Below are 140835 nucleotides of genomic sequence, written 5' to 3' on the forward strand. Positions count from 1 at the left end.
CTACGTACTATTTTTTAGGAGAAAAGAAATGATTTACTGATAATTTTTTTGGTTGCAGTTTTAAAATAATCACAAGGCCCAAGGCTTTGGGTTATATATACAAGACGAAGTGGTTGCAATGAACAGTTACATATAATTAATTAATAACGCAAACTGTCGCGTCGTAAATCATTAACGAGCAGACTTCACAACGGTTTTTTTAGACTTCATAATCTTAATTTTTTGACAATATCTAAACGGTAGAAGTCTACTGTAGAGATTTCTAGTTTGTTTTTTTTCACCAAACGAAAGAAGTCTACTATTGAAGTCAACGAAGTCGTCCAAATAATACAGAAATTGAAGCAAGTTCACAGATTACAGACATAAATACGCCATTCAAACAAACAAATACGATAAAGAAAGGTTCACAGATTTTAGAACTTAATTGAAAGATCTACGAAACCAAAGAGATTAATACAACAATGAGGATTATACCGGCGATTATGACATTCTCGACCACCCCATGTACACGATGAACTGACAGACGTAATTCCTTCATCTGATCTTTCACCTTGTCTAGCTCCTGCTGAACCCATAGCATTTCCTCATTTTCCTGGATGGCTGTAATAGAATCCCTTTGGTCAGCAAGTCCACCTCTCATTGCTTGAACTTCTTGCATAATAGTCTCATCCCACCATTTCATAATATGGTCCTATCCATCCTATACCATAGAAATAAATATACCATAAGAATATTATCTATACTCAAATAATAATTATACCAAACAAATAAACCACCAGACAATCTAACAATCTCATGGTTATTGCATCCAAAGAAAATCCTTCCAGGATTGTCAGCTGTGGTGGAACATTTCATAATGGTTTCCCTTCCGCAGAAACATTTGTCAGGAATTCCAATTGTCAGGCCAAGAAAGTTTACTTCGGGTGGACCTTCACTCCATACTTGCAAAGAACTAGAAGATGGCTGAGTGTAGCTGTGTAACCCCATATCTGTGTGAAAAATGAACAAAAAACGATGAGAACATATATATTTTCGAACAAAATTAGCTAAAGCGTTACAAAAGCAAATCGCCGACGATAAATCAAGAAATACTTATCTGAGATGTCCTTGAGCTTCGAAGACGAGAAATGATGAGAATACAATTTGGATTTCCGAGAACAACAATATCGGAATTTTTGAGATAGAAATTTTGGAGAGAGAGAGATCACATAAAAACTAGGGTTGACTTACAGAAAGAAGTATATATATCATTAAATTATCCGGTTAGGTTAACATCAAGAAATCGGTACGCATTCGGTTAGGTTCAACTATCGGTTTGGTTAAATTATCGGTATTAATATAATATTAATAGTTGATGGCATAACAAAGTCAACCACAAAGTCGACAAAGAAGTTTACTTAAGCAAACCCTAAATCAAATAATTTTAACCTAGTCTGCCTTTTCTCCCTTAATTTGACTCGTTTATAGGTAAATTTATTTTATTTCAATGCAAAAAGTCTATGTGGTTATTATTTGGTCAATAGGTTTATCAAATTATTTTTTTAAAATTTTTTAATTAAAATTTAAACTATAATTAAGGAGTAGACAAATTGTTATGTCTTCTAGTTGACGTTAATTTGTAATCGACCTTAAAGAAATCTATCGCATACTTCTCCGGGTTACATCTGTCATTTTGGCTTGTGTTTTTTGTTTGATCGTAAGGGAGTCAACTGTAATTTCATTACCCTTAGTGATTATGTTTCTCAAATATCGAATACGGGTCTACTATTGCATTCAAGGTCAAATAAAGGTATACAAAATACAATTGTCCCTTAGGTATTTTGAGATATTACATAGCAAATTGACATGCTACATGTCTACACAACATGTATACTCTTGATTTTTACTTCCTTGAAACGTTTCACATATGGTTCCAAACTTAGACACGGAATATATCTCGCAATCGGTAGAGAAGATAGTATGAATTGGGTTATTAGACATGTCATTAATGGATTTGAGTGTAATTGGAAAATATTTTTTTTATTGGTAAGTAAATGTCGTCACTAATGGAGTAATGTAATTTATGTAATTGTGTCAATAAGTTATTAAGGATCCAGTATGGTGTGTTTGGTTGTTTTCAAGATGAACGGAATAGAGCTTTCTTGTCTCTGACTGCCGACGTGATGATGTTTAGCTTATGCTGAGGGTGTTTGATATGTAACGTTTTTCTTGTATGAATATAAAATTTGTTAACCAAAGAAACGTTTGTACAATAAATAATACAACATTGAGAGTTTAAAGTATTGAAAATGAGCTGATTTTAAATCTGGAAGTTACAACAAAAGAATTACGTAGTCTATGCTTCGGATGTGAAACCAATAGCAAAGACCATTAGCATAAGCGTCCGTGCCCGACATGTGAATGGTGCTGAAGAGATTGCGAATGTTGTTTGTCGATAAGTTTGATCATTGATGGATCGATCTCTCTATCTCTATCCATCCCGTTTTCATTGAAAGCACGAAAAGATATTTAATACTTGAGCCATATGGCATATTGATAAGAATGCTTCAAGGGTGGTTTTAAAACCCTCATTTCGTCAACGAAAGATCGACGAATCCAGAATGGTGTGAACATCATGTTGTGCTGGATTGAGTACAAACACATCCTTCGCCAATATAACGAAGCGGCGTATAAGTATAGTTAGAAGCGGTGCTCAAGACAGAATACACTATTTAATTCTTCTTGTTTATTCATTCCCATTTAGTTAACTGAATCTGTTCATCCTGACAATGTCTATCTTTCGATCAATAAATTAAAAAGCACCTTTTCTTAATAAAGAACCAAAAAAAAATTACTTGCGGTAAGAAAACCCCTTTGGGGAGGAAATGTGACGTGGTTCTGTCATTATGAACAATGAACGGTTTAAGTGACCGTTACTATACAAACGTCATGTGATCGAAACTTTTGGTGTTACAATGAACCGGACCGGGTCAGTCTAATGAACCAATTCTATAGAGGCACGTGAATTCTATTCAACTTTTTCGATTGCTGAAATTTATGAATTCAATTCTGTGAAAAGTCCAATATTAGACTTTTGGTAAAATTGAACTCCAATATGTTATTAGAACTTTTGTTTATTTTACGGCTTAACCGTTCTAACGATTGGATAATTCGAACGATACCATGCTTAATCAGAAAAGTGGTCCGGTACATTTTTTTTTTTTTTTTTCTATCCCTTACTTGATAGGTTTACCCGAAGGACAACAACAATTCTGTTTTTCTTCTAAAAAGTTTTGGTTGAAAATTTTACTTTTTCTTTTTTAACTCAGTGAAATGTTTATTTTCATTTAACAAAAGGAAAATGTAATACATAGTTTAGAAAATATACTTTAAATTCATTTTAAGAGCTATTTCCTGATAATTGAAATTAATTTTGGAGCTCTTTCCTGATATTTTAAATTTATATTTTTGTAATTTTGGTGCTTAGCTGTTTAAAAAAAAAGAAGTGCTTATATAATAGTCGCATAAGTTAACCAACGAACATTATGGAAACCCATTTTGGATTTTTTAGTGGATCATTATCCTGCTCAAATATATTCCAACTATTCAACAGTCCTTAAAAAGAGAAATTTTAAAATCTTGTACCTATCCGTTTCATAAAACTAAGCATTGTTGTCGCCGTTTCTTTCTTTGCATTTTTTCTTTCAATTTGAGCTTTTTTGAAACATATGCAAGTTGACGAACAAATATGCATGCAAGTTATGAAACAGACGTGTGTCGTTTCACTCGTAAGATGTGTCTGTTAGTGGACGGACCTCCATTCGCAGGCATATGATGTTCTTTTTTGTTTCTTTCTATAAACCTTATATAATTATAAATGCTTTACTCATTTGAACTTTTCGACGTAGACTAGTGAATCAATGGAAAAGAGAGAGATATTTTCTCAATCAAGTGTGGATATTTTGTAGATTTTTAGATCATTTTTTTACAAGAATAACAAAAGAATAAATATTTTTGATACTCGACGTATTTTATTAGAGTTAAGAATAAGTTGATGGACTCTTACAATATTTATTTTGTAATATTCATATTAGACGTATAATGTTTTTATGGCAAATTTATCAAAAAATGATTTAAAAAATTTACTCAAAGAGCAAACAATATCGTCGATAATCTCTTTAGAAGATTTCATTTCATATTTATATCTCATAAAAACATTTTTTTAAAACTTCTAACATTGAATGTGGCTTGTTAATCTAATTAGAGAAACTATTTAAACATATTGATAACACACAATACATGCAAATATACAAGGTTTCATGAACAGTTTTAGTGCTATGTCGTTGTAATGGGGTTTTCCAAGTGCATCATCTGCCATTATACAATTTCCGACCAAGTCAAAAATGTCTAAATGATAAAACGTTTAAACCAAGAAATGAAACAATCCGACCCGTTTTTTTATAAATAATATAATATATAATTAAGTATCCCATACTACTTAATTAAACTAACTAAACCACAATTCAACAGTAAACCAACAACAACCAATATGGACAGCGGAAACATACCAACAATACAAAACCAACATATCATTAATACCATATCATTCCTAACCATTCTAACCAGCAACCTAACATAACTCTATCCAAGGTTCCAACATCAATATCATAACCAACAACACACAAACGAGACCCTAGATCATCCTCCTCCTCATCGCCTCGATTCCACGATCACACTTTGCCTTTACCTGCACCGCAAACACAAATTGAGATGCATGAGTATTTAATAAACACTCGGTGAGGCAATCCTCCCATCTACTGGACTATACGCACAAGCAACTGAGCTACCAATGTCAAACACAATCAACAAACAAGACATACAAACCAGGAACCAATTATCGTCTTCACTGGAACCAGCCAAGTGTCGACCGACAATACCCCATAGTGTCGATCGATGCTGATCTTTGGTGTCGACCAACATCCACCTGGTGTCGATCGACACTGACTCTGCAACCATGATCTACTCGAAGCCGAGAGTCGAATCTCGCTTCCTATCTCCTCCAATCCTCCCAATACTCAACCCAAAGCCATATGAATCCGTGGGAACCCTATAGCAACCATAACAAGCAAGAAAAACATCACACACAACAACAAAAAAGCAAGACAAAGGAAATCTCAGGCTTAGATCAGCCATGGTCATGCACTCACCTCTTTACAGGAAGATTCTGACCAACAACAACGAATCCAACCCTCCTAGCAAGCTTCTAACACCCTTATAGCCTTAAATCTCCCAAGAACAGCCAAGGATCTCACAAATCTCTCTCAAAAATGTTTTCTCCTTCTTCTCTCTGTTTTTCTATAAAAAACGGCTAAAAGAACGAAATAAGTCGAGTTCCCCTTTTAAACTCGAGTTTAGGGCTTCCCCTAAACCAACCACGCAAACCGGACGATTAAAATCGAACCGATCAAACCGTTCGCAAATGGTGTCGACCGACACCCTAACAAAAATTCCAAAAATTGGTTTGCGGGTGTTACAATTCTCCTCCACCAACAAGGATTCGTCCTCGAATCCCGTAACACCGTCCATCCACCAAGGACCCTCGTGCAATCTTCACCACAGCCCGCACATCTTCCGACCGGACTGAACACCGCCAACCAAGGCTTCTCGTGCAACTGCAGCAACAGTCCGCACATCCACGTGACCCAGCGGTCTATATAACCCTGATCCCACTGGTCAGCACCAAACAAACCCCACCGGTCAACCCAACCATACTCTCTTAATCATCACAACTCTGCCCCCCAGCCAGCATAAACATGACCCTTCCGGTTAACACACAGAAACCCCGAGGATGAACCCCCATCAACCCCGAGATCCATATTCGATCACAACAGGAAATCCGAGATTGAACCTCCATCAATCTCCTAAAACCGCATCCGATCACAGCAGAAAATCTGAGATTGAACCCCATCAATCTCCTAAATCTGCATCTGATCACAACAGGAAATATGAGATTGAACCCCCATCAATCTCCTTAATCTGCATCCGGTCACACTGCTTATCTCCACGTCCTTGAAACTTTTGCCACCAACTCACCTGCTCTTAGGTCGCAACCTTCAACCATACCGATCTCACTCTCAGACCCCCCGTCTTCGAGTCATACCGTCTCACCCTCAGGTCGTCACTCTCGGGATCTTGGTACCAGGATAACCCCCATCTCCTCAGGAGAACTCCCATCTCCTCTGCCACCCTCAGGACCGCAGTCCCTCGAGCTATTGGTATCTAGGGAACCCCTCGTCCCCTCAGGAGAACTCCCATCTCCTCATAAGTTGTTCAGGACCCCCCGTCCCTATAGCAAAAGGTCATAACGTCTATAATCATTTCTCTAATCAGTACAACCCCCGTGATCCGCGTAGAACATCTCCATGTCCTACCAACACCATATACTCTCCCTTAATATCACCCCTGCCTTGGCCACCCCCATGCCTCACTCCAAAACATCTCAAACACTTTGGTGCTCACACACACCCTTTCCAAAAATAGACAAGTTCCAACATTTCATAAACTTTCTATTTTTAGAAACTTTCTATTTTCCTTTTTGCAACGTCACTTTCCATAAATAGCAAAGCTCTAACTCCTTTAATACTTTCTATTTTAGAAACTTTTATTTATGGAAAATTTCCATTTATAGAACTCCCGAGCGAATTCCTTTCCATGAGATCCACAAATCACAAATCCAAAGAACTCCATTTATTAAAACCTCAAATGCAATAATCGTTTACAACTCCAAACGAAAATACATAAACGAAAGAAAGAGAACTAAAAGCTAAAACTAAATGCCGGGTTGGGCACCCGGTCCTCCCTTCGGCTGCGCCACAACCTCGATCATCTACTTTCACTTAGGACAGAAAGGCCTGAGATGCCCCTCCTCCCCACAATGATAACACAATCGACGACACTCCTGCAGGTCACCTTTCTTGGGACAGTTGACCCTTTCTTGGGACAGTCTGCCAACCTGTGATCCCTGCTTCCACATCTGAAACACCCTCGCCCGCCTTGTTGCATACCTGACATGTCTTCTAGCTTCCTCTTCTGTCCCTGCGCTGGCTTGCTGCCTTTGACAGGAACGATCGTTTCTGGCGTCTCCTCTGCCCGAACTGTCGGGCTAAGCACCTCTACCTTTGACCTCAAGTCATCCTCTATATTAGCTCTGGTCTCCACTAGCTCTGCCCTCGTGGCGTAACTCCTCCCTCTGTAGTGGACCCTCAAGTCCTCATGAAGCTCCCTCATGAACCTCCTGATCTGAGCAACCTCAGACTCCATCGCCCGACCACCATACATCAGAAGCCGACTAAACCCCAAGTCCAGTTCCTGTACCGACCGAGTCCCCTGAGATAAATGTAGGAACTGCACCTCCAACCAGTCTAATGCCTACCTAGGAAAATACTTGCGGTTGAACTCCTCCACGAAGTCAGCCCAAGACATCTCCCTCTGCACTCTCCTAGCAGCCACTGATCTCTACCATAACTGAGCATCACCAATCAGGTTGTGGACCCCTATGTCCACCCAAAACTCCTCAGGACATCTAAGAAACTGGAAGTTACGTTCCACTCCCATCCTCCACGCATCTGCAACAGTATGATCAGTACCACCCGAAAACCACTCAGTATCGATGTAGTTCATCTCCCTCAGCATACTGACATAACGAGAATGAACTCCTACATCCGCAGCCACTAGCTGCTGCACCCACGCCGCCATTGGCGGTACTACCTGTGCTTGTGCCGGTACCACTCCCGGTATCCGCGCCAACAGTTGTGTCAACAAGCCCGCAAAATCAACACCTCCCTCGGGGCTCCACCTGCTGGGAATCCCGCACCCGGAACCCTAGCATCACCAGCCACCCCGACACTGACACCGCCCACACCGACACCCTCAGCACCTACGGTCCCATCGACACTTCCACCGGCCACACTTATGGGCCCCTCCTCGAAGCCCTGCGACTCACCAACACCCTCAGCTGTCACACTCTGATCCACGGTATCACTAGCCGTTGGGCCTCTGCCCCTACCACGACCACGTCCACGTCCACGACAACGTCCGCGTCCACGACCACGTTCGAGTCCACGACCAGCAACAGCACCACCTCTAACCATCTGCACTACCCAGAACAGAAGGCTAAGTACACAACTCAAAACCGCACACAAAACACACATCTTACCGTGGAATCTCCTTGAAGGCTCAAATAGGATGATACTAGGACTCCATACCAGAAACAAATTGACTAACTACTCATAATCAATTCCATCATATAACATCATGCATCAAACAACATAGAAATCAATTAAACAAATTAAATCCCTAAACCTCTCTAAACCATCAACTTAACCATCCTAGAACCGTAAGGGCTCTGATACCAAACTGAAACAACCCAACCCGTTTTTTTTTAATAATATAATATATAATTAAGCATCCCATACTACTTAATTAAACCAACCAAACCACAATTCAACAGTAAACCAACAACAACCAATATGCACAGCGGAAACATACCAACAATACAAAACCAACATATCATTAATACCATATCATTCCTAACCATTCTAACCAGAAATCTAGCATAACTCTATCCAAGGTTCCAACATCTCATAACCAACAACACACAAACGAGACCCTAGATCATCCTCCTCCTCATCGCCTTGATTCCACGATCACACTTTGCCTTTACCTGCACCGCAAACACAAATTGAGATGCATGAGTATTTAATAAACACTCAATGAGGCAATCCTCCCATCTACTGGGCTATACACACAAGCAACTGAGATATCAATGTCAAACACAATCAACAAACAAGACATACAAACCAGGAACGAAGTATCGTCTTCACTGGAAGGGAGGTGTCGACCGACACTACCCCACAGTGTCGATCGATGCTGATCCCTCGTGTCAACCGACACCTACCCGGTGTCGATCGACACTTACTCTACAACCGCGATCCGCTCGAAGCCGAGAGTCGAATCTCGCTTCCTATCTCCTTCAATCCGCCCAATACTCAAACCTATATCCATATGAATCTGTGGGAACCCTATAGCAACCATAACAAGCAAGAAAAACACCACAAACAACAACAAACAACCAAGACAAAGGAAATCTCAGGCTTAGATCAGCCATGGTCATGCAATCACCTCTTTGCAAGAAGATTCTGACCAACAACAACGAATCCAACCCTCCTAGCAAACTTCTAACACCCTCCTAGCCTCATATCTCCCAAGAACAGCCAAGCATCTCACAAATCTCTCTCAAAAACGTTTTCTCCTTCTTCTCTCTGTTTCTCTGTCAAAAACGGCTAAAAGAACGAAATAAGTCGAGTGCCCCTTTTAAACTTGAGTTTAGGGCTTCCCCTAAACGAACCACGCAAACCAGACGATTAAAATCGATATGATCGAACCGTCCGCAAACGATGTCGACCGACACCCTAACAAAAATTCCAAAAATTGGTTTGCGGGTGTTACAATATCCCGTCACTAAGTCAATTTACATATTTTTCTAAAACCACATATGTTATTTGCAAATGTTAATTTTGTGATGCAACCTCAGCTTCTTCTTCTAAAAAAAAATATATTGTACTTTAAATATGTTGTTTTGCCAATATTTTGGGTTAAAATCATTTGATAAAATTGATGAAGTCTCGAGCTTGTTTTATATATATATATATATATATATTAAAATTGTAGCTCCAGTTGATATTATATCTTATGAGATATACTACACAAATCACATGTCACTTTTTGTAACGGCTTACATATCATTTTTTCTATATTTTTTGACCATTAATTACTTTTTATAGATGGATTTTTTTTTTCAAAGTTTTTTTTCATAGTTTTCTAAAAAAAAGTGTGATCCTTATAATATCTTTATTTTATACTAAAACTTTTAAGTTGAGTTATGTTATTAATTTTTTACTTTTTATAAGTGAAATTTAATAATAAATCTTTGTAGTATATGTTTCTTAGAAACTAATGTTTCACTTCAGTTTTATTTTTCTGTTTAGATTTTTATAAATACAATTACATAAATTGTTTTTAACTCCACCATGCATTAAAATCTTACTTCCATTCTAAAACTTATTAACACATTCTAAATTTTAGAATGTGATCATTTTTGGTTATAATTTGAATAATAACATTATTACTAAAACGAATTTATATTATTATTTTTACTAATTTAAATTTTTTATTTATTTTACTTATTTCATTTGTATATAGTTATTAATTTTATTATTTGCTAAAAACAATTATATTATTTTCATACTATTTTAAAATATGATTAATTTTATTTAATTCGTTTTTTATTTATTTTGACTATTATTAATTGTAAATAATAGATAATCAATTAATGAATATTTAAAATAATATTTTTTATGCATAAACAAAAAAAATATTGATTAGGTGGATGATGATATGAAGGAAAGAAAAAAGAAAAAAGTTAATTTTATATAATATAGATTTGATTTTATTGTAATTAACTACTTTTAGTAAGAGTATTTCATAATTGTACTTCCGAATTATTATTAGGAGATATATTTTCTCACTTTTTTAATAGTTATCTATATGTATATTTAACTACTTAAGCATGGTGAAAAAGAACCAAAAAAAAGGGTTCTGATTGTCATGGAATATAATAATAAACCTAGTATTTTGAAAATTATAACAAAAATATATAATAGACTACAAGAGTTTTATTAGCCTGATTAGGCCAAGTCTTCAATGTTCTCACCGACCCTTTGCTGGACTCGACATGTTTGGGTTAACGAAGTGTACAGACCACTTGACTAGTAGACGAAAAAGAAAGCAAACAAATATAAATAGCCACATAATCACAAACAATGCGGTCTACCAAGATGTCTAGATTACGGTTTCTATTTTGAAGTACTTTTCTTGTTCCATGAAAAAACGTATCCGAAGTGGCTATCTCTAGACCGTCATTAATTACATTTTTTTTTTCATTTTGTTTCATTATAAATAACAAAAGAAAAAGACACGACAAAATATGTGAGTATATATATACATAAGCATGTGTTAGGTATATAAATCACTTTTTGCCCACCTCAACGGGTGTGTTAGTCTGCGAAAGGCTTTAGAGAAGTCAAAATATCATGAAATCGGACATCACTCCACCAATACTTACCGAAAATGGCGACTGCAGCGAGAATAAGAGAGTAAGAGTTGCTGATCCGGGATGTACCGTTGGCGGCGAGGACAGACCTGTGAAATTACCAAAAATCGAAGACGACGGTACGTATCTTAATTACTAGTTATGATAGTCCTTATATAGTTTTGCTTCTTTTCGAAATTAACAAGAGTGTTTGAATCTAATCTAGCACAAAACTGTTTTTTGTTCTTTTTTTTTTATCATTATCTTGACATAAGAACTAAAATGTAATCTTGTAATATTAAAGAATATTTTTATTGAACGTAAGACTTATTATTTTTCTTGGTTAATAACTTATAACATAAGAACAAATTCTAAAAGTAGCAATCTAATATTATCAAACCCGAAATAATCAGATTAAAGCAAAAACATTTTGGGTGAAGAATGTTATATTGTACGTTTTTTGACAAATAAATGATCTTCAACATATTTAGGGGATGTTGGGACATCAGGAGGAGGAACACAAGTTTTAGTCGATGCACTTATGGCTGACGTGGCAATCAACGATAAAGACGGCAGAACAAACGCCGTCCACGGAGTAGTCTCAGTCATGGGACGGCAGAGAGCTATGACAACCGCTGTTTCCACCGTTGTTGACGAGATTCCGTCTTATGACATCTTCGGAATTTTTGACGGTCTTAGGCTCGCTAAATTCTTCGAGGACAGGCTGCGTCGGCTTGTGAAGGAGGAGGTCAAAGCATGCTACGGCTGTGGGGCGGCGGCGGACTGGAATAAAGTTATGAGATCGTGTTTTTCGGAAACGGTGGGGACAGTGGGGACAACCGCGGCAGAAGCGTTGGTTACGATTGTCGGAAAAGAGGAGGTGATTGTTCTGTGCCGTGGCGGTGCAAGGGTGGTTCTTTACTCTCAAGGCGGTGTAGCTTTGCCTCTATGCCATATTCATCATCACAAGGTAGTGTTTTCTTGCATTTAAATTCATTAAATTAAATCATTTATTTTGCATTAGTTTGTGCATGATTTTCTGTGTTATTTAGTTTTTTTTTTTTTTTTTTTTTTGTGGTATAACAAAATACGATGCTAAGTTTAATTACATAAATAATGTTTTCTTTTCCCATTTTTGTAATTTTAATAATAAAACAAATCACTAAGAGAAATTATATCCATATTGTGTAATTTAAAAACTATTGTATACTTTCTACCGTAGAAAATTATAATCTATCGTCAGTCACAAAAATGTATTTTTTTTGTTTTTTTTTAGTATATCTAACCGAATATACTTTTTTGTCATCTTTTTCAGAATGGTATGGAGCAAATCTTGAAGATACATAAACGAAAAAAGATAGACGATTTCATAGTACTTGCATGTGAAGGCCTATGGGACGTTGTCTCCGACAGTGACACATATCAGCTTGTCAAACGTTGTCTTTACGGCAAATTACCAGACGGGTTAGATCCTTACTATATTAGTTTTATTTCTTTTCAAACAAATTTTGATTTCTTGTTTTTCTTTCCTAATATATAGTTAGCAATTTATGTGATTTTCAAGATAAATTTCTCTCCATTATTGTTTAATTGGAGAGTAAGATAATTACTATAAGAATAGTAGAATCTGATACTTGTTTTGTTTTGTCTGATATATATGGCAGATGTACAAGTGAATCAAGGACGACGAAGGCTGCAGTGATACTGGCAGAGCTTGCAATTGCTAGGGGAAGCAAAGAAAACATAAATGTCATCGTTATTGATCTCAAAAGCTCCTCAGTTTCCTAGTTTTTTTTTCTTAATTTTAGTTTTTTTCTTACTTGCGATTCTTAATTATTATTATTACTTTGTTTTTTCTGAGTTAAATTTTTTCCGTTTTACATCTTTCTTTTTTAGATGATATCTTTTTTATTATTGTTTTTTTGTTCGATTAGTTCTTTTTTTTTTTTCTGTTAATGTAATTTGTTTGGGAGTTTGTTTCTCACACCTCAACTTTGTCATCATCCTCGGTGACAAGTTATTATTTAAATATTATATATATATATATATATATTAAAGGTAATTTTTTGAATTAAAATTATTGCATACTGATATAATATTATTATATATTAGTTTGTTGCCCGCGCGTTATACTTAATTTTAGTTAGAGTTGTTTTCTATATTTTTATTTTGTGTTTGTTATTTATTAGTATTTATTATTTTATATGTTGGTTGTATTTATACTATTAATTGGAAAATACATTTATAGCTAAAAAAAACATAATATATATATATATATATATTGCCAAATAGATCCACTTACTTATATAATAATAATAAAATATTAAATTTCTCTAAAACAATAGTAACAATTAGTAAAGAAATAAATGATTAATTTTTTTATAATAATTTATAGATTTCGTATATATATTTTGATATTGATATAAAGTATAAATAATTAATTTTGAATATATTAAGTTTTTCAAATATTTTTCTAAATTAAATATTAAATTAATGATTTTTTCTTTAAATTTAATTAGAATATATCGTTACTATAAAAAAAACTAAAGCCAACAAGATTACAAAATAAAATTTAAAATATTATAATAAATACGAAATTATTTCTATTAATAATTCCTTGAATTTATATAGTTATTAAAATTTTATAAACTAATAAGAGATTTCCGCAATTAATAACATACCAAAAATGTAACTTATTATTTAAAAATATTTCCATAACAAATGAATCTAATTAATTTCGAATAGTATTTATGAAAATAACTTAACTTAAATTTAAATAGATGATTTATTTTAAGAAATCTTGAAATAAAACCAGTAATTATTTACCAAATTTCTAAAATTTAGGGATTATTTCTAAAACTAACCTTGTATATTTACTCTCATTGGTTTAATAGGAAAATCTAGACAATTAATTCAATATCCAATTCTAATTATCCATATAGATTCAAACATATTGTATATGCATTAACTGAAAACTAAATAAGTTTTTAAAAGATTTTATATAGATTTTTTAGTTACGTAAAGGTAAAAATGTTTACTCTTTCGAGCTTATAAATAGAGTAATCGAACTAACATTCACATATCATATACACCACTCTAGCACTATTTTTGTTTGTATCTCTTTGTTTCTGCAGAAAAAAAAAAGAAAAAAAAAGTGTTTCTCTATTAAGTTTGCATAATATACCTTGCTAACATCTACTATATTCTTTTTTTAGTTCACCAATACCATGTTTTATGTCCAGTTTATGATTTATGATTCTTATGATTTGTTAAATTTATAATTTTCTGTTGTGTATATAAACATATACAAATTAAGATTTTTTTTCGAAAGCATATATTTTTCTACCAAGAAATTGTATATAAGGGAGAACTGTGGTATGAACGGGTGTTCATGCAATTGACATAGCATCTGCAAAACAAGAAAATTACATTTGATTGCTTAAAAGAAGTCTACATTTTATATGAACCTAGTAAGTCACAAAATACTATATTATGTTCTGAATATTTTATATGATATGGATGCCCATTATCGACCCATTAATAGATCTGGTGTATAACCTAAAATCTTAAAATTGTATCAATATATATATGTTATATCTTATGGGATGATTAATAATACAAGAGAACAATTCCTGAAACCTCTTGTTATAACACGTTATCAACACGAGTCTCTAACCCTAACCGTTTAAATAAATTTAAAAAAAACCTAGCCATCAACGTTGTGTTTTCTCACCGGAAAATACTACCGAAAACCCCTATGTTCTCCGTAGATGGTGTCTCCGATCTCAACGTCTTCGGTTTGATCGAGATAAGTATTCATAATTTTGTATTCATCGTATGCTATGTCATAACGTGGAATGAATAATTATGTACTTAATCATGATCACCCTTTACCTTCCACTGGTTTAATTTGTAAAGGTTTAATTATGTACAGATCCATTAATTACGACATTACAAGATCTATTTAATTTGTATTATGTAATTATGTATGGTTTGGTTCATATTCTCACGAACTGAAAACATTATTATTTTATTGTATGGTCAATTTAATCGTGTGTTCTGAATATGAGTAATGATTTGCTCCATATGTTGATTTATTACGAGATTGACTTAGGATCAATTTCAATTTCTATACTCTGATCGATTAGATTATGCTTATTCATTCATTAGGATTCGTTGGGATCATACATCCATAGGCATAGTTTATTATGCTACTCGTTCATTTATGAAATCTTAAATATATTTATACAAAAAAAATTGTGATTTGACTACATATTTCTTACTGTTTTGAAGTAAAGGATCTAACATAGAGGATTATTAAGCAAATAATCGTTAGAGGAAAACGGCTCTACTGATCGAGTATATGATCGATAAACTTCCGCTAAAATCTATAGCCAAGGTGTCTCAGAATTCCAATCATTCTTCCTATTGAGATAAGTATTTTTCATGTTTAAAATATCTCTCACGCTTATAGTTATAGTTAGCCTCTGCTTGGAGGGGTTGGGCAAAGTTGCTTGGACCAAAAATTTTACGCTTATAGCTAAGACAAAAATTTTTATTTTACTGTTTAAAAAAAAAAGAAATAAATAAAACCACTTTTTTATGAAAATTATATTAATAGAGGCCTATAAATTATTTTTTTTGGTGTGAAATATATCCCAAATATAATATATAAATGTGATATATATAGATATATATATATACACATATTTTTAAATACATTTAATAAAAGGTCCCTAATATATATATATATAAAGATATGATGCTTAATACTTATTTAACATTCATTTATATGATGGTTATAATTTTTGTGAATTACTTTATTTGTTTAATCACAAAATTAAATTAGATATAATATCATAATGAAATATTTTAAATCATATCTCCAACCTTATTTGGTGAATAAATTGAAAATTTAGTAGCAAATTATTAAATAATGATTATTGATCATGTTTTCTTGGCATCACTTCTATGAAGAGGTTTAAGACCAAGAATATGACCATAAAAATTCAATAGTTCTTTAAAATAATCTAAAGAAAGTAAATGACTAAAAGCCTATAAGAGAATATATACAAACAACTTAATTCCACTTATAACCAAGATTATAATAGAAGATAATATCATTGTTGGAAATATATTAGAGAAAATATATTCTACTTGTCACAAAATATTGTTGTCGTGTAAGACACAATATAATGAAAAATATTTTTTAAAAATATTATAATCTCATTTTTTTGTGACTGTGTAAAATTATGAGATATTGATGTAAATCACATCCTATTGGCTTGGTCTATTCATTAAACTGAATATGAATTTATGCAAAGAAAAAGAAAATGTCAAATCAATGATAAGAAAGTTGCTATAAAAGTGGTTATAAATGTGGGTATGATATATATATAATGTCGCGGTTAAGTCCACTATTATCTCCACTATAAGTGAATAATAAGTACATGAGGTACTTATCTCATCTATATATGATGATGATGAAAGAAGTTAGTGTGAGACAATTTCAACTATTCTACTACAATAGTGTGAGACAATTTCAACTATTCTACTACAATAATAAGTAGTAGAAAAAGTATTGAAAGCTCTTGAAGAGTGTATCTACTATTGTTTATGGAACACAATTTGATATTAATGTGTTATAGTCTCCCAAGTCTCAAAGTTAAAAGGTTTAAGATATAATACATGACTCAGTTTGAGAATGTTATTGATTACAGAGTGGGATTCAAATCGAGATTGATAGACATGAAGTGTCATCATCTCGAAGGGGAGAATTCATGAATCCCACATACATAGGTGATTGAACAAATATAAGATTATGTTCACACCCAAAATGAGTTTAATCACTCATATGCAAAAGCAAATCTTGAGGATTTGAAAAGTAATAATGTTGAGACAATATGCGAAGAAAATACTTTGAAATCATAAGTATTACCCAAGGCAATAAAACGATTTTAGAGATTACATGCATTATCTAGAAGATAAAATGCTTTGTGAAAATCTCACTGTTAGGCATGACAGGTTAAGCCATTTCGGTTCAGTAGTGATGCGATAGAATAATCAAAAATTTCTGAAAAGATTCATTAGAGAACCTAAAGAGTTTTCTTTGTGATTTATTATGTGTGTTGCTTTACAAAGCAAGCCGATTATATGGTTTTCACCGACCCCATGGATTTGGATAATGTCAATTTTCTGGTATGTATACGAAGCGATATTGTGGACTGATCATCCACTATATATGTTTGTTATTAACTTGCAACATGGAGTTTGCGAGAGTATTTAGTTAATTGACAATGGTGGTGAAACCATGCCAAGTAATTGACATAAATGACTCTATATGTCTAAGTAATTCGCATCATGCCAACGAATAATCATAAGTACTCCCTCATTACAATTGGTTTGGGTCATAAACCAGATATCTTCCATCTAAATATGTTATACATGTTGGTTGCTCCACCACAATTATATAAGATGGAATTTGAAAGAATGTTGGAAATATGTTGGATATGAAACTCTTTTAAAGATTGAATATCTCGAGAATTTGAGTCTCGAGATGCAGAGACTGTTTTAGTGAGACAGTTTTTCCAACATGAGAGGGAGAAAATAAACAGCTGGTAAAAAAATTATATTGAGAGAAATTATCTTGATCCTCGTACTTTGAAATGTGCGCTAGAAATTGAAAAAGATAATTTATTTGCAAAGTTTAGCAAATATGCTAGAAGGCATTTTCTGACCTTGAGTGACAAAGTCACATATACCAGTTCTGCTCTAATTAATATCAATGTCCTAGAAGGATAAGATCAACTACTAGTATAAGTCTAAAGATCGCATGAAATGTGATAGACTTATGGTTCCAAATATAAGCATCCTCGGTAAAGAAAAGGAGCATAAATTAATATGGCACTGGGGAAGCAGAGAGTTATATAAAATCTCTAGAGGATATCTAGAGACAAAGACATGAGTAAGAAAGAGATTCAAGTACCTGAGAATCATAATGAAAAGAAATCTCAACAAGTTGAGTCATGTCTCGAAAGAAAAGGAACCAATAAGCAAATCGACGTCGTAATATGTTTGCATGCAGTGTTGCAGTTGATTATGTTATGGATTAAAATAGAGGATCGTAAATCCGCGGTTAATAGAAAAGTTGAAAGTGTACACAAAGAATGATTGGTTAATCATTGAAAGAAGTAACTATAAAATAGTTCAAGTCTCTTAAAGAGATAATATTTGGACTTGTAGTCCTTACACTTGAAAGTGTAAAATGAGTGGGACATAAGAGGATCTTTATGAGAAAGTACATGTAGTAGTACAATGATTCTCATAAGTATTTGATATTTATTATGAGAAATGCACTCTCATATGGTGGAAGCAACTTTTTAGATCCCTTATTAGTTTGAAAATAAGGCAAGAGTTGATTAGTCTATTTATAAGGTTTTCAAACTATAAAAAAAATATCCCTTAAAGTAATTATCTTGCTAATTATATTGCTAGAAGCAATACTTTATAGTTCTCGAGAATATTGTAAAAGCAAGAAAAAAGCCTTGATGCTTTTTGACACCTTTGGAGAGAAAAAGGTGAGAGTTTATCTCTATGAGAAAATCATGTGTGTAGATCATTGTTGTTGATCTTAGGGATCTCATAGTGGGTTGAAAATAAATCGGGAACAAGCTAAGAGAAGAACTTATGGTTGTGTAAATCCGAGATTGAACACTCATTGTGATTGTGTTCAAGAAGTATTTTCAAGAAAGTTTAAGGACGTAGGCTTTTACTGAACCTCGTTAAAAGAAAAATTATATGTGTTTCTTGTCTCTTCATCACTTACAAGTGGTTCTTGTTAAAAGAAAGGTAAAAGAACAAGTGCGAAATATGTTGATCATGAAAAGATTATCTGATCTCCAGTAGTGATTTCATATACCAATACCAAGGAATATATGGAGAAATAATCAGTGATGAAATATTACTCCTGAAAGATGGAGAAATCAGATTGTGTAAGATCAAATATTTCATGAAATTTTTTGAGGTTACAGATTTGACATCTGATGAGAGAGATGTTATCTCAAGATGCTTACATTATCTTACATAGAAAATTGGTCTTGTAGTACCATACTAAGAAGAAGAGTTGAAAGAGAAAGTTTTACAAGGAGAGTATGAATAACTCTTATGTATAAGATGATTGTTTGGAAGATTGTATGATTTGGACTTAAAGTTCATATAGATCTTCTATATGAAAGGGGTTCAAATGACTTGAAGTTCAATGACCCGAGAGAATATATGATGATCATATGAGTTCTGTTTATAACAGTTCAGAAAAGATGATATATATGATCATAATGTATAACCTGAAGATGATGCTTTCAGGGAGAGAAATATGATCGTAAGCGTGGTTGTACTCTTTTTCCCTTATCATGGTTTTTATCCCATTGGTTTTTTGCATGAAAAGTTTTTAACGAGACAACGAAGAACACACGAAATATAAACACCTGAAGAGGAATATTTTGATTCCAATGGTGAAAGACTATCATCTTCAAAGTCTTTGATATACATTGATGAGATCGTGAGAGACGAAGATAATGATCAAGATGAGTCATCTAAGAGACCAACAGCTTGTAGAAGAATGGTGATGTACGGTGATATACATGTCCTACAAATTTGTTCAAGTGAAGATTTGACGAACCATTTACCAAGGTGTTTCCAACCACTACTTTCAAGAAGATACTTCATCATATTGGTTCGGTCATCTCAAATATTTCAAGTGATGTACTCAAGAGGGGGAGTAAAAGCGCGTTGCACTCTTTTTCCCTTAACCATGGTTTTTCCCATTGGGTTTTCCTGGTAAGGTATTTAACGAGGCAGCATCTTATATGCGCATTTTGGGACTATATTTTTATAATGGTCATCAAAGGGGGAGTGTTATGAATATTCTATATTGTATGGATGCCCATTATCGGCCCATTAGTAGATCTGGTGTATAAACTAAAACCCTAAAAATTGTATCACTATATATATGTTATATCTTATGGGATAGATTAATAATACAAGAGAACAATTCCTGAAACCTCTTGTTATAACATATTAGTGTTTGTTTTCTTCAATTTTTCTATAGATTTATTTAATAAACGTCTGTAGAAAAGTCTTTATTAGAGTATGTAGTTTAGCTTTGCATTAACATTAATTAACTTTTGAAACCAGCAAATACAGCAAGGGGTACATATACATAAACTATATAAGTACAATTTGAATCGACCCGACCCAGTTTTTTTAAATAATAAATAAAAAGATAATATAATAATAATAAACTACAACTAGTGGTCCCATACCCACTAGCCACTTAGTCACAATCACAATCAACAGCGGAAATAACCAATAATAATTCAATATCCAACAATAATTCTAAATCATAAACTAATGATTCAAACAACATAAACCAGAGAACCAACAATCCTGAACAACATTCTAGGAATCAACTATAGCGACCTAACAGAAGCCAGACAACCAAGCGAACCAATAGAACATCCTCCTCTTCATTGCCTTGATTCCACAATCACACTTTGCCTTTACCTGCACTACAAACACATATTGCAATACATAGAGTATTTAATAAACACTCAGTAAGGCAATCCTCCCCTCTACTGGGCTATACACACAAGCAATAGAGACATCTCTAACCATCAATAAACAATCAACAATCAACCATAACAAACCAGGACTCAACATCAACCGACACCAGTTGAAGGTTGCGTCGACCGACACAAGATCTGCATCGACCGATGCAAGTTAACCTTGCATCGACCGATGCTCCCATTGCATCGACCGACGCATACTCGACATAGCACGAAAACCCTAGAGTTTACGTGCGTCCTCGCATTTGCATCGACCGACGCACAGAGTGCATCGACCGATGCAATGCCGAGCATCGTTTTTCCCCAAATATTCTCGCTGGATCTTCGTTCCTACAACCATAAAACTCAATCCCAAGCCACAAGAAAGCTTCCCAACGTCCCAAATAACAATCTAACAAGTCTAACAACACATAACAAGCAGATCAGAGAAATCTCCAGCTTAGATAAGCCATGGTCATGCACTTACCTTTGCCACAGAAGAATCTGAACCTCAAACAAGCAATAGAACACTCCTAACAAGCTCCTACAACGTCCTAAGCCTCAGATCTCACCAGGAAACGTCACAAATCCACAGAAATCACCAAGAACACTTTTTCTCTCTTTTGTTTCTCTCAAAAACGGGCAAAGTCGACTAATGAGACAAAAGTCAAAACGCTGAAAACTGAACCTGCATCGACCGATGCACCTTCTGCATCGACCGATGCAATCCCCAAACCGGGATTTCGGTTCGCGGGTGTTACACAATTAATCTTCCATGACTATATTGTAATCAGCTGTATGTATTAAATTATATTATTTTCTTATTTTTCCAAATATATGATGTTAACAGATATATAGATATACTATGAATTATATTTATGTTTGTTTCATACGAGAGTTCGAGAATTTATGTTTTCGTCCGGTCCCCTCCCGTTTTCAATCGGAAATTTGTCCCATATTCGGAATGTCGCATATTGAGAATGCTTTCTGTTATGCAACGAAAATTTGAGAAAGGGTATAGGACATAATGGAACATGACAAAACGAAAAGAGAATTACGGCCATCCCTAAATATTTGTATATGTTTCAAACGGGTTTTCATCGCTGTTAGCGGTTATATATTCAATTTGATAGTTCACAAATTCAATAAAATCTAACCAATCATTTATTTGGTTTAGTTTGTTACCAGTCCAACCGTTATGTTGTTCCAAATATTAAGATACTGGTGAAATCATTATTATTTTAAATTTTCAAACATTAATAAACCAAACAAAATATCAAACTAGAATTTTAATTAGTATAAGTTTGATTATATTTACAAAATTAATTTTGTTTATAAACATAATCCCGCAGGACGTGTGGGTCCGAACCTAGTTAACTATAATTTAAGTGAGTAATTTGGTTTTTAATCTACCTGAGGTTGAGGTTAGTTATGTTTGTATAATATAGGTTAATGTGTGTGTGTAGATGTAAGTGATGCATAATTTTTTTTGTCTTGCTGCTTTGATTGTTTATTGCATTATCCAGTACGTTAGTGTAGTTTGGTGTAAGCTTTACGTTGGTAAGACATTTAAGATTGTTTGTAAAGGGTATAGTGATTTGTTTAACTGCTTTTTCGAAATAATATAGAAAGACACTTCAAATTCATCAAAAATAGTGGTATGTATGAAGCGTGTAGAGAAATGGAAATTAGTGAGTTTAAAATGTGAGTTGCTTCTTGTAACTTCAAAGGTGAAGATAATATATATTGTCCCATCACGTAGAGAATTTTCAAATTTCATGAGATGGATGACATTAATGATGCCTTGCATCATAGTACACTGCAAAACAGGGTAATATTTAAATAGGGAAATAGAGTATTTCAGACTTAATCAAGAGAAGAATGAGATGGAGGGTACCTTCTCGTCAATGATAAGGAAGTTTACGCCCATAAGTTGGTCTTTTTTTTGATGTTGCGGGCAGGCCAGAAGCGGAGCATTCTTCGGACGATGTGTTAGTCAAGACGGTCAGCTTTCAGGTGAGCGTATGAAACGATATTGGAATTCATATTTGTCAAAATAGAATTGTAAGCCAAAGTAAAAGGTAAGCCTCCTGCAATTGCAAGTGATTGCATTATATATGAGTGCGACTTACGACAATTAAAGAAAGGAGTAGTGGGTTAAGCATTAGATGAGAGAGCATTGAACAACACAAATATCCGTTAGAACCTTAGCCGTTACAATTGAAGACATGACATGCTCTGTAAGAGTGTGGAGAACTGGAGTAATTATAATTGAATTGAATGCATTTGACAGGAAAAAACGCCATGTACATAGAGCGCATAAAGAGGAGAGGATGTGAAGAGGTGGAGATGCACGGCGCTGTCGAGAAGAAGAGAAAGTGTTATTACTTATTAGGGCTAATAACAATTATGGATCTATATGTTGATAATATATTGGGTATTTTGGTATGTTGGGCTAAAAGTTGTGCAATGATTAGTAGGCCTAGACGAATCAGAACGTCTTCATTGATTGCATAATCTATTTAATTTGAAGGTAACAATATTACGATGTTCAGGCATATGATGAAGTCAGCTTCTCTCTTGAATTAAAATTATTGCATACTGATACAACATTATTATATATATCACGCAATCTCTGTGATCCATCTTATTGTAGCTGATAAAATGTTCCGTAAATGTACAATGCAAATAACGATTCTCTTTTTGATACAATTTTATTGTTGTTCAAAGTGATATTTAAAAAATACAAAAGATAGGAGAGTCAACAAAATATGTAATAAACTATACAAGATTGGAGAAGAAAAGATACTAGTAATTTTAGTAACAAAAACAAAGTCATTCACAACAGTTTGGGGACAAGCTGAAGCTCCACACAGAACTTTTAAATTCTGAAAAAGGTTAGTGGGGCGAGATGAAGAAGTATCGTAGTCTAAATGTGTTTAGAAACTTCATATTTCTCTATTATTCTGATATTGTAGAATAAGATAAACTATAAAACTAATGAATCTGATCATTTTTGTTTGTTTGTGTATTATATAGAAATGGCAGATTTAAAAGTGAATCAATTACGACAAAGGTTGCAGTTACTTTGCTTGCAAATGCTGAAGGAAGCACAACTAAAGTATAAGTGTCTAAAAGTCATGGAGGTTATATCTATGGAGTCACAGTTGGTTAGTGAGGACTAAGAACTTATAGGATATTTTCAGCGCAAACCACGGAAGAGTGGACACAATGATGGATTTTGTTTTCAAGAAGTCAATTTTCTCAAGGGAGTATTTCAGTAAATGTGTGAAGGTGTAGTTTTATTTAGCATAATGAGGCTTGTCTACTATTGTTTGAAAGTGAACTGAAGGTGTAATGGACTGTTTATGATTAGCTTCCAAAGTAAGTGTTTTGGCCTCATTAAGAATGTGGCATCTTTTAATCATTAAAAATACAAGTTAATTAAACTTAAAATATTGGTAAAAAACAATAAATAAAGTAAAAAATTTTAAAACAATAAATAAAGTAAAAAAAATTTACAATCTTTTTTCAAGTGATGATAAAATATTATAGAAAGATAAACATAGAAAATAAGTATTACAAAAAAATATCACAAAATCTTATGATATTCTATATGAAACTCCTACCGGATGTGTGAGCATAAGACATTACTCATGCTAGCTATCCTTATCTCATGAATATTTGTTGTTTTTTTGGCAGAGTGCATATTGTAGAAGATGGAACTTGTTTTATTAAGAATCGATTACAGTCACATATATACTATTACAAGAGGAGGATGCTAGGTTTAACTATATACAGAAGATTCCATAATTAGAGATACGGGAATCACGATGATTGTGAGAATCACGATGATTGTGTGATTTCTTTTACACGCCCCCTCAAGATAGAGGGGTTTGAGACCACTCCAATCTTGTCTCTCAATTCCAGGAATCATTGTCGAGATAACGGTTTAGTTAGTGTCCGCAAGCTGGTCTTTGGTATTGACATGAGCGAGTCGAAGAATGCCTTGTTGAATGTGTCCTCTGATGAAGTGATAATCGATGGCAATGTGCTTCATGCGGGAGTGAAAGACGGGGTTGGCACAGAGAAATGTAGCTCCGACATTATCATAATAGATGACAGGTTTAACCATTATGGTGATGCCAAGCTCAGTAAGAATGGTGCACAACCAGCGCTCCTCCGCGGTTGTGTTAGCAACAGCTCGGTATTTGTCTTCTGTTGATGATCGTGCGAATCTGTTCTGTTTCTTTGCAGACCACGAGATAGGATGCTTTCCAAGATACACAAGATAACCATTTGTAGATACATAGTCATCACGGTCGCCAACCCAATCGGCATCGGAAAATGCATGTAGTGTGAGAGAATTCTGTGCAGAGAAGTAAAGTAGAAGTGCCGGCGAGATATCGGAAGACTCGCTTGGCTGCTTGCCAATGCGTGTGCGTTGGCCGGTGCATGAACCGTGACAACCGATTCATGGCGTATGCAATGTCGGGTCTGGTAAAGGCGAGATATTGCAAGCTTCCAACTAATCATCTGTACTCTGTTGGGTCAGCTAGTGGTGTACCAGAATGGATGGTTAGCTTTGGTGAAGACGCCATTGGTGACCTTACTGGCTTTGAGTGATTGACGAATGGTAAGAGGTTCGGGTGGAGCACTGGATATGAGAACGATGTTGTGGGTGTATTTGGGATTGGGTTTTGTAATTCGGTTTTTGCGGCGAGTTTGCATCTGATGAGTGTTTTGTGGATTCTGGACTTCAGGTTGATGAGAGGAGGAAGACGAAGTTATAATGGTCGGGGCGAAGGATTTTTGTTTGTTGGGTTTTTTTTTGGTGGGTTTTGGTAGTGGATTTGGGGTTTGTGAGGTTGTGATTTTTGGTTGGACCTGTGTTGGACTGTTGGGCCTGGGGATAGATAGTGAATTCGGTCCAGAAGAGCTTTCAGGTGGATTGATTCGAGGTGCTGATTCTAGATCGGCTGTACCAGAGGGGTCATTAGTCGAAGGTAAGGGATGCATACCTTGAGATTCCTGCGATGGTGACGGGTGAGGAGCGGAGTCCAGGGGTTCCGGCGACAAGGCAGGAGACATGAGTGACAGAAGGAGTGGGAGTATGTCGACAGGGGCAGTGGAAGGAGAGGATGGCGAAGAATTTGAGGAAGGAGTGATTTTAGTGAAAGAGTGAAAAGGAAATACAGTCTCGTCAAACTTCACATGATAAGAGACGTAGATACAACCAGAGGTAGGTTGGAAGGACAAGTAGGCGCTTTGCATCAAGGAATAGCCAAGGAAGACACACGTTGTGGATTTATTCTCAAGTTTGTTGGTGTTGTACGGTCGCAGCCATGGAAAGCAGACACACCTAAAGATCTGTAACTTGTTGTAATTAGGTGGTGTGCCAAATAGCTTATAAAACGGGGACTCCATATGAAGAACCTGTGTTGGTAGACGATTGATGAGGTAGGTGGGGCGGCAAATGCATAGGTCCAGTGAGATTTTAACATGCCAACATGGGTGAGCAGTGATAAGCCGGTTTCTACCACATGATGGTGTTTTCTTTCAGATATACCGTTGTGCTCCGGTGTGTGCGGCGGGGATGTGAAGTGAGAGATCCCAACAACAGCGAGGAATAGTCTGAGAGTAAGATATTCACCACCATTATCAGAATATAGAGTGCCTACCCTGGTGTTGAATCGATTTTCCACAAGCGCCTTGAAAGGTATGAAGGTATCACGAACTTGAGACTTTGTTTTGAGAGGAAATAACCATGTATAGCGTGTGTAAAGATCGATGAAAATCACATAGTATTTGTAGTTATCACACGAGAGATTTGGTGTATTCCATACATCAGAGAAAATGTATTAAAGTGGTCGAGTAGAATTGATGTTTGATTGAAGACAAGGGAGTTTATGACTCTTATTGATAAATCAATCAGTACACAAAGAGTTTGTGGAGATAGACTGTTGAGCAGGAAGAGAAAATTTGGAGACAACAGAATTAAGAATTAAAAAAGAAGGATGGCCAAGGCTATAATGCTAATCAGCCATTGATGTTTTAGGAGAGGATGAAGCAAAAACCAAGGAGACATGGGAGGAAGAGAGCGGCCACTCATAGAGATCACTGTTAGTCTTGTATTACAACAAAGAGACCCCGAGCTGAGATCCTTCACCTGAAACTCAGTAGAGAAAAATTCCACAGAAACTTTATTAGTGTTACAAAGTTTGTAAACAAAGATAAGGTTCTTATGGAGATGTGGTACACAAAGAACATTCAGCAAATTGAATGGACAAGTGGGAGAGGATAGAGGTACTGAACCAATGTGAGTTATCTGTAAACCATAGCCATCACCAATGAGGACAGAGTCACACCCGTATAAGGCTGATGGAGTGAGAGATTATAAAGACCAGACGTCATGTGATGCATGGCACCACTGTCCAACACCCAAGGATCAGCAGGAGACGGAGAGCCAAAAGCGAGGTTGGTAGATGGCTGCAAAGGGCGGTATTGGGTGTGCTTTGGTGGCACATGATAGGCTATTTGGAGTACAGTTGCGAGCATCAATTTGCGTTGTGGCCTTGAGTACCACACAGTTGGCACTTGCCTTGATAATCTTTCAGATGACGTGTGTCTTATTTCTGTCCATGATACTGCGAGCATGACTGATTCTTGTTTCAATGTTGAGATGAGCGGTGATTCTGTTTCACAGAAAACTGGCTAGTATTGGCCAAATTTTCAGATACTGGGATCTCGATTTGCTTAGAGGCGAGGGAGATAAGCTTGGCTTCTCGATTCCTTATCTATTAGTTAAATGCATTGCATACCAATTTGGATTCCATAAATTTCAACCACATAATTTTTTTTATAAATGAGACTCATTCTTCCGTTGATGAATCAATATAAAAAATCTCATCTTACTAGAAAATACATTTCACTGAATCCATCAGAATTTCCTTTTGATATCGAAGCCTACAAAAGGCAATCTAAAATTGAAGAGAGGTATATCATCTACTCGTTTCGAGAGTGTCGAAAGAAAATAGAAGAAGATTATCCAAGTAGAATTAAGAGAAAGTACTTGAAGAGAGATCATGTAGCGGCAAACCAAAGACATTGACGACTACTTTGCCTATCAACCTACATATGATGATACAATTTTTCGTGGTTGATTCCGGATACGAAAACAAGTTTTCCTCTGAATCGTTGGTGACCTGTCAAGCAGTGCCAACTACTTCATCCAACGAGTTGACCCAGCCAATAAAGAAGGTATATCCCCATTAGCAAAATGTACCACAACTATGCGAATGTTAGCATATGGTATGGTTGAGGTATTACAGCATTGGAGTGCTTGCGTAGATTTTGTAAAGGAATCATATAGTTGTATGTCAGCGAGATGCAGGGGTTTTCGGGTATGATTGGAAGTATTGACTGCATGCACTGGGAATGGAAAAACTGACCTACAGCGTGGGAAGGCAATTTACTCGAGGAGGTAAGGGAACCACCACTGTTATTCTTGAAGCAGTTGCATCTCCTGATCTATGGATATGACATGCTTTTTTTGGGTGTCCTGGCAAATTGAACGATATCAATGTTCGATGATGTTGAACAAGGAAATACTCCAAAAGTGAACTTCTTTGTGAACCAACGCCCGTATGATATTGCATACTATCTACACTACAAGAAAACACGGTTTTTCCGACTACAATTGGCGACTAAAACCGTAGTCGTTAAATTTAGCGGCAATTTAGCTACTACTTGGCGACTGTTTAGTGACAATTCCTACATTATCGTTCATTTATCGCTAAATTGGACAAAACAAAGGAAGTTGTGAATTTTGTCCTTAAAGAGTCGCCAAATTAGCGACTAATGAAGAAGTCGCGAGTATAGTCGTAAATTTGGCGACTAAATTGCGACATTTTCGGTGGTCGGAATTTTGACGCAAAGCAGTCGCTAAAAGTTGGTTTAAAACACGTTTTTATCATTCCGGGGTAGGTGTACCTGTTTTTGGTGACTACGTGATATAGTCACTTATTAGTCGCTAAATATGCATATATAAACTGAGCTCACCAATCGTTCGGTGATGAAAGAGGTTTTCAAATTTTTGTGTGTGAGTTAAGTTAAGAAGATTGTACTAATTAATTTTTGTACGTTTTATTAGCTGTGTTGTGTGTTTGTATTTTTTCCATTGAAGTTTGTGTAATTTTATTGTTTTAATAATAATAATTATTATTATTTTTGTTATATTAAAAAATTAGCTAAAAATATAAAATAAAAATAAACAAATTCAAATTTTTAATGTAACTTTTATTAATTTTAATTATAACTATAAATGTGTTGTTATCAAATTAAATGAAAATAAGAATATCAAGTGAAAATAGTGTGGTAAGGTGTTGAATTTTAATAAAAAAAACTATTGGAGAGGTTAAAATTAATTTGAGTGTTGAATGATTAAGTGGAAGAAAGAGAATATGATGTGGAGTGTTAAAAGTTGAGGTGGAGGGTGTTGAATTTGATAACCATTGTACATGGTCTAAGTCACATACTGCAGCGCTTTGGTCTTGCTGCATGGTCGATGTTATGTGCGGAACAGTAGAGGTTAACAGTAGAATTTGTTGGCAAATTGAATTTAGACATTTTATTTATTTGTTTTGTAAAATATATATATATATATATATATATTACATAAATTAATAATTAATGACTAATTTTTGTAAGAAATTTGTAGGAAACTGCTATGATATTTTGGTAGGAAAATGGTAGGAGAAAGTTGTTAAAAGAATGGTAAGAACGGGTTTTTTTACGGATATTTTGATATGAAGATAAAAATTCTCTTCCATTTTTTCCATAATTTTTTATGAAATTTTTATCAATATTGACTTTCCACAAAAAACAATTATGAATTATTTTTTAGGAGAACAGAAGAAAACTCGTGTTTCTACGTTTTTTATGTTTCTAATTACCGGAGTCACCTCTTTCTTGTAATGCGCAGATATGAATTACAACAACATTTGCTAAATGAAATGCACGAGGCCTTGAGTAGTTGTCCAAAAAAATAAAATTGACGCATTCAAAACTATATATCTACTAGCTTATTTGATGTTTGTATCAATTAAATATTATCATAAATAATGTTGAAATAAAGTTGAGATTTAGTGGTGTTAACTTCACGGAAAGACATCAACTTTTTTCAACGGAAAGACGTAGGAAAATTTGGTTACTCCCCAAGCTAAAGGTGAACCATAACAATCGCGTATTATCCAACCTCCGATTGCCTCATGATTTGAGTTGTTAAAACCTGCATCAAAGTTATATTTCACACATTGGATAGGCGGAGCTGTCCATCTAGAAAACTCACGATGTTCATCTCTTCTTTGAGAAAGTATGTCACTTTTATGCATAAAATCAAAACAGTCATTATGTTTGATTTTGACCACAGAACAGTTTTTGAAGGGCTTTCTCTGTAGTTTTTAAAAACACAATTGTTACGGGCCTTCCAAATTCACAAAATTAGCCATAATGGTAACATTGTTTCACTCTCTGAATGCGCAGAGTTGAGGATGGATGTGATGATATTAGAGATGATTTCTTCAGCATCATTCGATATGCGAGTCAAATGCAGATAGGGAGTGTTTGAAAAACGCCAAACTATATGTGCAAAAGGGCATGTAAATAAGGCATGGTTTATCGTTTCCTCTGATTGACGACATCGAGGACAGAGGGGATCTAATGACATACCTCATGATCTTACTCTTGTTATGGTTGGGAGAGCTCGAGATATAGTATGCTAGAGGAAATGTTTTATTTTTGAAATCACTAGTAACCTCTAGATTATATTCTAGAGCTCTATCGATCCATAGGGTTTATCTGGAGGCATGTCACTAGAGAGAGGATTGTGTGTTAACAACCAGTAACGTGACTTGACATAGTCGCTGAGGTACAATATTTCCAGGTAAGAGAATCTGACTGGGCTTGCTGTGCAAGGTAAATATGTTGAATTAGTTCGATATCGTCTGTTGTGATGTATGTGATAAGCTTTGTAGTTCCCATGATCTGCTATCTCCTGTCCCTGCCATGAGTGTGTCCAACGTGCAAAGAAATTGTTGGTTTATAGAGAGGATTGGCCGTGGAGAGTCAGTGACATTATCTATCCCTATTCTAATTGATTTTCCATCACCTACATAGTATCATGAACCCTTCTTTATTAACGAAATGCTCACTAATAGAGAAGTCCAACCATAAGATTGGTTTTTTGGGGGTTTTGCATCGAGGATAGATTCATCATGATAATAGCGAGGCTTCATTATTAGGGCAAACAAAGAATTTGGATATTGGACTAACCGCCAAACTTGTTTTGCTAATAGCGCATCATTGAACTTTTCCAAATCAAGGAAGCCAAGCCCTCCTTCTTTCTTTGAATGTGGTAATTTTTTCCAGACTATCCAAGTAATTCCTCTTTGTTGAGCACCCTTCCCCCACCAGTAATTCATAAGTATTGATTCAATGTCCAAAATAACTTCTTTTTGCAACTTCAAAAAAAACATTGCATTGACTGGCATTTCCAAAACCACTGATTTGAGCATTATTTCTTTTCCAGCTGGTGAGAGGCGTTTTGTGCTCCAACTTGATGTTCTTTGTTTCACATTGGTGATGATGTACTCAAACATCTCATGTTTTTTCCTGCCAAATTGTTATAGTAATCCCAGATATTTGCCACCTCCACCTTGATTTGGTATTTCAAGAATCACTTTCAACCTAGTTTGTGTTGATCCATATACACGGAACCAAAAGTTATCATAGATTTTGATGTATTGATCTTTTGTGCCAAATAATATTCATACACATCAAAAACATCTTTTAGCGCTTGACAGTTTTTTCTATAAGCTTGGCAGAAGAACAAACAGTCATGAGCAAACTGTAGGTGTGTGATACGCGGTGCATTATCTCCAACATTAATTCCTTTTATATCACCATATGCAGACCTTGATCTGATAACATGGCTCAATATGTCCGAACAGAGGATGAATAGATAAGGGATCACCTTGGTGTATTCCTCTTTCTGGTTTGACATGTCCAAAGGGTGAACCATTTATCAGGATGGAATAGCTCTCAGATTCGACAGTTGCGATAATCCAACCAATCCATTTATCACAGAATCCAAATAATTCCAAGGTAGAATTTAAAAAGTTCCACTCTACCCTATCATAAGCTTTGCTTACATCAGTTTTAACCACCATATAGGAATTTGATACTCTCTTACGTACTTTTAGTGAATGCATTACTTCATGAGCTATCATGAAATTGGCTTGAATGAGTCGACCAGGAATGAAAGCTGCTTGCGCATTAGATACTATTCCATCTAAGTGTTTATTCAGTCTTCGAACTAAACACTTGGAGATAATCTTGTATACCAACAATAATGTCTTCTTCAGATCCTTATGGTTATTTTCGTTCATGGATGGATAAACCTAGATACAGTGAAGAGACGGGCAAACTTACAGAAGAGTTCAAGGAAGGTCTTACACAATTCCTGTTATTCGCGTCAAACCAGAGCATAACACGAGAAACAGGTACTATGTCTTGTCCTTGTCCAAAATGTCGGAATTATAAAAATCTGGAGGTATCATTAGTAAAGAAGCATTTGTTTAGGGATAGATTTATGTCGGGTTATAAGATATGTTTTTCGCATGGAGAAAGTGAATCAATGGTAGATTATGGTAGTACTAGTCAACATTATATTCCGGATAGTGTAGAAGAACCATCGATAGAAGTAGACGTAGGTACATTTCATATGGTGAACGATGCGTTTAGGGAAAATGCGCCCTCATTAATTCAGGACGGAAAAAGATTAGAAAAACCAAATTTAGAAGCCCAGAGATTCTTTGATATGTTAGATGCCTCAACTATGTCATTGTATAATGGTTGTAAGAAGGGTCATTCACCATTATCAGCTGCAACTATGTTGATGGGCATCAAGACGGATTGGAATTTATCAGAGGGTTGTGTGGATGCGATTACTGATTTTGTGAAAGAATTTAGCCAAAGAATAATCTTTCACCAGCTTCGTACTATGAGGTGCAGAAACTCGTAGCTGGACTTGGTTTGCCATATCAGGTGATAGATGTGTGCAGTGATAATTGTATGATTTATTGGAGAGAAGTCGAAGGCCGCACTTCATGTTGTTTTTGTCGCAAAACCTCGGTATCAGGACACAAGTAGAAGAGTTCCCATACCATATAAAAGAATGTGGTATTTACCGTTGGCAGGGAGGTTGAAAAGATTGTACCAGTCAGAGCGTGCAGCAGGATCAATGAGATTGCATGCAGAATATACATCAGACGGTGTAATTGCGCACCCATCGGATGCAGAAGCATGGAAACATTTTCAGTCAATCTATCCTAGCTTTGCGTATGAGCCAAGGAACGTTTATCTTGGTTTGTCTACAGATGGTTTTAATCCTTTTGGGAAACATGGGAGACAATATTCATTGTAGCCAGTTATCGTGACACCTTATAAATTTCCGCCATCTTTGTATATGAAACGAGAGTTTCTTTTTCTCACCATTCTTGTTCCAGGTCCAGATCATCCGAATAAAGCACTTGATGTTTTTTTACAGCCATTGATATATGTGTTACAAATGTTATGGGAACATGGTGTAGAAGCGTTCAATGTTTCAATGAACCAAAATTTCAACATGCGGAGATGCTTTTGTGGACTATAAGCGATTTTCCAGCTACGGTATGTTATCTAGATGGACAACGCATGGACGGTTAGCTTGTCTGTATTGTCAAGATAACACCGATGCATTTCAGCTGAAACACGGACGTAAAACGAGTTGGTTTGATTTTCACAGACGATGGCTCCCTGAAGACCATCCTTATCATTGGAGCACCACATTATTTAAAAAGAACAGACAAGTCTTTGATAGTCCACCTCCTGAGTATTCTGGCGAAATTTTTTTGAATCAGTTAATAGCTATTGGTGCTGAGAAGAGAGCGGTTTGCGGTGGTAATGAACATGATATCGTTGATGGATATGGCAATCATCACAACTGGCACAAGTTTAGTATCTTCTTCGAATTACCATATTGGAAGGATATTTTGTTGAAGCACAATTTTGATGTCATGTATACAGAAAAGAACGTTTTCGATAATCTCATGAACACCATACTAAATGTTCCAGGAAAGAAAAAAGACAATTTGAATTCTAGATTGGACTTGTCTGATATATGTTCTCAAAGAAAACTGCATGTCATGCCAAAAAGGAAAGCACCAACCCCTCAATTCTGATTAGATGCATCTTCCAAGGAAGCATTTTTAGAGTGGATTATGATGCATGTCAAATTTCCTGATGGGTATGCATCTAATCTTCGTAACTGCGTGAATATGGGAGAAGGGAAGTTTCAAGGAATGAAAAGCCACGATTGTCATGTCATTATGCAGCGCCTCCTTCCATTTGCTTTTCAGCATCTTCTACCACATGATGTACACAAAGCAATTGCAGGTATTTTATCGTACAAATTATTTATCTTTTATGCCTAATTACCAATGTTTATTAATATCTTAACATTTCATGTTATAATCTATGCGGCTATAAGTGTGTTCTTTTGAGATTTATGCACAAGGACGCTTACAGTAGAAGGGATACATATCTTGGAGCAAAATATACCGGTGATCCTATGTAACCTTGAGAAGATTTTTCCACCGTCTTTTTTTGATATTATGGAACATTTTCCAATTCATCTCCCACGAGGGTTAGCACTTGGCGGTCATGTTCAGTATCGATGGATGTATCCTTTTGAGCGCTACATGGGCACTCTTAAGAAGAAAGTTAAAAATTTGGCGAGAGTCAAAGATTCTATTGTAGCACAAAACATCAACGAAGAAACCACACACTTCTCGGAATATTATTTTCCGAAACACGTTTAAACAAAGATGCGAAAACCTGCTCGACATGATGATGGTGGGGAGACACCTTTTTACCATGTACAAGTCCCAAATATATTTTCCCAAATTGGTCGATTAAGTGGAAAAGCAAAGAAACAAAGGCTAACAGAGGAAGAGGTACAACACTTGCACATGTACATAATCACAAATTGTGAAGAGCTTATAGAGTATGAGAGGTTAAAAATTTACAGTTGAAATGCTAATTCATTTTTATTATATATGAAATTGCAAATTTATTTATCCTCATGTTAATTAATTTATAGGATTTACTTGGACCAAGTATGCTTTACATATCGAGACATTAGCGAGGATGAAGTTCAACAACTCAAGTAGGCTGAATTTAGTCGTTGGCTAAAATTCTACGTAAGTTTTTTCTTATTTAAATTTTTTTAGTAAAATCTATTTTTAAACTAAAGTGATTTTTTTTTTTCTAAAAAAACTTTCTATAGGTTACAACAATGTCTTCTAGAGGGCAATCATGTCCTACATGGTTAATGGGCCTTTATATGTTGCGGAAGCTAATCCCATGTATTGTACTCGTGGTTATGCATTCAGGATTCTTAGATCCAAAAAAGACTATGCCAACTTGTGATTATGGTGTGTCGGCACAATCTGGTGAACTTGTATACTATGGTGTCTTTCGCGAAATCTTAGATGTTCGTTATCCGGGGATGATCAATTAACGGTGCATTGTTTTCTCATGTGATTGGTACAATCCAATTGTTGGATCTAGTGTGAAAAATGACGAATTCGGTGTCACAACATTACATTTGAGAAAGAGACTCTAGAAATATGATCCATTCATCCTCGCTTCACAAGTCAATCAAGTATGCTACATTAGATATCCTCGGGCAACTGAAGCAAATGACCCGATTGGTACAATCCAATTGTTGGATCTAGTGTGAAAAATGACGAATTCGGTGTCACAACAATACATTTGAGAAAGAGACTCTAGGAATATGATCCATTCATCCTCGCTTCACAAGTTAATCAAGTATGCTACATTAGATATCCTCGGGCAACTGAAGCAAATGACCCTTGGATCACAATGATGACAGTAAATCCTAGAGGAAGGATTGTTGGGATTTCCGATGATAGTGAACATGAATTTATGCAGCAAAACTCATTGGGTACCATAGGAGTGGTTGACCACTCTCTACATATTGATCTTGTCGCTGATTTCACCATCTTTGTAGATGACGAGGTTTACGATGATTCTGAGGAAGACAGTGGAGAATTTGAGGATGTTTCTAATTCGGACAATTCTGAATATTCATCGGATGACGAAGACGAGGGATAAATTGTATTAATTTTGTATTTTATTCTATTTTCATAATTATATGAATATATTTATAAAAAAACATAGAAATAAATTTTAACTCTTGAAGTTTTCATATTATATTTTCATAACATTAAATTAGCAATTATATATATAATTTGGTATGTATTTGTATATTTATATATTAAATACGTTTATATATATATATCAGTCTCGGTATTACAGACGGATAACCAAGGAAACTAATATGGCCTCGCAAATTCCTCGGACAATTCAGAGGACTGCCCGAGGGAAGACGAATGTGGTCAGATTAAGGAAAAAAACTCGTTTCCTAGGAAAATAGTCGGAAATTTCCGACGAATTACCGTTGCTTAACCGCGTCCTCTGAAATCTCTCGAAAAATTCTTTCGCATCCTCTAAAATTCGTCGGAAACTTCCGACGACTTTCCTAGGGATTTTTATTTATTTAAAGAATTTAGTAGTTTTGATACATCTAATGTGTTGTCTAATATTATAATAAGCCATATTTTGACAATAAATTAGATTATAAAACATTGTACCACAAAAAAATACAACATTTGAAAGATTACATTATCTACACTTAAGTGTTTATAAGATGATATTAGAGATATAGTTGAAACTTAGTGGAAAGTTATTTGATTTATAAAAACTCTGTGATTTTTTATCTATTATGATCGTAATGTAACTGTGATTTCCAAGGGACTTGGACTGTTCCGAGGAATTTCTGACATTTGTGTTTTTTTTGGTTAAATAAATGGTTGACTGCCCAATAAATATACATGCAATAATTATGTGACGGATTTCCGAGGGAAGCCAAAAATTTTCAGACTGAACTCCGAGGGATGGTGAATTTCATTCACGTGGCAAAACCCAAAATTAGTTTGCGAAGCAAAAATTAATACCCACCATTATTTCATTCACGCGGCAAAACCCTAATTGTTTCCTAAGGATTTTCGACAGTTATATCTCTCTGAAAGACTTATATATATATGTGGCCTCATAATTTTTTCCCAGCCACAACTCTACTGTTGAAACCGATCGTTGCCCCTCCGCCGGTGGTCTTCTCCTCCCCGCCTCTTGTTGCCTTGCCGCGGTCTTTCCTTCCCTATACTATTCCCTCCGTCGGTGGCCATCTCTTCCCTCCGTCGGTGGTCTTCTCCTTCCCTCCGCTGGTGGTCTTGTCCTCCCATCCGCCGTCGGTCATCTGCTTCCCTTCCGCCACCGTTCATCTGCTTTCCTCTGCCGGTGGTCACCTCCAACCGGTCACCATCTACAAACATCTGAAATCATGTAAGTTTCATATTTTATTATGATTTTGATTTGTGATTCTTTTTTTGTTTGTTAATATTTTTTTAGAATTAGGTCTGGATTGGATTTGTTATTGAATTAGGGTTTTGATATGGATTTAAATTTTAATTTTAGAAAGAATTTATTTTAGAATTAGGTTTTCAAATTTTTTTATTTATTTGTTGATTACTAATTAGAAATACTTTTTGAAAGAATTTATTTTAGAATTAATTTGAATATTATTTATTTAAATTTTGTAGGTTTTTCTTATAATTTTGATATTAGTTTAAAGATTTTGATTGGATTTAGTTTTAAAGTTGTTATATTTTGGGATTTAGAATAGTTTTGTAAATAAACAAAATATATTTTATTTGATTACTAATTTATTTAAATTGTGTAGGTTTTTCTTATAATTTTGATATTAGTTTAAAGATTTTGATTGGATTTAGTTTTAAAGTTGTTATATTTTGGGATTTAGAATAGTTTTTAAATAAAAAATACATTTTATTTGATTACTAATTTATTTAAACTGTGTAGGTTTTTCTTATAATATTGATATTAGTTTAAAGATTTTGATTGGATTTAGTTTTAAAATTGTTATATTTTAGATTTTAAAATTGCTTTGTAAATAAAAATTCATTTTATATATTTGTTGAAAACTACTTTATTAAATTGTGTAGGTCTTATGGAGATTTTCATGCGACGTCATCTAACTGTTTCCTGATCCGGCGATCACAAAGTGGCTTACCATCTCAAACTCTTTCTAGTGTCCCTGAGACAAGGAACTCAGCTCCTCCACCAGTTATGAGCATTGAAGAGTTTGTTAGTCAACCAGGCCGACAACATATGCTGAGACTCCACCCAAAAGAAGAAAACGGAGCTACATGGTAATTAACTTCATTTTATTTAATTAAGAAAATTGATGAATTGGTCCTTAACTAATTAGTATTAAAAACATGTTTTTCAGGTTTGGTTTAGATAATGGAATAACAAAATATATACTTAATATTTTCAAGACACAATTGGATAAACCATGGCAAACTTACGGGAATGTGGACGAAGAAACCAAAAAGATGTGGTTCAAGACTTTTGCTGTAAGTTAGCTGTTATTTCTTTTGTTTTTGTAAGTTTTAATATTTAATTTCTAGATTTATTTTAATTATTAAATTTTCACTGTTTGTAGCAAAATTATAATTGGGAAAGCGATGATTGTCAGAAAGTACGAAAAGCTTTTGACATTCAAGCCAACACGTCTTACGGCAATCACTTGTATTCGTGGAAGCAAAAGTGGAAGCAAGGCAAAAAATGCATAAGTGTCTAAATCCTGATGTTTGGAAAGGGTTTATCAGCTATTGGAGGATGGATGAGACGCAGGCTGTTTCACACAAAAGTCGATTAATCGTAGGAGCACACGTGGTGGAAAGGGACCAGCTACCCATAATGGAGGTTCTATAACCTTTAAAAAACATGAGAGAAAAATGGTAAGTTTTCTAATATATCACTTTTACTTTTGAAAAATTTATAAGTTGTTTAGATTTAATATGTTATGTTTTTCTCTAAATGTAGACAATAGAGGTCGGAGGAGTTGCACAGGATTGGTTAGATGTTACGGAAGCCACCACAGAAGCAAGAAAACTGGACAAATACAAGATATGGTTATCGCAGAACAAATTGAGAAGATTAAGCTCCGGAAGATGGAACGACTTACACAACTCTCTGAAGATGGCTCATCATCCACAGTTGATATACCTCGTCAGGAAATCCACCAAATGTGTCTTGAGGTATATTTGAATATATTGTTTTGTCTTTGTATTTATTTCCAATCATTTCTTAATTTTTTTTACTTAGGAAATTCCTTTAACCAATGGTCGGAGACCCTGTTTAGGATATCTTGTGTCACGAGATGGGAATGTCTCTTCGGTTTTTCTTCGGGACAATGAACTTGTTCAACAAGTTCAAGATCTTAACCGGATCGTAAAAGAAAAAGACGCGACGGTCGAGAAACTGAAGCAAGAAAACCTCAAGATTAAGGCACAATTTATCCAGATCCAAACAACACTCTCCCAACTTCAAAGTTTCATTTCTTCCCAATTTTCTGGACAATTCCCTCCTCCTAATCCTAACTATTTTTTTTTTCTAAACTATTTTAATTTTATGAAAATTGTTATTTTTTTTTTCTAAACTATTTGTATTAGGATATTTATATATTTATTTTCAGATTTTTGATATATTTTTAATTTATTTATTATTGAAGAATTCCTATTTTATTTTTTATTTTTATTTTAAATTTTGTATTTATATATAAGATCCCTCGGAAAGTCCTCGGAAACTCTATTGTCCTCAGAAAGTTTTCGGAAACAAGATCCCTCGGAAATCCCTCGGAAAACTTATCTCTTGGAAATCCCTTGGAAACGTGAAGCCCTTGGAATTCTCTCAAAAGGCTTTTGTCCTTAGAATTCCGTCGAAAATCTGATCTCTTGGAAAACCGTCAAAAATCTGGACTCTCGGAAATTCACCGAAAAGATTGGTCCTTGGAATTACGTTGGAAGATAAATCCCATTGAAAATCTTTCAGTAATTTGGCGTCCTTGGAAATCCCTTGGAAATCCGACGGATTTCAGACGAGTTCTAATTTCCGACAAGCGGTTTCCGATGACTTTTTATTCTCGGTAAATCGTCAGAAAAGCCTGTTTTCGAGGGTTTACCGACGATTCTCTCCCTCGAAAATTGGCTGTTTTCTTGTAATGAATTTGGAGAAGAATTCTAAACTCTTTGCATTTTATTTCATCAATTTAGTTATGTTTTCTTCGTCTCTTTGTGTTATTGAATTCAATATGTGTGAGTAGTTTTCTAATTATGTTTTAGGGTTCTAAGTAGGGGATCAAATGATTTAATGGCTTAATTTTTGGTTGAGAATTCTATTTTCTTTGTGGTTCTTTAATTCATATGCTCTTAGTGCTATAATAGAACTGATCATCTTGTTCTAGATTCTAGAATTCTCTATACTTTAAAAGTGTTCCATAGAATGTCTGAACTAATATGAATTGAGCAATATTTTCTCTAGCCTGACATTAGGGGATATTGTGAACTTAGTGAACTTGTTTGATAATACAAATTTGATTAGGAGATTAAAAATGAAATTTTAGTAATTGAGTAGTCAACTTTAGTGATTAATACCTTGAAAGAGAGTTAGTCAAATCTTGTGTTCATGTTCTAGAACGGTTGTTAACTATTGAATTCCTTGTTTAATTTCATTTCCCTATAACTCAATGTTTTAATCCCATAAGCTAAACCGTTTTATTTCTTGCATTTTTATTTACAATCATGAAAACAAAACAAAACAAATATTTTTCCGTGTTAGCTATTTACAAGTCTCGCAAATCTTTTGTGTACCATTGGTCCTTGTGTATTCGACTCCGCATATATTGTCTCACGATTAAGTTTATCGGGTAATTGCTAGAGAAATCACATATCCTGCTCCCGAGCCAATGCCACCTTCTTCTGACTCAGAGCATCTGCAACCAGGTTAGTCTTACCAGGATGGTAAGCTATATCCAGATCATAATCAGCCACCAATTCCATCCACCGCCTCTGCCTCAAATTCAGCTCAGGCTGAATAAAAATGTACTTCAAGCTCTTATGTTCTTTAAACACCTATACCTACCTACCATAAAGATAAGGCCTCCAACCCTTAAGGGCAAAAACCACAACAGCCATCTCCAAGTCATGAGTAGGATAATTGTCCTCATGCCTCTACAGCTGCCACAAAGCGTAGAAAATACCTTCTCATTTTGCATCAACACACTCCCCAAGCCAACTCTGGAAGCAGTAGTATAAACCACATAAGGCTCACCCTGCTCTGGCGATGAAAACACTAGTGTAGTGGTCAACATCTCCTTCAGCCTTATAAAACCCTACTCACACTCCTATGACTACACAAAAAGAACTATTTCCCTGTCAGCCTAGTCATCAGCTATTCCTTGCTCGCAAAACCCTCACAACCTCCTTTAATATCCTGCCAAACCAAGGGAACTCCTGATCTTCGTGGCATTTTGCAGTCTAGGCCAATCTATGATGGACTAAATCTTCTCTAGATCCACAAAACTCCCTCTGTATAGAAAATGTGACACAGAAATCCAATCTCCCTCTGCCAAAAACTGCACTTACCCAACTTAGCAAATAGCTACTTGTAACGCTCCGACCGCTACCTCTCAGTGGATCCCATGTCTACTCCCTGTCAAGGGGCCCACCTTCCGTAATGGGTCTTACGTCCTCTCACTAGGCTTGTGAGCCCATCCATATCCAATGGTCATTTTGCTACGTTCAGTAGGCTTTAAAGACTGATTTACCGTCCCTGTGTTTTCTCCTCATTCTCATAGTTCCGACAGTCACTTTCCGGAAGGTCACCCATCCTAAAACTACTCCAGCATAAGCACACTTAACTATGTAGTTCTCTCAGGATCTTTGATCGAAAAGATAAGTGCACTTTGGTGACATAAGTGGCAAAATCAATTCTTTTAAACCTCTCCGCAAACTGGAGTGTCACAATTCACCCCCACAAACAGATCGCAATGTCCTCATTGTGCACCAAGACCGTAACCCAGACGGTGTGAGCCCACTCGACTCCACACTTGTCTAGGTTTGGCTCTGATACCACTTGTAACACCCTGACCACCACCTCTCAGTGGGCCCCATATCCATTCCCAGTTTATGGGCTCACTTTTCTTAATGGGTCTCACGTCCTCTCACTAGGCCCATAAGTTCATCCTTATGCGACAGTAGGTTTGCTACGTCTGAGAGGCTTTAAAGACTTGTTTACCGTTCCTACAAATCATAACATGATATTTCCCTGTATTTTGTCCTCACTCGCCCAGTTCCAACAACCACTTCTCGGAAGGTCACCTATCCTAAAACTACTCCAGCTCAAGCACGCTCAACTCTGGAGTTTTCTCAGGATCCTTGACCGAAAAGATAAGTGCACTTTGGTGACGCAGGTGGACAAATCAATTCATTTAAACCCCTCCGCATGTCCCTTAAACCGGAGTGTCACAATTCATCCCCACTAAATGACCGCAACGTCCTTGTTGCACACCAAGACCGTCACCCCTGACGGTGTGAGTCCACTCGACTCCACACTCGTCTAGGTTTTTGCTCTGATACCACTTATAATGCCCCGACCGCCACCTCTCACTGGGTCCCATGTCCATTCCTAGTCCATAGGCTCACCTTCATTAATGGACCTCAGGTCCTCACACTAGGCATATGAGTCCATCCTTATCCGACAGTCGGTTTGCTATGTCCGGGAAGGTTTAAAGACTTGTTTACCGTCTCTTCAAATCATCACATGATCTTTTTCAGTGTTTTATTCTCACTCGCACAGTTCTGACAATCACCCACATGATAACGGCTTATAAGACTTGACAACCTCGACACCAATTCGACTTCACCTTCAGAAGAGGAACCTTTGGTTCCAACACTTCCAACCATACTATATTGCTTTTTTGGGAATTTGATATTTAACAAATCTGTAATGAAGCTCTCCTGTAATTTGATATAAAATGATATCTCTTAAAAAAAAAATAGAATAGCAAAGAAAAAAAAATCTTTATCAACAAAATAGTCTATTATGTGGAACTTTTGTCAAAAAGAAGATGATGAACGAGTAGAAACTAAGTTTGGCGGTGAGTCGGTGACTGAAAAGGACAAAATTTCGTTGATAAAGAAGACAATAAAGATCAAGTTTTTAATACCTCAACAATGATTAATTAAACATTAATAATGTGTGCGTTAGGTTTATATAAGGAAAATATTTTTATCATAATGAATAAGACTCTAGATCAATTGGTAAAGAAACTATTTAGGCATCTCGCCAAAGTAGATTTTGTAATAGGCTAAAGTATGGGTATCACGTAATAAGGTCTTCAGGGATCACGTAATAAGGTCTTCAGCTATGTTTGTGACATGTTGGATGATCGGGTGAACGGTCGGTTAGCGAAACATCTAACAAAGGGTGGGAAGGAAATTTTTGATTAAGTTTGTTATCTGGCGCTCCCAACCCATTTTTTGTCATTTTTGAAACTTCCTCTTGATCTCACATCCAAGTTAACAAGTACCATCTCTAATTTCTGGTGGAGCTCCAGCGATAGAGACCGACAGTACATTGGTTGGCTTGAGATAAGTTATGTGAGAAAAAAGCCAATAGAGGGTTGGGTTTAGAGCCATGGATAAATTAAATTATGCGTATCTTGCTAAACAGTATTGGCGATTAATTCAATTTCTGAATTCCTTGTTTGCCCGGGTGATGCAGGGTCGATCCTTTAGGAACAAGCATCCCTTGTTGGCTAAAAAGCCGTATTTACCGTCATTTGGTTGGGAGAGTATTTTCTCTACCAAAGACTTAGTAATCCGAGGAGCAAGGTGGATCGTGAGAACTGTTTCTAACATTTAGGTATGACGGAACCTTGGATTCCCGATCAACATCCTAGACCCGCGAATTGTAGGAGTCGACTATTGCATCCAAATTTAATGGTTAATCATTTAATTAATCCGGCCACAAGGGAATGGCATTTACCAATTCTACAGGAAGTAATGGATGTAACATCCGTGAACCGGAATCCCGGCTTAGGGGATGCATTGATCGATGCAAGGTCGGTTATGTGCGGACGAGTTTAAGTTAAACGTTGCGTTTTGGGGTTAGGAAACCCTGGAATCGCTTATAAAAGCAGAAACTCGTGGGTTGGCCGAGGTTTGGCCGTTTCTGCAGAAAAAGAAAGAGAGGAAAAAATTCTTAAGTGTTCTTGAGGTTTTTGGGAGATTTGAGGTTGTTCCTATAGAGTCTATAGCTGGGATTGTTGTAGGAGCGTGGTTTTGCTTGTTTGAGGTTCAGAATCTTCTTGGCAAAGGTAAGTACATGACCATGGCTTATCTAAGCTGGAGATTTCTCTGATCTGCTTGTTTATGTGTTGTCCGGCTTGTTAGAATGTTATTTGGGACTTTGGGAAGCTTTCTTGTGGCTTGGGATCGAGTTTTGTTGTTGTAGGAACGAACATCCGGCGAGAAGCTTCATGGAATAACAATGCTCGGCATGCGCATAGGTCGATGCACTTTGTGCGTCGGTCGATGCAAATGCGAGGACGGCGCGTTTGACCTAGGAGCATCGGTCGATGCCATGTGGAGACGTCGGTCGATGCAACTAGGGTTTTTGTGCAATGTCAAGCATGCGTCGGTCGATGCAGTGTGAGTGTCGGTCGATGAAAGTGTACCTTACATCGGTCGATGCAAGTGTACCTTACATCGGTTGATGCAAGCATATGTCGGTCGATGCAATCTTAGTTGGTGTCGGTCGATGCAAGGGTAGTGTCGGTCGATGCATATTCTTGTTTTGTTATTGTTTGGTTATTGATTGATGGTTGATGGTTAGTGATGTCTCTATTGCTTGTGTGTATAGCCCAGTAGATGGGAGGATTGTCTTACTGAGTGTTTATAAAATACTTATGCATCTCAATTTGTGTTTGTGGTGCTGGCAAAGGCAAAGTGTGATCGTGGAATCAAGACGATGAAGAGGAGGATGTTCTAGTTTCTCGTTGTTTATGTCTAACTACTGTTAGGTTGTTAGAGATGAGTTATTAGAACATTGTTAGGTTGATGGTTCATGTTTTATGACTTTATTGGATGTTGGTTATTATATATTGATATTTGGTTTAATGATATCGTTGGTTATTTCCGTTGTTGGTTGTCTGTGGTTAGGTGGCTAGTGGGTATAGGACCACTAGTTTAGATTATTATTTATTATTTATATTTTAGTATTAGTATTTATTATTATTAAAAAAAACGGGTCACTAGGCTTTGTGCTGTAGATGTTTCAGTTTGGTATCAGAGACCTTATGGTTCTAGGTTTGGGTTCACTAGGCTTTGTGCTGTAGATGTTTTGAGATTTACATGTCTTGATTGATTATGTGAGTTAGTCAATTGTCGCCCTGGGTGTTCGGCGATCTCGGGTTAATCGGTTTGGGTTATTCGGCTTTGGGAAAATTCGGTTTTTGATAATACATGCCGAATTGAGCAGAAATTAAATTTTGTTCGGGTCAATCGTTACACGGTTTATTCGGGTCGGTTATCACGTTTTAAATCAATTCCGAATTCAAACCAACTTTTTTCTTATTCGGTTACCTTGAACAGAATAAACAAAAAAACAAGATAAATGGGCTTAAATCAACAAATAAAAATTTACACAGACCTAAAACATAGGTCAAGACCAAGTAAATGGATCTGAAAACAAGTCCAATAGTGACAAGCCCAAATGGACAAATCCAAGAAATATTAGGGTTTTCGAGAATGATCTGTGGTTGCGGCCAACTATGACGGCGATGTGAGACGGTGAAGATGTACGGTTCCTGGGCGTCCACTTTTTCACCTGACATCATCAACACCAAATGAGAATCGGTTAAATAAACCAGTGAAAGTAAAATCACCAAACAGCAAAAGAAACAACATTTAAGATCTTACAACAACGAGGAAGACAAACATCAACACTAGTACCCTAAAAAAAGTGACAAACCCAGAAGAATAATAGATAATTTTTGATTTCGATGTTGACACTCTGACCCTATAATTCTCCAAATTTAATGAGAAGTTATAAAGATATAGGAAGAACATACATAGTAAAGAATCAAACATAGAATTAAAGAGAAAGAAGAAGAGCTTACCTATATAGGATCGGAGAAGTGTTGAATGGATGGATTTTTTGGATCTGAGGAGTGAGGACTCGCATGAGGCAGCCAAAGAAGACAAACAAAACGTATTAGGGTTAATGGGTTATGTTATTAGCCTTATATATGGCTGCAGAATCTCGATTTAGGTATAACCGATCAGATCCGATTACCGTACCAAACCACACCGAAATCTGATTGCCAAAATCAATTGTGCCGAACGGTTACACCGAATCTATTCGGTTTGCGCCGATAACCGAAAATGTCGGGTTGTTCAGTTCGGTTTGATCGGTTTCTACCGAACGCCCAGGGTGATTCCAGGGTGAGTGTATGTTTTTATGTTATGTTTAATTGCGTGCTTAGCCTTCTGTTCATGGTAGTGCAGATGGTTAGAGAGGATGTTGTTGCTGGTCGTGGTCAAGGACGCGATCGTGGACGTGGATGCGGTCGTGGTCGCGGTATGGGCAGAGTCCCAGCAGTTAGTGATACTGTGGACCAGAGTGTGACAACTGAGGGTGTTGGCGAGTCGCAGGGCCTTCAGGAGGGATCCAGGAGTGTGACCGGTGGGGGCAGTGTTGGTCCTCGAGTGGCCAGTGATGCTAGGGTTCCGGGTGTGGGAGTCCAACGGGTGGAGTCCTTGTAGGAGGTGTTGAATTGGCGGGCTTATTGACACAGCTGTTGGAGCGGATACCGGGAGTGGGTCCGGCTCAGGCACAGGTAGTACTGCCAGTGGCGGTGGGGGTTCATTCTCGTTATGTCAGTATGCTGGGAGAGATCAACTATATTGGTGTCGAGCGGTTTTCGGGAGGTATTGATCCTACTGTTGCTGATGCGTGGAGAAAGAGAGTGGAACGTAACTTCCAGTCTCTCAGATGTCCTGAGGAGTTTTTGGTGGATATAGCAGTCCACAACCTTACAGGCGATGCTCAGTTGTGGTGGAGTTTTGTGGCTGCTAGGAGAGTTCAGAGGGAGATGTCTTGGGCTGACTTCGTCTTGGAGTTCAACCGCAAGTATTTTCCTAGAGAGGCACTAGATCGGTTGGAAGTGCAGTTCCTTCAGCTATTTCAGGTGACTCGGTCAGTGCGGGAGCTTGACTTGGAGGTCAGTCGGCTTCTGATGTATGGGGGTCGGGCTATAGAGTCTAAGGATGCTCATATCAGGAGGTTTATGAGGGTCCTACGTGATGACTTGAGGGTTCACTGTAGAGGATGGGGTTATGCTACTCGTGTAGAGCTGGTTGAGACTGCAGCAAAGATTGAGGAGGACATCTGGGCACAGGCAGTGACGGTTAGTCTGGTGGTGCAGCCTAGGAAGGCTCATCACCATGGGGGTTCCGGCAAGGGCGGCAAGCCTGTCAGGGAACCAAGAGGAAGTGGGAAGCTACGCAGAGACCGAGTTGTGCAGGGTGCTACGGGTGTGGTAGTTTGGAGCACAGGGTAGCTAGCTGTCCCCATAGAAGTGCAGCGCGTGCGGCTCAGGCAGCGGTTCGTGTATGCTATCATTGTAGAGAGCCTGGGCACATCAAGCCCAAGTTCCCCAAGTTGCAGCAGATGGCAGTGGCAGCGGTGCAGCATGTGGTGCAGCCTAGAGTGCAGCAGGTAGCACAGATTGAGCAGGCACCACGAGTTTACACGACTGTCAAGACTTGTGGAACCAGTGCCGAGACGTCACAGTTATAATTTATGGTACTTAAACTTGTGAATTTCAATAGGTTCAGATTTTATATTTTGCTTGTGTTAAAGTGTTAGGTTCTCAACACATGAGGTTTGTGTAGGGACCTTGTTGGTGGGCGGGTTTAAGTCCGACATTATGTTTGATTCTGGAGCTACTCATAGCTTCATTACTACGGAGTGCGCAGAAAGTGCTAATATCAGAGGAGATCCCGGGGAGCGAGCGGGAGTTGTCAGAGTTGCTGGAGGCAAGTTCCTGAGGGTCATTGGACGGGCGAGGGGTGTTGATATTCAGATCGCAGGAGAGTTGTGGCCAGCGGATTTGCTTATCAGTCTAGTGGAGTTGTATGATGTTATTCTCGGGATGGATTGGCTACATCAGCATATGGTTCATCTTGATTGCCATCGGGGTAGAGTGGAGTTTGAGCGTCCTGGAGGGAAGTTGGTTTTTGAGGGAGTTAGACCGACTTCAAGGAGTCTCGTAATCTCGGCCATGCAGGCTGGGAAGATGATCGAGAAGGGCCGTGAGGGTTATTTGGTAACTATATCGATGCTAGACTCAGTAGGGCAGTCTATGGTTAGCGTTATTCAGGTTGTTGAGGATTTTGAGGATGTGTTCCAGTCGTTGCAGGGGTTACCGCCATCTCGGTCTGATCCTTTCATGATTGAACTGGAATCAGGGACGACACCGTTATCCAAGGCTCCTTACAGGATGGCTCCAGCAGAGATGGCAGAGTTGAAGAAGCAGTTGGAGGATCTGTTGAGCAAGGGATTCATCCATCCTAGTGTATCACCGTGGGAGCGCCGATGTTATTTGTTAAGAAGAAGGATGGGAGTTTCCGCTTGTGTATTGATTACAGAGGTTTGAACCAGGTCACTATGAAGAACAAGTACCCTCTTCCCAGGATCGATGAGTTGTTGGATCAGTTGAGAGGTGCTACTTTGTTCTCCAAGATAGATATGGCGTCGGGTTATCATCAGATCTCGATAGATGAGGCAGATGTGAGGAAGACTACATTCAGGACGAGGTATGGACATTATGAGTTTGTGGTGATGTTGTTTGGGTTGACTAACGCACCACCAACATTTATTAGATTGATGAACAGCGTGTTTCAGGAGTTTCTGGACGTGTCTATCATCATTTTCATCGACGATATCCTGGTTTAATCCAAGAGTCCTGAGGAACATGCACTGCATTTGAGGGCCGTTCTGGAGGAGCTGCGGGAGCAGGAGTTGTTTGCTAAGTTGAGCAAGTGTAGTTTCTGACAGCAGGAGATGGGATCGAAACCGTGTAACTGTTGAAACCGTGTAATTTTCTGGCAAGTGTCGTTTTTTCCGGCGACGACAACGTCCTCCGTTTTCCTCTTTTTATAACTGTTGAAACCATGTAATTTTTCAAGGCCCAACTCATTTTTAGAATATCCCAATGTTATTAATATAAAGTTTTTTTTTTAAAAAAAAAAAAGGGTTATAGATTAATTTATAGAGTAGTAAATTAATCTCCAGTATAACGTGGGAGATTACTATATACTATAGATGAATCATCCACTAGTTAAGCAAGAATATAATTGTATATAGACTATACTCTATCTTATTATCTAAACCTTGGTTCTCAAATTTAGTAACTCACTAGATCGTGACACGTGTTAGTTTTAACGATTAGAGACTAAAGTTAAAAACTCACCAGATCGTGACACGTACCAATTTTAACGATTAAATATCAAAGTTATTAACTCATCAGATCGTGACACATGTCAATTTTAACGATCATAAATTATAGTTTTCAAGCTTGGTAAAATAGATAAAACATAAGATAATTATAATCTTATTATATTTAAAAAAAAAACTAAGATAAATATACTATGTGCCATCCATATTTGGTCGTTTAATTATACTATATAACTTAACACATTAAATTTTATGTCTTTGTTTGCACAAAAAAAATAAAAAAAAAAATTAATGTCTCTATGGTTAGCCAATTTCGGACACTGAGTACTGCGACAAGATTTGTGAAGGCAGTCTCTGGAAAAAAACTTGAATTGAAGTCTGAACTAATCTTTTTATTATATTAAAAATCTTATTATATAAAGTTAGGTTTTCCAATTAGTCATTAACATGATCATTACACGTGTCAAGTACACTGATGAGATGTTGACACGTGTCAAAAAATTATTATTTTTCAAAACAGCTAATTAAAAAATAACATTAAATCTAAATTAAATTTACATGTTTATATCTAAAAAAAATTCTAAATTAAAAAAGGAAAATTAACAAAACTAATCTATTTTTCATTGTACATTACTTATATTATACGTGTTTTCTCAATAAGATTTTGACATGTATAAACAAAAAAGTAATTCACTAAGAATGTATATTATTATTAATAAATAAATAGTGAATAACAAATTTAAAAAGAATAATATAAGTTATGTCAATTTTTTTTTTTGAAACATAATAGGACAACTAATTAAGAAAATAACATTAAATCTACATAACATTACATGTTTATATCGAAAGCTTTGATATTTGATTTTTTTTTTCTGATATAATTTTACCGATATATTGTGTGGGTCTTTGATTCGTGCGGGTTTTTCAATGGAAGCTATCAGATGCAATGAAATGAAATCGAAGTATATAATGCCCGCTAATTTAATCGATGATGGAGACACTGATGGAGGTTCCAAAAGTGATTCTACAGTTAGTAACATTATAAGTTTGGGAGATAAGTCGGTGGTTGATGTTTCTGGTCAAAATTTAGAGTTGTCTTTTCTGAATAATGTTGATGATTTTGGTACCGAAACAAGAGCTGTTTGATCGAGTAATTGAGAAGCGGTTTCAAATTTGGAAGTTGGAACGATATACCATTTGAAAATTGGTTTCAAACCGGATTTATGTGGTTTTCTATCGGATTAGGTTTGTAAACCGTTTAAACCATGTATATGGAGACATTTATGAGAACTTTTGATTCGGCTAAAAATAAATTGAGAATTTATGATTCGAGAATATTTGAGACGAGGTCATAGTTTTAAGTTGTTTTGGTACAATTGGATACTTCTAAAGAGTAAATAGGTCGTTGATCCTTACCGTGATTATGACATATGTCATGTTTTGGATTGTATATAAAGTTTCTATTTTGTATATCTGAATTATCTAAGACTTATATATACCATTCTGATTATAATTTTCAAATTTTTATTTTTATTATATTATATTAACTTTCTTTCAATTTCTCAACTTTTATTGGGTTAGTCATAAAATCATTGTAATCGAGTAGATATTTTCACCAGTTGTTCATCCAAAATATATTTGGAGTAAAAAAAACTTCATGGTTAAAGAAATTATGTCACAAAACAATTATAGTAATTATAAGAACTATAATTATGCCAAAATAAAAGTAAAGCAACATAAAATTGCTTTAACAATAAAATATTTTGGATGTAAGAACATATTTTTAATGGTAAAATATAGAGTAAAATTGTACGTGGTTACTTATTAGATGTTGCTTTGATGAATTTGTTGCATGTAAAATATTTTGTGAATAAGTTGTAAAACGTTTTTGAATTTTGACAATAATAAAATTTGTAATGATGAGTATTTGGCAAAAAGTTTTAGTGGGATATAATTTAGCTTTAGATTATCGTAATAATTGTTATAAAAAATATAAATAAATGTATGAAGGTAGATACAAATATTCTCTAACTTAAATTATTTATATATTTACTTTAGGAAATAAAATTTCTTTATATGTTTTCAAAAATTGTTTAAGATTTAGGATTTATTTTCTTCAACAATTTTTAAATCTCCATATCGTGTGAGCCCTTATCTAGTATAATATATAAAATATACTCCCTCTGTCCCACAAAGATTGATGTTTTGAGGTTTTTTTTTGTCCCACAAAGATTGATGTTTTGTAAATTTCAAGAAGTCATCATTAAAAATATTTAAAATCTTGAATTGTTATTGGTTTAAAATTAAATAATATTTCTTTAGTCAAAGAAAAAAAATATTTAAACTCAAATAATCATTATTTTCTTAAAATGTGTAAAAGATTCTAAACATTAATGTTTGTGGGACACACGGAGGGAGTAGTAGGCAATAGCAATAGCACGCGCACGTATTATACAGACTTTTTTGTCAAACCAAATAATAGACATTATTCTTTTCATAGCTTTCAGAGATCTGATCCATGGCGATATCTCACGCCCAACCTGTTCTGCTTCTCCTCACGTCACTTTTTTTCTTACCTGCTTTGCGAGCCCGCACCATCAATTTTGAAAACTGCAAAGGTAAGTGTCGTTTTGTTAGTCTTATATTATGATATAGAACATGTATTCTTTGTACTTGACAAAGTCAATTCGATAAAAAGAATATGTTTTGAATTTCATAGATTGTTGTTTGATTCTATCTCTGTTTTTTTTTTTTTTTGTGTTACCAAATAAATCTTGAACCAGAACTATTAAACAAAACTGAGTATGTTGCTACTAATTAAAACGTTTATATAGAATTAAGATTTAAGAGAAAGATGAAAGTACTCCCATCTAAATTTTGAAGTCTCTATGAAGACTTTTTTTTGTTTTCTTTTCAATGTGGTTTTCAAGAGCTGGGGTGTAGTGTATGAGTCAATAATCAAAAATTATGACTACAAAGTTGCAGCTCCAAGTTCCTCCGAGTACCACCTTGAACAGTATTTGCAAAAACCGTGCTATTATAAGTCTATCAGTATCAATTATTTTTGTAGTGTATATCAAAACAATTTTAAATCTGATCGAAAATTAAAATAGATTTTTTTATATAATTCTGTAAATGAATACAAACACTTTTACCCCCTAGCATTAATAAGGCCCTAACAGGTAAAAGTGTTTTTATTCATTTTACCTGCCATTACTCACTCATAAATCTCTGCGACTAAAGATGTACATATTGACTACAACTACGGCATCACGAACATCACACGTGTGGAGATCTATCCGTACCCTGTTGGGCCTTATGACGAGCCAACCATTACCATATCAGGCTTTACAAGTGACGATAGTACGTTACTTTTTGTTCTTTAATTGTTTTTTTCTTTTGTTTTCCAATAAAGATTCTCTTGTAAGAAAATATATTTGTGTATACAGGCGACATCATCTATAGAGCAACTATAAATGTGTCTGTATAAATATGAAAATGTGACTAGCTCTATAAGAGATTACGATCTCAGTGATGTGATGGATGAGGATCCATGCTCCATTGAACCTGGCGAAAAATTTGAGTTAACTCTTTCCAAAGTTCGTGGTATGCAGTCACTCTCTCATGTAAGTATTTTTACATAAATTACATTAGTTCCGTGACTAAGATTGTGATTGTTTCTTTACCATAGGACATATTTACAATTACCTCCATAAATTAATATTATCGGAACTAATTTTATTTATTAATTTCTCGATATATGTGAATATCAATTTAGGAAAGAAATATATTGGTTTGTTCATTGTATGACGTTAGTTTTAGTTTATTACTTTCTTCGCGGTAAACTGTAATTAAAATTTTAAAATTTTAAGTTATATTTGTTTGTTAATTTTATCTGGTTTGTTTAGTATTTAAGATTGTATAATTGTATTTTGATTGTTAATTTTATGATTTACATAATATTAATTTAATCAATTTAGTTAGGTATGTCTATTACTCTAATACCGATTGTGTTAATAAAATAATAAAATGATATTTTTACCTGTATAGCACCGAGTTAATGATATTTTAACTTTTAAAAAGTTTAAAAACTTTAAAATAAAGAATCTACGTAAACCAAATAAAATCAATAAATTTGAATATTTAATAAATGAAGCTCTCAACCCATTCGTATTTGGAATCATTGTAGTTTCTTTTATAATATGACTTTGAACCATTGCTTTATTTTTCCAAGCAATGTAAGACATTATGTACACATTTTTTATTCATCAGTCGAATAATATATGTCCATTTAAAAATTTAAATCACATCATATACAGAATAAAAATCACAAATTTAATTAAATAAATGTATTATATAATAATTTTAATATAAGATCAAATAAAAGTGAAAAAAGAATTATATATTTATGTTTGAATTGGGTGAAATAATTTATAAAAATTATATAAAATTTAAAAATATTTTTTGTTTAATTAAATATAACTAAAATGATGGTATGTTATCAAATGTATTTTAAAAATGTTAATATAGATATTCAGTGTAGGCCTACATAAACTTTTCGATATTGAAATCGAAATAAAGATATATATCGAGAAATTAATACGGTTAGACCGTTTTGGTTTCTTTTTGTAACCGATCGAAGGGTACCAAACCTATATTATACTAGTTTCAGTTTCACTTTGATAACTGTGTTTTTAAACCGAACAGTCCAAAAACCCTAAAAAAACCACAAAAGTATATATATTTACTTGGTTTGCCTGACGGATTGTTTTTTCTTTAAACTAATTAGAAGGATAAGTCCAAGATTGTCGTATCCGTTGTTGATGAATATGGTGATGACGCTGAAAGGCCACTGCTGAAAATGTGCGTTGAGTTCGATAACCCTGCTCCAACTACAACATCAGTCTCTGCTTAGTTTAAATCCAACTGGCTGATATGGAAATATGTTTTCAGTTTTTTATATGACTCTCCCGTTAATTACTTGCAGTGTTTTTCCTTTTCATGTTGTCCAAGTCCAACAAATGAAAGAAATAATGAATATATACACCCCTCTCGTTGATTAGTTGCATATTTTTTATACTCCGTAACTATGTAAAAAAACAAATAAGGCATTTGCTAGAAGTTAGCTACAACAACAAATCTGTGGCTATATTTTTAACTCGAAGACCTCCCAATGTCGATAAAAAACCATAGCATGATTGAACTTATATGTTCTATTTGTTAACATAAAAACAGAAATTAATAGAGATATAACAATATATATTTTGCTCACCTTTGAAAATTAATTATTGTATAGTTACATAAATATCAAAGAAATGTATGATTATTTTCCAAGAACAAAATCAAAACATAACTACATACATAACACATAATATCAGATTTTAAACATAATTATGAGAAATCAATTCAAATTGAGTTACATTTATACGACAATTATTTTTCTTTCGTCATTTATACTATCAGCTGTTCATCAAAGAAGATTGTGTGTCTAATGAATTCTTGTTCTTAATCTTGGAGGTGAGGCATGTCCAATTGAAAGGAGGACTCGTGTATGGTCCTTTGAGTAATCCATCTGCTATAAATTTGTATGCAGCCTCAGTCATATGAATGCCATCCCAGGCGACATACATTGAAGGGTCATTACAAGAGTCCACTCCAAAACTCCCACAACACGTACTAAAGTTGAAATTGTACGGTTCTCCTACACCGCAACAAGCGGACAAGGGTTTGTTTATGAATCCTGACAATATCATTGTTTTGGAAACTCGTGATTATTACGAAATCGGTAAAATTGGTTGTAAAGATTCAGTGGAGGTATATATCAAGAAGGCTCACCGTATTTGGTTGGTTCTTGGTTAAGGCGCAACAAAGCATTGTAATAGTCAGCATATATGATGTTGACATGAGGGTTGAGCTTCCTGAGTCTCTTGAGTTCTGCTTGAAGCTGTTCGTCGTGATATTCTCCAAACTTGTTCAGCCATTTCAGACATCCAAAAGGATCGTATTCTTCTATGTTTGATGTTTGATATAATGTCAAATATGCTACTGAGCATCCTATAGGGAACTCTCCAGGCACCAGAAATGTTTTTCCCCCCATACTAATCAACTCCTGGATTCAAGACAGTCCAAAAGCAACAAATAGATTATGGTTTCTGGCAAACTAATCAATTTGTTTTACTCGTTATTATGAGTATTGAGTAGTAAAATTACCGTAATTGCAGAAGAAATAGTACTAATCACCAACGGAACGAGCTCTTTGACCTCGTTAATGAGTCTCCGTTCGAAGAATGGACCATTATAATCATTCCCTCCGATCTCTCCCATAAGAATCAAAGCATTTCCAATCATATTTTTACAGTCTAAAAACAAATATGATTGAGTTCAAAGTTCAAACTACTTAAAAAAAAAAAAAAAAAAAACATTATAATTATTCCATTAAAGCTGATCTTTACTACCTGATGGCAAGCCACATAGATTTGGTAAACTCTCCTTGAAGACCTTAACTTGAACCCCTAAACTAATGTTGTGAGAACAATGGTATCCTCTCTCCTCGAGAAAAGAAGCTTCCAATGCCGTTGCTGAGCCTACGGCAAAATTAACTCCTTTCTGAAAGTTTCCATTTTTAGATCCGAAGTAAGGAGTTACATATGGAAGCCCCAAAAATTCAGCTGTAAAAAAAAAATTGTAGCATCTATCACTTAAGGTTACAAATTGCTAACTTGAAGTTCAAGAAAAAAAAAACAGAGAAAGATTTTACATAAAGAATTCAGTGAAGAGTTAAAACACAAACTCAAAGTGTCATTTTACATATAAAGAAAGAGAAGTACCAATGAAGTCAATGATGAGACGGCCGTCAGAGGACCGACCGGTTGGGTGGTGGAAAAAAGTTTCTCCGTACGGTGGAAAACCGTTCAAAGAAAGATTGTTACGATCCGAGAGACCGAGCAAGTTTCCCGTGTCGGCAATCGAATCACCGAAACTGATGATTGACTGGAAATTCTGGCGTTGCGATTCCGTGTTTACCATAGTGATCATAATAAAAAGAGTAGAAAAAGAAAGGCTAACCAGCTTCTTCAACACATGAGAATCTAGCGACGCCATACGAGAGAGGTCCCAAGTGACTTTCTGACTTTCTATCTTTTTTTTTTTTCTAATTCTTTTTATGATTCTAACAGACCGATAAGTTATGAACTAATTTATGGGATGGACCGATGAGTTAATGAGCCTTTCTTGTTGCTTTATAAATAAAGATATTTTCACCAAACTCACCAAATTATGTGGCTATTATGTGGAGGGGCAAAAGCAATTTACTTTCTATGGCCTACGAAACTTTGTACTTATTTTGTATCGTTTCAAACGGGTGCCTGGACTTTTAAGTTTTAAGTTTAACCGTGGAAAATATCTAATTGGAGTCATAAAAGTCCCTTTCATTTTAAGGGATCTCCAACCCACCTCTATATTTGCTTTTTAACTCTATTTTAGAGTAAAATCTATTCTAACCCATCTCTATTTCTACCTCTATAATAGAGATCTCTATTTTTTCCTCTATATATAAAGGATCTCTATTTTTTCCTCTATATATTGAGGAACTCTATTTTTTCCTCTATAATAGAGTTGAACTTTTTTATTTATAAAATATATATTTAAATAGTTTAATAATAATTTAATGAAGTGGAGATTTTGTATTGAACAACACAATACTGAAAGTTTGTCGTAAGATTCAATTCTCATATCAAATAAACAAAAATAACAGTCAAGATTTGGTTTAGTAAAGAAGCATTACTCTTATGTTTCACAACTATAAGCGTTCAATTCGCAATCCATCCGCAAAAGCTAAGATTTGCTTATACAACATAACGATAGGTAACATCACGACCAGCGGTTTCACTCGGACGAATGATCTTCACGACCTGCCCACGTTTTAGTCTAAAGTATCTTGCGATTGGATCAGTCACTTGGATCCTTGGAAGCTAACAAAACCCATAAATAAAATATATATTTAAATAGTTTAATAATAATTTAAATATTTTAATAATATATTAATTTTAATATTAATAGGATAATTGATTATAAAGTTAAATTTGACTAATTTTAATATTTTGGTTTAAAAATTTTAAAGGTTTTTGTATATAAAAATTTAAAGGTTTTTGTATAGAAAAACATTTTTAAAATTTGAGACTATTATTTGCAAAAGAAAATTTATATAAAATCTTATTAAATATAAATAACTTAAATATTTTAGTTTTTATTCATACCATAATATTATGCAATCTATTTCTTTTAATAAATGTGATATTTAAATAATATTTAGGAATGTTAAAAATTTAAATAATATCATAATTTTATGAAAGTTTCATAAAATAAATGGGTTAGTTTGCAACTTTTATATTAAAAAGTATTAATAGTAAAATAAAAAAAAGAATCTCTACGGAATATTCTTTTTTAGAGGAAAAAATAGAGGTATCCATTGGAGCAAAAGTCACCTCTATTATAGAGTTCCTCTATTTTAGAGGTAAAAATAGGGAAAACCATTGGAGATGGTCTAAGGGAGAGTGTACACAAATATGTATAAATATTAAAATTGTAACTATTTTATCCCCAAGTATTGTCTCATGTATTTTATCTTATTATATAAAGTTAAATTTTCAAAATTAGCCATTAATAGGATCATGACATGTGTCAAGTATACTAATGAGATGTTGACACGTGTCAAAAAATTATTATTTTTCAAAACAATTAATTAAGAAAATAACATTAAATTTACATTAAATTTATATGTTTATATATTAAAAAATTCTTAAATCAAACGAAAAATTAATAAAATTAATCGATTTTTCATTGTACGCTAATTATATTATATATTTTTCTTAATTAGATTTTGACATGTATAAACAAAAAATTAATTCATTAAGCATGTATATTATTATTAATCAATAAATAGTGAATAACAAATTAAAAAAAGAATAGCATAAGTTATGTTAAAAGAATTATTATTTTTGAAACGTAATAGGACACCTAATTAAGAAAATAACATTATTTCTACATAAAAATTATGTTTGTGAAGTGACCTTGCAGTGACCATTGGTAAGTCCAATTGTAGAAGGCACCATCACACTAGGGATCGAGTCCCGCTCTTTACGAATGTAGGGATGTGGCTAATGGGTCGGCCTGTTTTGGTCAAAATGATAACAAAAAGAAAATTATATGTTTATATCGAAAGCTTTGATCTTTGATTTTTTTTTCCCGATATAATTTTCCCGATCTATTGTGTGGGTCTTTGTTTCGTGCGGGTTCTTCAATGGAACTTCAATGGAAGCTATCAGATGCAATGGAATGGAATCAAAGTATATAAATCCCGCTAATTTAATCGAGAATGGAGACACTGATGGAGGTTCCAAAAGTGATTATACAGTTAGTAGCATTATAAGTTTGGAAGATTAGTCGGTGATTGAATACCATCGTGATTATAATTTTCAAATTTTTATTTTTATTATGTTATATTAACTTTTTCTCAGTTTCTCAATTTCTATTAGGTTGGTCATAAAATCATTGTAATAGAATAGATAATTTTCACCAGTTGTTTATCCAAAATATCTTTGGAGTAAAAAAAATTGATGATTAAAGAAATTATGTCACAAAACAATTTTAGTAATTATAAGAATTAGAATTCTGCCAAAATGAAAGTAAAGCAACATAAATTTGTTTAATTTGTTTAGAAGAAATTTTATAGGTGGTGATAAAGAGAATACTTTAACAATAAAATAATTTTGGGTGTAAGAACATATTTTTAATGGTAAAACATAGAGTAAAATTGTACATGCTTACTCATTAGATGTTGCTTTTATGAACTTTTTACATGTAAAATATTTTGTGAATAAGTTGTGTAACGTTTTTAAAATTTGACAATAATAATATTCGTAATGATGACTATTTGGCAAAAATGTTGGTGGGATATAATTTAGCTTTAAATTATTGTAATAATTGTTATAATATATGTAAAATATATAAATATAAATAAGTGTATGAAGGTAAATACATATATGATTTTTTCTCTAACTAAAATTATTTATATATTTAATTCAGAAAATAAAATTTCCTTTTATATTTTTAAAAATTTGTTTAAAATTGAAGAATTATTTTATTTATCAATTTTTAAACCCGCACATCATGCGGGCCCTTTTCTAATATATATAATGGCTTATGGTTTTCAAAAGATTGATTTTTCAACCTTTTCATATTCTTCATATTCTTCAATCGTGCAACCAACTTCTTCAATTATCATTAACTTTGTTTATCAACAGTTGGATGTCCTAATGTATGTGCTTGCTTGGCAAACAACTCAGCGTGAACATCACGAGTTCTTTTAACCAGATCTCCCTGGCGATTTCTAGTCAAAGTTCGTATACCCTGCTTCAGTTCCTTTAATTTCTTCATAAACCTGTACATCGCAGAGGTGAAGTGAAATAGGAATTCTGTATCATCCCAGTAAGTCTTCATAAGAGGTAAAACAATCTGTAAGGTAGCTACTAAGTTCACAAACTTGAAATGTTTTCTAATAGTCGGTGTCCCCACGTCTAACTGTAGTCGACTGCGAAAATGATCAGAGCATCCTCCTACCTCATAGACACAGTAGGCAAGCGAGAAACGATGAAGCCAGAATGTTGATGCAGTGAAAGAAGAGGTAGAGGCTTTTGAGCGTTTTAGCATGTCGCTGGGCTTGAAGAGAATTTCTTGAAACAGAGGTCCAAACTCCACTGGCTCTAAGTAGGGGATCAGAATAACCGTGTGTTTCACATTGCGGTTAAGATCCGAGAAACTCATAATTAAATCAGAGAGATACACCGTGTTGACGGCTTAGTAGCTACTATAAAAGGAACCATTAAACATGAGGCGGCTATTTTTTTCTCGGATTTCTTTGGGGAGAGGTTTAAAAGAATTGATTTGGCCACCTATTTCACCAAAGTGCACTTATATTTTTGGTCAAAGGTCCTGAGAGAACTCCACAGTTAAGCGTGTTTATGCTGGATAGTCTCAGGATGGGTGACCTTCTGGGATGTGACTGTCGGAACTGTGCGAGTTAGGAAAAAACACAGGGAAAGATCATGTGGTGATTTCTAGGGACGGTAACAAGTCTTTAAAACCTCTCGGACGTAGCAAACGACCGTTGGATATGAATGAGCTCACAGACCTAGTGAGAGGACCTGAGGCCCATTAAGAAAGTGGGCCCATGGAATGTGAGTGGACATGGGGCCCATTGAGAGATGACAGTCGGGGCGTTACAAGTGGTATCAGAGCCGAACCTAGACACGTCTGGAGTCAAATGGGCTCATACCGTCGAGGGTGACGATCTTGGTGCGCAATGAGGACGTTGTGATTTATTAGTGGGGGTGAATTGTGACATCCAGGTTTCAGAGACTTGCAGAGAGGTTTAAAAGAATTGATTTGGCCACGTATGTCACCAAAATGCACTTATCTTTACGGTCAAAGGTGTAAAAATTAATCACGAATGAGAATGAGGAGAGTAAGTGAGAAATCAAGAAATGAGAGAGAGGAGATTAGATGGAGACGGCGAGATTTAGAATAGGAGAAGGAGGGTTTCTCATTCCTTAACAAATATTGACCTAGTGACAATCTATTTATATGGATACAAAGAGATCAACAAAAGGAAACTTCTTAAACTATACAAAACGACATATAAACATATATGACTAAGGATTGGTATGTTCATCTTAATACTCCCCCTCAAGCTTAACCGTGTCAGAAACAGTTGAGCTTGAAACTATGAACACCCACCTCATTATAAAAACCTTAGTGTATAAAACCCATTTGGGACAAAAACACACTAAGGGAAAAAGAGTATGGGGTCAGTAGTTTAGGGTCTTAGCTTGTGTCCTAGTTAGGTCCATGAGCCCGAGTTTGGAGTGTATATACTCGCAAACCTTTGAACGTGCTGCTTTGGTGAATATGTCTGTCAATTGTTCAGAACTCTCGGTGTGGCATGGTAAGATCACTCCAAGTTGAACTTGCTCCCTGACTTTGTGACAGTCCACCTCTATGTGTTTTGTCCTTTCATGAAATACTGAGTTCGATGCAATGTGAATAGCAGCTTCATTATCACAGTGCATTGTGATCGGTTTTGAAGTGTTGATGCCTAGGTCCTTCAAGAGGGCTTTGAGCCACATTAGTTCGGTTGTGAGCTTCCTCATTGCCCTGTATTCTGATTCAACACTCGAGAGAGAGACCACCTTTTGCTTTTTACTCTTCCAAGTGACAAGGTTTCCTCCCACAAATGTACAATAACCCGTTGTTGAGCGTCTATCTTCACGATCTCCAGCATAATCTGCATCACAGTATCCTATAAGTTTCGTATCACTATTACATCCCATCCAAATGCCTTGTCCAGGAGCCCTTTGAGATACTTGAGTATGCGGCTCACCATCTCCCAGTGATGTACTGTTGGCTTTTGCATATGTTGGCTTACCTGGTTCACAGCAAAGCATATATCAGGTCGAGTTATGGTGAGATAAATAAGCTTACCTACCAACCATCGATACTGTTTTACATCTTCGAATAAAGCTTCATCAGGCTCCCCCCTACAGTTTGACTTGTAGTTTTCTTCGAGTGGTGTCTCAACTGGTCTTGATCCAAGCTTACCTACATCTTTTAAAAGGTCAAGTGTGTACTTTCTTCACGATAAGAAGAGTCCTTCTTCAGAACGACACACTTCTATCCCAAGAAAGCACTTTAGTTCTCCAAGATCTTTAATATCAAATACAGATTTAAGGTACAGTTTGGTATCTTGAATGCCTACCTTGTCATTCCCAGAGATGATAATATCATCAACATATATGAGAATGACTATAATACCTCTTTGGCTTGGATACGTGAACAATGTGTGGTCAGCTTCTGATCTTCTAAATCCTTTATCAATAAGTGTTGAGCTGAGTTTGTGATACCAGGCCCTTGGAGATTGTTTTAAACCGTAGATGGCTTTCTTGAGCTTAAACACCTTTTCAGGTCCAATAGTGTCTTCAAGACGCGGTGGTGGTCTCATGTACACCTCATCCTCTAGTTCTCCTTGTAGGAACGCATTCTTCATATCCATCTGCCACAATTCCCTAGAGAGGTTAACAGCTAGTGAAAGAACTACTCTTACCGTGTGAAGTTTGGCTACTGGTGCGAATGTCTCAAGGTAGTCTTCTCCATAGGTTTGGGTGAATCCTCTAGCTACAAGCTTGGCTTTATATCTTTCTATCCCCCATCACTCTTGTACTTGATAGTGAATATCCACCGAGATGTCACGGCTTTCTTTCCTTTTGGTAAATCAGCTTCATCCCATGTATGATTCTTTATCATTGTGTTAGTTTCATCTCCCACGGCATCCCTCCAAACTTTGTGTTCTTTAGCTTCCTCATAACTTTGTGGAATCCAATGCTGGTCGATTTGAGTAAGAAAGACTTGATGCTCGACAGGGAGGCGTGCAAGAGTGCAGACTGCTTGTATAGGATGAGCCACAGCCTGACTATTGTAGTAGACTCTATTGTTATTCAACTTGAGACACTCACTTCTGCGGAGTGGAATAACATCGGTCTCCACACCTTGATGTTGATCCTCTTCTATTTCGGCTTCTTCTCCTTCTAATGTAGGATCCTCACGTTACCAGTTTTATCCTCGTCTTGGTGTTGTTGAGCATGTTCAGCTGGTGAACTACTCACGTCTTCAGTTGTCGAGTCAGAATGATGCATCTCAATCGGTTCATTGTCAAGTTCAATTGGCGGTTTACTGATGATAGGTGACGGTTGAGGCTGGTTATCTGCAACCCCGAGTCTCTCTAGAAGGATTCAAAGATTATTTGCTCTGTCGGATTGAGAACAAGAGAGATTTTTCAAGTCTTCCCAATTCTTTTCATCATAGAATCCCTTGGATTCTAAGAATTTTACATCCCTTGAAACCAAGACTCTCCTAGCTTCTAGTTCATAGCATTTATACCCCTTTTGTGTAGTCGAATATCCAATAAACATGCTCTTGACACTCTTAGCGTCGAGTTTGTCACGTTGCTCACTTGGTTTTAAGACATAACATACAAAGCCAAATACACGTAAGTGATTAATAGATGGTTTAATCTTGTTAAGCACTACAAATGGAGAGATATCACCCAGTATTTTTGTTGGAGTTCGATTGATCAGATAGCATGCAGTTACAACTGCATCTCCCCAGAACTTCTTTGGTACATTCGAGTGAAACATCATGGACCGGGCAACCTCCATAAGGTGTTTGTTGTTCCTTTTAGCCACACCATTTTGTTGAGGCGTATAGGGGCAGCTTGTTTGGTGTACAATCCCATGTTTGGCCAGATGTTGTTTAAACATATGACTTGTGTACTCCCCACCATTATCTGATCTCAAAATCTTTATCTTGGCATTAAATTGGTTAGTCACATAATTCTGAAAGTTTAGAAAAGCTTCAAGAACTCTATCCTTAGATGGAAGCAAGGTTACCCAAGTGTATTTTGATTTTTCATCAATGAAAGTGACAAATTATTTCTGATTTTCACGAGACAGGCATGGTGATGTCCAAACATCAGAATGAATTAAATCAAAACAATGCTCATACATAGTAGAAGAGTTGGGAAAAACTGTTTTGCAATGTTTACCAAGAATGCAAGCTTCACACTCATTATTTTTAAAAGAAAAATTAGGTAAAACTAGTTGCAATGCACGAAAATATGGATGACCAAGTCTAGCATGCCAAATTGAACCATTAGTCTCATCGATTATTGACTTAAAGCAAGAAGATAAAGCAGTGGTGAGATTTGAATCCTCAAGTACATAAAGATCATCTTTAGTGCTTCCTCTGCCAAGAACTTTACTTGTTTCAATATCCTGAAAATACACATCATTAGGACCAAAAATTGCATAACAATTAAGATCATTAGTCACCTTCTTAACTAATAACAAATTCGATGTGAAACTAGGCATATAAAACGCTTTAGAGGTTCTATCAAACAAGTTTAAATTTCCAATTCCCTTAATCGGTATCTTATCTCCATTTGCTATAATCACATTCCCTAAAGTTGGTTTGATATCACTAATTAGCTTAGAGTCACTAATCATATGGTGAGAATCTCCAGAATCCACAATAAGAGGTTTCATAGCATTGAGAGTAAGATAAGTGTTACCAGAAGACTCTTTTAGAGCCTTGATGCGAGCATCAAGGTCGGATCTCCTCACCAGATCCGAGGAATCTACTAGTGCTACTCCATTACCATCAATGGTTTGAGTCGTCACCTGAGCTTGACCTTCACCATATCTACATGCTTGGTTTGCTTTCGGATTAACACTTCTTGGTCGGAGGTGAGGATGAAGGTTCCAGCATTTATCCTTGAAATGACCCGGTTTCTTACAATGGTCACATATGACACGGTTCTTCCCATCACTTTTGTAGTAACCCTAGTTCACTACAGCAACCTCTCCTTTGTTGGCGGTGATAAGATCTCCTTTAGCTCCAAACAGACCAATCGAGCCATGCTCTTTTTGAATTTGATTACACACATCGTCGAGACTTGGGAGTTTATCTGAACGGAGGATATGTTTGATGAGATCATTGTATGATGAGTTCAACGTCAGGAGAAGGCCAAACACTTTATCTTGCTCACGACGTTTGTTTAGGACTACTGGATCCACCGAGTTAGGTCTTAACATCTCTAACTCTGCCCAAAGTGATCTGAATTTCCCAAAGTGTTTGGTGAACTCGATCTCTTCTTGATTAAGATTGTTGATGGCTCTCTTTACCTCAAATACACGGATGAGGTTTGAGACATTTCCAAACACATTTTTCAAGGTATCCCAAAGATCCTTAGCCGTCTCGCAGTAAGAGTACGACTCAAGGATCAGAGCATCCAAGGAGTTTTGGATGAAAGCTAACACACTTTGATTCTCTTTGAACCATTTTTCACTATCACAAGCCACGATCTCCTTTCCTTCTTGTGTAGTCGTTATCTCCTTTGTAGATTCATTCTTCTCAATGTGCTTCCAAAGTCCACGACCACACAGCGCTGTCTTCGTAGTTCTTGCCCATAGCAAGTAGTTTCCACCCTTAAATATAACCGGAATGATTAACGTTTTGCTAAGATCCATGAGAGATTTTCGAACTGAATTTGATGCGGAATAAAACAACTACGATTTTGTAGAATAGGAGCGTTACTGCTCTGATACTATGTAAGAATTAATCACGAATGAGAATGAGGAGAGAAAGTGAGAATTCAAGAAATGAGAGAGAGGAGATTAGATGGAGAAGAGAGACGGCGAGATTTAGAATAGGAGAAGGAGGGTTTCTCATTTCTTAACAAATATTGACCTAGTTACAATATATTTATATGGATACAAAGAGATCAACAAAAGGAAACTTCTTAAACTATACAAAACGACATATAAACATATATGACTAAGGATTGGTGTGTTCATCTTAATAAAATGTCCTGAGAGAACTCCACAGTTAACCGTGTTTATGTTGGAGTAGTCTCAGGATGTGTTACCTTCTGGGAAGAGACTGTCGGAACTGTGCGAGTTAGGATGAAACAAAGGGAAAGATCATGTGGTGATTTGTAGTGACGGTAACAAGTCCTTAAACCCTCTCGGACGTAGCAAACTGACCGTCGAATATGAATGGGCTCATGGGCCTATTAAGAGGACGTGAGGCCTATTAAGAAAAATAGACCCGTGGACATGGGGCCTACTGAGAGATGGCTGTCGGGGCATTACAACAGGCCTATATCCTACTGTAACGTCATTTATAAAGTGATTTCGAAAATACTTTCTAACCGACTCAAACAAGTGCTCACTGAGATTATCCCCTCGAACCAGTCAACCTTTGTGAAGGACATATTACCCATGGAGAATGTCCTCTTAGCTTCAGAACTGGTCAAGGACTATCAAAAGGATGAAATCTCTTCCCGGTGTGCTATGAAGATAGACATATCTAAACCTTTTGACTCGGTTCAGTTGTTTTTTCTGCTCATTACGCTGTAGGCACACTTCTCTGAAAAATTTATCCACTGGATTCGGTTATGTATATCAATAGCTACTTTCTCGGTATAGATTATTGGTGAGCTAGCAAGATGTTTTGGTAGTGTTCGAGGACTGAGGCAGGGGTGCTCTCTTTCTCAGTTGCTGTTTGTCATCTGTATGAATGCCCACTCAAACTTGATCAATAAAGCGGCTGCAGCAAATAGGTTTGGTTATCACCTTCGCTGTCATAACCTCCTCCTCACGCACCTCTGTTTCGCTGACAATCTCATCGTCTTTGCTGAGGGAACTAAGCGATCAGTTGAAGGAGTAATCCAAATTTTTGATGACTTTGTTAAGTACTCGGGTCTAAAAATAAGTCTCGAGAAATCTACCCTGTATATGGCTGGAATCTCCCCAACTATACAAGAGGCGATCCAAGCAACTTTCCCCTTTGAGGTTGGTACATTGCCGGTTCGTTACCTTGGCTTATTACTTCTGACCAATGCAATGACAAGTCACGACTACTCGCCAGTGTTAGAAAAAATTTGACACAGAATCAGTACTTGGACAAGAAGGTTCTTGTCCTATGGGGGATGGTTACAACTCATTAAGTCGGTCCATATGAGCATCACAAATTTCTGGTCCTCTGCTTTTCGGCTACCAGGGAAATGCATGAAGGAGATTGAGAAGCTTTGTTCTGCTTTCTTATGGATTGGTCCTGGCCTGAAAACTCATAATGCAAAGGTCGCTTGGCAAGATGTTTGCTTACCTCACTGTGAGGGTGGGCTAGGTCTACGGCCATTGAAAGAGACAAACATCGTTTGTGGTTTAAAGCTCATTTGGAGATTTCTATCTAAGACATCGTTATGGGGACAGTGAGTTCACACCTACCTCATCCATCACAGTTCCTTCTAGGAGATTACCGAATCATCCTCTCATGGTTCCTGGATGTGCCGAAAATTATTTAAACTCTGGAATCTAGAAAAAAGTTTCCATCACAAAGAAGTACACAGTGGTAAGACTACTTCCTTTTGGTATGACAGATGGTCTTCCATGGGAATGCTACATGATCTATTAGGCGACAGGGGAAGTATTGAGCTTGGGATTACTAAACATGAGACCGTTGGATCAGTCATGTTAACCCACATAGCTTGGAATGCAAAATAGACTCTCAACAGGTGATCGTATGTTGAAGTGGAACAGGAGTGTTGATTTCTCATGTTCCTTTTGCCAAGCACCATTGGAAACACGAAATCATCTTTTCTTCCAGTGTCCCTTCTCGCAACAGGTTTAGGATCAAAAATGTTACACTCGTTGTAAAGAAAATATTTTTTTGATGATTAAAATTTTTCATTCTTTCAATAGAAAAAAACTTTGTTTATCCAGACTAGGCCTGGGCATAAAAAACGTACATGAATACCCAACCTGGAACCCGACCCAAAAAACCGGGTTCGGGTTGGGTAAGGGTTTGCTTATAAAACCATATTGGGTTCTATTTTCCAATATTCGTGGGTTCGGCTTAGGATCGGATAATACCCGATACCCATTTGGGTACCCATCAAACCCGAACATATAAACATATTTATAATATTTAACATTAATATACTGTAATTATCCAAAATTATGATTATAATTTTGAATATTTCATTTAGTTATATACCTAAATATCAAAAATAATCAAAAATATATAAAATATTTTGTTATATAAGTCAAAATTTAGTTAAATTTATTTAAATTTAAATAATTTAAAAGATTTTTTTCGGATACCCGGTAGTTCGGGTGCTAATCGGGTTCTAAAATTTGTAACCCGAACCGACCCAAACCCGATAGTACCCAAACCGAACCGAACCCATATATCTAAAAATACCCAATGGGTTTTATTTTTGTAAACCCGTTTACCCGAACTCGAATGGATAATACCCGAACCGGAACGGGTTACCCGAATACCCAGCCCTAATGATTAAAATGAAAAATTAGGAGTAAAATATGAAATAAGTCACTAAATAGTTATTCAAAAATTAAAAAAAGAATTATAAAACTAAAAAAAGAATTATTCGTATTGGGAGAGTAAATCGAATGAATTAAGGAATTATAGTGTTTCAAAATTAAGGTAAGTATATCTATATAGAGGCTGATAAAATCTGCATCAATATATATTCAGAAAATCTACAAATCTATACTAAATAAAAGTAGGAGCTATAAGCTTCTAAGACTGTCCACCCAAGATTTAAAATATTCAATAGGAGTTCGACATGTTACTAATTAACTTTTTTTTAAATTTCCAGAATTTTTTATATTAAAATTTTTTAAGAACGACCAATCACAATCAGACAACTCAATATTTAATTTTTTTGAAATTATGTTAAATTTTTATATTAAAATACTTATAAATAAGTGTATTTACAATATCCCACATCGGCTAGAAAAATTTAAACAATGGCTAAGAACCATTATAAATAAGACTAATATGCTTCCAACTAAGAATGAGCAGGAAGCTTGATTTATCAGGCGTCCAAATTTAAAAAGTTTAAAATATTATAATTATTGAAACTTTTAAAAAGTTTAAATATATGTTTAAAAATATTATAAATACCTCCATAGAAAGTTTAAATATTTTAAATATTTGAACGTTATAAGAAGTTTAAGTATTATAATACTTAACTCTAAAAAATTTTAAAAAATTCAAATATTATAAATATTTAAATAATTATAATATCTAATTTAACGGTTGAAAAGTGCTGTTTGCAGAAGATTTAAGAGTAATTAACTAGCGGGTACAACAAAGATTAAACAAAAAAAGATATTAAAATAAATGTAAGATATAATTATAAAAATCTAAAACACCAAACAACTATATTTATGAAAATATAAGAAAACTGAATATGATTATTAGGCCTGGACATAACAATCGTACCCGAATACCCAACCTAGAACCCGACCCGAAAAACCGGGTTCGGGTTGGGTACGGGTTTGCCTATAAAACCATATTGAGTTCTATTTTCCAATACTCGTGGGTTCGGGTTAGGATCTGGTAATACCCGATACCCATTTGGGTAGCCATCAAACCAGAACATATAAACATATTTATAATATTTAACATTAATATAATGTAATTATCCAAAATTATGATTATAATTTTGAATATTTCATTTAGTTTTATACCTATAATCAAAATATATAAAATATTTTGTTAAATAAGTCAAAATTTAGTTAAATTTATTTAAATTTAAATAATTTAAAAGATTTTTTTTCGGATACCCGGTAGTTCGGGTGCTAATCGGGTTCTAAAATTTGTAATCCGAACCGACGCAAACCCGATAGTACCCAAACCGAACCAAGCCCATGTATCTAAAAATACCCAACGGGTTCTATTTTTGTAAACCCGTTTACCCGAACCCAAATGGATAATACCCAAACCGGAACGTGTTACCCGAATGCCCAGTCCTAATTCAGACCATGTTCTACAGATTAATTGTCCCGTTTTTATACATTTGTTGGTTTCAATTTGCCTGAAAATAATTGATGCCATTTAGAATTACATAATAACAACTAACAAGTGACACTTATAATGTGATTTAACATTTACCATTAAAAAACTTATATCTCTAGTAAAGATTTTAACATAACAAGAAGAAAATTGATGCAAATCAAGATTTATCTGTATCCCTTAAACAAAATAAAAACTAAAGTTATTCTACCATGTCATAGTTTTTTTGTCTATGTTTCAACTTCGCAAATTCTTTTTACAGTGGAAAAAGTAGACATGCTTGGTCGTAAACCTAGAGTGAAAATCTGCAATTGAAGCCGACGAATGTAGAGCAAGAACTGCTTGGAAATGGCTAATTGCAAGGCTGACCATTTCTTCTAGATAAGTGATAATCTTTGATCCTTCTAATCCAACATCTCTCAAAAGGAAACCACATGGTTTAGCAAGTAATACGTGAACAACACTTTCTCAAATAACACCACAATATACAATAAAATGCATAATATTAATATTATACCACTTGACAAGCTATAAGGAATGCCCTTCAAAATTTGTACATAGGATGATTAGTTGTAATGAGTTTAATTAAACTAACATTTTCAGTAGATAAAAGTTTAGTGGGTTTCTTCCTAATTTTAATTTTAATAGGGGTAATGTTTATTTTGTAATGGGGTTAATTTAGAATTATTAATTAAAATTGAACTAATTTTTAAAATTCTATGGGTGTCAATTGAGCCCATGGTAATTAGGGGTGTCAATCGGGCTGGCCCGGCCCGCCCCGGCACCCGAAAAGCCTGTAAATATTTGAGCCTGGTCCGGTCCGTTATATTTTCGAGTTTATATTTCAAAGCCCGACTACATGGCTTTTTCGGGCTTATATTACAATCAATAATTCAAACTTATAAGTCTTAAAAAACAGAGTTTAAAGATGCACTGCAAAACAAATCAATCAAAATTTTAATAACTCATCTATATTCGATACAACCAACTTAATTTATAAGAAAAAGTTTAAAACTAAAAATTTTATACTTTAACCAAATAAAAAAATATATAATTCATATAAAATATCATAGATAAAAATTTTAAAAGTATTAAGCAAGGTTATTAAGTAAATATGAAAACTAGGATTAGAGTTTTAAACTTTATTTACAATAAATCATTAACCAAATATTTTAATCAAATAAAAATGTTAACAAAAAAGTATAAATATATTTGTTAAAGGGATTTTCGGATTGGCCTAAGCCCAATCAAACTAAACCCGAAAAACCTTATAACCCAAACGGGCTGAGCCCGTAAAACCTGATTTTTTCTAGACATATATATTTAAGCCCGCATTTAGTATTTTTTAGGGTCAAGTTGGACCAATCCGCGGGCTTTGGTCTTGACATGCCTAATGGTAATACACTCCCTCCGCCCGTTGAGTGTCGTGGTTATTTAAAAAGCCTAGCTAAGTGAAGTTGCTTAAGAGTTGCTAAAATATTATAACAGATTAAATTTAATTCTCTTGATTTAGCTTAGGATCGATGTTTACATCAGATGTTTTAGATTTGTTTAGATACTTGGATGTGTCAGTTTCTGATTGGCTGAGGGAAAAAGAAAAACAAAGTTATATTTATTTGTTTTGTTATACGATTCTCTCTCTCGTCTATCCGCAACAATCTCCGCAGCAATTTCTCATGGAATTCTTCGATTGTCCGCAACAATCGTCTCTCTCTCTTGGATTCCATCGCGATTTACTCGGCATTCCGCGAGCTACTCCGTTTCGGCAGAGTTTGAATTCTGGGAATCCAATTCTAAAGAGCTATGATATTATTGCTGTTAGGCCGATGAATCAGAAAGCCTTCGATTATGCTTGTGAGAAAGCTGAGATTTGTACTTCTATTTCCCCCAATTGAGATTTTCTGGTAAAAATTCAATCTTTAGTGTGGGATTAATTAGATTTTGTAGCTCAATTGAAGAGTTGTAGTTAGACTGTTGAAAATTTTCTTGGGAGTTAACTCTTAGTTTGTTGTTTCCTTTCCTAAGTTGATATGATTTCGATTGATTTCACAGACAAGATGTTACTCGTGGATTGGACTAGGGGGAAGAATCTGATTATATCCAAGTGGTGCTCCTTCAGTCACAGAAATTTAATTCTGGCATGGTTTGTGATTTTTGTGTTCAGATTGATATCTTGAAGCGATTACAGAGAGTGATGAAACTTAGAGATAAACAAGAGAAAGTGGAGCGGATTTGATGAAACTTAGAGATCCATCTTCTGTTGCAGGTTTTTATTTCTATATTGGTTGTGTTCTTGCTTTTATTATATTCAGCATTCATATTGTTTTGATATCGTTTGATGGCAGATATTAATGTTTTGATGGTATCTTTTGATGGAAGATATTAATGATTGGTTCTCTGTTGTTGGTGCATAGGTACAATCATCTCTAACCTCGCAGATGTGGTTCTTTCGTCTCTCTACAACAACAAAGCCAAGAATGTGCTGCAGGTAAGAGACTCTTAACCGTCAGTGTTTAAATATCTGAATTCCATTTTTGCAGTTTTTCATACCATCGAGCAGACTGCAGAGTATTCTAAATTGATGTTGGTTATTTGCTTGAGCTACAGGCTGTGAGTAACATTGGGTTTGTTGCTGAACTAGTGATGAGTGGAACGACCCATTGACGGCAAAAAGCTTGAAGCTTTCTTCACATCTGATGCATGGTTTGGTTCATTGCAATGGTTTTGGTCATTTGCTCTGTATCTCTATACATTGTTTAGTGATTTTGAGATTGAATCACATAAAATTTGACACTATTATAAACTTTTTGTTTTTGTTTTTCTTTGGTAAACCAAGATTGAATTTGAGTATTTCTTTTTGAGAACCCCAAATTTAACAACCATCAATGGACCCATGAAATTTTGAAGTTTCTTAAGAATTTCTTAAACTAACTTTTTTTCAAGATTAATAGTAAAATATGTTTTTAGCAAACTTTGTTTACATCCATTGATGGAGATACTCTTAGTGTTTAAAGTAAGGTCTAAGTGGTAGTAGTTAAGCTAGTGGTCTAAATGCGTGTATGTGTATAAAGTGGTGAAACCCACTGTAAGAAAGTATGTGTGTTGTTGTGTAATGTCATCTATTATAATCCAGTAATTAAATGTTGGGGATTAATGTTTTTCTCTACTCTCTTACCAAACGTTAGTGTCTTAGTTTAGAACGAGAAACTAAACAAACCTCAAGAGAGTAAAGAGAAAACAAGATAATCTATGTTTCAACAAAGAAGAGAAACAAAGAAATGGTGAACCTCTTGAGTGAAATAGAGAAAAAACATGAGAATGTCACATTGTTACGAATTATGAACACGTTCAAAACTTATATTGGTGTTATTTGTGAGAGTTGTCCAAAAATTAACAATAGCTGGATTTTGTTGGCAAAGGTAAATGTATAAAAAACTTATTTATAATATTCACAAAAATATTAGTCACAAACTCACAGATAAAAAAAAACAAATTATTGTTCAATATTCTCTCTGTATCACAAAGGCTGCCATTTGATATTTTTTAATTTACAAAAAGAGAGTTAATTTATGTTTTGAATGCAGTTTTTAAGATTAAATTCTTTTTTTATTTCTACAATTTAAGCTAATTAATTAGAAAGAAACAAGATTTAGGGCACTTGTAAAGGGTAAAATATAAATATTCTGTTCCCTACTAAATTATTGACCCAGATCTACATTTGTATAAAAAACATATGTGTTAAAAAAAAAAAAAAAAAAAAACATGTATGTGGTTTATCCATATCGGGAAACACAAGTCATATCCTCTATCACATGTGTTCTTGCTCCCCAAAAGAAAAAAGAAAAAAAAGGAGATAATACTTGTGTTTCTTTTAATGGAACGCATAAGCACGACCAATATCTTAGTGCTCGTTCTTCTGCTCTTTGTTGTTCCCAAGGTATGGGAAGCTTGTTTGATCATCCTTTGGCGGCCATTGATGCTGTCAAGAAGATTCAAGAAACAAGGAATCTCAGGACCAAAGTACAAAATCTTATACGGAAACCTCAGTGAGATGAAGAAGATGAAGAAAGAAACAAACCTTTGGGTTCTTGATCCCAAGTCCAACGATATCTTCCCTCGTGTGCTTCCTCACTATCACCAATGGATGTCTCAATACGGTGCCGTTTCTATCCAATCTCCGAATTGTTTTTGTTATTTTCTTCTTTCATAGATGAGGATTGCTCAACACAAACACAAGTTGTGTCTATGCTTTAATTAGGAGAAACATTTCTATACTGGAATGGGACAAAACCTACGCTATGCATCTCAGATCCAGAACTAGCGAAACAGATCTTGTCGAGCAAGTTCGGTTTCTCTGTTATACCAGTAAAAAGACCTGAGGTCTTCCTACTTTTTGGTAAAGGACTAACCTTTATAGACGGTGATGATTGGGCTCGCCATAGACGAATCTTGAACCCTGCTTTCTCCATAGACCAGCTCAAGGTATTTTCTTCTTTTTTTATTCGACTTCTCAGCATGGATGGATCTGAAACAAAATCTAATTAATCTGCTTGCTATAACTGTCAGGCTATGACGAAACCGATGGTGAATTGCACCTTGAGGATGTTTGACGAGTGGAGCAAACAGAGTAATGGTGAAGTGGTGATGAAGTTGGAGATGGACAAAGAGTTTTATAGACTGGCCTCCGACATTATAGCCACCACTGCGTTTGGAAGTAGTTACGCGGAAGGCATCGAGTTCTCTAGAGCACAGAAAGAGCTTGAGGATTATTATGTTACTTCTCTCACTAAAATCTTCATCCCCGGAACTCAGTAAGTATAATAATACTCACTACTCTGAAACTTTCAGACAAAGATATTCTTAAAATTGTTGTTTCTTGTGTTTCAAGATACCTTCCTACGCCTACCAACCTTGGACTATGGAAGCTCGATAAGAAAGTAAAGGACTCGATCAAAAAAATCATAGATGCAAGGCTAAAGTCAGAATGTAAGAACTATGGAGACGATCTTCTAGGGCTCATGTTGAAAGCTGCAAAATCTCAAGAGTCTGATAGAAAAATGAGAAATGATGAGATCATAGAGGAATGCAAGAATTTCTACTATTCAGGGCAAGGAACTACTTCGCTTCTGTTGACATGGACTACGATGTTACTAAGCTTACACCAAGATTGGCAAGAGAAACTTAGAGAAGAGGTTTTCAATGAATGTGGTAAAGATAAGATTCCAGATTCCGACACCTTATCCAAACTCAAACTGGTAATGTTGATTTTCAAGAGTTCCTTGCGGTTGAAGCCAATTGGGGAAACATATTTAAGTTTCTTGTTGTTGAAGCTAATGGATCTATGTGTGATTGGGGAAACATATTTATCTTGCAGTTGAACATGGTGTTGATGGAGTCGCTTCGTCTGTACGGACCCGTGATTAAAATGACACGAGACGCAACACAAGATATGAAGGTAGGACACTTGGAGATCCCAAAGGGCACGAGCATTGTTGTTCCGTTTTTGAAGATGCACAGCGACAAGGCCATATGGGGAGAAGACGCCAAACAATTCAACCCCTTGCGATTCGAAAACGGCGTTTCTCAAGCTGCCATTAACCCAAACGCTCTCCTCGCGTTCTCAGTTGGGCCAAGAGCTTGCATTGCAAGAAACTTTGCCATGCTCGAAGCTAGGACTGTGGTCACTATGATCCTTCAGCGGTTCCATCTTAGCCTCTCCCCTGAGTATAAGCACACGCCAGTTGATAACTTCAATCTCTTTCCGCAATACGGCTTACCGGTGATGCTTCAGCCTCTCGATAGTAGTTCTCAACGGTGAGGAAGAGAACAAAACAAGATCTCAATGGATTTGGTCAAGTTATGTTCTGTAATTGGTCATGATCTAAATAAATGTTATGATGACATACTTAAATAAAGTGGAATAGAATCAGAAAATGTGGTGGCTGTTTTATTTTCTTGATTTTATGATTTACATCGTCGATTCTATCTTTTGAAATCGAACGATATAGTTCAATTTTGATTTGGTCAACCTGGTTTCGAGTTTTGATTGGATAAGCTCAATTTGATTAACTTGGTTTTTGATTTATTCCGTTAGAGCAAGGCTAATGGGAGGTTTTAATTTTGAGGTTCATATGTACTGTTTGATTTCTTTATGAATTAACTGTGTACTGTTTAAATTCTAAGAACTCTTGATCTCTTAATTAAAATTATATCCTCCAATGGTAGTATATAATTATGGGTCTCTTATTTTGAAAATATAATTTTTTGAAATTTTAAAAGTTTAAATAGATTAGAAGTAGTATAAATGATTAAACTGTAATTACAAAAAGCTTGCATCCTAAAGAAAAAAAACACAAAAATCTGAGTAAATCTACAATTACAGAACTAAACTGGTAAGACAAGTGTTTGAAACTGTAACCTGAGCTATAATGTCAAACAAAGCAGCACACCCAATCTCCTTGTATGGTTCTAGCTTCATACGCAAACCATTCACTTTCACAATGTTTCTTTCTTCTCTTCCAACCCTCACACACATTAATCTCGATGGTCTGCATCAAAGAAACATAGATATGTAATGTCACTTATACAAAAAGACTACCTGAAGATGTAGCTCAGAGAAGACAACGATCCATCAGAACCATCACCCACAAAGCAAAGCATCCTCCACAATCTAAAATAACAGATCCAAGAGGCAAAAATTACATGAACATAATTATAAGATCAAACACTAGAAATATATGGAGCATGAAAAATTCAGAGAAAAAAGAGGGGGAAGAGACATGGCGTTGTGCATCAGGTTACTAAAGGGGAAAGCATCAGATTACTAAAGGGAAAGAGGAACGCAAGCCTGAATAATTAAACCACATGTCCAGCCATGTGCATCAGAGGAGCTCAAACTTAAGCATACCACCTAAAAACAAAGTCATTGAATGATCATCTGAATGTGAATACATCAAGAGAATCTAAAAGAAACAAAATAAGACACAGGAGAAATCATACGCAAACCATTCACTTCAAACCCTCCAATAGATGAACATCATACTAATGACAAGTAAAAATACTGTTACTCTCTGTCAAACCAAATTCCCCGCATTCATAATCAAGCATTCTTAATCAAATGATCAAAAAACTAGCAATTTTGAACACATGCACACCAAGAACCCTAATCTGTTTAAAGTATCAATTATCAATCGGAACACAAACACACCAAGAATCCAATTTTTCGAACAAACGTCAAACAACCCTAATTTGCGATCCAAAATCAAATAAACCTAACAGTTTACCTAACCATACTATTGTACTGAGAAACTTACCCTCTCAATCGAATTGATCCAATCTCTTCTGATTGAATCGCCTTCTCCTTCAAATCGCCTCTGATACAATTTCCACGACGATTCAAATCGCCTCTGCTACAGTCGCCTCCGATAAGATCTCCGCCGAGTCAAATCGCCTCTGACCCAACACTCCACTGATTTTATAACCTCCGATTAAAGCAGACCTTCCATCGAGACTTTGATCGCGAGAGAAAGAGAGAAAGAGAGAAAGAGAGAAAGAGAGAAAGAGAGAAAGAGAGAAAGAGAGAGAGAGGAAAGAAATAAATTTTCTGCGTCAATTTTTTTTTTCCCTTTTGTATTATTCTGTTCGCCCAACAGAATAAGGACACGTAGCGTCTCTTAGAACCAAGTTGAGTCTATTATATAAGATGCTCCCTTCTATTTTTTCTTTTCTTCTGATTTATTTTTTCCTACAAAACTCTAAAAACCCCACTAACAACCTGCCGATGGAGAAGGTCTTAAGAGATTGTTTCAACAAATATCCAGAAACGATTTTTTATTTTTTTCAGAATATACACCCAAATTTTATCATAACACTTTTCTCAAAAATAGTTTATTTTGAAGAAATGAAAATCGTTTATTGGATAAATTGTCTATTTTTATTGGGAATTTAGTCATTCTACCACATTTTGTTTAAAACTTTTTTATTCTACCACATTCTAAATCACATTTTCCATTCTACCACAAAGGATAATTAAAAAAAAACAAAAATACCCTCCCGCATATGAATGAGAATTTGGGAGTTATTGTGTTCTTTTATGAAATCTGAAACATAAATGTATTAAATAGTAGAAAGAAAAAAATAAAATAATAAATAATTTTTCTACCGAACAATGTTTAAAGGGCTTTGATAGAGGCGGTGTCTTAATGATCAACCATCATAAAATGGATTTAAAATAGATTTTTAAATAAATTGAATTAAATTTACCTAAAACATATGTAACTCTGCAAATTAAATATGTTCTTGGTTTAGAGATCCGGTAGAGTAACATAAAAGAGCGGACAAAATTGGACTCGTGGACAAGATGTGTATCAACTTGTCCACTAGCTTGAACTTTTTTATTTGTCAAGTATGTTTACTAGTGGACAAGTTGTAAACGAAACTTGTTCATTAAGTGGAGTATCAATGTTGTCTATTGGTCTGATTTGATCTTGGGGACAACTTTTGGTATATATTATGGACAAGTATTGCATGAATGAACAGTTTATAATTGACAATAAGCTGATCTATGGTACAAGAAAAGAGGAAATAAATTTTATATTGAATCTAGTCTGTCAAAGAATATGGATAACTTCTGCGAATAGTTGTATATAACGATAACACGATATAAAAAAATATAATATTTTTTTATAAGAGCATTGTACCTTATTTGGATTGGAAGAGTAGACGAGTCTACAAGGTAATGAAAGAAAAGACGAATATAATAAGTTTTCTACAATAATTTATGAACAATAATATATATGTGGACAAGTTGACAAATTTCTAAACAGAGTCTTTAGTGATATTGAGCCATGATATATATGTAGACTATATATATATATATATCCCACTGAAATGAATTGGATCTATAGATCTAAGAAATAGTGAGAATTCTTGATCTCTGTCACTATTTCTCTCAATTCGAAATCGAGGATTTGAATTGATGTCCTTTCATGTCATATATTATGGTTTACATTTTTTTGGTGTGAAAGACATCCATAAAAAGAATAGTACATAAATTGTTTACATATTTATAGATGTCGTGGTTTGATATAAAATAAATGTTGTCGTGAAAACTTTCTAAACAACAAAAGCAATAAAAAGTTGACCGATGGGACAAGGTAAACAAAAGAAATTATGTGTTTCGTTTTCATGATTTGAGAGGAGAAGTCGAGACAATTAATGAAAGAAGAAATATTGACTATTCTTTGTTGTCTACTTTTTTCTTGAATTTTGTTTGATAGAGAAGGTAAAAAAAGTTAAGACATAGAAAACAGTCTAATGGAGAAATCAATTTAAATAAAAAATTTGAGGAAGAAAATAGAGAAGGTTAATTTAGTCTTTTTAAGTTATGCATGTAGTATTTCTGAAAAGCAGTATTAGAGTGTGGTAGATCCAATAAAAAAAGTTTTTTGAATGTGGTAAAATTGTTAGAAAATTCATTTTTATTTGATGCTTATTGATACCATCAAAACGAATAGAAGAAGAAAAATCATTTTGTCAATTTATGAAGATATTTTTTTGTTTTTATAGTTTTGAAAATTTTATTTTAAAAAAAGAACGAAAAAGATTAGAAATAAACTCTAAGACCATCTCCAATGGTTTTCTCTATTTTTTTCCTCTATAATAGAGATGAGTTTTACTCCAACCTACCTCTATTCTTTTTTTTGTCAAAGACCGTACTTTCATTTATAATGAGTTTGGTACAGAGTTAAGAGACCTCATAAGTGTCTCTTTAGCTACTTTATCAGCTTTTACATTTTCCTCTCTTTTAACAAAAATGAAATCACAAAGATCGAATTGAAGAGAAAGCAGAAGGATGTCGTGTTGAATCCCGTGGAGCTCCTTCAAATGAAGATCCAAATTGAGTGCTTTGATCAGCAATTACGAATCTGAAGCAAAAGAAATGTTTCTGAAGACAAGGTCGATGGCTTGGGAGAGCGCGTGATGTAAGGCCATAGCCTCTGCCATGAGAGGGGATCAGACGTGTTCTGCTGAACCGGAGCCTTGCCTCTCCAATCAGGGAAGATGCTGTTCGAAGATCCATCCAAATCCAGCCTGATGTGAATCCTCATGCCATGCAGAGTCTGAGGAACATCGGATTGTGTCAGATGTGAAGCAGTGAAACTGCGGGGGTTGTTTTGACAGCATAAACCTCGTGGCTGGGATCTGAGCAGAACTCCATTCCTTGGCTTGAATAATAGATATGGTAACTACATCACCAACTAACAGACATGTCTGTTCGAAAATCTTCTTATTTCTGGTAGTCCACAAATTCCACATTATCCAAGGGGCAAGAGAGCCATGGGTTGGTCCGATTGGTGGGAGATTCAAAAGCTTGTTCGAAGCCGCAATCCCCATCTGGCAACTTGAGATAGAGGAAGGGTTAAGAGGGAGCTTAAAAGGCACCATCTTCCAAACCTGTTTAGCAAAATTACACTGGAACAAGAGATGCAGGGTCGACTCCTCTTCCTCACAATGGGAACAACTTGCTTGCGGATTAATACCTCGATGTTGTAGGTTATTCCCCATTGGTAGAGCCTCATTCATTGCTTTCCACAGGAAGATTTGATTTTTTGTGCACATTGAAGGTTCCATAGCTCCTTGATCCAGTTAAATCCTTGTAGGTTGGAGGGTTGTCTCGAATGGGGGTCCAACTTTTGGGTCGCATGGTATCCCGTTTTTGCACTGTAAGCTCCATCTTTGGTGGCTAACCAGATATATTTATCCTTTGCGCCCAGCTTACTTGGTCGAAGGCCAAGGATTTCCTGCTCATGTTGAGGTAAGATGTCTCTGATCAATTCCCAGTTCCACTCTTTAGACTCTGGACACATGAGATCTTGAACTAACAAATGTTGAGTGCTTTCTGTTGGTGGGCCTATTGGAGACACGGGAGAATCAAGGGAGATCCACGGAGCTGTCCAGACCCTCGTGTCCTCCCCAGAGCCTATAGCTATACCGAGTTGAGTTTTCAGCAGATCACGACCTAGAAAAATCCCCCTCCACCCATGGGAAGCAGTAGAAGATACTGAACAGTCTAGGAAGGAGGCAGTGTTACAATATTTTCGCAGCAGGACTCTTGCCAGCAAAGAAGATGGCTTAGTAAGTATTCTCCAACTGACTTTTGCTAGAAGAGCATGGTTGAATCTTGTAATATCTTTGAAGCCTAACCCACCATCTCTCTTTTTTTTGTCATTTTTGACCAGGCGATCCAAGACATTTTCTTCTTCTCGGGGGAGGAGTCCCACCAAAATCGAGTCAGGGCTGATTGGATTCTCTTACACAGGGAGCCTGGAAGTAAGAAGCATGACATGGTGTACGTCGGCATGGCAGCCAAGACTGATTTGAGCATGGTGGTTTTGCCAGCTGTAGACAGGAATCTTGCTGAGAAACTACGAGCTTTTTCGTTTATTCGATCGATGATCTAGTTAAACAAGTCTCGCTTATTCCGGCCAAACATCTCCGGGAGACCTAGGTACTTGCCTAGACCTCCTACTCTTTGAATGCCCAAGATGCGTTGGGCCTCCACCTTAATTAATATGTTCTTCAGTTTTTGAGGAGAAAGTTATTGCAGATTTTGCTTTATTAATCATCTAACCCGAAGCTTCTTCGTATTTCTTCAGAATTTTCAACAAAGTTTGACAACTTTTGGGATCTGATGGGCAGAAGAACATTGTATCATTAGCAAACAAAAGGTGATTAATTCGAGGGCTACCTTGAGAGACTCGTAAACCAAGCAAACTCCCATCTTGTTGTGCTTTAGAGCATAGGCCTGCCAATACCTTTGTGCAAATGATGAACAAGTAAGGGGATAGGGGATCTCCCTGTCTTAAACCTCTACAAGTTAAGATTGTACCCTGCGAGGATCCATTGAGTAGGAACTTATATGATATCGTAGTAACACATTGCATAACCCACAATATCCATGTTTGATGGAAGCCCATTTTCTCTAACACCAGTTCTATAAACTCCCATTCTAAGCGATCATAAGCTTTGCTCATGTCGGTTTTAATGGCCATAAAGCACCTCTTTGTTGCTCCTGATATTTTGAGATAATGCAGGGCTTCGTGGGTGATTAATACGTTATCTGTGATAGCTCACCGGTTGTAATCTTCTGGAAATAAGTTTTGAGATAATCTTATAGAACACCGTACAAAGAGCTATAGGTCTGTATTCTGCCATTGTTTGTGGACTTTGTACCTTTGGTATCAACCTGATATGGGTTTCATTGATGCTTTGTTGCAGGTTCGCAGATGAGAAGAAGGATTGGATCTCCAGGATAATGTTTGGGCCCACCATCTCCTAGTTGGATTGAAAGAAGCTAGCTGAGAAGCCGTTAGGCCTTGGAGCCTTATCTGCGTGAATGGAGAAGCAAGCTTTCTCAAGCTTTGAACGACATCGGGTAATTTTTTCTTCAACCCCCCTCTTCTTCATCAGAGGTCCATGTTTCCTGAACTAGTTCTTTCACCTCCTCATTATCCTTCAGTCGTCTGTCATATCGAAACACCCCTTTCTTTTTTTTTTTGTGAGATCCAGGTGAGTGAGCAGTGGTCTATGGTCGGAACCCTCAAAGTTTAGATATTCACACCTGCTAAAGGGATACACCTCAGCCTAGGTGGAATTTGACATGGCTCTATCCAGTCTACAGTGGATAATATGTTCTCCTCTCTTTCCTCTCCACGAGAGGAAATTACCAGAGTGTCGGAGGTCAAAGAGATCGCATTCAGCCATGAAGGTACGAATGTCCCCAAAAGACCCTTCACATCTTGGGGGTCCTCCTTGTTTTTCAGAGACATCGATAATATCATTGAAATCCCCCGTTAGGTACTAGGGTTTAACCCTGTTTACACCAATATTGGTTAACTTTTCCCATATGATTTTCCTTTTTGCCCTCTTAGGTTCGCCATACAGGAAAGTAGCAAAGAAAAGCTTGCCTGCAGCCTTGATTTGTGTATCAATGAAATTTTGGCAGCTTGATAACACTGTAAGTTCTATCTCTTGCTTCCACAGAATTGACAGACCCCCACCGCCAGGACTATGTGGGGGGACCAAGAATTTTCCAGGATAGTGGAGCCACTCCAACTTTTTTTGTACCACATCATCAGGATTCTTGGTTTCCATGAGGAATATGATTTCTGGAGATTCTTTAGAGTGAATCTCCCGAAGCCGTTGGACTGTTATGGGATTCCCCAAACCACAACAGTTCTAGCTCAACATTTTTAAGGAAGAGGAGGATGTGGATCTTGAAAATCCACCTTCTTTTTAACCATTGCGAGGATCATGCTCCTTCTTGGTAATGGGGCATCAGAAGCTTGATGAGAGCTCTTCCCTGATGGAGGGTTGCTTTGAGGAGCTTGTGATTTGTTATAGGAGCTGCTGGTTTCGCCTCTAGATGATCCTCCTTTCAACAATGTGTCCTTCCTTTTAGGTGAGTTCTGGATCAGACACTTATTTCTTTTACTGGACTTTGCACCGTTTTGGCACAGAGGGCTCCTGTTAACCGGTTTAGGTAGGGGAGGATGTCCTCGTTTCTTCTTTTGAGGTGCAACCTTCTCTTGTTGAACTGTATCAGGGATTATCAGTGATTCCTGACTATTCTCGGTGATTGACAGGTGAGATTGGTTTGCAAGGATAGCCGCTTCTACAATTCGACTTGCTGTCTCAGCAGTAAGTCCCTTGGCTTCTCCTTGAATGACTCTGCATTTTCTTGCTACGCTTTCAACAGGATCAGGGCAGCTTATATATTGTACTGTTACTTCTCGAAGCTCCTCCAAGACTGCTTCTGTTGCTGGGATCGGGGGTGGTGGAGGAGGTGTGACTTCTGCAGAGGTAAGGGATCGTTCGAGGGGAGGTCTTCTTGATCGAGGGGTGTCAGAACTTTCAGTTCTCTGATTAGTTGTTGAAGCTTCTTTTGCTCTCCGTTGCAGATTAGGGGAGGATCGTCGACGAGCTTGATTGTTAATTCCCTTATCTGCATCATCTCTTGGTAGATTCTGGGATCTTGACCCTGAGTATCTACTAGTCGAAGGTCTGTATGTAGGTCGGTGGCCATGAGAGGGATACTGGCTTTTGGGATGGTAGTCTTCGGAGTGGCTTTTAGAGGCAGAGTGGCGGTGGCCCGGAGAGTATCGACTAGGACTTCTAATTCTCGAGGAAGAAGAATGATTCTCCTGGTAGTTTCCCATACTCCAAGAGTGTTCGGAGTTGTGATGCTGCATTTCTTTACTTCTGGGTGCTATGAAGTTGTCCTGTGGGAGGTAATAGTTTCTCTTTACTTCCAGGGGGATATTTGACTGAACAGGATTCGGACTCATTCTAGTGCGTTCTTGTTCTGCTAAGAAACCAGGGCAGTGACGTTTTTCATGAGTCAGGCGTTGGCAGTAGAGACAATGGTTTTTTAGCCCCTTGTAATCCAGAGAGATCAAGGCTTCACTACCATCCGGGAAATCTACCATCGTCTCCTTCGTGATGGGTTGCAAGCTGTTTAGGAGAACACGGACCTTAACAGTGGTATTGGTGATATCCGTGTCCATAAGTTCTCCTAGTGCCTCCCATATGGATTGCAGCATCTCATACTGCTAGTAGTGCTTTGGGAGTCCCTGGAACTCAATCCAAAACGGTATCAGTGAGGAAAAGGAATCTGATATTATTGGTTCTCATCTTTGCAGGATGACCATCCAATGGTCGTAGTGATAAGGTTTGTTATCTAGAGCCTTTTGGAGGTCTTCCTCATACTCAAATCGGAACTGGAAACATCCTCGGCCAAGATCTGATCCAGTTGCCTTTCCTCGCAGGTTCCATCTGTTTACGAAGAAAGGGAAGAGGGACCATAGACGTTGAGCGGAGGGGTTTGTAAGTCTCCCAATCAGGGTAAGTGAGTTTTCCTCAATCAAAACTGATGTATCCAGTTCGGGTGCTCTGATACGCTTCGGTGGGGGTGGGGAGAAACCGTTAACCAGCTCTTTTCCTTTCAAATAGTAACGTATTTTCTTCTCCATGACTGGAGCCGGGAGAGAGAAGAGATGGGTGATAAGGGGATGGTTATGGGTTACTCACTCGTAGTGAGATTTTTGACAAAGGTAGATACTAGGGTTACAAACGAAAGAAAAGCTAAGAAAGAGGGCAAAGAGCAGAAAGTTACCACGATGTAGCGACCCGCGAACCACTCAGAGATGGTTTGAGGGAGGTGCTACTAAGGAGATATGGGGAGCCGGAGGCGGGTGGGAGGTCAGGGGAGGACTGATCACCGGAAAACTTTGAGTGACCGGAGGTCCATGCCATTTCCCCTAATGGACCGTTAGATATTACTGTTTTTGGGTTTAAAAAGTGGTTGAGATCCGGTTTTTTGAAAACTTCATGCTTCTAGTAGGTTATCTCGGGACTCGATAGAGGTCGTAGTTAAGCCCCAAAAACTGTGAGGAAGCTTGCAAGAGTGCAAGACCTATATTTTCAATTTGCAGGAAACTTAAGAGGGAGGATACGTTGAGATAATAGTATGTGATATAATGTTATATCACCCGCCTCTATTCTCACCTCTAAAATAGAGATTGCTATTTTTTCCTCTATATGTAGAGGAACCCTTTGTAGGAAAAAATAGAGTTCCTCTATAAATAGAGTAAAAAATAGCAATTTCTATTATAGAGATGAAAATAGAGGTGGGTTGGAGTGGAACTCACCCCTATTATAGAGGATCTCTATTATAAAGGAAAAGTACCATTGGAGATGCTCTAACAATCAAAGCTCATTTTATTAATATAGTATTTCCACTATATTTTGATGCAATTTGAGAAGACTGATATATCATGGTTTTTGTGTTTTTTAACCATGGTATAAGTGTGCTTTTTGAGTCTTTTGATTTTTTTTCTAGGTTGTTTTTGAGTCTTTATAGGTTTAGGTACTCATTGACACGTATGGTACGCAAATGAGCTAAAAAGGATGATTTGGAGCATAATCAAAGCATTAAGGCTGATCAACAAAGGTGGGAGACGAGTTTAAGAGTATGCATTGACCGATGCTACCTTTGCATCGATCGATGCAGCTGCCACAAGCCAATCGGAAGTTTTCTCCACAAGCTTTAGATGATTTACAAAATTTACCCAAATTTTCCTTATTTGCAATTAAGGCCCAAGATGTGTATTAGAGTATATTTAGGATTTTTATGGTTATTGTTAAGACCTAAGTTATTTTCTAGCAAGTATTATTTTTCTGCAATCTTGAGAGATTTTTTAGAGCGGTTGGAGAGACGGATCTGATTTCATCTGTAGAGAGAAGATTCCTAAACTCCTTATTTACTCTTTTAATATTTATTACATATTATTCAGAATTATGATTTGTTCTTCATTGAATATGTCTGAGTAATTTGCTTGTTAGGTTTAAGGTTTTTCATAGGGTTTTTATGATTTATTAGATCTGTTAGTTTTAGGATTCTTTATTTTCTGTGATCTTATCTTAGGTTGTTCTTCATATTAATTCTTGATTGATCACCTAGAATTAATACTTTAGGAAAATAAATTGATATGAGAGTATAATTGATTTTCCTGATAAAACCTTTTGAAGAGCAAAATTATTTCCTGCAAAGAGATTTGATTTAATAATTTTGTGAACAATCTAAACTTGTTTTTAAAGCTGATTTTTAACCTTGAACTTTACAAAGAGATTTGGATTTTCTGGTTATAAATTTAGATAATATTTGCAGTGAAAACTGATTTATTTTACAAAAGAGTTTAGAGTTCTAGATCTGATTTAAATTGCTTGAATCCTATTAATTTATTGATTTAAAAAAACACACTTCTTTATAAACTTGATTTCTTACGGTTTTGTATTTGATATGCATGATCCACATAATGTCACGCGAAGTACTTCTTGCTGGTTTATTATGCATATCTTTTATAAATGTTATATGTACGTGCCAAAGACCGAATTATAGAAATATTGATTTCAAACCAAACCGATTTTATTACTGAAAATTTGTTAGATGTCGTAATTTCAGTATTAAAAAAAAAGAAAAAAAAAAACTAAACAAGTCTTATGCAATTGGTCTAAATTTCATATTTATTTATACGAATTCATATTCAAATAATACTTTTAATAAAGTTGAGATTAAATTATATAATGAAGTTCTGCTAGCAGAAACAAAGTAACTCAGTAAGACCGCGCCACACTACTCACTACATGGATTGCTTTGTATTTAACAGCTAAAATGTCGATCCGACTGCATAATTAGAGGACCAAGCTGCAATTAAATAACACACAAAATAACAAAACATTGGAACATAAATAGTTTGGACCAATATAGTCATTTAGACTTACCATAACCAAGTCAGTTACCAAACCGAATATGTCCAGCATCATAAGTCATAACACTTAATTTCTCTACATATTAATTGAAAAAAATTAAATATATAAACTAAAAAGAGAAAAAGCTTTTGAATTACAAGAAACAGAATTATGCCTAGTTTTACAGTCTCAAATTTCTCTCTATGTGTACAAAGTACAAACTAGAGAATTCGTCTTTCTCATCCTCCCAAAATCCTAACCGATCGGTAAAACTAACCCGAATAATTTCAAAAGCAGGTGAACAAGTTTACAAGCAAGTAAACCGGTCTCACACACCAAAACCCTTCTACTCACTCCAAAGAATAGTTAGAAACCAAGACATTTGCCTGTGGAGCTGAGTGGATATAGACAAACTCCATGCTTTTGCCTGCCGGTAACGATTGGATCCATGAAGGGAAACCATACGAGTTACCGGTTTTGGTAACACCCCATATTGGACCATAGAGTTTGGTGATTGATATCTTCAAATTTTTCAATGTTTTCATAGATCTATTTGTTAATCTCGTTAAATATCGATAGTAAACCTTTCCTTCGTCCTTCCATGAGTTTGTCATCTTCTGCGACGATATGGTGATGGGACTAGGAGATGAAGCTGCTATACAAAACAAAAATTAAGCAAATTGGTTAAGTTCTTATACCAAATCGAATTGGTTTTTCACGATGAGTTGGTATAAAATGTCTAAAGATGACAAACCAGGAGGTGTTGTTGGTTTCCTCTTTGGTACCGGTGCTGGTTTTATGATAACCGGACTTGGAGTTGGACTACCACCTAAAATCAGAAACCCGGTTAACCAAGTCTACTATAAAATTGGGAAGTCCAGCAGAGGTTAATTATATAGCTAGTAGTAGCATGAAAGTTTTGATTAGACAATACAATGTGTTAATCTTACCGGGGAGCAGCTGGTCAGATTCCCTGGGACCGGAAATTAACCGGGCTAGTACACCAAGAAGAGGTGCATTGTTGTAAGTTGCTGGTTCGGTTTGCTCGTAATTGTCCCGCTGGTCAGCGAAGTTATCGTAGGCATCGGGTCCACCCACTATAGCTCCGGTCAAAACATTCGGATCGCTTCCTTTTCGACTATACCATGTGGCGTAACCACCACGGCAAGTCACAAACTTTTGATCGACATTGAACGAGACAATCGACGAACCACGATGATGAACTTGTCGTGGATAGTTCTCTCCGTATCCAACCATGTAACTCGTCGCTCTTGGATTGTCTCCGAGGATGTAATCCACCTAGTTAATTTCAATTTATTTATCAATTATTTAATTCGCATAGATCTAACGTTATATTTTAACTTTTTTGAGATGGGAACAAGTAGTATTATATAGAACGAGTAATCAAACTATCCATTTAGAATACAAAATTTAAAATACTATAAAATAGGTTCAAAAATATCCGAAATATTATACCGGATTAATTCAAAATTGGCCCAAAATAGTACTAGTTTTAGTAAGTGTTTTATAATAGTACTGTAGTACTTTCAAATACATGACTACAGTTTCAAATTCAATTATATATATGTTTATTGTTTCGTTCTGGTTCCATAATATGGGGGTGAATAAGCAAAAATCACTAAAGTTTTTGGGGCAAACCTGTGATTTAGAAAAATCTAGGAGTTTGGATGGAGAAATGTTTCCTTGAGAACAACGTAGATCTCTTTTGGAGGACGAGAGGTAGTCGGAGTACACCGCGGATAAGAAAGAAGCGCTTGTGACAAACTGCATATTGTTCCAGCTTTGCCGGAAAATCAAACCGCCGGGAGTTTTCTTTATGTTTTTGGTGCTTTTACCTAACAACGAACACATATACTGTTCTGCTTTCTCTTGGTACCTCTCGAAGACGGCAGTGTGTTCTCCTGCTTTCCCTTGCATCAGAACCTGTAAACCAAGCAAAATTTCTCGGTTTAGTAACCAAATTAAACCCAATAAGCTCGGTTAAATTGAAGTGAATAATTAATTACCTTGGCGACAAGGGTTTGAACGCCCGCATACTTAACGTCCCAACTGAATTCCGTTATCGACCAGCCCGTACCGCCCATCGAGTCGCCATTTTTACCGAGGTAATCTAGATAATATTTATCATTGGTTGCTTGGTATAGCCACGCAGCAGCCCAGAGTAACTCATCCTGGTTATACAAAATTACGGTTATAATGAGAATTCATGGAATATATATGTATAAGAGTGTCTGCATTTAGACTATAAAGCAGCGTTTAGTACATTGTAACCGCTGACTGATCGGTAGTATTTTTGTGCCACGGTAATGCTGCTGTCGTATTTGCCTCTGTATTTGTCAGCAAATTCAAAAACCTGCCAACATAAGAATTGGGTTAGGATCAGTGGCAAAACTCGTAAATATTATGAATTTAGAAGGTTATTTCTACTATCTACGTTTTTGCACCTTTAATTCCGGTTCTGACAAAAAACTAATTTCAAAATGTTTTAGAGCTCCTTCTATTGCAATCAAGCATCACTAAAGGAGTTCAAAATTGTAAACATTTTGGTTTGAGATTTTAGAACCTGACGGGCGTGACGGATTAGCTCGGCTGAGTATGATGGATCAGAGCGGCGAAAAACTATGGAAGCGGCAGCCATTGCGGCAGCGGTTTCTCCAGCAAGATCCGAACCAGGATTGTTCCTATCAATCTTGTAAGCCCTACGATCAGTAGTCATTTCCTCTGGCCTTTGCCAACAATAATGGTCCGATTTACCATCTCCCACCTACACGGTTACAAAAACAAATTATCATAACCAAATTCAAATTAGTCTAATTAATAAAGAAAGTGATAGGTCATTAGAGAGTGTTACTAATTATTAATGTTACCTCTCCATAGAGGACGTTAGGTTCAGGGTGGGCTTTAATGAAATAATCAGTTCCCCACTTAACGGCGTCAAGGGCATGGCCAAGTTCGTCATTAGATTCTAGCTGGCCACCGTATTCTATGATGCTCCAACACATTGTGGTAACCGTGAAAGCCATCGGAAGCCCGAATTTCACATTGTCTCCGGCGTCATAGTATCCTCCAACTAGATCCACCTGCACAATATTTTAAAAATGTGATTCAAGTTAGCAACTATAATGTAGTATGAATAATCAGCTGCTTATGTGACGTTTTAGGTGGCCTAAACCATCCAAACGCTTAGATTTTGATCATATTTATTAGTTAAAGGGAATAATAGGGTCAACGGAAAGTCAAATTATTATATGGATCTAGACAGCGGTTAATATAACTTTATATTATAAAAAGTAATATAATTATGGAAAAAATCTGATTAACAGAGTTTTGAATATTACTAGAGACTAGCATAATATACGAATTTCAGTTTATTTATTTTTAATTTTAAAAGGAAGCTTACGCCGCTTGATTTGCCGTCGTAAAGACCGGAGTGAGATCGCCATGAAACTCTCTGGTTGGGAGGAAGGTGTCCTGACCTCTGAGCTTCAAAGAATATAATGCTTTTGCTCAGAGCTTGTTTATAGTCGTGTCCTGAAACTGCAAGCTGAACCAACCCAAGAAGAAGAAGAACAAGAATCGAAATGGTGGTAGTAGCACCCATTATTTAGTTATGTCTTTGTGAAAAATTATGAAAAAAAAAAAAGTTGGATCCTCTTAAATCAACTAGCTAGACTCAAAAGATTAGTTGGTCCTTGTCGGACTTTGTTAAATTTTAGTTTATGGGATCCTTCATCAAAAGATTGAGACGTTGATCCTTTCTAAATAGAGTGAGAGGGAGATAGAGATGGTTTGGTGAATGAAGATGAGAAAAAATTGAGGTTTATATGGGAGAAAGTGAAGGAAGGTACCAGGAGGAGAGAAAACGGCAGAATTATTTTCAATTTTCTTTTGTTTTTGAAATTATATTCAACTCTTTTATAACTATATATAGACTAGTTAACTCTTTTATGAATGCAATAATGTGTCGGCAGGGAGTTCAGTTCAAATTTAGGATGAAACAATAGCTTTTCTAATATAAATGAAAACTATTATTATTATTATTCTCACAATCTAAGAGAGGAGTCCATTTATATATCAATATTGGTAATTAACAATTTAACATGAATAAAATTTGAACACAAACTAAAATTAAAATATGTTCTTGAAGTTTAAAACTTTGTTAGTGCAATGATCTTCTACTTTGTCTTCTAGTAGTAGAACAGAATTTGAATCGTTTTTAAAAGGGAAAATAATAGTTGTCCTTCCACCCGTTACGGAAGCTCCGAATCTTCCATGCATCTAAACAAATGCCATAAAATAATATCATTACTTTTCTATCATATACAAAGTCAAAACCCGAATATATACTTCTTTTTTTTTCCTAATTCAGATCGTAATTCTAAATCGACTCCTCAGTTGTGCAAGTTGCATCATCCAATGGTCAAGGATTTAAACATATCTACAATAAGTATATATAGGGTTTGATTCTTAAAGCTAGAATGCACTTTTTTAGATCATCCGTTTTAGTGTCAAGTACTACGAGTAAGAGGGTCTATCGTTGGTGCATGTAAGAATCCTCAACTGGAAATCTGAATATTACGAAAAAGTTGTATGTTATGGAGTTGTTCGTGAATTTGCGTATCATAATCACGTATATTATGTATATATATGTAAGTAGATATGCCAGATTGACCATCATGTGTGATAGGATAAATCAACATATCCATGATGATAATATAACATACGACAAAAAAAAAATAATAATAATAAATAAAATAAACCCCATTCGCGAATATTTCATTATCTTTTTCAATTAAAATAAAATATATTCATTTTTAAACATGATATAAACTAAAATGGAAAAAAGAAAGAAAGTGATACGACCAATTTAAGAGAGATTTATATAATGATTTAGTAAAGTAGATGGGTTACAACTATATGATAAGAATGAAAGTTGGGTGGGTTAACACCCTTTTCAAAAAACACGTTGGGTGGGATTTGATCGACCTTGCAAAATAAATGCCGAACAGTCTTAAGACTGGGGACACACAAGACAAACAATACACGCACCGAAATTAATTCTAATATTTAATCGACAGTACAATGCCGTCAAATAGATAATAGAAATAGACAATCACAGAAAAAAATTTAGATATTTTTTGAAAAAAAAAGAGGATAAATAAGTGAGGAAGTAAATGGTGAAAAGTCACAAGTTGATCATTTTGGTTTGAGTTGGATGTCCCCAACCACAATCAATTGTCTACCGAAAACAGAAGTTGTATCTTTATTTTTTGTTATTAAATTGGCAATATGGGATTGCTAAATAAATAGCTACATAACACCGGTCAAAAATATGTAAACACGACCATGAGATGTGGGCGGAAATTGGTTGTATATGCACGCATTGGGAGGAAACCTTGCTTGGTAATTTATTGAAATAGCGGTGCCGCTGATATTTTTGGTGAGAGTTGGATAATTTATGTAAAAAAATTGGTGTATATGTTTAAAACGTATTATATAAGCTAAATTACACACTCATAGTTGCTTGAATAAAACTGTTGATGATCATGGTCTTATTACGTATTTATTTGTTTTCAACTAATTAAAGTTTATCACCTTGATAAGTTCAACAAACCACTTCTCTTAAACAATTGATAAATTTGAGATATGAATTAAAATGTACATCGAAACAAGTAAAACTATTTCTTAAAAAAATAAATTAAGATTAAGACATTAAATTATAAGTAATATATATATATGCACATATGCATTTACAACATAATAATAGTATTATCGGTTTATCACAATTCACATGGTTTAAAGTAACTTTGATCGACGGGTTTTACATTATTGTTTCCCAGTTTTACATTATTAAAATATTAAAATAATATCATGGAACATTTGATATCGGTTAAAACTTTAATTTTAAATATATTTTTAATGCCTTAAAACTTTAGTGCATATGATTAAGAAAAGTCAAAACTTTACCCATCGATTCAACATTTTATCTTTTGTCGATGCTAGTTTATTTGTTTGTCGGGCAATTAAAGACAATCGTGAAGAGTTTTCTATGGTCCTTATGTTTTGTGTAGCTGCTCCAAGCAGAGAAATTAATTTTTAGAAATGGTATTACGGCCATAACTATTAGAAGCAAAAGCAAAAGTGCAAAACCAATGAGCAAGCATAAATTTTATGGTGAATATAACTATTGGTAGAGGCCAAAATTATTAGAGACATACTAAATGTTTTAGGCTTTTAGCAGTTCGAAACTAGAAAATCTATTCGTAAGCAACATTTTTAATATGAGCTCATTTGGCACATGCTATATTAAGCTCTCGAAAAGATGTCACCGCACGTGCAAATTTTTAATTTGCTACGACACTATACAACTGTCTCTTTCCTACTCTTACGTAAACCCCAATTTTTGGTTAGTTTTATTAACAATATATTTTATCAAGAATTTGAATTGGAATTTTATCAAGAATTTGAATTGGAATTTTATTGTATTAAGTACGTAATTTGAATTCATTTTAAATCATAGTCTATATAGTGCGATTTAAATCTTTCTTTAATGGTTTTCGAGTGTGAGTTGCACTTTCGACACAAGAATCTTATACCAGCAATCACAAACAGAGTAGCTAGCTAATTTAATAATCTTACGTTGATTACTCGTTCCAATTTTATTTGATAGAGCAACGTAACTTCGATCGGGACATTTAGTAGTTTAATCGTTTTGAATCCCATTTATATATACCATAATGCATGTTAGTGACTAAAAAAACGAAAACATAAGTCTACTTTAAAAATAACATAAATCTGAATCTTATTTTGCTAAAACTGATAAAAACTAAAAACATATATAATTGTACCAAAAAAAAATTCACATAGAAAGAAATTAATTCCAGACAAAAAGAAATATGCATGATATATCATTGTAAAGTACGAAAATGAATAACTATCAGTTGAGTTAAAAACTTAAAATAATAAAAGTGTAAACAACTGGAAATCAGACTATATCGTATAACAAACGAATAAATAATTCATTCAGCGTTCGAAGATCACAAATTTGAGTTTGTCTATTTTTTAATAATGAAACATAAATATTTTTGAAACAACAAATATCAGAAAGTTCTTTCAAAAAAAAAAAAAAAAACAAATATCAGAAAGTTCTATTTTGAGGCTGTCAACAAAAAAAAAATTCATTCATGGTCACATGAACGCATGTGACTACCGACACTGTGAGATTTGATCTCTTCGTGCGTGACTGAGAGAGCCCCAACCGCTGCTCCATTTCATCTCATGTGGCCTCACGTGATGCTTTCTTCACTTCAACCTTCATTTTATTTTATTATTGACAGCTTTCAAACTTTGAATTTATTAAGAGGTCCAAAAATAAGAACATATATACATCAGAATTTTCTAAAGAGGAGAGACCATGGAACCTTCTTTCATACATTTGTATAACCTATGGTTTGGGAATATAGAGATTCTTAACTGATTTACGGTCACAAAACAAAACAAAACGAAACTTTTATCATTTTAAGTATAAACATACGTAAGTGAGTTCGCCCTAGTTCTCTCCCAGATACGTTTTTCGAGGAGCCGCAAGAGGAGTTTCCAAATGGTGTTTCTCCACCGGCAAAGCTTCTTCGGTGTTCCCCTCTCCTAAGCCTAGATTGGCAAAGCGTTTGTAGGAGCGTTGTGTGAGAAACGCTATGAGTCAACGCCAATCAAGATTTTTTTTTACTCCTTTCACACGTGTAAGAAAAACTGGTAACTGCTCTAAAAACCTAAGGGTTATCACGCTGGATATGGGAGAGTTTGGACTATTATTTTTAAACAATTATCACTTAAATATATTAATTTTCAAACCAAAATATTCTAGTAAAAAATATTTAACTTGAGTCCAAATAAGAAACAATATATTGGAATATGCTTTCAATATTCCCTAATTCAAATTTAAAATTAATATTTTCAAAATATATATTTAATTTTAATTTATAAAATTGCTAATTTTTCGTTATTTGTTTTTTTGCTTTCGTAGATATTTTTCATAATTTTATTTTTTAATAAAATTAGTTCTAAATAAATTTGTTTCAAAAAAAAGAATTTTTATTTATAAAAAAAATAAATATATATTTTAGGTCTTACTCCCAGCCTCCGCTCACAGCTCTCTCCTCCTCGCCCCTGCTTCAGCTGCTTACCGTTGTTGTTCCCCTCTCCGCTTTGCCAATCTAGCCTCTAATCGGCGGTGCTCTCGTTCTGCTAGGGTCCTCTTCGTAGTTACCGGAGTTATTTCCGGCGTGTTTTTCCGGCATCCTCTCCGGCTTCTTCCGTTTCTAATAGTGTTTTTTCTGCTTCTCGGTTTCAATGGCTCGACTTTCTTCGATGATTTCGCTGCGCCATAACCCTTCGTTTCCGACGGATCTGCTTGCTTTTATCGGCCTGAAGCTTCCATCGGCGCTGGCCTCATTGTCGTTTCGTCCTTCTCCACCAGATCCGCCTGATCCTCCAGACCCTCCAGATCCCTCTCCGGCTCAAAGCCATGTAGCTCATATCGTCAAGTCACACCAGCTTCTTAGCCTCGTTGGCAGCAGAGTTGATTGCTCGCACTCCATTTCCATCTCAATCAACATGCCTCCTCTCCTGTTCCCCCAGGTATGCTCCTGTTCTTCGGTCTCTGGTTCTTCTACTTTGGAAAGTTCTTGGATGATCGTTGAGAGTGTGGCTCTGGCTTTGTGGAATTTGGATCTCGTTTTTACTCCTTTGATGAATTTGGATACCCGTGGATCCACATTTGTGCTTTCTTGTGGCACCTTTATCGCCTTATTGCGAATGTTTACTGCAGTATGCAGATTATACTTCAAATTGGCTGTGTTAGTAGCCGCTTTGTTGCAGATTGGAAAGAGATCTTTGCTCTCCTTCACCGTTACAGATTATCTGGTTCACCGGGGCTTTTACAGCCCTCATCTCTCCTTTAAGGAGCTTATTATCCTCCCAAATACTTCACTTGGTTTTAGTGGTATTGTCACAGGGAGCATTGTTCTGAAGACTGTTCTACTTGAAGTAGAAGCGAGGTTTGTTGCCCAAGACTGTCCCCGCTCAGCTTTTGCTGACTGTTCGTCGTTGGTGTCTTTAGAGGCTTCGTTTCCTCCATTCAAGAACCAATCTACTTTGGTTGAGCTTGTTAGCTCCCATCTTTCCCATTATCCATGGTTTGAGCTTGTTAGCTCCCATCTATCCCTTTATCTATGGTTTGAGCTTGTTAGCTCCCATCTATCCTTTCATTTATGTTTAGCTTCTGATTTCGTTATTGTTGTTGTTTTACCATTTGCTCAAGTGGCTTGGTTTGTTTGGGATTTTGATAGCCATTTGTACTTTCTCCTTGAGGAGGAAGAACTCTTTTAATTTGAATGAAATCCTAGTTTGACAAAAAAAAAAAAGTATAAACATACGTAATTGTTTTCTGATTTTCTAATCCCTTTGAATAAAAACTTAAGAAAATATTATTTAAAAAAAATTATAGATATGTACAAAATAAACAAATCCCTTATATAATAAAACGGAAGTACACAACATTGTTTTGTAAACTATATAATTTTAATAAGTTGGTTAGGAATAGGTTATAGATTAAGTTTTATATTATTTGTATAGTCTGGATTTATTGTTTCCAAAAATCTTAAAGAGAATATTCTAAAAAATTATTTGATATCATATAACTTACCATATTAATTTTTTTATTAAATTATTCATCAAATAAAATCTTTTGATATCTAACTTAACATATTAATTTGTTAATTATTATTATACACCACCTCTCATTTTTATATATGAGTCTATTTTGTGAAACAAATAAATTCTCATATTATTTATTATAATTAAAAAATAGTTTTATTTCCGGATATACCATAAGTTGAATTTTTAAAGACAAATATAAATGATTCAATCTATAAAATATTCAATTTTTATTAATATTATTTTTTAAAAATAATATCTATTGAATTAAAAAATTTACTAAGTAAAGGGTCAAAGTTTGAATATTTAAATTCAATTTCATACTTTTTTGTTGAATTTTATAATTTTATATAATATAATAAACTTTAAATAATTTATTTTGAAATATTTTTAAAATATTGAAACTTGATATTAAAGTTGGAAACTATAAACATTCTAAATTGGTTTGTTGTAGCAATGTCAATAATATGTCACTATAATATGAAAAATTTAAAAAACCAAGTATATTAAAACAAAAGTATAACAATATATTAAACTACTCATAATATAATAAATCATTTTTTAAAAACCAAATTCACAAAATTATGTTTAATAATGACATTCAAGTCATGAGGTAGAATATACATTGTTGAAATAACTTCATGTACATAAACTAATACAACATATTAAAATTTTATTTTAAAATAGAAAATATACAAAATTTTGTATAAAATAAAATTTAACCAGTGTTATAGCACGAGTACTTATCTAGAATTATTAACAATATAAAACTTACAAAATAAGTGTCTTTTTCAAGTCATCATATTTAGCATATGATTTTATTACATAATATTTTATCCAAAAAACTTTTAAAAATAATCACATAAATTATATTTTATAAAAAATTACAATGTAAATAAAATGAATTTCAACACATGCTCTAGCACGGGTCTTAATCTAGTCTAACTAATATATATATATATATATATATATATATATATATATATACTATAGTGTTGTAAGTTGTTGCATAATATGGAACGAAACTTGATAACTATCTGAATAGAAGCCAAACCAAACTGATCTGTAATTCATTCGGTTCCTCAACGAATGATAAATCTCCTAACCCAAACTATCCGATTGAAGGATACAAAAACTCGAATAAAGTACTCATACCCAAATTGCTTATATCTAATCATCAATTGTTAAAATAAAAGTAATTTTAATTAAATTATTAAATAAATATTATATTAAATGTGATGTTAAAAGTTTGCAATTAACTTCTTCTTTTTAGTTAACGTTTTTCAATTTTTAAAAACATTAAAAATTTATCATTTTCTGGAATATCTTAACTGAATTGAATCGAAGTTTTATCTATGCTGGCGGCACCAACAAACATATAAAATATTACCACAACGAAATTCATGTGATTTTACAAGAATTCTACAACAAATGGTTAGATGAGTCCATCGATTTTATTTGTTTGTAGGCACTCATCACTATAATCCCAAAGAATAAATCTAAATTTTGTCAAAAATCAGTATTCAAAAGTAAAAGATTATTGTACATAGTTTATATTGTATATAAGCGAGTATTATCGGATTTCAGTTTTACACTACCAAAATCATTAAGAGAAGAGTTTAGATGCACAAAGATATGCCAAATTATCCCTACAATTTATTAAAAATCATTTTGTCATCATTCCCATATTTGTTGTCATGTCTACTCCAAACCAAAAATTGAAAGGAATTACGGACTAAAAATGCACTATTCATTTGATTCATCAAAATCTTTAGATAATAGCAAACAAACTTTTAAAGACTTACATGATTTTAATATATCTCTCAAAATGACTTGGTGGATTCTCATCCTCCTTGCTTGATTATATAAAGGTATGTATTACTATAAGAAGTTTTACAAGTTAAAATGACTTGGTGGGCTGTTTGTGATATTAAAAATATAATAGAGATGAAAGATATTTCATATTCCTTTTAAGTTTAAATTTGTTTACTTTTAGTGAGAATAGACAGATGACACTCTTTTTACTACTGATGTGTTATTCAAATAATTTTTTTTACTGCTGATGTGTCACTCAAATAAAGAGAATTGACCATCTTTCATAATATAAATTAGAGTTTGGTTTGTAATGCATGGGTATTGGTGATGAGAGCTACCTTCGATCTATGTTTTTTCTTTTTAATATTAAGTTTCCTTCAATAATCATTTCTCTCGATCTTGTCTAATACTAAGTTTTCTCTCGTTAAATAATCATATCTCTTTGATTTTCGTTTGAACTTTTTAATAACGGAGAATATGTATTGTAGTTGTTCCAATCCGGTTTAATGTGCAATTTCTGTTTAATTCATTTAAAAAAACATATAAAAAGGACATGTAATGTTGTTGACATGACAGTCAATCACAATGAAATGTCAAAAAATGAGGGGGGAGGGATAGGGTTGATTCATCAAATTGCTATAATGATAAATTTATCACAATTTCTATGGATTCATGGTTTGATTTTCGAAGATAAAAGATAGGAGAAAGAAGAACATTTTATGAAATTGTCATCTTGTAAATTGTCTGTCTCATATCACACGTGTTAGCATATTTCCCCTTGGATAACATAACCGTGCAAATGCTAAGAGATCACCGTAATACGCTTGGGGACGCTGCTTCATCAATACCTTACCAGGAAAAACCATTGAGACAAAACCATGGTGAAGGAAAAAGAGTACAGCACGCATTACTCCCCCTGTTCCAAGCATCACTAAAAGTCCTTAAGTCTCCGCATTCCAATCTGGTACGTGAGCTTCCTGAATGTCCATGTCGGTAATGATTTGGTGAAGAGATTGACTGAATTGTTGCATGATGGAACTTGTACCACTTGAACTTCTCCGACCTTTTGTAGTTCATGTGTGAAGAAGAACTTAGGTAATATGTGTTTCGTCCGATCTCCCTTAATGTACCCTTCCTTGAGCTGTGCGATGCAAGCGGTATTGTCTTCATATATGATAGTCGCTTCCTTATCATCGGTCATGCCACAATCCGACCTGATATGTTGAGTCATTGATCTCAACCACACACACTCACGGCTGGCTTCATGCATAGCCAAAATTTATGCATGATTAGATGATGTGGCCGCTATGGTTTGCTTCATCGGACGCCACGAAATTGTTGTACCACCGTGCATAAACACATAGCCGGTTTGAGACCTTGCATTATGTGGATCGGATAGATAACCTACATCAGCAAAACCAACTAAACCGTTCCAGTGCCTTTGGGTCGGACAATAACTAAATCTTGCTAGGAGGTTCACGGCAAAAAAAATGTTTGGTCTAGTGTGGCTAGCCAAGAACATTAAAGCTCCTATAGCACTGAGGTATGACACCCAACATAGGAAATTTGGATTCAGCAAACTGACAATCCGCGTATCTAGCCTTAAATAAATCACCCGTAGTTGGCTCTAGATACTTAATAATGGTGGGAGAATCATATCCAACATATATTCCCATTCTCTTTTGAGGTCTCATCTTTGTTCTCTATGGTGGAGCAATAGGTACATAAACGGCACACCCGAATGTCTTTAGATGGGATATGTCTGGCTCATGACCCGTTAATAATTGGGATGGCGAATATCTATGCTCACTAGCTGGCCTGATGCGTATAAGCTCTGCTGCATGTAATATTGCGTGTCCACAAGCCGACACAGGAAGCATCGACCTCATGAATAATGGTCGAGCAATTAATTGTATTTGTTTAATGAGGGATTCAGCTAATCCGTTTTGTGTATGGACATGTGCCACGGGATGTTCCACACTTACCCCCATGGACATACAATAATCATTAAACTCTTGGGATATAAATTCATCAGCATTGTCTAGATGTATAGTCTTAAGTGGAAAATCTGGAAAGTGAGCTCGCAGACGTATGATCTGGGCCATCAATCTAGCAAACACAAGGTTTCTAGTTGATAATAAGCAAACATGCGACCATCTGGTCGATGCATCAATAAGGACCATAAAATATATAAAGGTCCCACAAGGTGGGTGTATTGGTCCACATATATCTCCTTGTATCCTTTCTAGAAAATTTAAATTCTCTTTAGTGACTTTCACTGGTGATGGCCTTGAGTTTCCCTTGTGCACATGCTACACACGTGAGATTTTTAGGGATAACTCGTCTTTCTTTAAGAGTGTGCCCATTTGAATTCATAATTAGCTTACGCATCATTTTAGAACCCGGATGGCCAAGCCGGTCATGCCATAAGTGAATTGTTCATTGAACATTTTGTTCATTGCCATATTAGCCTCTATCATATTAATCTTAGCATGGTAAAGACCAGTGGATAATGCGGTTATAGTCTCTAAGACTTTCTTATGGCCTTGGGCGATTTCAGTAATATTTTGGAGAAAGAAATGGATAAAAATGAAGTCTCACAACACACCCAAAAACGGACTCCAATACCCCATTTTTTGTCAAACGCTTTGTTTATTGCCACAACACACCTACAAATGACCAAAACAACTTAGTTTTGGTCATTCCCAGTGCCATGTGGATGCCACAGATCGTCTGACTCAACATTGTTAAACTCTGATTTAACGTTGTTCGAACATATGTTGAAATTGACAACATTTTATATAGTTTAGGTAGCAAATTTGAATTTTAACAAAGCTCAAGTTGTTATTTTCAGGGTGTTAAACTTTAGGTATAAAAAAACGTTTGACAAATAGTTGAGGTTGATTTTGGCCATTTTCCCGCTTCTGGTAATGGGGCAGTACCATGAGGTCTCATTGCACTGTTCATTAGTAATAACTCATTGTTCTGCTCAGCAAGCAGCAAACAAGAGATTAGACTTGCATATGTCTTAAAACCCTTTTCATGATATTGTTGCTGAAGTAGTATGTTATTGGTGTGAAAGGTTGAGAATGTTTTCTCTAGCAAGTCTTCCTCAGTAACCTCCTTACCACATAATTTCAAGATCGAGACTATCTTAAATAGCTCAGAATTATACTCTTCCACGGATTTAAAATCCTGGATTCTTAGATTTTTCCAATCAAATTGAGCCTTTGGTAGGAGCACCGTCTTTTGGTGTCCATATCTATTTTTCAACTCTGTCCAAAGGTCAAGAGGATTTTCAATGGTAAGGTACTGGTTCTTGAGACTCTCAGCAAGATGATGGCGTATTAGCAAAATCGCCTTGTACCTACTCTTTTCAGTACAATCATTATCATCCTCAATGCACTCATATAGGTCCTTTGGTTTCAGGGTAATTTTAGTGTCCCATGCCCATTGTTAATAATTGTCTCCAGAGACATTAAGTGCAGCATATCGGAGATTGTCGATCTTGGACATCTATAAAATACAAGATATGCACCCGATTATTTTCATGCGGTATTTAAGACCAAAACATGCAATCGCTTTAGTCTAGGCCATGCAGTATTTAAGACCGAACCATGCCAATTGTTTTGGATTATTCCATGCGGTATTTAAGACCGAACCATGGAATTAATTTCGTCTAGACCATGCGGTATTTAAGACCAAACCATGCCATTAATTTCGTCTAGTCCATGCGGTATTTAAAACCGAACCATGCCATTAATTTCGTCTAGGCCATGTAGTATTTAAGACCTAACCATGCCAATTTTAGTAAATAATTTCTTGTCCTTTTAATACATAATTAATATATGCATGAAACAATCCTAGACAACATTTATAATCTAGTATGAACAAGGAAATATGCAAATAATTTTAAGTTTTAAAGTTTTCCTTTTCTCTAGATAAGATTATTTCCTTTTTAGTTTAGTAAATTTTCCTATTCTGAATAGAATTAGGACAAGAGGTTTTTAGGAAAAACTTTTCTCTAGGGTTTCGATTTTAAGTTCTTAGTTTTAGGGTTTCATGCAAGACAAAATTCCGATTTTAAGTTTCAATTTATGCAAGACATAGAATCAATCAAATCAATAACAATGAATCTTATCCTAAGCAATTCTAAACCTCATACAATCCGAATTTTAAAGTTTTAGGGTTTAGGGCTTTTAAAGCTTAGGGTTTTGATTTGTTGATTGTGTAATTATAGATTTTAGGGTTCTAATATAATTTAAAGTTCAAGTTCGATATATGTGTCTGATGAATTCGATTTATTTACCTTACACCGTTCTGAGGTTGGCTAGAATTGATTCGGGAGCTAAAGAACTCGGATATACCTTGAGCTTGATCGCGAACCTCGGACTAGTCATGAACAAAACTTGATCACGAACAGAATCTGACCACGAACGCGGATTGATCACGAACAGGAACCGATGGCCGTTGTGGCGGCGGTTTAGGGTTTTAGGATTAGGGGATTTTTCTCAGTTTGAGCTTAGAGCAAACTCGTGCTGATAACGTGTTGTGAAAGTAGAGATACTCGAATGATGTATTCTCTTGTATTATTAATGATTCAATCGAATAGTACATTATATAGTAAAAGATAAAACCCTAAGTACAATAGAATTCCTAAACCGATATAGAATAAGGTGGCTAATGGGCCTTATGGACTTAGACATATGAATGGACCGGTAACGGAGATCCACTCCAAATGATTTACAACATAAATGTATTTATCATTTTTTTTTTACTTAAACATGTTTATCAGTTTTTTTTAATTGATATGCGCGTATGTTTTGCCACTTTTAATGGGTTTGAGCCCGATAGTGGGCGTTTCCATGATTATCGGCAAAATTCAAAAAACGCTCCATATTATTCCGTCATAAGTGAGTCATGAGGAACGGTTTAGTAATTTACATAAATTGCATGTTAGTGTGGAGAAGAATATAGCTATGTTTAATTCAAGCTTGAATATCAAGCTATGTATTGGAGTCGATATGACCGAACAAGCTTCAACAGACATGTTAAACTTCCACTGAAGAACCGTATTTGCTCTTATTTGCTCTTCCTTTGTTCTGCCATATAAACTTCCACTGAAGAACCGTAGATTTGGTACACCGGAAGATTCAGTAAAACTAAACAAATGCATGGCATGACATACTTATTTTTGACCAAAAACTACACAAATGTCCCTGATATCCATAAAAAAGGAACTCAGTGCTCACAAAGTCACAATGGACAGAACAAAAAAAAACAAACTGTATTGTTGATTTTACTCTGAAAGCTTTGATTCAGTATTCTCTCCTCCGGCCACCGAAATATTCTTGCTCCGACTAAATCAATCCTTCTTCTGCCAAATGTGGAACAAAATTAAAACACATAAGCAACATATCTCTTCTTTATTTAGGAATATGAGCTGAATGATAAAATGATATAACTTACTTAGCTCATCGAAAGAGATTTTGCTAATGCTTTCACCATATTTGATCAGCCGAATCTTCCCTGCAAAAACACAAAAGAATCGTAACAGAGCAATAAACTGATGGTCCGGATCAACAACAATATGAAACCATACATACCATCACGACGGATGCAAATCTCAGGGATACTCTTCACTTCACTGCTGATACTATCATTATACACTCTAGTCTCAATATCACCTTCCACATAAACCGATGAGCTGTGTAACAAAGCACCAGAAAAAAAAAAGTTCAGATGAATACCTACACCTTTCACCTCCTATTTATTAACTGATACCATCAAAGATCAAGCGAATAAAGAAGAAACAGAGATTGGAAACAGAGAAATAGATGATCTTCTAAAGTAACAAACTAACTAACGGACTTATCACTTAGTTAATCTGAAATTAGAACTCTTAAACTAATACACTTCCTTGTTTTAAGATAGTTAAACATGTACCAAAACTTACTTTTTAGCGAGTTTCTGGACAGCGTAAGAGCCAAGCACTTCGTTGTGCACTGCGATTCTATGCCACTGAGCTGGTTTTGGCTGATTGATAGCTCCTACAAGCCTCTGATCAAACATCCCACCTGTTCCTACTGTAAAGATCGTTACTGTCCGCCCGTTCCTTAAGATCTTCTGTACCGGTGATTGCCCTACTTTCCCACAGATTATCGCCTGTGTGAGAATCAAAGGAAATATGTAACCACAGGAAATGCAATCACCCACTCTAAAGATGATATTGGAATCAAGATAACTCAAGTCATGAACCATGCTATGATCGTCAGAATCTAATTCAAGGCATATACAAAAAGATCGTTCCTTTTCAATTGGGTTTTTTTTTGGCTATAGAAACAACAACTGAAGACTTAGATAAGCCTAATTTGATTATCATATTCTTCAGCTACTACTAATGCTCTCAAAAGTGTAAAAGTGTTCCAAGATTGAATCTTTTTACCCTATGAACACCGCGAAATCCCCAACCTTTACGGGGATCAACTCCATGAGGTTGAAGCTCAGGTCTTTCTGATACGTTTTCTTCAAAATCTTCTTCTACACCTTCATCAATAGGACCAGTTGAGAACCAAGCCTTGGAGCCTCTCTCAGCACTTATTGCTACATTCGCAAACCCCAATAAGAAACAGATTATAATTTTAATCAAACACATTTCTGAGTAGAACGCTGAAGAGGATATTACCTAGAGGAGATATTAAAGAGGATCTCAGAAGCTTCGAGGCTCTGATGGCGAGTGAGTTCATTTTAAAGCAGGAATGGTTCTGACTTCTGAGAGTTAATCTGCAAATTGAAGTGATTCCTCGCAATTAGGGTTTATACGTCACAGCGATGGAACAATTTTGAATTAGACCAATCAACCACGACTAAGCTGAGAAATGCGAAAGCAGGATTTGGAAGTAAAGAGGGAAATGGCGTACCAGTGAGTTTGAGAAGGAGATAACGCAACACAGAGAGGATGATGAAGAAGAAGAAGAAGAAGAAGAAGACCAAAACGATGTCGAAGTGCTCTGATTCGTTAAACCCTGCGGTGAGGGTTTTTTAGGGTTTAGAATAGGAAAACAAAAATGGCTGGTGAACGGGAAAAACCTTGCCGAGGTAGAGGACGACGGGAACCTTAGGTTGTCTTTTCGTGTAATTACCAAATTACCCTTTCTTTTTTTTTTGAATAAAAACGAGAGGAAATGGATTTTTGCAGATTACAATTTACAAGACCAGAAAAAAGAGAACTCATGTTACTGAGAGGCCCAATTGGTATATAGTTTTTTTTTTCTCAACCCAATTGGTATATAGTTTTACTTTAAAATGTCTAATTAGTGTGGATTAGTAACAAAAACATGTACCAGTCGTGACTTGAAAAATTTATAAAAGTTCGACTGGTAACAAAAAGTAAAAAGTTGTAGAAGTTTGTTATCATATTATTACTTTTCAATTATAGCGACATTACAAAACAAGTATTAGTAATAAAAATTATAAATATTCTAAACAAATAAATATTTATTTATTATTTAAAATTTCATACTAAAAAACCAAATAGTATTTAAAATTGAAAAATATATATTTTACGGATTTATTTGATTTTTTATAATTAAAATATTTGAATTTTACATAATATTCCAAACCGGATTTAGAGTTGACACACTCTACTCGCAACATAATTTAACTGCATATTATATCATAATAAATTTGTAATTATGTACACTCAATCCTAAAGGAGAAACTTATAATTTTCATGTTAAAATAATATGTAAATTATATCATATTTATATCTTACTAAAAATAAAAACTAATTTAAAAATTAATAATATTATTCTCAAAGAAAAAAGGAAACTAATACTGTCTCATATTTGAAAAAAACTAAATAGTTGTTCCATATTTTGTAGCCTCATACATAATAATTTTAAATTAAAATATACTAACATTATCATAAATTAATCAAAACTGCATAAAACTTTATTATTTTCTTCAAACTTGTATGCTATCCTAAAATTTGGATCAAAAAATTTATGCCAATTGTATTGTATTTTTAATACAAAGTAACTATACTCTTTTGTATACTATTTTTATAATTTTTGCATAAGTTTTGCATCATATTTGCATAATACTTATTATTATCTTTTTACAATTCTCTTGCTTTTATGATCAAAATTTAAATACATAATCCTATAAAAAAGGATATATGTTTTTACCTTCATTTATTTTAAACTAATTTTATTTTCTATATAATTTATTAGTAGTTATCAACTTTTGCATATAATAAAATTTTATCTCAGATCCACTGCTGATGGAAAATCGAGTTTCTAGAAATTGGTTGTTAGAAGAATATGACCCAGTATAGTGCCAGTCGGCTATTGGCCTGCCTAGACATTTAACAGATTGTGAATCAAATTGTGAAAATCGATTCTTCTCACTATCTCTGAACTTGTTTCTTTCGAAAGAGAAAGATAACTTAATGCAAAAAAAATCAAAAAAAAAAAAAAACAAACAAACAAACAAACGCCAGCAATCATATTTTGACACGTAGAGGGTCTTGGAGGGTCTTATTTTTTCTCGGCAGAGACACGGTTATCTGAAAATCTAAAATTAAAATTTGATTTTTATTATGTTTAATTATTAAAAAATAAAAGAGATCCTTATCCGTATAACCGATGTGAATGCTCTTATAACCTTATTCGATCAAGTAAATTTTATATTGTTTTGTTTATATAAAATACACGGGTTGCTCGAAAAACTTAAATGAATTTTGATATATAATTTTTTTTTTGTCAAACAATTTGTAGTTTACTATTTCTCGTTAGTTGAGTACAAGTTTTTATTTCTAAAAAAAACAAAAAATGCTTCTTCTTTTTCTTACTCCAGTTTTTTTTTTTTTTTTTTTTTTTTGTAATGAATTGTTAGTTTGCAGAAGACAAAAAAATCTCTATTATTATTTGTAAAGTCGTTTAACTAATAAACCTTTATTTCATAAGAAATTACAATGATATGCCATTGGAGTTATTACCAAATAATTTATTTATGATAAGGATAAAAGCGTAATTATATTGGTTTTGAAATTCGGATAAACACGAAGATCCTTTTTAAGACGAGACGAGATGAAACGGATAAGACGGAACAAGAGGAGATGGATTGGGACGTGAGGGGACAGGACGTGATATGACGTATTTTCCATTTCAAAATAAATATAATTAATTTTTTTTTAATTTACATAAAAATAATGTTTATAAAAATATTTTGTTCCGTAGCACGGATTAGTACCTAGTGAGTTTATTATTTTAGGAGATGACGGCAACTTGTGACATCATAAAATAAGTGAATGAAAAACTGAAAAGGCCAGATCCACGCGGAGTGAGGTTTGAAAAAGTCTCCGGTCAAATCCCTTGACTCAAATTTTCTAATTTATGTTTTCCCTTAGAAACATTTGCTTAGGTTCAAATCAATCATTGGCAAATTATTTTAAGTTTATGTTACTTATATTATTAGTATACAGTATTATTATGCATGTTTTGTTGATGAATCTTATATCACTAATAGTCACTTATATATAAAATAAATAAAATTTTACGTTTGTCTTTTCTAGCATTTGGAATTTTGGATAGAGAACACATAAAACACCTTCAATAACAATAACAAACATGGGAATACCTCAAGTGATTAGTTTCAACTTTGGATTTGATCTGATTATGTGATTTTGATTGCCAATCTCACCTAAAAATTTGTGAATAGTCTTCAAAGAGAAAAATTAGAGTCGAATTATTTATCCAAAATAACAATGATCTTCAAACTCTAACTTCGTTGAAAAAATAATCGACATGGATAATATAACAATGTCAAATCATATTATTTATCTATATCAGTTAAACTCCAAATTTTATGAAAACCGATCGTTACAAAGTAGATGTAACCTTTTTGTGCGTGTGCAAATCTTAAAATGTAAGTTTGTGCAAACCTAATGTAGTACTTTATCACTAGAAACAATACTATATATTAGAGACTAGACATATGTTAACTCCAAATAAATAGACTTTGACTCTAAATATTTACTTATATAGTTTAAGTAAGTAGACAATTCATGCATCACAAAGCCCAGAGGGGGTATTCAACTTATATTTTGAAAGATTTGGTAGGATTTTAACATTTTAGGATTTTGGAAGATTATGTGAGTTTTTAGGAGATTTGATTGTGTTTTAGATTTTTTATATTTTAATTTAAAAATTAAAATGTGATTCTGTGAGATTTTAATATTAAATTTTGAGTGATTTTAGAATATTTGATAACACAAACAAATAAAATTTGACTCCATTGTCTCAACTCATCCTAACTACAATCTAACTATTCCGTTACATAAACTTGAGTTGAATGAGTAATGATCAGATAATTTGTCAGACTGTCAACATGAACTTTGTCCCTCTCGTCACAAATCCACTTGATTTGGCAGAGTTCATGAAGTATCTCTATTTTGATAAGAAACATTGCTAATTATTTTAATTTGCCAGACCGTTGCAGATCACATCACAGACAAGAAAGCAGAAGAAATTCGAGATATATTTAACATCTTGATGTTTGAGTGTGTTTACTCATTTCTATTCACTTATACGCTGATTTTTTTTTGGTGTAACATTTCATACATATGACTCTATGAGCAGACAAAACATAAAGAGTAGTGTGATTAGACATTAACTCAAAAAATTTTATTTAGTGTGATTGTATAATTAGTAATCGAATTTGTGATCAATTGTGAATTTGTGACTTGTGTGCTGACAAAACATAAGTGAGGACAAAAGAGCTAGTGTTTGTTTAGTTAAACATAAGTGAAGATGTAAACTTAAGTTGAATGTTTGAAACTCCAATGTCTGATATTAAAATAGAACAATCCAAAACCTACACTTACATTTGAAACCTGCAATAAAATCTGACCACATGCACCTTTAATAAAGTCTGAAGCCTACAAATAAAATCTCGAATATGCTTGAGGTCTGAAATTTGTAAAAGTCTATTTTTTCTTTTGTTGTGTTTGAAGTATTTTTGTTTTGGCTAAATGGTGGTAAGTGAATCAAATCCGAAACTCAAATATTGATATGAACTCAAACTTGAAACAGAAATAAACTCAAACTAGAAAACCTGCAACAACTCAAACACAAGCTCTCAAAAACCTGCAACAACTCAAACTCAAACTCTCAAAAACCTGCAAAAGAATGAACAATTTTTACAATCACAAAACAAAGTGTATCTGTTTCTAATGTGTAGCTCAAGAAATGATTCTACCGAATCAGAAAAGATCATATTTTCTTGATAGACCACAACATTCAAATAATTGAACTCCAAAACAAATTGCAGTTAACAAACTAACGTACGACAAGAAGTGGAACGGCGGAGACACGACCAAGTGTTAACACGGTAGGCGGCAATGTAAGAACTTTGGAAGATGATTGCGGCAAAGAATTGTCGAGCTCACTGCGACCACTGAAACTATTTCGGGAAAAGGAAGTTAGTCTGCCTTGCTCTAACGAAGAGGATGAAGAAAACCAGGAGAAGCGATGGTGGCCACATCTATGAATCAGAAACTTCAGAGCTGTACGGGAGGAGTTACGGAAGCGATGAAGCTATGTTTTCTTTTTTGAAATCCTTCAAAATTCTATCTCATAGGGTATGATTTTATTAGTGATATTTTTCAACTAAAAAACAAAAAAAGAGTCTTCTAAAATCATTCAAAGGAGTATTTTAAAAAAAAAGTTGTGATAATTTAAATAACAATAGATTTCAAGTTAGTTTTATAAATATGTGATTGTAAATTATTTTAAGTGATTTTAAATTTATGTCAAGTTGAATAACATAGAATTTAAAATTTTTTTTAAAAAATCATCAATTGAATAACGAGGGATTTTAAGAATACCATAAAATCTTCTAAAATAGAAGTTGAATACCGGTAGATTGGTTGTTACGGAAACGAATATTTTCGTTAATTTATGAATAAAAAAAAATCATCTTTCAAATGCATTAAAACATAATTCAGTTGATGGCAATAAAGTTATACGTATCAATCATGAGATATGGAATTTACGATGGAACTTTCTTTTAATTTGAGACTGCACTTTGACGATGGACTTGGTCAGCAGAAACCTTTTTCTACGATCTTTCTATTATTATTAAATTATAAATGTTTTTTTTTGAAACACAAATTACAAATGTTATAAGGATATAATAAACAAATATTATGGAATTTCCTCTGCATACCTTAAATGTTAGAATTCAGAGTGTCAAAATAGTGAATACCAATGAACTTATTTTGAATTAGTTAATCAGCTTTGTTAGAAAATACGAAAAGAAATAAGTATATATTGTATAACTGAGATTTGGTATAATAATAGTTTGTGCTATTGCTTCATATTTAATTCAGTAGAATATATGAAGAAGTTGCACACACACAAAATAAATATAATACCCAAACAAAAAAAGCTGTTGTTGTCAAAAGAAAAAAACCAAAAAGGTTATGCTACACAAATAGAAATCATGTAAAAAAAATACGTTTGCAAATAAAATATTGAAAAAAGACCTTAACTACATCCACAAAGCTATAGTTTGAGACTGAAAAGGTACAGTTATTTTTATATGATTATTAAGTAAGACCACTGGATTTAAATAAACTAATCAACTTAGTGAAACTAAAATAAATCCAAATTTGAATTGGTCAGCATTAGACCCTTCAGTAAACACCACCACTTATATACACTCTGGAACTAAAGATTTCTTAATAAAATTGAAGACCAAAGACTTTTCTCAACTTTGAATCTTTATATAATAGTTTTGATCACTTGGGTCAAATTTTCAAACACATCTTCACTCACATCAAACTTTTTTAAAATCCCTTAAATTCCAAAAGAACACGCTTTGTTTTAAAAACCATCCCCCCACAACCAAAACATTCTCATCATCAAATACCAAAAAAAAAACTTCACATCTTTCTCTTAAGCCTCTCAAACATATGTTTTCAATCTAATGTCCTAAACCTTACCGGGGCACTAAAACTGACGGAACTACTCTATTGGTGAGGTAACTAACTACTAACATGGAAATGATGAATTGGGAACAGAGGAATTTGCTAAACGAGCTGATTCATGGACTAAGAGCTGCAAAACAACTCCAAGCTTCCCCGGCGCCATCGTCGTCATCTTCTTCTTCGTGTTTGACGTCGGAGATGAAGGAGACTCTCTTACAACAGGTAGTTTCTTCCTACGAGAAAGCTATTATGATGCTGAACGGATCACACAATCCAACGACCGAGAGGGTGATGGATCCGGTAGTTAACTCCGGTAAGGTTCCGGAATCTCCAGCATCGATTAACGAAAGTCCGAAAAGCGAAGAGTTCCTCGATGTGGGATGCAAAGATTACAGTTGCAAAAAGAGGTAAAAAAAAAATGTTGAGAGTTGTAAGTTGTAACTAAGGAAGAGATCATTTGTAGCACTTTTAATAATGTGGAAACAAGATTATAGAGTTTTTTTATTAGTGATCTTAAAATTGTGCAGGAAGATGTTGCCAAAGTGGACAGAGCAAGTGAGAATTAGTCCAGAGAGAGGCTTAGAAGGACCTCATGATGATGTTTATAGCTGGAGAAAATATGGTCAAAAAGATATTTTGGGCGCCAAATATCCAAGGTAATTAATTATTATCATACTAATTTGTTCTTAATTTCTTAAAGATGACGTTTATTATATAGACTAATTTGTTGTTTTTTGTTTTTGTTATTGCAGGAGTTATTACAGATGCACATTTCGTAACACACAGTGCTGTTTGGCTACAAAACAAGTCCAAAGATCGGACGGTGATCCGACGATCTTCGAAGTAACATACAGAGGAACACACACTTGCTCACAACAGGGGAACACACCTCCACATAAACGAGCGGAAACTAAACCAAACCAAAACCACATAGTAGAAGTCGTAAATTACCAAAACAACCTCCTCGACAATCTCAGGACCAATCTCACCGTACGTACCGACGGGCTTGAAGGCCACGGTTTCTCGTTCCCCGTTACGCCGCCGCCGTTTTACTCTTACGAAACGTTTTGCCACGTGGGTAGCTCTGGTCCGTCAGATTTCACCGGACTGATCTCCACTAATACCTCCACAGGAAGTTCTCCAATCTTCGACGTTGATTTTCAATTTGATCCAACGGCTGAAATTGACACCACTGGCTTCCCCACGTTTTTACACGATTCGATTTAATTATATATTACTTTCATTAGAGATTTGATTATTATTATTCTTGAGATTAACTATAATATAGTGAGCAACCAAAGAAAAATGAAACTAGTTTCACCTTAACTGAAATCTTAAAAAGCAGAGTTATTTTTGCATAAGGGAGAGAGATGTTCAATGTGAGCAAACTTGAACATTCTCATTTTTTTTTTTTTTTTTTACTACTGCTGATTTAGTTTTTTTTTTCCTCTACGAGACAGTCTTGGTCTTATTGTACTCTTCCACTTCTTTCTTGTAAGCTTCCATTAACTCAGCAGCTTTTTGATTATAAACTTGTTTCTCCTCTTCACCAAGTTCCTACAAAAGGAAGATACATTTCCCAATCAATTTCATGATCAATGATTATAAAACTCATACTCAGTTCGGGTTTTGTAAATTATCATACCTTCCATTTCAATGAAATGTGAGCAGTAAGAGTTGAGTTGTTGATCCCAGGATGCTCTTCTGCTACACTCTTCCTTGCATCTTTGCTGTAAAGACAACAATGTTTACAAAAAAAACAGTAAGAAAAGATTTGAGATTGGATCTGATTGTTTTGTGGATTCAGGGTTTTGAGTATACCAAAAGAGTAAGTATGAAGAAGCAGGCTTTTTTGGTTTGTTAGGATCAACATCCTCGTTCTTCTTCTTGGTTTTGGTTGCTTCTTTCGTCTTCTGCAAGATACATGTCTACTGTTAGTGAATGACTTGAGCCCAGGATAGCAAAATGCATTGTAAGTGAGTTAACTAACCTTTATGATATTGTCGTTTTTTTCCTTCTTCTTGAGAAGTTGGAGAGCTTCTTGTTTATGGAGCTTCATGAGTTCCTCTTCTTCTTTCTTCTGGCTCATGGCTTCTTCTTCCTTTGTTCTTTTATATCCTTCCATTTCTTGAAGATATATCTCCTTGTTCTTCTTTGCCATCTGTTACAAAAGTTCCACAATATGCACACATACGTTAGAACCATCTCTTTATTAAATTCACTTCTTAACACAGCAATGTCGTCTATGATGAACTATACCTGATCGTAGGGAGCCTTTTGTTCTTCAGACAAGCTCTTCCACTCTTCTCCAGTCATCTTAGCGACCTATAATCATCATTCATCCACACCACTTAAGCTTCAACAGTTTCAAATGACAATTGAGAAAAGACAACTACTAATTCTTGACTTTTACCTCCACTACGCTTTTGTTATCTCCTTTCAAAGCAGCTCTCCTCTCGTTTGCATAGATCAAGTAAGCAGATACGGGATGTTTTGGCTTCAGAGGATCCTTAATCTTCCTGCAAAACGAGAAAATGCAGTCAGTTTTCTTACTTATATGTTGAGTGAAATAGTGACATCAGTATCATTACTTGGCCTTTTTCTTGTTGTCCTGTTCAGCTTCCTGAACAAAATGGAGATACTGATCAAGCAGTTCCATTGCAGTTTTCTGCTTCTGCTCATCATCAAGAAGCTTCATGGCTTCCTTTTCACGCTTCTCCTTAGCAATAACCTGAAGGTAAACTTCCTTATCTGCTTGGTACTTCTCCTCATAAGGCTTCTTCTCTTCTGCACTCACAGTCTTCCACTTAGCACCCAGAATGTTTGAAGTCTCCTTGAAATCAGCATCTGGATTTTGTTTCTTGATTTCGTTCCAATTCTCCTTACACCACAAAATGTACGGTGTCGATGGTCTCTTAGTTTCAGCACTATCCTTCTTCTTCCTTCCCTTCTTCTCCTCTTCAGTTTGTGCCAAAGATTGAGTAAATGCAAATGTCTGAGGAAGCACAACATAAACATTCCCAAATCAATCACCAAATCACGTCACTGGACATTCAACTTCAACCAAAGCTAATCCTATCTCAGCTAATTTGGCACCAAATTAAGATCTATATCTTAAACACAAGCGTTGAAATCAATCAAATCTCAAATCTCATACAGATTCATCAAACGATAGAGCTGTAACAGAGAATTCAAAGAACCAATCATACTAATCTAACATGAGTGCCAGATCTAAACTGAAACTTCTATCAAACGATTCAACCATCAACTAGCTCCATAACACAAACGATTTTACCAGATTTTTCTGAATTTATCACAAAAGATCATTGAAGCAGAGCTAGATCTAGAGATCTTACCATGTTAGGTTTAAACTCCTTCATCTTCTGCAACTTCTTCAGCTCCGTCTTAAGTTTCTCCTGCTCAACTTCCTTAGTCTCAAGTTCCTCTTCCTTCTTCCTCAGGATCTCGTCCTTCTCCTTTAGCAAATCCTCCGTCTTCTCCTTCTCGATCTTCATCTTCTCCAACATCGCTTGCATCTCCATCAGATCTTTCTCAAACGATTTCGCTTCTTCTTTCCCCTTGGCGGCTGCCGAGACCGGTGACAACAACGGTGACTCGACGATCTCATTCTTCTCCTTCAACGCCTTTCTACTGTTTCTCGATTTCTTCGCCGGAGCTGGATCTGAAACTGTCGCCATCACAAAAAAGAGAGATTGAACGAGAGCGTTTGCGTAAAAAAGAGGTTAGAGAGGAAATTGAGATTTTTGGGATTTAGAGTTAGCGATTTAGTTTAGTGGAGCCTCTCCTCTGGGTTTTATATATAGAAGAAAGAAGATGAAGGCTGAACGGTCAAAACTTTTGAAATTCAAAACTGTTCCTTTTGTGGATAAAACGAAGAAGATTTTTGTTTTTTAATTTTGACCGTTTCAATTGCCCACTAAACCAACTGACTCAACCGGTTTAGATCACAATTTATTTGAAGACTTCTAATCGTTTACTTTTATTTTATTTTTTAATGTGAGACCATTCGAATTTTCGATTACACAAACCAAATCCAGAAAAATTATCAAACTGCTTTACATAATTTATCTATAAGAATTGCTTCTGTTAACCGAACCGGTTTTCAATTCATCTAAGCGGATCTCTTTCCGGTTCAGAACTGTAAGAATTGCTTTTACCAATTTACACGACCTATACCAATTCAATTTAGGCATATTGACTAAATGATACAATCAAATCGGTTATTTCCCGGTTCGACCATCCATTATGATCTCCAATATGACATCGTTCAAGTGATCAATGGGACCAGGCAAGCACCAGTGCAGACAATCGTTCTGTACCTTCGCGTTCTTGTCCTTATCAAACGGCCTGAACTCTCGGTATGGACCTGGATGCCCATCGGGTCGAGTCAGCAACATTCCTGCAAAATCCAGAAGCTTTAGTTTCCCACTCTCCTGACCCATCTCTGCAACCACTCTCTCGAATTGATTAATCTCCACATCTCTCAGTATCTTGTTCAAGACCTTCATCTCGACCTCCTCCTCGCTCACTGGTTCTGTTTTCTTACAGGTCCCTCCGTTATGCCACTCACCATTTTCAAAGTGATCGGGTATCGAAGTGCGGAAGAAGACCATGCCTTTAGTGTTAGATTTTGCTATGAAGTCCATAACATGACGCAACGATGTATTGTAAGCATAGTCAAATCCTAAATCCGTCAAGTTAGAACTTTCCGGGCAGCCATGACACCCAACGGGATTTGCATTCTCGTGGTAGACTGCGGTTTTCAAGAACCACTCCCCGGAAGAGATGATCGCATAGTCAAGGCTCGGTAACAGATCAGTCCATGTATTGTCGAGTTTGTCAAGGTGAAGCTGGACTGCAGCTGATGAAACACCGTTTGAGTCTTCGAAGATGGCAGCTTGCACAAGAAAAGGTGACCAAATGTTGGATACTGTGAGGTTGTAAAAAGGGAAATTCCAACGCTTTGATCTATAGTTCTCATCGTGATACACTTCTACCGGCTTTTCAACCTGAAACATAGAAAAGACCAATAACAACACTCTTCAATTACAAATCTTTACTTTTTTAAAAGTCTGCAAATAGATAGCAAAGCAACAGTTAAAAAAAAAAAAAAACTTACTGTAGATAGCAGGCAAAGCAAAGACTCGACATGATTACGGGCAATGGAGTCACCAATTATAGCCCAAGATTTATTCCTCATAAGCTGAAGAAATCTCCGAGGATCAAAACGTGGCAAAGAGCAATCATGAGGCTTCCATTTCCAGTAGAGAAAACCAGAGTCAGGCCGGCCATTGGTGATGCAATTCTGGTGACTGTCTACAACGATACCACATGACCCATTGGTATAAATTGGTCCCAAAGGATCTCTGATCCATTTCCCACTGAATAAATCACACTTCTCCACCTCAATATCTGATAAACAACAAAGCAAGATTCTTAGCACCACCTAAACCTAAAGGTTTCACTTAGTAAGTAAGAACACAACTACTCTAACTAAACACTATAAACAAAAACACAGATGAGAATCATTAACTACAACAAATCTTTGATTAAAGGGCTCATGAATCAGAGACACTACAGATTACAAAAGATCATGATCCCCAAAACTTGGTGAATTTTAAAATCCCTAGATCTCAGAAGTTTCCGCAAATACAAGATTAGCAAAAAACCACAGCGAAATCGTAGTTTTGATTGTGCTAGAATCTAATAATTACCTCCAGGAATCTGATCCTCGTTATCTGATAAGATAACCGACGGCGGAGAAATCTGAGGATCGGAGTCTCCGTTCACCGACACATGAACTGGGTGAAATTGGCCGAATTGGAAGACGAAGAAGCGAAAAGCGAGACAAGTGATGAGAGTAGCAGAGACGAGTTTTATGAGAAATGTGTTTTGCTGAACGTTAGAGATTGATTCCCATTTTAGCTTCATCTTCTTCTTCTTCTTCTTCTTCTTCAATCTCGTTTTGGGATTTGAAGAGAAGTAGCGAGATGATGTATGATGATGTTACGGTTTTTCTTTTTTTGGTCAGCAAAGGGAATTAGGACTGTTGACTACGTGGTTTAATAAAGCGATAAATTAAATGAATTAACAAATTCCAAAAATGATTAATGAGAATTTAAAGCTTCTTATAATTAATGCTTTGTGGTGTTGATGATGCTTCTCTCTCTCTTCTTAATTAATTCATTTTTTAAAGCTTTCATACATATTAAAAAAATATATTAAATTTTGATTATAAATGCATTACCTTTTTAACACCTAACAAAATTTTGATTATCAATGCATTACCAATAAAAAAAAAAATTTCTCTTTTTAAAAATTTACAATTTATCATCTATATTTTTAGGAAATTATTAATGTTTCTTTTTTTGGAAAGAGAGAGTACATATTTTTCAAATAAATTTTCCCCTAAAAAATGGATTTATAAGAACCCAAAGAGTTATAATAAAAATTAAAATTGTAAATGTGATTTTTTTTGTGAGAGTCTAGTGGGAAGAAACCGATTTGAATACAATCTCATATTTCTTCATGCCCTGAATCTGTCTATAAGTGTAAAACAAATAATTTGGATGATGAAAACCATTATTTAAACTAATTTCGATTTGTTCAAAAACTAAAAACAAATATGAAAGAAATTATGGGTAACAAAATTAGATTGGAAAATTTGTTTTGTAAAATTTCTCTTCAAAATGGATATTTCTAAAATTCAGTGTTAAAAAAATATATTAAAGATGAACAGAAACATATATTTAGAATAATTAAGTGTCATTTAACATGACATGATTGAAAATTTGTGTAATTTAATTCAATTCACATATTCTCACCAATTTGAATAAAAATGATTTCAGGTTGGATAAATGCCCAATTCAAAACATATTTCTAAAAGTTTTGGAATATTATAAAAAAATAAAGAGGGTATAAGACTGAAACATATAATTTTGTATTAAAAATCCATTAGTCAAACTAATTTCCATAAAATACAATCATATCATGAAAATTTTAGGTAACATGACATGATTGGCAAATTTATATAGTTAAATTCAATTCTCATAGTCTCATCAATTTGGATAAAGATGAATAAATGTTCCACTTTAGAACTGATATTTCTAAAATTCATAATTTTTTTTTAATTGCTTAAACTTGAAGATAATAGTTTACAAAGACAGTTTCAGAGATAACCAATCTAGAAAACTGATCAAAGCAATTTGCCTTCAGATTTAATGATCGTGGGATCATAAATAAAAAAAAAAGTGGGAAAAAAATCCGGAACAAGCTGAATTCATCTATGAGATTAGAGAACGCCGGTCATTTTTCAGGTTTCTACACCAATACAACAAGGTCTACATAATCCGTTTCAAAACTCTTACAAATAAGTCTGCCATAAAAGATATTCTCAATGCCCATATCACTACTTAAAACTCTAAATGCGAGGAAAAGAACTAGGACATTGATAAAAAAGTTATAAAGAAAATTTGAATAATTTTTTATTAATTTTATAAAAACTAAAATATCCATACAAAAAGAAATTCTGGTACCTCTCTCTTATTCAAATAATCTCATATTAAAAATATATATTCACAAACTGATACTAATTATTTAAAAAAAAATCGATTATACGATGGAAAGTTCTCGACGGATACGGTAAATATCATCCCAGTATAGACAAGGCAGCTAAAAAGTAAAAACAGCACAAAAGATACTAAAAGTTACCATAAGAAGTAAACAATTAATTAATTTGAATAATATTACTTAATTACAAACATTATCTCATCATCTTCATTTACAGGGGGAATCAACGTTTTTAGGTAGAGGGGACTTCTCTTCTTCTCCCTTTCTTCCATCTTTAGGTTTCTCTTCAAGTTTCCGTAAGTATTTCTCTAGAAAAATCCCCTTTTTATCTGTTTCATTGTGTATATACGTTCTTGTATGCTTGAAAAAACCTGACTTTTTGCTTTAAATAATCTGGGGTTTAACCACAACACCCTCTTCGTGTTTACTCTCTCTGAATCCTCCGAGACCCATTTTGGTTTTTCCACAATCTGAGCTCTCAGCTCAGAACTGGTTTGAGCTTTAAGCATTGTCTGTTTAAAGCTCTCGTCTTCATGTTATTCTGTTGATGATCGATAAAGATCGGATTTTTAGCCTAAAGAAGAAAAAAAAACAGAACTTTGGGGGTTTTAGGGGTTTTTGTAGATTTTTTTTTTGGTGAAGTTTTGAGTTTTGGATTAAGCTTTTTGATGTTTTTTTCAGGATTTTGTTTTGGACAATTTCAGAGAAGAACAGAAAACATGTTTGGTCTAGAGAAATCGATTACAGTGGAGCATGAGATCTTGAAGGAGAATCACGAGACTTTGGTGAAAGATTACGAATGTCTTCAGGAAAGGATTAAGCACGCTGAGGAGACTTATGAGGCTCTTAAGTTGCATCTTCAGAAGAAAGGTAAGGAGCTTGAGGAGAGTAACAGACGCTTGTTTGATGAATGTGTGAAAGAGAGAATTGAGAAGGAGAAAGTTAAGAAAACGTTTGAGGAGATGAAGAAGACTATGGAGGTTGAGAGAGATGCTATGGTTGATGAACTGATGACTAAAAACAATGAGCTTTTGTTGGTGAAAAGGAAAGAGGAAGAAGAGTTGGTTGAAATGGAGAATAAGTATGTGGAGTTAGCTGAGAAGTTTGTTGTTGTTGAAGAGGAATGTGAACTCTTGAACTCGCTCTATGATGCGGAAGTGGTAGCAGCTTCGGTTACTCATAGTGCTGTTGTGTCAGAGATTGGTGAGACTGATAATGTTGTTGGTGAAGGCGAGAATGAGGTGAATCATAATGCAAACAACGCTGGAACAGGTATTATGCATAGGCATTTATGTGTCCAATAAGTTTAAGATTTGCAAAATCTTGATCTTGAGTAATAAAGTGATGACCTTTTTGTTTATGTCTCTCTTTGTGTGTAGATGCGATGATGATCAATGACGAAAGCGAAGCTGAACATGATAAACCTCCAACTCCAAGAGAGAGTAACATAAGCTCTCATCAGTCTGTGGGCAATAACCAAGAAGAACAATGCAGGAACAGAGAAAACTCACCAAAAGAGAACCGAGCTTTGGGAGAAACCTCCACCCCGAGAAGTAATATTAACCCACCACCGAGTTCTCCTTCATCATCGTCTTCGTCATCAACATCATCATCATCATCTTCTGACGGCTATGAAGTTGTGGTTAAGCTGCCGCGTAACTGGCCCGAGTGGGCAATCCCTAAAGGTCCCGGGAACAGTTCCAACAAGTCTTAGAACATTTCAGATGCAGAGAACTAAGAGAGCCAGAAGAAGAAGTGAATTTATAAGCTGCACTCATTATTAAGTTAAGCTATAGTAGTTATGGCAATCTTCTTACATATATATATAGACATCTTAATGCTTTTGTTTTGTCTAGGAGTTTATATCAAAATCTCTCATTTGAGAAACTAGAAACAAACAAGTCTAAATTTCGTGAGTAATAAATAATAGCTAACAGTTTCTATCTTGCGAAAGTTAAACACCATACCTCAAATTGCATTAACATTTGAATCCTTAAAGATGGCATTAGCATTGTATAAATGTCTTCTTTCCATATTGTTAAGCTCTTGCTACAGAATTCTTGAAATCCATAGTACAAGTTCAAGACCATACAATACGTATTGAGTAATTATAAGAACATTCAGGGTCAGTTTAATTTTTTTGAATCATCGGCATAATCAATCATTCATGAGTGTATGTTATTTTTTATGAAAAATTGCTAAAGATAAAAAGGATAAATTAACTAGATTCGAAATTAACATAAACGTGGCAATAAATATGATGAGAATATAATTGATTATGAAGTTATTACCATCTTAAATAGAAGAAATCAAGCGTTTAAAAACAAAAACTCACATGTGAAAGAAATTTCTCTATTATTTATTTGTGTAAAAGCAAATCTCTTTTGAGTTTAATTAGCAAAATAATTTTGCATAATTTGAAATGTAAATAGATATTATACAGATACCACATTACTGAAATCTCAAAAGTATTGGTACATTTATGTAAACATTGAGAAACTAAAAGGACTAATTTGGATAATTGTATTGTATCATCTCTCTATCTAATATCGTGTTCGTATGCTCTGTCGCTTATTTAAAAACAGTCAGAATTTATTTTCTGCCTTAGAAAACTTTCTTTTATCGGAATCGGCGTTTTTTTTTTTTTTTAAAAAAAACAAACTCAAATAATCGTCGTTTTGTTTTTTTTTTTTTCAGATTTCTTCTGCTCGCTTCTTCTCCAACCGCACCACCGCCTTGTTTTTATTACTTATCTTCTTCTTCCTCTTTCCTCCTTCGTTTGATAATTTACGTCGGTGGATCTTTGTTGTTGTTTTTCATTTGCTTGATAGATTTCGTCAATGATTGGCTTCCTCCCGCGATTCGTTTTTCGCGGCTCGTCTTCTTCTTCTTAATCATCTCTCTCAGGTAGAAGCGATACTGTTTTTTTTTTTCTTGGAAAATATCAAATACGGATGGATTTAGAAGGTTTTCACACTTATTTGCCTAATTTGGGGTGATGAAATAGTCCTTTTATGTTTCTGGAATTGTTTTTTACAAATTTGTTTCTTTTTATTAGAAGTGGGATTGTGTGAATGTTATTAGTATTGTTTTTTTTTTTTTTTTTTGTTTCCGGATTAAGACCTAGACGATTTCTGAATTATATAGCTTATCTGTTTTTGTTCCTGTTGATTTTGCTTTACTGGCTTTGTTTAGAAAGCTAGTTGTAAGGGCTTTACTGTTATGTTCTTTGTCAAATCAATCGTGTAATACCTTGGAATGATCTTAGTGGTTGAATTTTTTTATTGTGTTTTGAGTGATACAGGGAATGATGGATGAAGGTTCAGTAGGGGATGTGAGTAGGATTGATGAAGCTGATGTTGCTCACCTCCAATTCAAGAATGTTGACCAATCTTTTAAACCGGAGACCTGCGAAATTCTGGAAATCAAAGAAGTTCAGGTTGAAAGAGATGAAGGTTCTCCTGATTGTTCGTATGGTGTCATAGCGGAGTTTTTAGATGGTAAGAATGGTGGTGAGGACCGAGTTGAAAACGCACCATGTTCTAGCCGGCTGAATACTAATGATGTGGGTGATGTTGTTGAGGAGTTGACTGTTAAAACTTGTGAGGGGTCGAGCATGGCCATAGTTGGTAGACCAAGTAGTAGAGCTAGATTAGAGATGAATCGTAGTCAGTTTCTGCAACGTTTTCCTCTAGATGGTGATTTACCTGGTAGCAGTTCTATGGGTAAGAAGGAAATTGGCAGGGGAACGCCAAGTATCTGGAGAATTCCAGGCAAAACGTCTTTGCCTGAGATTTCGACCGGTCAACTGGCCATTACTGTTAATGGTGAAGCTAATGAACATTTGACTAATGTTGAACGAAATCCTGTACCACTAGAGGCATTGGCCCACGATGGCATCAAGACAAAGATTATATCGCAGTCTGGGTTTTCTCGGTTTTTTGTTAGAAAAACATTGAAAGGCAAGGGAGTCACTTTCAGAGGCCCGCCACATAAGAAATCTGAAGCTGGCAATGTGGATCAGCAAACTGTAGCTAGTTCTGTTAGCCCTTTAGTAGTATCGAATACTTCAGCAAATGTTTCTAGCAGCATCCCTTTGGCGGCTTGTGATGGTTTGCCGTGCTTGCCTTCCAAAGCTAGTAAACCATCTTCTTGTGCTAACCCTTCAGATATACATAGGGGTTGTGGAGGTGAAGGTTTAAGTCTGAGAGAATGGTTGAAGTCGGAGCGGCAGGAAGTTAATAAAGCAGAATGTATGTATATCTTTAGGCAGATCATGGATCAAGTGGATTGTTTTCATTCTCAAGGAGTTGTTTTATGTGACCTACGGCCATCTGTGTTCAAAATTTTCAAGGAAAATGCAATCAAGTATGTGGGTTCAGGTTCTCAACAAGAGCCTTTTGACAGCAACCTGAACAAAGAGACTTTAAGTCAACTCGAAAATCCTCTGGTTAGAAGACGGTCAGGAGATACTTCTAGTCCCTGTATCCCTGCAAAGAAGCAGAAGTCAAGTGGACCAAGCTCTAGACAGTGGCCAATGTTTCAACGCGCTGGTGGTGTAAATATCCAAACTGAAAATGGTGATGGCGCAATACAGGAGTTTCATTTCAGATCTAGTCAACATCATTGTAGTACAGCTACCGGTCCTTTCACTTCAATGAGTGAGCAGTTGGAAGAGAAATGGTATGCGAGTCCTGAGGAGCTCCGGGGTGACACTCGCTCAGCCTCTTCAAACATCTATAGTTTGGGTATTCTTCTTTATGAGGTATGGATTAACTTTTTATAATAGCATATGTGGTGTGACATCTTTATTGTAGCTTTTTTTGCCTGCAATTGTGAACAAATCCATGAGTTGAAATATGGAACCGCATAGCCCTTACCCCGAACCTACAACTAATGTGTTAAACTAATGTAGCTTTGTAAACTGGGCCATAGCATGTTCAGGTCATGTTTGGCTTCCCTGGTTTTACACTAACAAATATTAATCGTAAAATTTTGGCATACATGTCACGGCTCCAGTTTGCATTTGACTTATGTTGATAGGCAATGTGGTCTGAATAACAAGTGCATAACGAGGCTTCATCGTACAGAATTAGATAGTGTAGCATGTTCGTAATGTTATGCTAACTGTGAAGTTTCTTGTTGACAGTACAGTTGGCTGCATGGCTTTTGTATATCTTGATCTCATTGATATTCTAATTTGGGGTTTTTCTGTCAGCTGCTTAGTCAATTTCAATGTGAAAGAGCTCGTGAGGCTGCAATGTCTGACATCCGACACCGAATTCTTTCTCCCAAATTTCTGTCAGAGAATCCAAAGGAAGCTGGATTTTGTCTTTGGTTACTTCATCCAGAATCTTCGTGCCGGCCATCAACCAGGCAATGCAAGCTCTTTAGCTACAATAATCTTCAAATGATAGAAAGCACGTTATCAAACTTTTGTATGTTTGTTTCTGATGACAGTTTAGGCTATAATTCCCTAGTGAGGCTATTGGAAGATAACCTTGATATATATCACACATTAAATGTACATATGCACCAAATGTGGAGGTGTTGTTCTCCTAGATGTAAACTAGGGAAGATCGCCTCGGTAACATATTCAATAGTTAGGTTCTACTTTGAAAAATATAGTCTTTGTAGTAACCGAGCTCACCTTATGTTTCAGTAGTCTCCTTCCTGTCATGTTTTATTCGTCGAGATTGTGAGTTTGCTTTATCTCTAAATAAGTTTGATGTTGTTATGTATCAGGGACATCTTACAATCTGAAGTAGTCAATGGAATCCCGGATTTGTATGCTGAAGGCTTATCTTTATCCATTGAAGAAGAGGACGCGGAGTCTGAACTGTTGCAGCATTTCCTTTTTATATCCCAAGAGAAAAGGCAGAAGCATGCTGGGAAGTTGATTGAAGAAATTGGGTCCTTAGAAACAGATATTGAAGAAATTGTCAAGAGACGTTGTGCCATAAGGCCTCTGTCTCTGGAAGAAGCTTCTAGCTCATCTCCTGCTTCTAGTGTACCTGAAATGAGACTGATCAGGAACATTAATCAGCTTGAAAGTGCTTATTTCGCAGCAAGGATAGATGCCCATCTCCCCGAAGCACGTTATAGGTTACGCTCGGATAGAGAACTGCTAAGAAATTGTGAGAAAACTGTAGCAGAAGTAGAAAACAGCGAGACTTGGAGCTCAGATGATCGTGTTGGAGCGTTCTTTGATGGATTATGCAAATATGCTCGACATAGTAAGTTTGAAACTCGGGCTGTGCTGAGGACCAGCGAGTTGAACAGCACTTCAAATGTTATTTGTTCTCTGGGATTCGATCGGGACGAGGATTATTTTGCTACGGCTGGTGTGTCTAAGAAAATTAAGATATTTGAGTTCAATTCCCTATTCAACGAATCTGTCGACATTCATTATCCAGCCGTAGAAATGCCAAATAGATCAAAGCTCAGCGGCGTTTGCTGGAACAACTACATTAGGAACTATCTAGCTTCCTCTGATTATGATGGTATTGTCAAGGTATATGAACCTTTGAAGATGTATATAGATTGGTTATCACTTGATGGGTCCTTTATTTTCTTTTCTCTAATGAATACAAATGTTTTATGATGGATCCAGTTATGGGATGTGACAACAGGACAGGCCATTTCACATTTCATAGAGCATGAGAAGAGGGCTTGGTCTGTTGACTTCTCTGAAGCTTGTCCGACAAAGTTAGCCAGTGGAAGCGATGATTGTTCTGTGAAGCTATGGAACATCAATGAGGTATGCTTTTCTCTATCTATCGTCGTAGAAGCTGTTCCTAGGAAAGATTATGGTTCTCGGGTATCCAATCAATTAATCCCCCAAACCGGGGAAGCTTAAGCGGAAATTGAAGAGTAAAGTGATACATGCATAGGTACAATATGGTGGATTATGTCGTCTAATAGCTACTCCTACTGAGATAGCTGGCATATATACACATGAATTTATAGCACTTTGGATTATACTGTTATGTTGTTACGCTTATATATCAGCCTTGTTGCTAATAGACAATCTTCTGGCATGACTGTGCAGAGGAACTGCTTAGGAACAATCAGGAACATTGCAAACGTCTGCTGTGTCCAATTTTCTCCACAGTCCTCTCATTTGCTAGCCTTCGGATCATCAGATTTCAGAACGTACTGCTACGATCTACGGAATTTAAGAACTCCTTGGTGTATACTGTCAGGGCACAACAAAGCAGTTAGCTACGCAAAATTCTTGGATAATGAAACCCTTGTCACAGCATCAACTGACAACACGTTAAAGCTTTGGGATCTTAAGAAAACCACTCACGGTGGCCTCTCCACAAATGCTTGCAGCTTAACTTTTGGTGGCCATACAAATGAGAAGGTAGCTAATTCTGAAACTCAAATCTAAGTTAACCCTTGTAATGCTTCTCTTTTTTTCATCGTGGTTGATTTGTGTTTCCTTACCTTTTTCAGAACTTTGTTGGTTTGTCTACTTCGGATGGATATATAGCTTGTGGCTCTGAGACAAATGAGGTATGTTCCTACATACTTGGGTACACATTGATATTCCTATAGAACTTTGTGGTCTAATTCTCCCTTTCTATTATCCCTCAACAAGCATTGCCACCGAGTGAAAGTTTGATTCTCAACTTAATTAGTATCTCTAGAGTTACTTCTTCTTGATGCACAAAAGTTCCATAATTCTGTCTATTTCTACGCAACGGATGAACTAACCAGTTGCTACTAAAAACATAATATATAACTAGAAGGTCATAAGAGCCCGATGATAGAAAAACCATGGTGAATGAATATAATTTCGTATACTGTTGTGTAGTGATCTCTCTGATTGAGAAAAATGGTGTTCCTTTTTTTTTTGCTCAGGTGTATGCCTATCACCGGTCTCTTCCGATGCCCATTACCTCGTACAAGTTTGGTTCTATCGATCCTATATCAGGCAAGGAGATCGAGGAGGACAACAACCTATTTGTTTCAAGTGTTTGCTGGAGAAAAAGATCGAATATGGTTGTTTCAGCCAGCTCAAATGGGTCCATCAAAGTTCTACAGTTAGTCTGAATCCATATATACATACAGAAGAAGCTCAGGTATCAACCCAAGTTCTTATAACGGTGTTGCGTATGAACAACAAGCTTCAACACCCAAAGAGATATGATCGAGACATCAATCTAACCGTACAGTGTTGGAATGATTATAAGATAGTTTATCTATATCCTGCTGGAGTTTGACCTCAAAAAGGGGTAATGGGAATGAGAGAGAAGAGCTATACTTGCGTTGGTCTATATAGTTGTGGTTTGATCAGCGGTTAGGGGGTTATTATACCGCTGATGGGTATACGTAGTAAGGTAAAAGAACTACTTTTTGGTGGTGTTCTAAAGTTTTTTATTTTTCATTTTTTTTTTGTTGGCTTCTTAATAAGATCCCACTTTGTGATGTAAATTTGCTCTTATAGTTTTTAAGGTAAAATACCATATCCTGATGTATATATAGTTAATATGAGCTGTAGTCCTACAGGTGATTCTCACACAAAAGTTTTGTTCGTTTCTAAAATATATTTGTTTTGGATTTTGTAATTGTTTAAATTTTTTGGTTCCACAAAATTTTTTACTCAAGAGTTTCAGTTCAACAAGTTTCTCAAATGAGTTGTGAATTCTTCAAATACATCGTTTGTTATTGACAAAAGTAACCTTTAAATACTTTTAGAGTTTTGCAAATAGTATAGGATTGATCAAGCATATAATAAACGATACCAAGGTCTCTTGCTCCATCTTGGTTATGGTCTTCACTCTTCACTCTTCACTTGGTATCGAAAATATTTTTAGTTTCTGAGACAACAAATTACTAATTCACAGTGAAGGATGCAAAGTTTCAGTAAGAGAACAAATATAACCAGACTGTGCAAAAAAAGAGGGACATTACTAACTCTTAATGGGCCTGAACTCATTATCTTAAACCCCTTTTTAACAAAACCATCGCCGTCGTAATTCCAGTAACCAAATAACTCTTCCATCATCGCCGGGTAAGCTTCCATTTCTAAGCTATTTCGATCTCGTTTCATGGCGATCTATTTCTACTTCTAGTCAAGCTAGTCTATACTTAAGGGGTTTTGGGTAGAAGAGAATCAGTTAAGACATGCGTTTGATTCTCTAAAGTTCTGATTTTGTTTCTGAATGATCTAAAGGAATGATTTTTATACTAATGAAATTGAGGGTTTTTTGTTTTGGATGCAGAGAAGTGATTTTGGAAATATAAAAATGGCGTTTGCTAGGGCAGTGAGAAGACCAATTGGAGTCTTTTATTATAGTGCTAGTGGTAGGTTTAGTTCTGGGAATGAGTATTCTACTGTGGCAAGCAAATTGGAAAATTTGTCTCAGAACAAGAGCTCTGTATTGTTGTCTGGATACACCACAAGCCCTGTTCGTGGTTTTGGGAACTTCTTACGGAGTTTTAGTTCGGGAGCTCCTGCTGTATCTGACCAAATGAGCCTTATCAAGCAACTTAGGGAAAGAACTAGTGCTCCTATTAAAGATGTCAAGGCTTCTCTTGTTGAATGCAATTGGGACCTTGGTAAGATTTGAACCTTGGACCTTGGATCTTTTTTTTGTGTTGTGTTTATAAGTAGGAGTTTTTGGATTTGACACAGATGCTGCTCAGAAGGATTTGAGAAAGAGAGGGAAAGTATTGGCTTCGAAGAAGTCGTCACGGACAGCTGCTGAAGGAATGCTTGCGGTTGCTCAAAATGAGGGGAAAGTTGCTGTTATTGAACTTAACTGTGAGACAGACTTTGTTGCTAGAAATGAGATTTTCCAGTACTTGGTTAGTACCCATAACAATTTCTCATGGGATGCTTTATTTATTATTGCTGAATGATGGGCTTTTCGTTCCTTTTGTTCTCACAAATTTGACATGTCTTTGCAGGCTTTAGCTATGGCAAAACATGCTTTGCTGGTTGAAACTAGTTCTCAGCAAGTTTCTGGTGTCTTCCCTTTTGGACCTGAGCTTTTTGAGGTAGGTTTTTTGATGTACTCTCTTGTTTCCTTTCATTTCTTTAACATCGTGGGTTGATGTTTGCACTATCTGAGATATTGATATCCAGTTTTCATTTCTAATCACTCTTACGGATGCTATTCAGGAGTTTAAGCTTAATCTGGATCATCCAAAAGTGAGTGGTGAAACAACGGTTTCAAACGCTGTTACTGAAGTAGCTGCGATTATGGGAGAGAACGTGAAATTTAGGAGAGGTTTCTTGTTGTCAAAATCTTCAGCAGGTGTCCTTTCTGCATATCTTCACACAAGTCCTCAACCAGGTACTAGTTGTTCCCTTCCCTTTGTCTCTAATCTCATTTTTATGGTAACCTTATGTGCCTTTCTAACTATTTTTTTATATATGAGAATAGGGTTGGGTCGTATAGCTGGGATTGTATCTCTCGAAGTAGAAGGTGAAAATACTCAACTTGAGGCTATTCAGCGTGTAGGCTCAGAACTGGCTATGCATGTTGTAGCAGCAAAGCCTTTATTTTTAAGCAAAGACCTAGTTTCTTCAGAAGCAATAGCAAATGAACGCGAGATTCTGAAGTCTCAGGTCAGCGTCACCTCATTGTTTATGAAACTGAGCTGTAATTTGTAAATAGACACAACCCGAGTGGGGAAAAGTTTGCTTATCAAATGTGTTGTATATGACAGGCAGAAAGTACAGGCAAGTCTCAGATGGCTGTAGAGAAGATTGTGGAAGGGCGTCTCCGTAAATATTTTGAAGAAGTTGCTCTAATGGAGCAAAAGTTTATTGTGAACGATGCTATAAACATTAAGGTATGTAGATTTAGCTTATAACACCAAATTTTGCCTCATGATTATCTCTGCATTGCTTGTCATCGCTTGTTTAATGAAACTTTTGAGTTACTATTCCACAGACACTGGTTGATAATTTGTCCAAGGAGGTGGGCTCACCTGTGAAGGTTTCCAATTTTCTGAGAGTTGAGGTTGGAGAAGGAATCGAAAGGTAAATGTAACTGTGACCCGTATATGTCCAGTACGACTAATCATTGTTGTTACATCAGTAACTTATGAATGTTGTGGATATTTTGTTTTGTTTTTTTTTGAAGGCTTGAAGCATCTGATGAACCTGTTGCTCAAACTGCTTGAAGAAGACATGGATCAAGGACATGTGTTAGATTTACAGACCACTTTCTTTCTTTGGGTGCTTTAGAATTCATGGCTTCAGTGCCATCTTGAGATTACAGAATCTTTCCCATAATTTTGTTGTTATAAAAACCGTCAGTTTTGCCACACAATATGGCAATAAGATCAATGATTGTACCTTCGGAAGCTATGACAATTACCATTGTTTGTGTTCTCCTACTAAGATCATTATACAAAAGAAAATCCTTCACTTCTATATCTGTCCACTTACCTATGGACTGTACTTATACGCTGCTTGAGTATACAGAGCTAGACTATGATGCTTAGGTCCGCCCAACCAGTCTCTATGCTATAGAAACATTTTGTCATATTTGTACATACTGAGGGATTTTTTTATAATTCTTGTTCTCCTCATCGTCTTTTAGTTGATTGTTGTATTGTAAGAGTGATTCATGTAGGTATGACATAATGAAAAGAGGAGAAATGTCATCTTTCACAAGAAATATAAAGATCCAGCCAGAGTCAGAGAGAGGTTTAAAAAGCATATCAAATTAAGAAATCCAAAGGCTAATCAAGTTTGGAGACTCGAAAAAGCTTGGTAGCTCAAATTACTCATGTTCCTTGGATGGCTTGGAGATCCTCTTACGTTTACCACCCGGTACAGTTTCTTCCATTACTACTGGGGCTGTGAAAGTGAAATCTTTAAGCGGAGTATCCTTGAAATCCGGATTTGCATTGATGAAGGCTGCAAGTTCATTAGGAGTCCTCATCCTCTTCCCTGTCGGAGTGACGTAGTACACATCCACTCTCGAGTTGTCCTTCCTCAAAACTATCTCCCTTTCAAACCCTGTTGGTGTCTTTGTCACGCCAGGCTTGTCCATGACCCATATTGTAGTAGTCATATTCTAGCTCTCCAACATCAAGACATGACACAGCTTCAATCTTCTCGCACACGAACTCTTCTTCTTTTACTCTCATTCTAATCTCCTCAAAATCTTCCCGAGTATGAATTTTCCTCCATTTGAAGCACCTTGCACACTGAACAGCGTACGTATCTATCAACCCCTCATGATTACCAGATCTTGTCTGCACAAGTAATTTTGAACATCAGTCAAAAAGGGCATTTGTGAAACTAATCCAACATTAATGTTGATTACATATAATTAACTTAATCAATCAGCCAAGATATCCAAAAAAAAAGTTTAATACCTTTTAAGTCTACATCAAATGATTCACTAATAAGGTCTTAATCCACCTACCCTAGTATATATTTCACAAGATTTTTATATTGGAAATGGAATTGCTTGAAACTACATTAGACGAGGAACATATTTTTAGAACACTGAATTCCACAAGTGGTGACAGAGGAAAAAACAACGAGTAATGTGTAGTAGAGTAGTGTGGTTACTTTACCTTGGTAGTGGTTGATTGATTGGGTCTTCCTGCTCGTCGTCCATTCTCACTTCTTTAGTTTTTTCGATGAAGCATATGGATATGAGATTGAAGGTGGCTTGATGATGGATGATAATAGCCAGCCACACACTTGCTTTGATTTTTTTTTTGTTTAACAATAACAGGTTGTGTCGTTACAATATGACAGACCACTCCACGCTTAACACGTTCGTTAACCGCAAATGGGCTGAAAACAGTATAAACAATATAATAAATGGGCTGAAAATTGTATAAACAATATAATAAATAGGCTGAGAATAGTATAAACGATATAATAAATGGACTGTGGCTCATGCCAATGATATTTATTAGACAAGGAACATATTTTTAGAAATCTGCAATCCACAAGTGGTGACAGATAAAAAGACCACCAAGAAATGTGTAGCAGAGTAGTGTGGTTACTTTACGTTAGTAGTGGTTGATTAATTGGGTCTCCCTCATCGTCAATTCTCACTTCTTTAGTTTTTTCGATGAAGCATACTTCTTTAGTTTAAGCATATAGATATGAGATTGAAGGTGGCTTGATGATGGATGATAACAGCCAGCCACACACTTGATTTGGGATTTTTCCGTTTAACAATAACAGGTTGTATCGTTACAGTGTGACAGATCACTCTGCTCAACACATTTGTTAGTCATAAATGGGCTGAAAGTAGTATAAAAGATATAATAAATGGGCTGTGACTCATCCCAATGATATTTATTAGAGAATTTAACACTTATAGACACATCTAATAGCACATACACAACATTTTGTGTAATGACCCATACACTTTCTAGCTAAATACCAAGCACCCTCCTATTTAATTCCATCTTACTTTGTACTCTAAATATATAATACTAAAATAATTTTGACATCTCTTCTCTCTCACCTCTCTCATTGTGTCCAAATTGTAATGTCTCATCAAACACAAATTTATATAGATTCATTACATACATAGTTTTTTGGTTTTTACATGAATACATTGTTTTTTGGTTGTAATGGTCACTTAGAAAAATAGACAAATGATGGATCACATATTTATTTTGATGATGTCTCACCTTAAAACTATTTTCAAACAGTTTCTTTACTTCTAATTTAGTTTTGTTGGTGTGTGTGGGTGAGACTTTAGTGTAACAAGAGCCATGTTTAAAAGGCCGGGTAAACAAAATGTCTCGGTGAATACTAAAATATGATAAACAATCACTTTATATAAGTCTCACAAATGTATGGCTTAACTAAAGACATTGACCATATAAATCTATGTTCTCACTATTTGGTGGATATGCTTAGATGTTTATTAAAATGTTTGGAAAAAAATATTATTTTTAGGTTAAAATAATGATAAATAAGTTTATTTGTTCAAGTTTAAAAGACACATAACCGATTAGTCTTACCGATTATCCAGATCAACGGTCATGATCAATGTTGTTTTAATCTTACGGTTAACATCATCAAGCTGTACTCAAGTAGAAAGCCTAATAAAACTCGGTTCTTTTATTCTACCTTTTGATTTTCGAAAAAAGCAAAACTTTTCTGATTATCTACATCAACTCATAATCAGAAAAGTTTTAAGTCTACATCAATTGATTTACTAATAAACATTAAATAAGGCATACATCAACTGATTCACTAATAAACATTAAATAAGTTATACATCAACTTATTCACTAATACACATTGAATAAGATCTTAATCCACCTGCCCAAGTGTGAGTAATATTTAGGTTCATTCCTAGGGGTCTTATAAAATAAGAAAATAAAATTTGTAACATTATTATAAAATTAGAAACTTAAACCGCTCTTTTATAAACCCAAACCGATATATAATTTTTTTTAAATTGTAAAATATAAATTCTAACCATCTTATTTGTAAACCCAAACCGATATATCATTTTGTTCTAATTGTAAAATCTAAACCCTAACTATCTCATTTGTAAACCCAAACCGATATATAAGGTTGTTCTAATTGTAAAATATAAAGCCTAACCATCTCATTTGTAAACCCAAAACAACATATAATTTCGTTCTAATTGTAAAATCTAAACCCTAATAATCTCATTTGTAAACCCAAACCGACATATAATTTTGTTCTAATTGTAAAATCTAAACCCTAACCACCTCATTTGTAAATCTAAACCGACATATACTTTCGTTTTAATTATAAAATCTAAACCTTAATTCTTATTTATAAACCCAAACCGATATATAAACTCGTTTAATTGTAAAATCTAAACCAAGCCAATATTTAACTTTCTTTAAATAAAAGTATACAAAATTTGTTTCCTTATTTTGTTCTAATTGTAAAATCTAAACCCTAACCATCTCAAGGCCGATTGGTTGAAAGGAGAGGGGGTGAATACAGGGGTGAACCTAAGTATATTTCCCCAAGTATATAGTTCACAAGACACATCCAGAAAAAAAAAATTATACCTTTTTAGAACACTGAAATCCACAAGTGGTGACAGATAAAAATACCACTGAGTAATGTATAGTAGAGCAGCATAGTTACTTTACTTTGGTTGTGGTTGATTGATTGGGTCTCCCCTGCTCGTCGTCCATTCTCACTTCTTTAATTTTTTTGATGAAGCATATAGATATAAGATTGAAGGTGGCTTGATGATGGATGATAACAGCCAGTCACACATTTGCTTTGGGTTTTTTATTTGTTTAACAATAACATGTTGTATCGTTACAGTGTGACAAACCATTCTACACTAAACACGTCTGCTATCCGTAGGAGATGAAGAAGATAAAATAGAGCAAATAAGAGGAGCACACACAAGCATTTGTTCACTCGGTACACAGTATTAACAAAGTGATACATCCAGTTAGGATCTTTTGATCCACATCCAAACACTATGAAGAAGAAAGTGGGTTATTATAAGTTGATACAAGTGAACATCTAAAACTCTTCCTTAGCTTAAGACTCACGCTCTGTGTCTCATCTTATTGCTACTAAAGAAACTACCCAAAACTATTACTTTACAGTTTCTCTTCAAATAAAACCCTAATGAAGAGATGGAGGAGCTGAGAATGAATTTTAGGATTTTTTCAGGAGGAAATCAAACATCTAACTTTTCTAATAAACTGTCTTTGGTAACTTTGTTCTTGTTTACGTACTGATCTGTTAGCTAGTTCTATCAGTACTTCACCTAATTAAGACTTGTGTTCTGTTGCCAAAGGACAGTGTTGCTCCCTTAATATTGATTGCGGTTGGACAAACAAACCCAACTTCTTTGTGAGCAGACACAAGTAGACAAAATATCCTTTCCATGCCAGCTGCAACTTCTTTGTCGTCCACGAAGCATCCAAGTTCTTATCTTCACAAGGTTTTCTTATTCACACATTTATATTTATTTACAATAATTCACTTACTTGACTTGGGCTACGAAGACGAAGACGAATGACGACTTGGTCAACGTCTCCTTTCTCTATTTATTCTTACAAAAACTCTCAAACTTTTAAGAAAAAGAAAATATTGCACCTACACCTACTTTTTCCAAAACTATTCACCATTACACCAACTTTCTATTAATTATATACTTTTCTTTAGTAAAATTACATTTTATCCCTTCTAACTAAACTAACCTCTTCTTTCTTTACTTTAATACTTTATACCATTATCATTTCACCTCTTTCCAATATATTTTTATTTTTACACATAATTCTTTTTTTAAAACATAAGGTATAAAAGAAAAAGAAAACTTAGAACAAAAAAGCTGCTATCTTTTATTTTTTGAACATCAATTTGCTATCTTCTTCTTCTTCTCATTTCTCTCCATCAAAAGAAACTCCTCTCTCTCTCTCCCTCTCTCTCTCCCCATTCAACGCATCAAACACTCAAGATTTTGATTTTAAGTTTTCAATCCATCATCGGTTGAAAAACCTCACCGTCACCGTCTTCTTCGTCAGACTCTCGTACTCCTCTCCTTTCATCAACATCAAGACCAATTTGAAAACATAAATTACATTAGCAAGGGAGAAAACCGATACGTGAGTGTTTTTCAAGTATTCATGAGTGTTTGATTTTAATTTTAGAAGTTACTTATAACTATGTTTGTGGTCAAGTCTAAGTGGACATATTATTATGGATACAAACTTGTAGATGCAGTTGGCGCAGCAGAGTGTTGTTTCGAACGAAGACCTGCTGGGTCACAAGACTCTGTATCTGAGAACAGACAAGTGGAGTTTGGCAAGGAAGCACGGCTGACGTGGGAAGTCCGGTTTGGATGGAATAAGAAGATAAAGCAGAATCGGGAGAGAAGATATCTGGAGAATATCATTTGCGATGGTTAAGGAAAGTGAGATTGTGGCAAACAAGAAATTGCCTTACTTGAAGATTTGAAGATCTTTTTAGGGTTTTTAGGGTGATCAAGTTTAAAAGATCTAGGGCAGTGTGTGGTAGGTTTTTTCTCTGACACTGGAAAAACCTTTTGCAAGAGATTGTAACTTCAAGGCTGATCAAAGAAAGCTAAGAAGGTGAGTGTTGGATAATTCTCTTAGATCTATACTGGTGAGAGTTTAGATAGAGAAGAGAAGTGTGCTTAGATTTATTCTTGTAACCGATTAAGAGTTTAATAAGAATAAATAGTAAAAGCGTTTGCTTGGCGTTTTCCAAGCAGAAGATTGTGGTGTTATTCCTCTATTACAATCGGTATCAGAGCGGACACCTGATAAAAGCTTGCTTGTCTTTTCAATAGGTGAGATCTTGAGACAAGAGGTATGGAGAAACCACAAGCTTTTGTTGAGATACCGAAAGTTCTGAAACTTGATCCAAAGCATTATGGGCATTGGAAGGTGTTGGTTCAACAGGCTATTCAAGGTATCGACATGGAGGCCTGGTTTGCTGTTGAAGATGGCTGGACTGAACCAATTGTGAAAAATGACAAGGGTGAATCGATGCTTAAACCTTGAAAGCAGTGGACTGCAAAAGAAAAGGCTGAGGCGAAGCACAACTCTCAAGCCCTGTCGGTGATTTTCAACTCCCTGCCACTGGATCCGTTCAATAGTGTCCAGGGTTGTGTGGCTGCAAAAGAAGCTTGGGATATCCTCCAAGTAACCTTTGAAGGAACTAGCAATGTAAAAGCAACACGCCTGGACAATCTGGCCTCAGATTTCGAGAATTTTTCCATGGAAGAAGGTGAGACCATTGCGAGTTACAACAGTCGGTTGAGTGCTATCGCACAGGAAGCTGTTATCATGGGAAAACGTTACAAGGACAAGAAGCTGGTAAATAAATTTCTTAGGAGCATTCCAGACAAGTTTCAACCACATCGATCTACCATTGATGTTTCCTTGAACTCAGATGAGTTGAAGTTCAGTCAAGTTGGTGGGATGATGCAGTCGTTTGAGATGCAGCTGAAGAAAAAGGAACAACGCACTGAACGATAATTTGCTCTAAAGGCTGTTGAAACGCCGAAGAATGCTGAGACACAAGATACTGCAGATGAAAAAAAAGTTGGGTTGCTTGTTAGGAAATTTTTCAAGAAGATGGAGCGTGGTCAGTACAAAGGATCCCCATCTACAGTCAGAAGTGATTTAGAAAGGGACTTTAAGAGGGGTGATAGGCAAGAGCGCCAATGTCTGGAGTGTGAAGGATACAGACATCTCAAGGCAGAATGCCCTACCTACAAGCGCAGAGGGCAGATGCAGTGCTATGGATGCAAAGGGTATGGGCACACCAAGGCCGAATGTCCTACTAAAGAGAGTAAATCCAAATCGTTTGTCGTCTTGAGTGATAATGACTCTGATGATAACGAGCAAGATGGTGAAGTTCTCAATAACTATATGGCTCTGCTGGGATTCATTGAGGAAGATGAGGTGGTGGAGTAGGAAATGAAGGATCAATCAACTGTTGTGTCAGACTCTGAAGATGATGAGGTGGATCTACCCGCTGAGGAACAGGTTACTCTGATAATTTCAAGTCTGGTTCAGAAAACTCAGGAGTATGATGTGCTGCTGGCTGAAAAGACAGATCTGCTGGCAAGGTTCAACTCGCTGTCTTCAGATCTTGAGGAGGAAAGAGCTAAGTCTCAGGGACTTGAAAAGCAACTGGAAGAGCAGCTTAAAAACATCAGGATGCTGAGCAAAGGAACAAAGGATCTTGACACCATTTTGAGTGGTGAGAGGATTGGTAATACTAAGTGGGTACTTGGGTATCAAGGTAATGATGCTTCAACATCCACAAAGATTGTCAAGGGTCTTAACACAAATAACAAAGAAGCTATATCCATCCAACCAAAGACACAAGCAGCAATACCAGTTAAAACCAACGTTCACCAAGCAAGAAATGTGCATTCTTAAAGGAGGATACGGGCTTCTTACCGAGCAACTTTTAGAGTTATGCATGTGACTCAGTCATTTGATCCATATGGGTTGGCTGCAAATCACTACTCAACACATCAGGCGTTTGGACTGGCTTATCAAGTTTCACGAAGTCGGAGAAACGGGTGTTGGTACTGTGGAAACCTAACTCATTTTAAAGCACAGTGCTATGAGTACAACAATCGAGTGTCAAGGACCACTCAACAAGTGAGTTATCCTAGAGATATGCAACCAATCAACAAGCCACTGTTTGACAAGAGGAGTGGTATGTACTGTAATGTAGCACAAGCTGAGGGTAAGTTTGGTTCTCACCAAAAGAAATGGAACTTTGATAGTGGCTGTTCTAGACACATGACTGGAGCTCATACCAACCTGTCAGAATTTGAGAATGTGTCTACTGGTCGGGTTACTTTCGGTGATGGAGCAAAAGGAGAAATCAAAGGCAAAGGTGTTACTGGCGGAAGTGCACAACCTAGTCTGAGAGATGTCTTTTTAGTTGATGGGTTAAAGGCAAACCTCATCAGTGTCAGTCAGTTGTGTGATGAAGGCTAGGATATTACCTTCACTAAACGAGATTGCAAAGAGGATCTGTGAAGCTCGAAGGCAAGCGGTCAGGTAATAACTGTTATATGTGGAAATCAACAAATCATTGCTTTCATGCATCCACTGTGTCCAACACTGAGTTGTGGCACCAGAAGCTGGGTCATTTGAACATACGCACCAAGCATAAACTCGCGCATCAAGATATTGTTCAAGGAATACCTAAGCTCCAGTCTGATCAACACTTTGTGTGTGAACCATGCAACAAAGGAAAACAAGTAAAAGTGTCACACAAGGCAGTTCCTAATGTGCGCACTGAGCGTATTTTGGAACTGGTGCACATGGATCTTATGGGTCCAATTCGAGTCAATAGCCTCTCGGGTAAACGATTCATTTTTGTTCTGGTCGATGACTTCTCTCGCTACACATGGGTGCGTTTTCTTAGGGAAAAATCAGACACACTAGAATGCTTTCGCATCTTGGCTCTTCAAATTAAAGGCGAGAAGTGGGCTATCAAGGCAATACCCAGTGATCGCGGTTGTGAGTTTCAGAATAAGCAGTTTAATCAGTTCTGCACTGCTCAGGGGATTATGCATCAATTCCCAGCACCCAGGACACCAGAACAAAATGACTTAGTTGAACGGAAGAACAGAACCCTGCAGGAGATGGCAAGAGCGATGCTTCATGGGAATCAAGTTCCTCAACAGTTCTGGGATGAGGCTGTTAATACTGCATATTACATTATCAACCGAGTCTATGTTCGACCAGGAACCTCCAAGACACCCTATGAATTGTGGAAGGGTCGCACTCCATCAGTCAGCTATTTCCATGTTTTTGGATGTGTATGCTACATCTTAAATGACACAGATCAGCTAGGAAAATTTGATTCAAAGAGCGATGATGGGGTGTTTCTGGGTTATTCTGGCAATAATACTGCTTTCCCTGTATACAACAAGCGTATGCATTCTGTTCAGGAAACTGTCAATGTGGTGTTTGATGATATTTCTCTTCAGCGAGTTTCGCTCATACCAATCCCATACCCAGATGACTCGGTAACTGATGCTCCTGAATCATCTTCTAGTATTCTCGAGTCACCAGCCTCCACAACACCTTCCCGTGTTCCTTCTGAGGTGTGTCCTCTTCCGGATGTCTCTCAGGTGCATCAGAATCACTCCTCTAATGATGTTATTGGCGAGATTCAGGGGGGAAGAGTTACCAGGGGAAAACAGATTAACTTTCTCCATCTGGCTGGGAAGAAACAGCGATCAATCATTAAGAAAGTGCCTCAAGACTCTGAAGTTGTACAGTTTGCATGTTTTGTTTCCTCTGTTGAGCAAAAGAATCACAAAGAAGCACTGGCCGATGAATTTTGGATAGCTGCTATGCAAGATGAGCTTGAACAGTTTGCTCGCAGTGACGTATGGGAGCTCACAAGCAGACTGGTGGATGTTAATGTGGTAGGAACCAAATGGATTTTCAAGAACAAGAGTGATGAGAATGATTTATTGTGAGAAATAAAGCTCGCCTTGTTGCTCAGGGTTACTCACAAGTAGAAGGAATCGCCTTTGATGAAACCTTCGCACCAGTGGCAAGATTGGAATCCATTCGTTTCCTATTTGGCATGGCATGTGCATTAAATTTCACATTGCATCAGATGGATGTCAAGAATGCATTTCTTAATGGGATTCTTCACGAGGAGGTCTATGTTGAGCAACCTAAAGGGTTTGAAGATCCACAGTATGCGCAGCATGTATACAAACTGAAGAAAGCTCTGTATGGACTCAAACAAGCACCTAGAGCCTGGTATGAGAGGTTGACAACGTTTCTTATGGAGCAAGGCTATGTTCGCAGAAATGTGGACAAGACTCTGTTCGTTCTTAGTCTTGACAAGGGCCTGATGTTTGTGCAGATCTATGTTGATGACATTGTCTTTGGATCAACTTGCCAGCAACTCGTCACTCAGTTTGTCCAAAATATGACTGATGAGTTTGTCAGCTGATGGCATATTTGTGTCTCAAAGCACATATGCGAGGGGTCTGATAACTCAATTTGGTCTTACAACCAGTAAGGAGGCCAAGATACCTATGGGGTGAATGACAAGCTCTCAAAGGATGAAGCAGGAGAAGACGTAGACAAGAAGCTGTATCGAGGAATGATTG

At 35.6% G+C, this 140835-nt stretch overlaps 16 protein-coding genes, 3 long non-coding RNA genes and 2 pseudogenes across 23 annotated transcripts; 12 read left to right on the plus strand and 9 right to left on the minus strand.

Annotated features, from left to right (window-relative positions):
* Nucleotides 1-10619: 10619 nt before the first annotated feature.
* On the plus strand, nucleotides 10620-13100 carry LOC104709647 (putative protein phosphatase 2C 54). Its single transcript, XM_087463187.1, has 4 exons — nucleotides 10620-11268; nucleotides 11620-12098; nucleotides 12444-12592; nucleotides 12793-13100. The coding sequence occupies exons 1-4, from the start codon at nucleotides 11130-11132 to the stop codon at nucleotides 12914-12916; spliced, it is 891 nt and encodes a 296-aa protein (XP_087319313.1). The 5' UTR covers nucleotides 10620-11129; the 3' UTR covers nucleotides 12917-13100.
* Nucleotides 13101-32437: 19337 nt separating this feature from the next.
* LOC147940243 (uncharacterized) lies at nucleotides 32438-35967 on the plus strand (annotated as a pseudogene).
* A 670-nt stretch (nucleotides 35968-36637) lies between these two features.
* On the plus strand, nucleotides 36638-39727 carry LOC147940244 (uncharacterized; annotated as a pseudogene).
* A 12051-nt stretch (nucleotides 39728-51778) lies between these two features.
* LOC104707389 (MD-2-related lipid recognition domain-containing protein) lies at nucleotides 51779-54367 on the plus strand. Its single transcript, XM_010423731.3, is given in 5 exon segments — nucleotides 51779-51917; nucleotides 52543-52662; nucleotides 52749-52780; nucleotides 52782-52925; nucleotides 54089-54367. Coding segments are annotated over 5 exon segments (522 nt in total). The 5' UTR covers nucleotides 51779-51817; the 3' UTR covers nucleotides 54215-54367.
* A 194-nt stretch (nucleotides 54368-54561) lies between these two features.
* LOC104707391 (GDSL esterase/lipase At1g31550) lies at nucleotides 54562-56653 on the minus strand. Of its 2 annotated transcripts, none has more exons than XM_010423732.3 (5): nucleotides 56127-56653; nucleotides 55755-55967; nucleotides 55510-55658; nucleotides 55135-55408; nucleotides 54562-55039 (listed from the first exon to the last, which is right to left on the minus strand). In XM_010423732.3, exons 1-5 carry the CDS (start codon nucleotides 56398-56400, stop codon nucleotides 54759-54761), a joined length of 1191 nt encoding a protein of 396 aa, XP_010422034.1. In that variant the 5' UTR covers nucleotides 56401-56653; the 3' UTR covers nucleotides 54562-54758. The 2 variants fall into 2 exon arrangements, with proteins under 2 accessions (XP_010422034.1, XP_010422035.1); XM_010423733.3 differs by having other exon boundaries at nucleotides 55510-55616; nucleotides 56127-56514.
* Nucleotides 56654-62550: 5897 nt separating this feature from the next.
* On the minus strand, nucleotides 62551-65435 carry LOC104709648 (uncharacterized). The gene is made up of 5 exons (XM_087461217.1): nucleotides 64767-65435; nucleotides 64239-64679; nucleotides 63455-63743; nucleotides 62955-63130; nucleotides 62551-62817 (listed from the first exon to the last, which is right to left on the minus strand). The coding sequence occupies exons 1-5, from the start codon at nucleotides 65433-65435 to the stop codon at nucleotides 62551-62553; spliced, it is 1842 nt and encodes a 613-aa protein (XP_087317343.1).
* Nucleotides 65436-71206: 5771 nt separating this feature from the next.
* LOC104707392 (uncharacterized) lies at nucleotides 71207-72642 on the plus strand. 2 transcript variants are annotated; one of them, XR_754641.3, is made up of 4 exons: nucleotides 71207-71696; nucleotides 71957-72058; nucleotides 72207-72280; nucleotides 72400-72642. It is a non-coding gene; the product is annotated as an uncharacterized LOC104707392 (long non-coding RNA). The 2 variants fall into 2 exon arrangements; XR_754642.3 differs by having other exon boundaries at nucleotides 71256-71696; nucleotides 71845-72058.
* An 856-nt stretch (nucleotides 72643-73498) lies between these two features.
* On the plus strand, nucleotides 73499-75742 carry LOC104707393 (cytochrome P450 709B3). Its single transcript, XM_010423734.3, has 5 exons — nucleotides 73499-73949; nucleotides 74051-74274; nucleotides 74359-74603; nucleotides 74681-75047; nucleotides 75167-75742. Exons 1-5 carry the CDS (start codon nucleotides 73559-73561, stop codon nucleotides 75608-75610), a joined length of 1671 nt encoding a protein of 556 aa, XP_010422036.2. The 5' UTR covers nucleotides 73499-73558; the 3' UTR covers nucleotides 75611-75742.
* Nucleotides 75743-76071: 329 nt separating this feature from the next.
* Nucleotides 76072-77367, minus strand: LOC104707394 (uncharacterized). The gene is made up of 3 exons (XR_754643.3): nucleotides 77106-77367; nucleotides 76391-76702; nucleotides 76072-76340 (listed from the first exon to the last, which is right to left on the minus strand). It is a non-coding gene; the product is annotated as an uncharacterized LOC104707394 (long non-coding RNA).
* A 2478-nt stretch (nucleotides 77368-79845) lies between these two features.
* On the minus strand, nucleotides 79846-80376 carry LOC147940245 (uncharacterized). The gene has a single exon (XM_087461218.1). It carries the CDS (start codon nucleotides 80374-80376, stop codon nucleotides 79846-79848), a length of 531 nt encoding a protein of 176 aa, XP_087317344.1.
* Nucleotides 80377-87205: 6829 nt separating this feature from the next.
* Nucleotides 87206-91019, minus strand: LOC104709650 (endoglucanase 19-like). 2 transcript variants are annotated; one of them, XM_087460465.1, is made up of 9 exons: nucleotides 90524-91019; nucleotides 89991-90203; nucleotides 89687-89887; nucleotides 89387-89476; nucleotides 89130-89294; nucleotides 88762-89046; nucleotides 88053-88401; nucleotides 87857-87931; nucleotides 87206-87754 (listed from the first exon to the last, which is right to left on the minus strand). In XM_087460465.1, the coding sequence occupies exons 1-9, from the start codon at nucleotides 90722-90724 to the stop codon at nucleotides 87453-87455; spliced, it is 1881 nt and encodes a 626-aa protein (XP_087316591.1). In that variant the 5' UTR covers nucleotides 90725-91019; the 3' UTR covers nucleotides 87206-87452. The 2 variants fall into 2 exon arrangements, with proteins under 2 accessions (XP_087316591.1, XP_087316590.1); XM_087460464.1 differs by having other exon boundaries at nucleotides 87206-87757.
* A 4144-nt stretch (nucleotides 91020-95163) lies between these two features.
* On the plus strand, nucleotides 95164-96575 carry LOC104707395 (uncharacterized). Its single transcript, XM_010423736.3, has one exon. It carries the CDS (start codon nucleotides 95473-95475, stop codon nucleotides 96508-96510), a length of 1038 nt encoding a protein of 345 aa, XP_010422038.1. The 5' UTR covers nucleotides 95164-95472; the 3' UTR covers nucleotides 96511-96575.
* A 7229-nt stretch (nucleotides 96576-103804) lies between these two features.
* Nucleotides 103805-105802, minus strand: LOC104707396 (single-stranded DNA-binding protein, mitochondrial). The gene is made up of 7 exons (XM_010423742.3): nucleotides 105573-105802; nucleotides 105338-105435; nucleotides 105098-105255; nucleotides 104609-104817; nucleotides 104259-104359; nucleotides 104122-104181; nucleotides 103805-104029 (listed from the first exon to the last, which is right to left on the minus strand). Exons 2-7 carry the CDS (start codon nucleotides 105396-105398, stop codon nucleotides 104013-104015), a joined length of 606 nt encoding a protein of 201 aa, XP_010422044.1. The 5' UTR covers nucleotides 105399-105435; nucleotides 105573-105802; the 3' UTR covers nucleotides 103805-104012.
* A 5674-nt stretch (nucleotides 105803-111476) lies between these two features.
* On the plus strand, nucleotides 111477-113178 carry LOC104707397 (putative WRKY transcription factor 41). The gene is made up of 3 exons (XM_010423743.2): nucleotides 111477-112053; nucleotides 112174-112302; nucleotides 112399-113178. Exons 1-3 carry the CDS (start codon nucleotides 111716-111718, stop codon nucleotides 112871-112873), a joined length of 942 nt encoding a protein of 313 aa, XP_010422045.2. The 5' UTR covers nucleotides 111477-111715; the 3' UTR covers nucleotides 112874-113178.
* On the minus strand, nucleotides 112951-115528 carry LOC104707398 (high mobility group B protein 13). Its single transcript, XM_010423744.3, has 8 exons — nucleotides 115003-115528; nucleotides 114238-114641; nucleotides 114060-114165; nucleotides 113906-113971; nucleotides 113637-113807; nucleotides 113468-113559; nucleotides 113292-113376; nucleotides 112951-113203 (listed from the first exon to the last, which is right to left on the minus strand). Exons 1-8 carry the CDS (start codon nucleotides 115342-115344, stop codon nucleotides 113096-113098), a joined length of 1374 nt encoding a protein of 457 aa, XP_010422046.1. The 5' UTR covers nucleotides 115345-115528; the 3' UTR covers nucleotides 112951-113095.
* Nucleotides 115529-115678: 150 nt separating this feature from the next.
* On the minus strand, nucleotides 115679-117766 carry LOC104707399 (protein trichome birefringence-like 23). The gene is made up of 3 exons (XM_010423745.3): nucleotides 117382-117766; nucleotides 116787-117079; nucleotides 115679-116676 (listed from the first exon to the last, which is right to left on the minus strand). The coding sequence occupies exons 1-3, from the start codon at nucleotides 117596-117598 to the stop codon at nucleotides 115888-115890; spliced, it is 1299 nt and encodes a 432-aa protein (XP_010422047.1). The 5' UTR covers nucleotides 117599-117766; the 3' UTR covers nucleotides 115679-115887.
* A 1668-nt stretch (nucleotides 117767-119434) lies between these two features.
* LOC104707400 (uncharacterized) lies at nucleotides 119435-121181 on the plus strand. Its single transcript, XM_010423746.2, has 3 exons — nucleotides 119435-119532; nucleotides 119918-120508; nucleotides 120616-121181. Exons 2-3 carry the CDS (start codon nucleotides 119956-119958, stop codon nucleotides 120948-120950), a joined length of 888 nt encoding a protein of 295 aa, XP_010422048.1. The 5' UTR covers nucleotides 119435-119532; nucleotides 119918-119955; the 3' UTR covers nucleotides 120951-121181.
* A 616-nt stretch (nucleotides 121182-121797) lies between these two features.
* Nucleotides 121798-127789, plus strand: LOC104707401 (protein SPA1-RELATED 2). The gene is made up of 8 exons (XM_010423747.3): nucleotides 121798-122143; nucleotides 122541-124001; nucleotides 124455-124612; nucleotides 124982-125750; nucleotides 125850-125996; nucleotides 126288-126605; nucleotides 126698-126757; nucleotides 127106-127789. The coding sequence occupies exons 2-8, from the start codon at nucleotides 122544-122546 to the stop codon at nucleotides 127295-127297; spliced, it is 3102 nt and encodes a 1033-aa protein (XP_010422049.1). The 5' UTR covers nucleotides 121798-122143; nucleotides 122541-122543; the 3' UTR covers nucleotides 127298-127789.
* A 161-nt stretch (nucleotides 127790-127950) lies between these two features.
* On the plus strand, nucleotides 127951-130634 carry LOC104707404 (elongation factor Ts, mitochondrial). Of its 2 annotated transcripts, none has more exons than XM_010423749.3 (9): nucleotides 127951-128258; nucleotides 128470-128806; nucleotides 128883-129055; nucleotides 129158-129247; nucleotides 129372-129546; nucleotides 129637-129821; nucleotides 129923-130048; nucleotides 130150-130238; nucleotides 130342-130634. In XM_010423749.3, the coding sequence occupies exons 2-9, from the start codon at nucleotides 128494-128496 to the stop codon at nucleotides 130379-130381; spliced, it is 1191 nt and encodes a 396-aa protein (XP_010422051.1). In that variant the 5' UTR covers nucleotides 127951-128258; nucleotides 128470-128493; the 3' UTR covers nucleotides 130382-130634. The 2 variants fall into 2 exon arrangements, with proteins under 2 accessions (XP_010422051.1, XP_010422050.1); XM_010423748.2 differs by having other exon boundaries at nucleotides 128214-128363.
* A 218-nt stretch (nucleotides 130635-130852) lies between these two features.
* On the minus strand, nucleotides 130853-132379 carry LOC104707403 (uncharacterized). Its single transcript, XR_015564448.1, has 3 exons — nucleotides 132238-132379; nucleotides 131792-132017; nucleotides 130853-131464 (listed from the first exon to the last, which is right to left on the minus strand). It is a non-coding gene; the product is annotated as an uncharacterized LOC104707403 (long non-coding RNA).
* Nucleotides 132380-136534: 4155 nt separating this feature from the next.
* Nucleotides 136535-137203, plus strand: LOC147940246 (uncharacterized). Its single transcript, XM_087461220.1, has 2 exons — nucleotides 136535-136687; nucleotides 136733-137203. Exons 1-2 carry the CDS (start codon nucleotides 136535-136537, stop codon nucleotides 137201-137203), a joined length of 624 nt encoding a protein of 207 aa, XP_087317346.1.
* Nucleotides 137204-140835: the final 3632 nt, after the last annotated feature.

The sequence above is a fragment of the Camelina sativa genome, chromosome 8 (assembly GCF_030686135.1).
Source record: "Camelina sativa cultivar CO46 ecotype springtype chromosome 8, ASM3068613v1".
NCBI classification, from domain to species: Eukaryota; Viridiplantae; Streptophyta; class Magnoliopsida; order Brassicales; family Brassicaceae; genus Camelina; species Camelina sativa.

Bases quoted from the DNA above. Each gene is read 5' to 3' on its own strand.
- LOC104707395 (XM_010423736.3), top strand. From the start codon at position 95,473: ATGGCTCGACTTTCTTCGATGATTTCGCTGCGCCATAACCCTTCGTTT.
- LOC104709648 (XM_087461217.1), bottom strand. From the start codon at position 65,435: ATGGATCTTAGCAAAACGTTAATCATTCCGGTTATATTTAAGGGTGGA. The intron at 64,680-64,766 runs GTTGCTGTAGTG...GGTCATTTCAAG, and splicing joins TCACCGCCAACAAAGGAGAG to GATAAATGCTGGAACCTTCA. The intron at 63,131-63,454 runs GTGATATCTCTC...GAATCCTTCTAG, and splicing joins AACTCCAACAAAAATACTGG to AGAGACTCGGGGTTGCAGAT.
- LOC104709647 (XM_087463187.1), top strand. From the start codon at position 11,130: ATGAAATCGGACATCACTCCACCAATACTTACCGAAAATGGCGACTGC. The intron at 11,269-11,619 runs GTACGTATCTTA...CAACATATTTAG, and splicing joins ACCAAAAATCGAAGACGACG to GGGATGTTGGGACATCAGGA. The intron at 12,099-12,443 runs GTAGTGTTTTCT...CATCTTTTTCAG, and splicing joins GCCATATTCATCATCACAAG to AATGGTATGGAGCAAATCTT.
- LOC104707400 (XM_010423746.2), top strand. From the start codon at position 119,956: ATGTTTGGTCTAGAGAAATCGATTACAGTGGAGCATGAGATCTTGAAG. The intron at 120,509-120,615 runs GTATTATGCATA...CTTTGTGTGTAG, and splicing joins TGCAAACAACGCTGGAACAG to ATGCGATGATGATCAATGAC.
- LOC147940245 (XM_087461218.1), bottom strand. From the start codon at position 80,376: ATGAATGAGGCTCTACCAATGGGGAATAACCTACAACATCGAGGTATT.
- LOC104707396 (XM_010423742.3), bottom strand. From the start codon at position 105,398: ATGAACTCACTCGCCATCAGAGCCTCGAAGCTTCTGAGATCCTCTTTA. The intron at 105,256-105,337 runs GTAATATCCTCT...TTGCGAATGTAG, and splicing joins CTCTTTAATATCTCCTCTAG to CAATAAGTGCTGAGAGAGGC. The intron at 104,182-104,258 runs GTATGTATGGTT...GTGTTTTTGCAG, and splicing joins GATTTGCATCCGTCGTGATG to GGAAGATTCGGCTGATCAAA.
- LOC104707399 (XM_010423745.3), bottom strand. From the start codon at position 117,598: ATGAAGCTAAAATGGGAATCAATCTCTAACGTTCAGCAAAACACATTT. The intron at 117,080-117,381 runs GTAATTATTAGA...GTTGTTTATCAG, and splicing joins CGAGGATCAGATTCCTGGAG to ATATTGAGGTGGAGAAGTGT. The intron at 116,677-116,786 runs GTAAGTTTTTTT...TCTATGTTTCAG, and splicing joins TGCTTTGCCTGCTATCTACA to GTTGAAAAGCCGGTAGAAGT.
- LOC104707393 (XM_010423734.3), top strand. From the start codon at position 73,559: ATGTGGTTTATCCATATCGGGAAACACAAGTCATATCCTCTATCACAT. The intron at 73,950-74,050 runs GTGCCGTTTCTA...TGCTTTAATTAG, and splicing joins CCAATGGATGTCTCAATACG to GAGAAACATTTCTATACTGG. The intron at 74,604-74,680 runs GTAAGTATAATA...TTGTGTTTCAAG, and splicing joins ATCTTCATCCCCGGAACTCA to ATACCTTCCTACGCCTACCA.
- LOC147940246 (XM_087461220.1), top strand. From the start codon at position 136,535: ATGGAGAAACCACAAGCTTTTGTTGAGATACCGAAAGTTCTGAAACTT. The intron at 136,688-136,732 runs GTGAAAAATGAC...CCTTGAAAGCAG, and splicing joins ATGGCTGGACTGAACCAATT to TGGACTGCAAAAGAAAAGGC.
- LOC104707404 (XM_010423749.3), top strand. From the start codon at position 128,494: ATGGCGTTTGCTAGGGCAGTGAGAAGACCAATTGGAGTCTTTTATTAT. The intron at 129,056-129,157 runs GTTAGTACCCAT...ATGTCTTTGCAG, and splicing joins ATGAGATTTTCCAGTACTTG to GCTTTAGCTATGGCAAAACA. The intron at 130,049-130,149 runs GTATGTAGATTT...ACTATTCCACAG, and splicing joins ACGATGCTATAAACATTAAG to ACACTGGTTGATAATTTGTC.
- LOC104707401 (XM_010423747.3), top strand. From the start codon at position 122,544: ATGATGGATGAAGGTTCAGTAGGGGATGTGAGTAGGATTGATGAAGCT. The intron at 124,002-124,454 runs GTATGGATTAAC...TTTTTCTGTCAG, and splicing joins TGGGTATTCTTCTTTATGAG to CTGCTTAGTCAATTTCAATG. The intron at 124,613-124,981 runs GCAATGCAAGCT...GTTATGTATCAG, and splicing joins TCGTGCCGGCCATCAACCAG to GGACATCTTACAATCTGAAG.
- LOC104707397 (XM_010423743.2), top strand. From the start codon at position 111,716: ATGGAAATGATGAATTGGGAACAGAGGAATTTGCTAAACGAGCTGATT. The intron at 112,054-112,173 runs GTAAAAAAAAAA...AAAATTGTGCAG, and splicing joins GATTACAGTTGCAAAAAGAG to GAAGATGTTGCCAAAGTGGA. The intron at 112,303-112,398 runs GTAATTAATTAT...TTGTTATTGCAG, and splicing joins TTGGGCGCCAAATATCCAAG to GAGTTATTACAGATGCACAT.
- LOC104707391 (XM_010423732.3), bottom strand. From the start codon at position 56,400: ATGGCGTCGCTAGATTCTCATGTGTTGAAGAAGCTGGTTAGCCTTTCT. The intron at 55,968-56,126 runs GTACTTCTCTTT...TTTTTTTTACAG, and splicing joins TCTCATCATTGACTTCATTG to CTGAATTTTTGGGGCTTCCA. The intron at 55,659-55,754 runs GTAGTAAAGATC...ATTTGTTTTTAG, and splicing joins TCTATGTGGCTTGCCATCAG to ACTGTAAAAATATGATTGGA.
- LOC104709650 (XM_087460464.1), bottom strand. From the start codon at position 90,724: ATGGGTGCTACTACCACCATTTCGATTCTTGTTCTTCTTCTTCTTGGG. The intron at 89,888-89,990 runs GTAACATTAATA...GTAACCGTGTAG, and splicing joins CTAACGTCCTCTATGGAGAG to GTGGGAGATGGTAAATCGGA. The intron at 89,477-89,686 runs GTTCTAAAATCT...TTATGTTGGCAG, and splicing joins TAATCCGTCACGCCCGTCAG to GTTTTTGAATTTGCTGACAA.
- LOC104707398 (XM_010423744.3), bottom strand. From the start codon at position 115,344: ATGGCGACAGTTTCAGATCCAGCTCCGGCGAAGAAATCGAGAAACAGT. The intron at 114,642-115,002 runs GTAAGATCTCTA...GTGCTTCCTCAG, and splicing joins AGGAGTTTAAACCTAACATG to ACATTTGCATTTACTCAATC. The intron at 113,204-113,291 runs GTATGATAATTT...TTCCTTTTGTAG, and splicing joins ACATTTCATTGAAATGGAAG to GAACTTGGTGAAGAGGAGAA.